The sequence below is a fragment of the Mycetomoellerius zeteki genome, unplaced genomic scaffold (genome assembly GCF_001594055.1).
Source record: "Mycetomoellerius zeteki isolate Tzet28-1 unplaced genomic scaffold, Tzet1.0 scaffold31, whole genome shotgun sequence".
NCBI classification, from domain to species: domain Eukaryota; kingdom Metazoa; phylum Arthropoda; class Insecta; order Hymenoptera; family Formicidae; genus Mycetomoellerius; species Mycetomoellerius zeteki.
In genome coordinates this window covers 959,462-1,086,702 of record NW_017257294.1, presented here as the reverse complement: position 1 = coordinate 1,086,702, position 127,241 = coordinate 959,462, and the positions used below count along the sequence as shown (strand labels likewise).

The 127,241-nt window shown below is 34.9% G+C and overlaps 11 protein-coding genes across 22 annotated transcripts; 4 read left to right on the top strand and 7 right to left on the bottom strand.

Moving 5' to 3' along the window:
• Positions 1 to 9,720: 9,720 nt before the first annotated feature.
• Positions 9,721 to 22,355, bottom strand: LOC108724737 (synaptic vesicle glycoprotein 2B). 3 transcript variants are annotated; one of them, XM_018451329.1, is made up of 12 exons: positions 22,284 to 22,355; positions 17,552 to 17,837; positions 15,452 to 15,599; positions 15,206 to 15,386; positions 14,769 to 15,090; positions 14,534 to 14,692; positions 14,366 to 14,454; positions 14,127 to 14,291; positions 13,918 to 14,037; positions 13,525 to 13,745; positions 13,280 to 13,442; positions 9,721 to 13,192 (listed from the first exon to the last, which is right to left on the bottom strand). In XM_018451329.1, exons 2-12 carry the CDS (start codon positions 17,819 to 17,821, stop codon positions 13,012 to 13,014), a joined length of 2,019 nt encoding a protein of 672 aa, XP_018306831.1. In that variant the 5' UTR covers positions 17,822 to 17,837; positions 22,284 to 22,355; the 3' UTR covers positions 9,721 to 13,011. The 3 variants fall into 3 exon arrangements, with proteins under 3 accessions (XP_018306831.1, XP_018306830.1, XP_018306833.1); XM_018451328.1 differs by lacking the exon at positions 22,284 to 22,355 and adding an exon at positions 17,928 to 18,193; XM_018451331.1 differs by lacking the exons at positions 17,552 to 17,837; positions 22,284 to 22,355 and adding an exon at positions 16,011 to 16,291.
• Positions 22,356 to 24,069: 1,714 nt separating this feature from the next.
• mdlc (RING finger protein mdlc) lies at positions 24,070 to 25,957 on the bottom strand. Its single transcript, XM_018451061.1, has 6 exons — positions 25,774 to 25,957; positions 25,556 to 25,626; positions 24,954 to 25,157; positions 24,622 to 24,838; positions 24,334 to 24,526; positions 24,070 to 24,247 (listed from the first exon to the last, which is right to left on the bottom strand). The coding sequence occupies exons 1-6, from the start codon at positions 25,883 to 25,885 to the stop codon at positions 24,070 to 24,072; spliced, it is 975 nt and encodes a 324-aa protein (XP_018306563.1). The 5' UTR covers positions 25,886 to 25,957.
• Positions 25,958 to 25,981: 24 nt separating this feature from the next.
• Orc4 (origin recognition complex subunit 4) lies at positions 25,982 to 29,127 on the top strand. Its single transcript, XM_018451059.1, has 6 exons — positions 25,982 to 26,050; positions 26,471 to 26,727; positions 27,410 to 27,736; positions 27,819 to 28,316; positions 28,389 to 28,541; positions 28,617 to 29,127. Exons 2-6 carry the CDS (start codon positions 26,512 to 26,514, stop codon positions 28,776 to 28,778), a joined length of 1,356 nt encoding a protein of 451 aa, XP_018306561.1. The 5' UTR covers positions 25,982 to 26,050; positions 26,471 to 26,511; the 3' UTR covers positions 28,779 to 29,127.
• A 280-nt stretch (positions 29,128 to 29,407) lies between these two features.
• Positions 29,408 to 32,343, bottom strand: Amt (Ammonium transporter). The gene is made up of 11 exons (XM_018451094.1): positions 32,034 to 32,343; positions 31,613 to 31,898; positions 31,394 to 31,551; positions 31,197 to 31,308; positions 30,914 to 31,119; positions 30,715 to 30,846; positions 30,529 to 30,624; positions 30,365 to 30,453; positions 30,199 to 30,288; positions 30,041 to 30,128; positions 29,408 to 29,976 (listed from the first exon to the last, which is right to left on the bottom strand). The coding sequence occupies exons 1-11, from the start codon at positions 32,167 to 32,169 to the stop codon at positions 29,807 to 29,809; spliced, it is 1,563 nt and encodes a 520-aa protein (XP_018306596.1). The 5' UTR covers positions 32,170 to 32,343; the 3' UTR covers positions 29,408 to 29,806.
• Positions 32,344 to 32,778: 435 nt separating this feature from the next.
• On the bottom strand, positions 32,779 to 35,639 carry Atg8a (GABA type A receptor-associated protein autophagy-related 8a). 2 transcript variants are annotated; one of them, XM_018451052.1, is made up of 4 exons: positions 35,531 to 35,639; positions 35,218 to 35,350; positions 33,273 to 33,470; positions 32,779 to 33,170 (listed from the first exon to the last, which is right to left on the bottom strand). In XM_018451052.1, the coding sequence occupies exons 2-4, from the start codon at positions 35,305 to 35,307 to the stop codon at positions 33,105 to 33,107; spliced, it is 354 nt and encodes a 117-aa protein (XP_018306554.1). In that variant the 5' UTR covers positions 35,308 to 35,350; positions 35,531 to 35,639; the 3' UTR covers positions 32,779 to 33,104. The 2 variants fall into 2 exon arrangements, with proteins under 2 accessions (XP_018306554.1, XP_018306553.1); XM_018451051.1 differs by having other exon boundaries at positions 35,218 to 35,639.
• A 2,731-nt stretch (positions 35,640 to 38,370) lies between these two features.
• On the bottom strand, positions 38,371 to 40,617 carry LOC108724711 (60S ribosomal protein L22). Its single transcript, XM_018451281.1, has 4 exons — positions 40,549 to 40,617; positions 40,145 to 40,279; positions 39,762 to 39,883; positions 38,371 to 38,585 (listed from the first exon to the last, which is right to left on the bottom strand). The coding sequence occupies exons 1-4, from the start codon at positions 40,555 to 40,557 to the stop codon at positions 38,438 to 38,440; spliced, it is 414 nt and encodes a 137-aa protein (XP_018306783.1). The 5' UTR covers positions 40,558 to 40,617; the 3' UTR covers positions 38,371 to 38,437.
• Positions 40,618 to 49,356: 8,739 nt separating this feature from the next.
• On the bottom strand, positions 49,357 to 62,109 carry nSyb (neuronal Synaptobrevin). 2 transcript variants are annotated; one of them, XM_018451283.1, is made up of 6 exons: positions 62,038 to 62,109; positions 55,523 to 55,740; positions 54,339 to 54,418; positions 54,200 to 54,251; positions 53,246 to 53,304; positions 49,357 to 50,364 (listed from the first exon to the last, which is right to left on the bottom strand). In XM_018451283.1, coding segments are annotated over exons 1-5 (366 nt in total). In that variant the 5' UTR covers positions 62,040 to 62,109; the 3' UTR covers positions 49,357 to 50,364; positions 53,246 to 53,290. The 2 variants fall into 2 exon arrangements, with proteins under 2 accessions (XP_018306785.1, XP_018306784.1); XM_018451282.1 differs by lacking the exon at positions 53,246 to 53,304.
• A 914-nt stretch (positions 62,110 to 63,023) lies between these two features.
• On the top strand, positions 63,024 to 67,047 carry Syb (Vesicle-associated membrane protein synaptobrevin). Of its 3 annotated transcripts, none has more exons than XM_018451078.1 (3): positions 63,024 to 63,134; positions 66,272 to 66,588; positions 66,681 to 67,047. In XM_018451078.1, the coding sequence occupies exons 2-3, from the start codon at positions 66,276 to 66,278 to the stop codon at positions 66,731 to 66,733; spliced, it is 366 nt and encodes a 121-aa protein (XP_018306580.1). In that variant the 5' UTR covers positions 63,024 to 63,134; positions 66,272 to 66,275; the 3' UTR covers positions 66,734 to 67,047. The 3 variants fall into 3 exon arrangements, with proteins under 3 accessions (XP_018306580.1, XP_018306578.1, XP_018306577.1); XM_018451076.1 differs by lacking the exon at positions 63,024 to 63,134 and adding an exon at positions 65,652 to 65,822; XM_018451075.1 differs by lacking the exon at positions 63,024 to 63,134 and adding an exon at positions 65,920 to 66,010.
• Positions 67,048 to 69,683: 2,636 nt separating this feature from the next.
• On the top strand, positions 69,684 to 103,969 carry ClC-a (chloride channel protein 2). Of its 5 annotated transcripts, none has more exons than XM_018451196.1 (14): positions 69,684 to 69,919; positions 71,234 to 71,646; positions 98,112 to 98,397; positions 98,965 to 99,176; positions 99,356 to 99,876; positions 99,983 to 100,217; positions 100,321 to 100,483; positions 100,756 to 100,986; positions 101,189 to 101,412; positions 101,493 to 101,684; positions 101,799 to 101,941; positions 102,189 to 102,351; positions 102,418 to 102,645; positions 102,776 to 103,969. In XM_018451196.1, the coding sequence occupies exons 2-14, from the start codon at positions 71,587 to 71,589 to the stop codon at positions 102,950 to 102,952; spliced, it is 2,835 nt and encodes a 944-aa protein (XP_018306698.1). In that variant the 5' UTR covers positions 69,684 to 69,919; positions 71,234 to 71,586; the 3' UTR covers positions 102,953 to 103,969. The 5 variants fall into 5 exon arrangements, with proteins under 5 accessions (XP_018306698.1, XP_018306697.1, XP_018306695.1 ...); XM_018451195.1 differs by having other exon boundaries at positions 69,684 to 70,032; XM_018451193.1 differs by having other exon boundaries at positions 69,684 to 70,268.
• Positions 79,825 to 84,230, top strand: LOC108724684 (uncharacterized oxidoreductase YjmC). Its single transcript, XM_018451202.1, has 2 exons — positions 79,825 to 80,734; positions 82,716 to 84,230. Exons 1-2 carry the CDS (start codon positions 80,387 to 80,389, stop codon positions 83,562 to 83,564), a joined length of 1,197 nt encoding a protein of 398 aa, XP_018306704.1. The 5' UTR covers positions 79,825 to 80,386; the 3' UTR covers positions 83,565 to 84,230.
• An 854-nt stretch (positions 103,970 to 104,823) lies between the features above and the next one.
• On the bottom strand, positions 104,824 to 111,990 carry ninaB (neither inactivation nor afterpotential B). 2 transcript variants are annotated; one of them, XM_018451198.1, is made up of 10 exons: positions 111,643 to 111,990; positions 107,956 to 108,200; positions 107,750 to 107,896; positions 107,236 to 107,380; positions 106,948 to 107,098; positions 106,270 to 106,499; positions 106,001 to 106,183; positions 105,484 to 105,924; positions 105,230 to 105,328; positions 104,824 to 105,154 (listed from the first exon to the last, which is right to left on the bottom strand). In XM_018451198.1, the coding sequence occupies exons 1-10, from the start codon at positions 111,712 to 111,714 to the stop codon at positions 104,984 to 104,986; spliced, it is 1,884 nt and encodes a 627-aa protein (XP_018306700.1). In that variant the 5' UTR covers positions 111,715 to 111,990; the 3' UTR covers positions 104,824 to 104,983. The 2 variants fall into 2 exon arrangements, with proteins under 2 accessions (XP_018306700.1, XP_018306699.1); XM_018451197.1 differs by lacking the exon at positions 111,643 to 111,990 and adding an exon at positions 108,321 to 108,469.
• Between the last annotated feature and the right edge of the window lie 15,251 nt (positions 111,991 to 127,241).

Below are 127,241 nucleotides of genomic sequence, written 5' to 3'. Positions count from 1 at the left end.
CAGCCAATTAAAAATGCTATGCCATATTTTACCATTTAATTTGCTGCAGCAACCAATCTTTTTTTTCAGTGTAGATGATAAATTGGGCCCAATACTGGCAGATGATATTAACCCAGGTCATTTTAGCCAGAGATAGTCCAGTACTGATTGACAGAACCTTTGCCGTCAGTTGACAGTCGTAGTATTGGCTAAGCATTGGTTTCATTGTACCTGCTCTGGAAGAAATGATTTTGTTATAGGAACTAATCAAAGGAAAACAAATGTGATATTTGTTAAGAAAACGATCGATTAGTTACTATTGCAAATTAATTATTTCTCATTCGTCAATGTAAAACAAATAATCAATAGTATCGCTAGCAAATAGAAGGTTCATATATGTATACATAGAAGCCGTAGACAGTTGTAGGGTCTCAAATTGTAAGAAATTGACCAATTCTAGTCAAGTAGTCTCCCTATATTTGACTGCGATTGGTCAGTTTCCTACGACTTAAGACCTCACGATCATTTATGATTTGTATGATAAACGATCCTAAAGTCTATCTTAAAAATAGGTTAGGTATTTTTATATAGTTTGCTTCTATCACTAATAATTGGTTGTATAGCAGACTAGTTGCAATCACAACAAATCAATTTTGTATAGCAATACAACCAATTATTAGTGATAGAAGCAAACTATATAAAAGTACCTAACCTATTTTTAAGATAGACAGACATATTTACAGATCACTTGTTAAAGGTACTGGTGGCTTGTTAAATTAACAAAATTCTTTCTCTCAGTGTGCTGGCGATCTTATTTAGGTTAAATTTCTTATTCAATTAAAAGTAATCCGATTCAGTACTTTTTATTCGTGAATGATATTTGGAGCGAACATCATAAATTCCAGCCATTCTCCTTAATTCACTCAAGTAATTAATAAAATTTCACTTTAAATACACGGTTGAAGCGTTTCCATATAAATTATCAACTACATGCTACATTTCTAAATCGTAGTTTTCGTAATTTGCGACATATCTCAAATACATGGTTCCATCCGAGTATCTCACGAATTACTTACTCCGAAAGCTACCGCTATGAAGGACGCGTGCATTAGCCGTATCGTGGTTCCCGGGTAATTCGCGTGGTGCGTGCGACCTTCGTCGAAACTCGTCGATGAAAGATATGCCAGGTATACTTTAGATACAATGTAGCGAATAAAAAAATGTCTGGTGCGTGACGGACGTTACCCCTACGCAAAGTGGAAACCGAAACCGGCGCCATGTAGACGAGAAACTGTAATGCTGAACGAAAAAAAAGAAGAAAAATCCGTGACGAAAGTCCTTTTTTCAATCTTACGACTCTTTATGAAATCGAGGTTAAAAACGTAAGTAGAAACGAGCAAAAAAGAAATAAAGGCAAACCGCAGATATTGCGTTCATCTTGTCAATATACATATAGATTACTTACGCGGAAAGATAATTCGCATATATAGCTGAAACTTTAATTATCGTTCAGATTATAAATTGCTTTTACAGAAAACCAATTTAATATATTGAAAGATAGTGATTATAATTATTTATTTCAAGTATTAAAAACATTGAACAACAGTGATTTTAATACTTCAAATAAATAATTTATAAAAATATAATACTGGAAGGTAGTGATTATAATTAGTCATTTTGAATATTAAAAGCACTGCTGTTCAATGTTTTTGTAATTTGTGTTAGAGTGCTTTTAAAATATATATAATTAATCACCACTTTCCAGTATTAATTTATGTAAAGGTGCAAACCACTTTGGATTTGATGGAAGGCAGTGATTAATTATTATTTTCAATTTTGAATATTAAAAGCACTGCTGTTTAGTATTCTTACAATTTGTGTTATTAAAATAAAAAATTAATCACACCACCTTCCATTATTGAACCTCTGTAAAGCGATGTCTACAATAAGATTTTAAGGCGTAAAATTTAAGCTTTAAGTTTTAAATTGTAAGAAATTGATCAATCATAGTCGATTGTTCTCCTCACATTCGACTGTGATTGGTCAATTTCTTACGGTTTAAGGTTTAAAACTTTACGCCTTAAAACTCATTTTAGACGTCGTTTAAGGATGAATAGATACACTGATCGAAGACATTATATTCGAAGAGATTAAAATTTTTGTGATATCTCTAATGGTGATTTTCAATATCTACGTTTGAAGATTACAAACACCGAAATTCTACTGATATTGAACGTCCATATATATCCACGTTGATTTCCATTGGAAAGGAGGAAAAGATCAAGAGAACGATTGGCCGGTGTATTTTAAAAGCTGATTGATTCTCGCGTACTCCTCGTCTTCTCGTTTTTCCTTGCGACGTCGCCCGTGTAATTTGTAAGGTGCAATTTGTAAAGAGCTGCGGTTACACACCGAGTTGTACCGCTTCGTGCGATCTTCCTCGCTACAATGTGCACGCGTGTGCGTGCATGCGTGTGTTTCGATTAATTTCGTGAGAGAAGTCGGCCAAAAGCGGCCGAAAGCCACCGGAGAGCCCGATCTCTCCACGAATCCATGACGAGACATGGAGGGACGACGTGGACGAGGTGTGTAAAACGAAAGAGAGAGAGAAGGAGACCGGCTCTCTTATAGGAGAAGTATACGAACTCCCTTCTCCTTCTTGAGTTCTCTCCACCTCCAGAGACGGTTCGCCATCGAAAGATGCTGCTGTTGCTCGCCGCTCTCTCACGTATAGTTTACCGCACATATATATATATATATATATATATATAAACGTCGCGAGCGAGCGAGTGAGCGAACGCGCATTTTAGCTTCCCGCGGTTAGTCCGTCGGTTATAGTGGTTAGTGGGTGTGCACGCGGCTTACCGGTGAGTTGTGCATACCGTGTGTGTCATCGTCGTCGTCGTCGTCGTCGTCATCATCGGGGTATTCCGTTTACGCGGCCGATACGCACGCTGGCCACGTACGCGCGAAGACAGACAGAATACACGCAATCCCACGTTACACTTCGTTTTTCGCGCGCATAAGTCAGTCCACCACGTGACAATTCGGGGATGATCGCGTTAATTGAGTATCGCGAGTGGTTAAGATATGCAGGACGTGTTCAGCAGACAAAACGGATTTGTGAGCTTAATGATTATTTAATATGGTTGAGACTTGCTTTGAGTTCTCCGATAGATTAAGGAATCAATGGCTGCGTTCAGCAGACAAAGCAGCTTTGTAACTGTTGTAATTTTTTTAATATGGTTGCTCTTGCAACCTTTAGTTCCTCACTGGATATAAATGTATATTAACCAGTTTTATTAAAGAATTTTACAACAGTCGCAAAACTGCTTTCTCTATTAAACGCAACCAATCATAATAAAGAATCACCGAGTGCTCGATCACTGATCTGTTTTGTCTGCTGAACGTATGCATGGATGAACCATTCCAAGGTACACACAAGAATCAATAAAAAAATCAAAATAACTTTATTTTATATAAATAAATATAAAGAACGCGCCAATAATCAGTCAAAGTTAGATGTTATGAATATAATACATGTTCCTAATTTTTTAAATTTAATTATCTCAGATGTGACTGTGCGCCGAAACGTTCGGACATTAACCACATCAATCTGAGATGTTAATAATATAAATATGAAAATTTGTTTTAATTCTTAACGTCGAAACAGTCAAATTCTGTAACCAAAGATCGTTTTGACTTTCATGACGTCAAAATAAAGAAGTCATTTTGACTTTCTCTTGATTCGATGTTTCTTGGGATAAAGAACGATCGACGAGGATCTATGGAATCGAGAGGACGGCTCGAGCGGAATCATCCCGTCTGGTCCCGCTCGCTTCGAAGAGGCGGATCGTCACGAGAGGTTCCGCAAGGACGTCGCGAGATCACCGTCGCCGCCACCGTCGTCGCGGTGGGGATCGATCGCGACCTCGCGAACGATCGGCTGGTAATCACGCTGACGACGTCGTGGTCGGTTTTTCCGCAGTCACCGCGAGTGTGGTACCACAGCAGGAAGGACGTGTGTTCCGCTTATTTCTTCTAATCTCGTTGTTGCGGAGTAGTGGCGAAACGGAGCTAACGCAAGGCAGTTTCCCTCGTGATCGCAATCGTCCTCTTCTAGTTCACGTCCGCGGGTTTTACAAGCAGGACGGCACCGGAGAGAAAGTGAGGCTCCCGGAAATTACACGCGTGCCGCGCCGGAGTGCTTCCGTTTATGTAATCGTCCCTGTCGATGAGGCTGCCACCGAGATACGCGAGACATCGCACGTGCGGGCATCAAAGTCTCTCTGACGATTCGACTCTCCGGCGCGCCGAATCGAACGTCTCCTTTTGATCCTTTAGAATCTATTCAAATCAACCTACATAGCTGCATAATAAATATATGCGTAAAGAAAATTATACAATCATATTTTACGTGCGACTTTAATAGCAATATGATTGGATAATTTCCTTTAATTATACGTTTATGCAAGTTTATCTGGATAGATCCTTAAAGCGGGAACGCAGAGTCGATCTTGCATAACGCATATAAATGTATAAGAAAATGAATAAATCCAAAGTCCTTCATCTTTTTTCTTTTTATGAAATATAAAAGACTGCAATTAGTTGATTTTCTTATGCGTCATGTAAAAATCTGTGCTTCTGGCCTTACGTCGCGTAGTGTGTCTTTTTTATTTGAGAAGAGTGCGTACATGTGCATATCAGAGGATTGTCAGATAAGTGCAGCGGAATGGACTTTCGTCATCGGCGACGATGACTATGACGGAGGATCGTAAACCACAACGTCTCGATAACAAAACGTAAAAATCACGAGTATGGGAAACTACGGCTTGTCTGTGGTTTGTCATCATCTAGGAATGACATCGTTGCCGCCTTCTGAGTGTATCAGTGCGACGTTCGCGTGGACGTTGAATTCTTCCGATTTCGTTGTACTGTTCGCGATTCTTGTATTCGACATTTGAGATTGTAGAGAGAGAGAGAGAGAGAGAGAGAGAGAGCAGCGTAAGTTACGTACGATTATTAATTCCCTCCACTTTCAAGTTATAAACTGGCGTTTCAACATGCTGATACAATCACGGAGCCATCGTAGCGGAGAAGAGACCTTGGATGCGCTTACCTGAGGATAAGTCGAACGTTTACATAACGGCGGCAACTTTAGAAAGTGCAAGGGGACCCAAAAATATTTATTTACGCGATAACGTGAAGATAAGAACGGGGAGATACTAGGAACGAAAAATGCAAGAAACGAATAGCGAGGGATAAAATAAGAACGCTCTCTATATCTGGTAGACGTGGAAGAAACGTTTAGCTTGATTTCGCGATAACTGTCTTATATAGAACTAAAAATTTGGATATTATAATGTTATTAATTAACATCGATTTCTCTCATATTCGTTCACCATTCGGTTTCTCCACGTTCTTGAACATCTTCTCAGAAGACACGTCTTATCGATTTTGCTGAAGTATCTAAAAATTTAACTAGATCTGAAAGTAATTTTATTGGAATCTCAAGCATAATGAGCAATGCTAAAAAATTTTGATATTCTAGCAACCAGTTTGAGCGTCCTATATCATTATTTTGATGACCCAACGAAATTATTTTCAGATCTATATTTAGCTAAATTCTTAGAATTCAAACTTCAGCAAATTTATTCTCTTTTCGTGTGTTATATTACATTCCGCACATTTTAATTTTATATTTTATTGCACGTTTAGGATAAACGAAAAAGTGTCCTGTACAAAAGAAAGAGAAAGAGAACAGAAGCAGGCGCGCCCCCCTCCCATCCCTCGTCCGACGATTTGAATACCAAATCGCCATCTCTTGTGCAATTCCTCTTGTCTGTTTTCTCTCCTTTTTCTTCTTTCCATATTCCGTCCCGGCTCCCTACGACCTTTCCACGTCTACCTGCCTGCGTGCCCCGCGTATTTTTAGGCGTGACACGCTTTCTTTGTGCCGGTCGGTCGGACCACCGTCGCAAAAATGACTCTTCGTAAAAGGATACGCGCGGTACTGTTAAATCGACGTGTTTTTTTTTTTTTAACTTTTTTCCTCCCCCTTCTTCTCTCAACGTTTCGCGCGTCTATCAAGCTCTCCAATTTTTTTATTTAACGTTGCTGTCAAGTTAAACATTTTGTAAACCTCTCTAATGATATAATAAATTCTATTCTACTAAACTTAAATTCTATTCCTTTAATTAAAAAGTTAAAATATAATCAAGAAAATTGAAAAGGATTTTAAATAGTTTCTTTTATCGTTGCGATTATTATATTTGTGATATAAAAAAGAAATTTATTTTAGTAGTTATTTCTTTTTGATTTCGCAGCTATTATATATTATATGACAACAATAATTAAAAACATAGTAAAGGATTATATCCAGTTTAATCGCTCGTCTATGCCTCATCCAAGTTCTTCAGGTTGTTTTCTTGTCACTTCGTTACCAAGGTTAGCTTTATAATGTATGTACATATAATACTGTAATTTAAATGTTAAAGACACTGAGAGAATACTTAATGGATTCTGTACGGCGATTTCTTTTTAGACTTTCTTTGAAATCCCGGTTCATTCTCGAATCTCGTATACTTCGAGCGATGATGCTTCGTGACTCGAAATTCTCAATAGCAATAATAATTCGTGCAACGTTGGACAATCACTAACACAACAAGATAGAAATTTAAGTATAAAAAGATTTATTGTTCAAAAACCTCTGCGTAGTTGGCTTTATTAAAATTATATCATTCTAAATATATATTCGGGCGCTATTTTAATTATTATTATATGACAGCCAGGATAATTGCTGCAGGCAAGCGGAAACTACCGTGGGAAGGAGGCTGAAAAAGGAGCGGACCAGACAAAGAGAAAAAAAAAAGAAAGCGAGAAGGTTCAGCGCGGAAGGAGAACCGAGTAACTTGGTTTAGCCTCTCCTAGGCTTTGTCTGTATGGGAGGACAGAGACATAGCCTAGAATAGGTTAGGTCAGGACTCGTTCAACATGGATCATCCTCCGACACATAATCCAAGGCGATGACGAGAGGAGGTGCGCGGGAAGATATGTCCAGGGTCAAGCTCAAGGTTAGCATACGGCGGAATAGAAAGGATGTCATGCGTGCGCGTGCGCATCAGAATTTGCCAGGAATTTTAATGTATATTATTAAACTAATTGACGTTATGTCGCTTGAGAGATTTATTACGCGATAAGCTATAATGAAGCGAGAGCGAGCGGAAAATATAGATCACGCGGTTGTCGGAAATAATCTCGTGTGTCTGAAGATATATATATGAAGAGACACTGATAATTATAAATACACATATAATGTATGCATGTATATACATAGCTAAATTATGTATAATTATCGTGTTGAAATATTCCGTTATCCTATCTGGAACACGGATAAATATATTTTAGGATACATGTATAGGATATTGTAGATAAAGTAGTCATTTACGGTCAATGAATTACTGCCGAACAAGTAGATCGCTTTTCAGTCGATAAATCAGTTCTCTGTATTATTTATTGTGGTCAAAATTTTATTACAGGTTTATGGGAAATATAATTAAGCTACATTTACGTGATACACGATGTAAATGATGTAAACCTATGTTTTAAATGATGTTTATGTAGATAATCTATGACTCATCAAAATCAATAATGTTTTTTATCATTGCATAAGATTGTACTAAGTTTATACTTCACTTCAACACTAAAGTCAGATATATTAACAATCATAAAATTTAATTACTTCTTTTGTATTATCTAATTTATAATAATTGACATATTTTACATTGCTTGTATTGCCTACATGAAAAAGATTTGTGTAAACTAAACGTAAACAATACGTAAATCAATCCTGTTTTATTATTGACTAATTGTAATTATTATTAATTACAAGAAATAATCGATGTCTTTCTTAATGTGTCTCAAATAATTTTACAGTCTGACACTTCTATTATATAATACAACTTTTTAACTTTCTACTGGTTACAAAAACTTTAATCTTAATTACAGTTTCTTTTTTCTTATTAAAATATTGGGAGGAATTGAATAAAGGATTCGGAACATCGAAGGGCGTATAAAATAGACGGTTTTCGATTTAATAAAATTCTCATTAATGCCATTCGTACATTTCGCAGTTGAATCTTATTAAATACCGTTACAACTCGCGACTTTTATCGTACGAAAATTATACGTCGAGATCAAAGTGTAAACGGACTCTCGAAACTTGTTCGCCACGCCCAACGCCGCCGTCGTTTCAGTCTCGAGAAAATCGAAATTTACTTGCAAGTACACAGTACACGCCATTCGTAAAAATTACGAACTTTACGAAAACGTTTCTCCGCATTCCCACGATCTCGCTTCGCTACCTCGCCATTAAACGATCTTGAAAGAACAGGATTTATAAAATGATCGCTATTTATATATCTGTGGACTTGTGATTTTAAGAGCGTAAAAACGTATGTAGCTCGAAAGTACATTCTGAGCAAAGCGCACCTCTCTCTTTCTCTTAAAGAATATACATTATATATTATATATAATATATATTCATGCACTGAAAAAAAGATTGGCTGCAGCAGCAAATTAGATAGTAAAATATGGCATAATATTTTTAATTGGCTGCAGCAGCCAATTTTTGGTTGCGTTCTACAATGTCATTATAGGATAGACTAACACAATCAAAAATTGACTGCTGCAACCAATTAAAAATGCTATGCCATATTTTACCATCTAATTTGCTGTCAGCCAATCTTTTTTTTCAGTGTGTATACAAGATATTAATATTATACCTATATGTATATAATTTTTATATAACATATTAATGTAATATTAGATATATAATATACATTAAAGTGCTTACAATTGTTCTCGTTCGAAGCGTTGCACAAAGTATCTACTTTCTCGCAGAAGAATGATAATTTATACAATTTATAAAAATCATGAGCGCTGGACTCACTGGTGAAATTATTACTTGAAGGATTATCGTAATGTCGTTCTCGCTCAGTCTTCTGCAAACGACGAGCAAAACGATAACGCTAAAACGATTTCGATGCGCCACTTCGTTAGTGGCTAAGATAACTATTTGATCGGCATTGAAATTATACTAGAGCTACCTTTATAAGAACTATATACAAATGAGTTAACCGATGAATAATCGTAAATAGAAGAACTCGCATTAAAGTCGCGGACTTCCACTAGCAGTATAAATAAATTAATTGCCTCCCTACATGGTGTAAAACGCGCAATTCTTCTCGAAATCTTAAAGATAATGTACATCTTCTCTTGGATTATTTTCCGAAATATAAAATAACTTGCCGCTAAAAAACCTAATGTTTTAATTATTGCGATAAAAGATTTCCTAGCACTTTCGAAAGCTCAGTGCAGAAAGCAATATTCATATTCCGTAAATATACAGCTCAGCAGGCCAGAAAAGATGCAACGTTAATTTCAATTCTATAAATAAAATTTGATTTATATCATTAATTGGCGTTGTAATTTTAAAAAATGTATTTATCCGTATAAATCTCTTTCGAATAGTAGTTTCTTTTTTGTGAAGTAGAATTTTAATAAATTGTACAGAATTTTAAATAAGAAAACTCGAGAAGAGGAAAAAAAAGAGTGCAAAATTGATTGCTTATTCTATCGTATGCAAAATAATATATAGAACATATACTAAAATGTCTTTTCTTACATTTGTCCAACATAAATCATCGATACGACCGATAATGTACAATAAATATTGCGTAATGTATAATTTCATGCATTTGTCAAAAATAAATAATTCTATAAATTTGGTAATTAATCTCGATATAGATATAAGAATTTTATAATAACAGTTTTTAAAAAACATTTATCTCTTATCACTTATTCACATATTCCTTACACTCTCACGTAAAAATCTCGCCTCGAAGTATCGTTTCTAGATTTTCTACAATAAGGTATTACTTAAGTTTTAAATTTTTAATTATAAGAAATTAACTAATCGCAGTCGAATGTAAGAAGAATAATCGATTATGATTGATCAATTTCTTATAGCCTAAGACTTAAAGTTAAGAAATGACTTATCGTAGAAAGTCCATTCCGTTCCTGTATCATAAGGATTAAAAGTTGTGCGATCAGTCGAAAGTATGACCAAACGAAAACTCTAAAATAGAAATGATATATTGTACAATGTCTCGTGTCATCATCGGCTATGTAAAAGATCTTAACTAATTAAATTTTTCAATTTTAACAGTAAGAAGCAGTCTCTCTGTAAAACAGTGATTACCAACTGATCGTTAATTCCAGTCTGAATAGCGTGATATGTATACAATATTCTCGGTGATGACAATAAATAATTACATTTAATATTAGTAAAATTGAGTCGAGTAATTGTATTTAACAGTAAAACGTACGTTTGACCAGATTACACGAGTATTGCATCTCCTCTCTTATCACTTAATCAGTTGATAATCTCGTTGTGTAAAACAAAAAATTTATATACGCTATATATATTAGCTAAACATAATCGCTAAAGAAACATAAGATAGGAAAATAGTGCCTCGGCAGACCCTCTAACTCGATCAGTCTACTTTACTCGAGAGTCATCTCGCACGATCGTCTTTACGTATTTTGCCTACGTGTGTTTCTAGTCAATAATTCGACTAAGGCCTACAAATCTAGAATGCTTGTTCATAAATATGATATGTCGAGTAAAATGTAATATATATATATATCTCTACGGGTGTGATGATAAGACTCGAATGTTGTAGCAGAATTAATTATGTGGGGTTGCGTGTGTGTCGGCATCGATATGTTACCTCAATATTATTGTATTTTGATTAATGTCCAATATAAAAAGGAGCTAATAAGAACGTCGTATGGTCCCGACGATAAGTTTCGTAAGTATACTTAAATTTCGCACTCGAATTAGAATCTTTTGTTCAGATGTATCATAATCCTCGTGATTCATTGTCACATAAATCGATGTAATCGCAATTGCGGCACCGACACAACTCGCTTCACGTTACGACGAATTGCGATTTCCTTAAGCAGAAACAAATGATTTCCGTTAGGATTTTCATCGAAAGAAGATGAAATCATTCCCAGGACAATCGCTGGAATGTATAATTACGTTCGTGTCGGACATATTCGTAATAGTCTCTTTCTACTTCCCTCGACGAGACGTTCATAAACCTCGGCCCGGATTGGCCTGAATATTAATCTCTTGTGTACATATATATGTATAAGTATATATATTAATTTCAACAGTCTGATATGAAAAAAAACTCACTAACCGTGATGGGACGTAAACATTTATCTTATTAAATCTGCCGACATTCTCTCCGTCTTGACGAACTCTTCCAAGATTTCATGAAGTATATTTTTTTAATTCTGGTAGGCGAGACTCAATCCGTATCGGACTTTCTTACATTCTTATTGCCTAGATATTAAGTTGTTTCCCTTTCTCAACAAACTTTCTTTATGTTCTTTTCAACTTGCACAGTGTTATGCGTTATTTGTTGTCTGTTGTCGGTAGAGGTAAAACTTTAACAAAGTTTTATCAAGTCAACATATATTACACAGATTACATTTTATATATATTCATGTCAAGACGTGCGATCCTGGTTCTTGTAGAAAATAACGTTCTACGTTTTAATATACACGTTACTAGAAAGTCAGACGCACACGTTCATATATATATGTAATTGTAAGTTAGAAGACGATTAACGTTGAAGATGATAGATCTTGGGCTTTTACGCTACGAAGCTGAATCTTCTCTATCTTTTCTTCTCGTTCGAAAATTTGCATCTAGATATTGAGATTTCATACGGCAGCGTTTTTTTTACATTACATGAATCATGCGTGTGCCTCTCCTCTCCACTCTCTCTTTCTCTCTTTCTTCCTCATTTATCGAATTAGCATTCTAGCATCTAGTTGGTAAATCTAGTGCATGCTAATAAATTGATAAAAAAAGCGGAAGTATTGAACATATAATCGTCCGATTATTTTCCTTTCATAGGAATGTTTCCTGCGCATGAAATAAAAATATCATTTCTCTTCTTGCATAAAAACATATAAAATGATTTGTTGCATTATTATAATTGATCTGTATGCGGATATTCATGTAGTGTCTTGTGTGATTGAATCTGAGCGAATAGATACCTTCAGCGAAATATATTGGAATATATCCAAGTTTCACACATCATGTATTGATATTATTTAATCTATAGATTGAAAGTAAGAACAGCTATGAATTTTATAAGCGTTGTATTTGGAATAATAATTGAGATATCAAACTGCATTGCCAATATATCTCTAATTAATGTTTCTTAATGTATACGATATATCATTATGTGGATGACAGTACATCCTCTATTAAAATTGACACGTTTCATGGCATGAGCCTTATTAAAATAGTTGCACGTACGTGTATATCCTTTGCTCAATATACTTGCATAACGATTTATATATCGTCAAATGTAAAGTAGCAAAGTAATTATGTTAGTTTCAGAGTGATTATTATACGCACGGAAACGTCCGCGTCAGCCAATCTTGGCATCACTTTTTTTTAAATTTTAATCGCACATTAGCATATCATTCGCATATAGCGAATGTTCACATTTCATAAGCAATAGGATACAAGAGTTGATCCAAGTATCTGCGAAGTCCAAGTTATTCTGCGTTAGCAAATTAAAGTCGCTGTGAACGTTCTGTGCGCTTCAAATATGTAAGTGTCTCGAAAGACAATAGTGCTTCATTATTACTTAGGATATGTTACTTTATACAAAGTCTCATATTCTAAAAAAATTTCTCTTTTTGATCAATGAATTATTGACATGTTTTGAACATCGTTTTTTCGAATAAGTCCTAAGGATGAAGAATAAAGAATAGCACGTCTTCTTCTTCTCTACGTCTTTGACGCATTTGAGATTATTCTTTCTGAAAATTCATTCGTCAGTGATAGAGTACCGTACAAGCTTGTTTCGTATGTGACAACGAAGTTTTCAGTTTCAGCTATACCAGTATTGCTGATAGTCTTTTCTATTGATGGAAAGTTTACAAGAAGACAGTATGAGTATGAGGCAATTTAAAAGTTATAACACTGGCAATCAATAATGCCAGCGCAGTCATTAATGCAGGCGCGATTAGTGGCGTACCCACCAATGTCTGATATGTTGTAACTCCTATCAGACCTGATATTCTTATAGCTGCTGCTATGAGTCCAAAACCAGTACATCTATAGAAACATATTAATACATACTTTCTTTCAAAATAATTTCCAATTTTTTTTCTTGTAATATCCTACAGATTTTTATTTCTTTACCTTAAGTGTGTGGGGAAGCTCTCGACTGTCACCAAAGTTAATGATGTCCATCCAACGGCAAAAAGAGCTGTGAAACCACCTTCGAAACCAAGAACTGCCGAACCGTTTTGGCGAATTAATATCAGACATAATGCAACAACGGAAGAGAAAAAAAGCGAGAGACCTATAAAAGAGAATAAATGTTATAAATGAGTTAAAAGTTGAAATTTTTCGCTTGCTATTTTCAAAGAAATTTAATAACTAACCAATTAGTTTTGGCCGCTGAAGAACGGTAAGTGCCAAACCTGCTAGCGCAGCAGCAGGTACAAAAGCCAATTGAGCAACAAGATGAGCATGTAATGCCTCTTCGATATAAATATTATAATCGAGATCGAGAGTTGGACAGGACCCGCTTAAACTCAGCTCCGTGTTATTTTCCAATTTACATCTGGTGAAAACTTGTGCAGACAAATCTGTGTCGACAAATCTGTAACAAAGTAGTATATATATATATATATATATATATCTCCGTACTTTATCCGTATAACAAATCAAACTAATAATTCCGTACTTTATGTTTATATTGATGAATATAAACATTTATTTAAAAATTTAGAATGTATATAGATTTAGAATATAGTATAAGTGATGTTACTTACTTTGAATATATAATAACACTGTCTCTAAAGTGGGTTTTGCTAGACTTAATGCTACTGAATTCTACCGATTGGAAGGTACAATTGTCAAAATCGACATGGCTGAATATCATTTTAGTAAATCTGTAAACATTTAGAAATTAATTTATATAAAAAAAAAAAATATTTGTTCGTTTTTCACATTGGTACATATTTCGAAATAATATCCGTACTTGCAGTTCGAAAATGTAGAATCTTTGTACTGAAGATTTTCCCAAGAACCAGTAAATGTTGTACCATTGTACTCCTCTCTATACCAGCGTTTAGTATGAGTCTTGTATTCCATCGCTCGCAAAAGTTTCAGATATTCGGGACACCATATCATAAGACCGTAAAGACTTGAACAATACAAATAGAGTGAGTTTATAAAATTCTTGATTAATAGTAATTAAAAACGAATTGTAAAACTTACCTGAATGAAGCAGCGGTCCAAATAATTAACAGTACCAAAGTCACACGTAAATGAGGCGTCGCAAATAATTCCAGGAAAGAATTCCAAAACTACGGGCACAAAGAATGAATTAAATTTTATAGTCAAGACGTATCTTTATATAATAAGATATCTTTCAGAAATATTTACCATTTCGATTGAATATATTATGTCTGCCAAAACACTAGTGTGATTGCTAGGGGATGGTGGTGCCAAGCCCCGTGGTCTTTTCGTCGGGAGTTCAAGTTCAGAAAGTTGATATTGAGCACCTGTTGCACCTTTTCGGGCGTTATTTTTCTTATATATCCTCTGAGACATAAATTAAATAAATTTGAATATTAAATACTAAATAATTAATTTTATCATCGTTGTTACACATCCTTACCTGATAAACCATCATTGCCTCTACATCTCGACCAGCTTCTATAAGATACCTTGGACTTTCTGGTAGAAAGATAAGACCGAACGTGGAACACAATGCCGGCAGACAACATAATAACAAGAAACGATGCCAAGCGCTGAAGTGTTCTTTATTCTCCAGGACAACCATTTCTCCCGTCGTGGGTACTACTGCCCAAGCCAAGAGTGCTGCGTAGACACCACCGAGTGCACATGCTGCCATGAGTATACCTGTCACACGACCTCTACTTAACCGTGGACAGCATTCTGCTAGATATACGAACGCTAGAGGTACAGCTCCTCCTACTCTGTAATATGATAAATTAAATCACTATATAATAACCATATTTAAATAATTACTTTAGTTCTTGCTTGAAAAAATATTGAATGTATTTAAATCGATGAATAAAAAAATTTACTTACCCAAGAGCCGAGCAAAATCTAGCTGTCATAAAAGTGCCATAAGTGGGCATAAATGTTGCGACACCACTGAACAGAGAGTGCACAGACATGGCCGAGAAGAGGGATCTGCGTCTTCCTAGTCTGTCACCTAGACCACCCCAAAATAATCCACCCAGGGCAAGGCCAACGAGAGTAATATTTCCTAAAAAATTATGTCATATTATGTTCAGCATCACAAAATAAGTTTGCACAAAAGCAACAACTCACCAAGCCATCCCTTCTCGTTGTCCTCGATACAAAGTTCAACCTCTGCGCTTGGCAGTATGTATGGTACAACAAAAATTTCAACAGTATCGGCAGCCAGACTCAAACCCGTGCAGAAAGCAGCGAATAGTTGGAAATAACCAACCCCAGCCTGTAACATTACATCCCATTTTTTGATACAATTTTATACAGTAGAAGTTTTATTATGTGTGTTGTAGTTATATGATATTATAAAGTTAACATTTTCATATCAAACATTTATGAATAAAAATATAGAATGCACATATCATGTTTTTTACTGTTGCACTGGTTTGCACTAAAACTTTCCTTCTTATTTATGTCACTGTTTAAGAACAAAGAGTGTACAATATTTCAGCTATAAAAAGACAGATCTATAATTCTTCAAGTGCTAGTTGAAAAAGATGCTCCTTTTGAACTACAAATAAACAATAAATGTATCATAATATGACCGTTTTTAATAAATATTGTTTAAGGTATGTAGTTTTTCGTTGTTCCGTGGAATGTAACCTCCGATGCGTAACGTCAAGTAAAAAATATTTACTGGAAAATCCTTCAAATAGCCCGGTACTTCGCGCGGTACGTATTTTGCCTTGACGACCGAATCGTCCAAGATTTCGCCCATTTTTGCAGAGAGAAGGAGAGAGAGAAAGAGAGAGATCCGCGACCCCGCGAGAACAAAATCATTCACTTTGGATAAACGAACGACGACGCCATTTCGTCTAGGTTATGTTTTTGTTCCGCCTAGTATATTTTTATATCGTACTCGACGTTGGCAAAGCCAATCGAGTGGCAACTCTCGATCACGATGATCGAGCAACGTGATCGATACTTGTGAATACAGAGATAATGACGCGTTAATTATGTCGGGAAAATACGCTGTAATTGCGACGAGAGGCAGTCGGTAATTTGATTTTTATGAGTTTAAAAGATTTGCTGTCATCCTTATAGAAATTTAATACTGATTGGAAGGTAGTAATTAACTATACTTTATTTTGATTAAAGGTACCTGACTGCAACTAGCTGTTTTCCAGCAAGATCAGACACACTATATTTTCTCCAGCAAGGACACAGTGTATTAAATCCTTGTTTGCCAACGTTAAACAAGAATGTAATGAATCACTGCGTTACACTGTGTCCTTGCTGAAAAATGTCTATTCTTGTTGTTTATCAATGTTAAACAAAGATAAAATGATCATTGTGTTTCTCGTTGCAAAACACCAATTATTGTCCAGTGTTTTTAATACTAAAGTAATTAATCATCTTTCAGTATTAAATTGGCCAGTACAGCACAGAAGCTTGCAGTAACATTGCTGCAATATGTTAGCAATGTTATTGCAAATCCTACTCTCTTCTAACATTTTTGTTACTATCCCTTTCTCTTTTCCTTCCTCTTTATCTACTAATTTCTCTATCCTCCTCTTTTTTTCCATTCTTCCTCTTTATTTTTCATCTCTTTAATTTCTCTATATTTTCTCTAACTGCTGAAACGTTGCAATATTTATACTGGAATGATCTGTGCTGTATGGGTATCAAATTGGCCAGAATTGGATTTTTGTAAATATTCCTGTTTTTATCAGATAGGACTATAATTTTCCGGACAGCACAGAATATTTATGATAAATATTTATTAATATTCATTTTTTTGAAACGTTATATAGATATTTCATACATATTTTATATAAAGCTTTATTCGAAATATTATTAAAAGACTAAATATTTAATATAATATTTATGATAAATATAAATAAATATCTCTGTTAAGTATTTTTTATTTGAATTATAATATCTTATTAAGTATTTCCATTGCATTTACTACAAGATTTATTTACAATAAATATTTCATAATGTTTATAATAAATATTTATGATCTATGCAATCTAAGACCACAAAAATATTTACAAAATATTTAAAATAAGCCTTATAAATATTTATAAACATTTTGTAAATATTTTATAAATATTGTGTGCTGTCTGGGTTAGAAAAGAAACGATGACGAGTCTTTTCAGAAGACAAGGAGGTTTCCCGAATTCGAAGATTTCATTCCGAAGCAATGAAACGTAAGCTGCATCCACAAGGCATCACCTGCTTGATGGCGTCTTCGTGAAACTGCGCCAAGAGGGTCGCATCTGCGGTGGAGTCGATGAGATCATGCTCCGCGGAGTCGGCCGAGGCCGAGTTTACGCCGGCCGTGGCGACGCTCGACGGCTGCGTCGTCATCTCCTCGGTGTAGAGACCGGATCTAGTATTCACGCCGCGCTCGCCGGCGCCCGTTTTCGTCGCACTGCCGCCGGAGGGTGCGAGGCCGCCCCCGCTGCCAACAAGCCACTGGCTTTCCTCCTCCGATGAGGGCATCACTGCCAGAAACCATCTGGAAGCGAGATTAACGGATAATGAGACAATGACTGAGCGCTGAACGGCGAATGCTTCGTTAATATCCCCATCCTCTCACATATCCTACCGGTACTGCTCGCAATAATTACACTTCCCATGTCTCTTAGGACAAATGGCTATCGCAGTTTTGCTATAATGCGTCTCTACCTCCATTCTAGATATTCTCGGCGAACTGAACTTGAAATCGTAATACCTACAATTATGGCGGAAAGATAGGGTTACCTCTCGGTACGTTGTGTTCTTGCATTAGTGCAGATAAGATAAAATGAACGAGCCGAGATAAAGGTAGGAGCATTGAATCAATATTGACAAATTTGAAAGACAAAGCCGGAAGTTTTGAAGCGGCAAGCAATTTGCTAGATTTAAGCTGCTAGAATAAGCTAATTTTCTTCGATAGAGGCACAGAGACAGGCTGTTTTATTTTATATACATATATATACAGCGCGCGTCATCGTGACTTTCGCGGCTGCTTTTTATTTCTATTCACGACGCTTCGTTTGACTGACTCTATCGATATAACATTAAACGGTACTTTGCGTCGTACTCGGCGGAGCGTAAAAAAACGATCCTTGAAAAATATATTTAATAATTATATTATAATTGTATCTTACTAGATCGAGCATTGTTAAACATTTTTATGGTACCGATTGAATGTAGATATGTCTTAATAGTAATATTCGAATTATACATTGCTGTTGTATGATTTGTTATGCGCTGCACGTGCTTATAGAAAGGCATGCGTCACGTCTCTGTCTATAAACGCGGTTCACTGACCAAGGTTCATTGTGCACGATATTCGTCACAGTGACAAGTGAAATATTCAACATTCGTCACTTTATTTTGTGTCCGTGGTTGCGAGCCAACGATAAATGAACATTTACATATTTAAGTCTGCGGAAGAGAAATGCACGTTATATTTACATATCGCGACAGTAATCAGGAGAATGAATTACAATGTTTGAGAAAGACTAGTCCGAATATCGCTTTATAAATAGATTTACATATTTTCGTAAATAATTTCACGTACTTTTTACAGGTAGTTTATGCGAAATTGTGTTCTTGAAAACTCTGCGGATTCTACGGTGGATCTACAGTCTTAATGTTGACCTTACTCGGTCGTCACAAAGCAACCGGAGCAGCGTTTGCGTGCACTTATTGTACTTTCGTGGCTATAATTCAACGTTTGTGAGCCCGCATTGAAACACGCGGAGGTCGGGTATCCTACCAAGGCTGACTAATTCCCGGAATTGGTGCAAGACTTGCCGACAACGCGCGTAAAGTTCTCTCTCTTTCGCGTGTCCTTACATACTAATTCATCGATCTGCATCGAACTTTACACGGCTTTCAGTACGTATAATACACAAAGTTTGATGAAAACTGTAAAATATGTAGAAGTAGATAGAATTTATGCAAAAAAAAAAAACAGAAAGCTATTCTAAATAGTCTTGAAAAAAAATAATATAAGAAAATTGTAATAAAAAATAATACATATTATAGGAAGTTTCTCGTTAACGCTTTGCTGACCATGGAACGACAAATGCTCGCCCGTATCAATTTTATCTCGTGAAAAGGTGCAATATTACGTCAACGGTTCCCAGCTACGAGGAACAAAAAGCTCTATTACGTCAACGATCGCAAAAAAAGGTGTTAAAATTGTACTCTTCCATCTCCGTGGCGCAATTAGCTCTTTCGGAGCTCGCACGCGTTAACGTCGCAGGATTCCAATTTCCGGGAATTTTTGCGTATGTAGTTTATAATTAGTAACGTTTCGCAAAACGCGTCGGCGCTTTGTTACGGGCGCGACCGCATACGTACACGATTTATCGATCCGAAACCGATTACACGGTTCCGTAGCGCGCGTAAACCCGTGTACACATTTTCCAAACACAGTAGAAATACGAGCGCGAACGCGAACACAAGCATACGCTAGTTGAGTGTGTGTGTGTGCATCCGCGTGTATACACGTGCACGTGTCAACCTCGCGACCGCCAATGTCGTCGACAGTCACGGCCGTGCGGCGACTCGCTTTTTCGCGGTCCTCTATTTTCTCGCCCTTAGTTATTTTTGAAATGCGACCGTACAGTAGCGTCCGTCATCGGTAGACATTAGCGTTTTGTCTTTACTCGGCTTTACACACGAGAGCGATTCTTATAGGAGAGATACTTTACTCATAAGGAACTGTCACAACTGTCCGGAACCGATTAGATTCTTTTTAAAATATGTTATTAAACAAATAATCTGAGAGACATATTTTTTTATTGGTTCAATTTGAGACTTAAAGGATAAAACAACCCCTGAAAATTTAATGAGGAATAGGGATATTAGATTTTTGAAAAATTTAAATACACAGTTACAAAGTATATAAAAGTTTTGTCTGAAACACTTCTATATATCTTATTGTTTTTTTTTTATAATTAAGTAGAATCAAATGTAAGTGTTAGCTTTGAGAGTACTGGCGAATCCACAGAAAAGGGGTCATGCACCCCCTTTAGAATATTTGAAAAATATTTATAACAAAATATTATATATATTTCTAATATTTATGAAATGCTGAATCACATTTTTGATGTACCAATAAAGATAGATTCAACATTATATTATTCTTTTCTGGATTTGATATAATTTTAGATAAAACGTTTTATGATTTACAGCTAAATAATGTTTTTTCAATATAATGCCAATAATAATTTAAATATTCTATCTTTTCATATTTGACCTTAAAAAAAATTTCACTTGGGCGCGTCAATGTTTATAAATTTCAAATTGGGCCAATATAATAAAATATGTGTATCTTAGATTTTTATTTAACAACATTAATAATTGCAACAGATCTCTTATTGGTCTCTCAGAAGCCGATTTTTCTTTGGTATTTAAATTCTCAACGCATTTTACATGCAAATAACAAAACCAGACATCTGATTTATATTGGGACGCGTTTATTTAGAAATTTCATTCGAGATATCTACTTGCTAAAATATTCGACGTTGCAAATTGCAAGTCTCGACGAATGATGAATGACATCCTGCGACGTTTTCTAAGGAGATTGGCTCCGAATTGCATGCCAGAAATTTGTCTGTGACGTATATAATTACACATGCCAGCGCAACATTTTATTATTTCATGTTGCAGGAATACAACTTTCGAAGACGTTCGCCTTGCAGGAATCTAGATAGCAATTTTAAGAATTTTATGAGATATGACGTATCAATTTATATTTGCAACAAGTTAATTTATCACGATGTCAATGAGGCAAGAAAAATATTCCATAGTTAATTAATACGAGATGGTCTTGCGTATATTTGCCGACGCGCAGTTGTCTGGACTTGTACGATTGCATGTTCATTATCACCGTATTCGGCCGTATTATGCTGTCGACACATATGCACTGCACGTGGGATCAACGCGATATGCATAGATAAGTACGACCGATGAACACGAGCCAAATGGCGATGCGTTGCGTAGAGAGAAGCGAGACACACGATTTATAAGGCTTATTCTTGGACACAAGTGCGAGTTTATTCCAATTATCGCGCAAAACCGGTTGTCAAGAAAATAACATGTATCTATTAATTACTAACTCGTTTCTTTTGATTGGAATTAACGCTGCTTATAAAGGAAATGCTTATAATCGGATCGGAATAAGAGGAAATCTGTTAACTGAGGCCTTCGCGTTCAAATGATTTTACAAAGTAGCGCAGTTGTGGTATTGATGTCAGCGCAATTTTTCAGCGCTATTACAACATTAATGAAATACCAAGATAACTTTCTAAATGTAATACAACATTTATTCAACGCAAAGAAGGTCATATCCGGTCAAAGCAGATCTTGGTAATCTTACAAATATTTTTCTATAATTGCGTAATTATAAATGGTTGTATTTGTAAAAATTGATCAATGACGATCGAATCTCTTTATATTCGACTGTGACTCAATTCTTACAATTGTAATCGCTTACAATTACACTTACACAGTTGTAGAATGAGCTTTACGATTTTTAGTTCAAGTATAAATTGCGCTCCGATCGTCGGTTTTGAAACAGTTTTAAACGGAAGCTGGAGTATGTTATATCACAAATTAAATTGACAAGTAATTTAATGTTATTGATGCTAATAGACATCTTTAAAACACTGTAAAGAATTTATTGCGCAAAAAATCATGGGATTCAAACTTGGCTCCCTCATAATATTTATTACTTTCTTATTCCATTTATTCGAACTCTTATCGAGGCCGGTCTATCTTTTCGCGCGTCACGTCATTTGGTCTTTTTCCTCTTTGCAGATAAAAGAGAAAAAAATTGAGGAGAGATATAGAAAGTACAATCGAGAAAAATAGTATATACGTCGTCATCGCAGTCGGGCGCGAATTAATATTATTAGAGCCGGTTATCGTGACTCTCTTATCGCGCAATGCATAAATCACCTACCTGGTTGATAGGAAGTCGCCGTGAAATACTGCACCTTCTCAATGATAATGCCGTTTTTCTACTTGCAGATTTCACCGGGATGGAGAAAATCGGGCGCGCCAGCTCTCGCCGAGATTAACTGTCGTAGAACGTCGGGTTATCGATCAAGAGTATTGCCATTGATGTAACGGTGAGGACTTCGGCACTTGGAGTCCAACTCAAGAATGAGATAGAGGAGACTACTGTTTAATTCAGTAGCGTGCGACGCGGCGCACCTCCACCCCAACACTTTGCTGTCGATCGTCCGTCACAGAGTCGTCCGCACTCCCGTCCTTACAATACGTCAGCATACGTCGTGTCGGCAGCACAAGTGCGAACGCAATCGAACGCGTGATATAATTTTACGTAACGATTCCGCAACGATTCCGTATGTAGACAGCTGGGTAATCCGTCCAACTACTTCGACGTCTTGACGAGATTTAATCTAAATATTTACATAACGGATGATATAGACGTTAAAGAGACGAGGGAACGTATAATTTAAGTATCTCGAGGAGCGATTGCGTTTCTGTCTTTCAACACAAGTGGTATCTCTTTTCGTCGTTTCAACGCCGACCTACCCCAACGAGCCACGGAGCTTCAATACCGCGTTAAATCTTCCACAAGGCGAATATCACACTCGGACACACTCGGACGCGTATCTCCCCGTTGTAAATGTATGTTTAGATATAACGGAATTTTTCTCGTAAATTAATGCTCCTCCTCGTCGGAGGATGCGGCGCACCAGGACCACCAAATGTCGAGCTCGCGTCCTGTCGCGTTTCGCGCGCCGTGTCCTTTCGTCAGGGATCGATTCTCGGTGGAGCGAGAGGCGGCGCCGCGCGTAACGCGGTGAATCGGTCGCGACGCGCCTTTCCGAATGAAAGAGATTGCAAAACGCTGACGTCGGAAGCACCGGCTTATCTCGCGTGATCTCTATATCGCGATAGTGTGCCGCGGGCATAACGGACGTACCGGTTGTTCCCCGTGGCAGCCCGTGAAAAACGAACGACCCGGTAACATTTTCGCAGTACGAAGGAAATAACACTGCCACCGCAAACACTGCCGTCGACACGCCGCCTGCGCCGCGTATCGATTTGCGTCGCGACGCCCGACGCGAGTCGTCGGTAGCGCCTTTGCCCCGACCAAAGTTCCCCCTGTGAATCATTAGTCCGATAATTACTATAACGATATGGTTCCTATCTCTCGAAGAGGCTTTCCGTGTGATTTTGGCGAAATATTCTGTAAATATGTATAATATTTCATGTACTTGAAAATATTAAAGAGGATGTACAATAATTTTTGAAAATTTTATTTAGTGAAAAAGAAAATGATTTATGCATCTGATAAGTAACGGTGTGCTTTATATTTCTTGGATGTTGTGTATGTATTATTTTAATATATTTAAATTGTTTATATTTGAACGTTGCTTAATTCTGAATATATCTAATATAGAATTATTATGGTATATATAGGATATATATAGATATGAAACCATATGCGTACATATATTTTTATTGAATCTAGTCTAGTGAATTCATATAAAATGCATTTTTAACAAATGCTGCCGTTCAGAAAAAAATTCAGAAAATTGCAGGATTGCTTACTTACCACTAATTGTTCTAGAAAGTCTATGAATGTTTTCTAGACAATATTTTAAAATGTTTTACGTTAACATTTACAATTCCTTAAAATTATATTATATATGTATAGTATTATGTTACAAAATTTTGTAGAAACAATTGAGATAATCTTGTAAAAAATTTTATCAATCTTCATCGGAATCCTCGATTGCTGCGCTTTTTTCCTTTTCTTCCAGTTTAGTTCGTGCAATAAGTTCTTTTGCAGGGTTAAATGTGCCGTTAGTCTGGGTATTGCAGATGTAACATCGTGTACTTTTCCTATATTGCTCCAAAGCACATTTTTCACAAAAGTAATGCTTGCATCTAAAAAAAAAAGTGGATCAGTCGTAAAAAATATATTAAGAGCACCGAAAAAGTTAGCGATTAAGGATATACTCTAACAATCATACTTTGTAACAACAGGATCTGTGAAACTATTTCTACAAATAAAGCATTTAAACGGCAAATTCTCATCATCGCTGTCAATCTCGTATTTCTTATCGTCTTCATCTCCACTGTCATTATATTCACCAGTAGCAGCTTCTCTCTCCAATTGCCATCCCAATTTATAATCCGACCGATCGTGTAAAAACTTACAGCTATCTGTACAACACAATAGAAGAATTTATATTAATACTAATTAGAAGTTAGTATAATTAGTACGATTATTCAAAGAATAACTGAAAAATATGATGTACCTCCAAAACCGCAGAAACCAGTCTCTTTGTAATCTTTGCATATGTCGGGTTGATAGTCCCACCTGACTGTTGCTCTAAGATTGGACGGTGCTCGAATTGGTCCCTTGCGTACCATTCCGCTGGATGCATTTCCAGCCGCAGTATCCTTCTTTTTATAATATTGTGCATAATTGTTCAAGCCTCTATAAATTTTATCATCTTCTTTGCCTTCTAATTCCTAATGATCAAGATAGAGACGTATTGTCAATTTTGTTTTTCTAAGCAAGTGCATTTTAAACTCATCTAATGTACTTGACGAGTCAAATATTTAAGATTATTCGCTTAGAACATACCTCGTTTATTTTTTGGGCCTTCTCGAACAGTGCCTGCGCATCCCTATCTTTCTCTGTTTCAGTCTGAAGAATAGCCGTCGCTCCTTGGTCACTTGGGCCAGCTAGTAGAGCCGTTCTGTTACTCTTATATGATACAGTTATGCTGTCATCTTCGCTACTATTATCATCGCGATTGATCTTCTCCTGATGTTTCTTCACATTTATCTACAAAAACAGGAATCACAAACTATATATTTCTCAAATGCCACACGTGTCTCTATGTTCATTTCTACCAATATAGATTAACTTTAATTTCGGTTTAACTTATTTTTATCTTTTTCATGTTCTAAAAATTAGAAAAAAATGAAGAGTAACTTCTAAAAATCTACATTACTAGAAACAAGGTTTGGGACCTCCATAGATCTGTTTTTTATAGTTGAATTAGTGTATACTTTTGAAACTTAAAATGCAACATGCTTGATATTCGACGAGAATGAGAAAGAAAGTTTTCTAGTGCAGTTTAATCAGGAATTAAAAACAGACCTAATTAATTGCGGAGTTGATGCAACTGCGCCGTTTAAATGTTCCATATATAGATGTTATGCTCGGTGTGGAATACTTACAGTTTGTATCATGGGATTGTGATCCTGCTTCTTTTCCTTCTTAACCACCATGGTCTCATCCTCGCTGCTATCTACGTAGGAATCAATACAAACGTTTATCCACACGATGTCTTTTACACATAACCTAAAACTTAGATTCGGCCAAACTTATCCGAGAGGTATAAACGCGATATCCGGATAGCGTGTACTTAAATTGACGTTTATTAACGACCACTCACCATCGCTGCCGTCCGCTCCTCTCCGCTTTCTCGTGGCATTATTGCGGATTTTACGCCTTTTAAAAAGAAAGGTGCAGTTCTTCTTCTCCGGCTCTTGCACCGCGTCGTCCATGTTTGTTTCGTAAACACTAGTAAACGCACGTAAACACCATCCCTCTGACACTCATTCAGGATTCAGCCGGGTTTGTTTCCGTTTCACTGCTCGCCACGTATTGTTCCTCGCGTCAAAATAAAAGTAGCCGAAAAATCAACTGATAGTTCAGGCTCAACGACTTGAGTAAGTTCACGTGAAAGATGCTTTCGGTGTCATCGAACTCGGCTTAAGACGGCTGGGTTGCCCGGGTTATGTTTCCTGACTATCGTACAGGCGCTATATTTTTAAATATTGTGTCTTACAATTAGTTTAGCTAAAGAACGAGCACAATTGTCTTATTTATGATATACTAACGTAATTATGGCACGTCTGTGAGGCTAAAGTATGTGATGTCAGTTATTGATTATTCTGAAGAGTGGATAATTTATTGGGGATCATGAGAGCATCTATATATAAATATATATATATATATATTAATATATTACACACGCATACACACACATACATATATATATTTATAGTTGCTTATAGTATTGCATTGTGATTTGTAGTGTTTTAAAAATAATATTTAAGAAAAAAATTGATAAACTTTATCATTCGCAGCTCTTCCAATTTCCTAAAGTAGTCTAAGACCAGTAAGAACAATGAGCAAGAAGAAAAATATGGCAATCGATTTTCAAGACAATATGATACTGCTTACGCGAAAATATTTGAAGCGTAGAATAATGTGTCCTGAAACAAAGTTCAGGCATCACGTTAATGAACGGCTACATGTGATGAATTTAGTGAAACGTACTGTTGAAATAGGTGAAAGCAATTCTGTCTTGTTAGTTGGACCTCGAGGCAGCGGAAAGACAACGGTATAATTATCCTTTATTGTAAAATACTGAACTAATATACACAGGTGTAAAAAAAGTTGGCCACTAACGTGTAAAAATAATTTACTGCCTCAAAAGTGTACATACATATGTAATTATTTGCATGTAAAACTCAATCGGAAAGGAGATAACAAAGGAATCTAAATATAAAATCATACTTTATCTTCTTTTAGTTCTAATTCTTAGAACCAGAAAAAAATAAAAATAAGTTAAACTTAGAATATATAATTCTATTAATTCATTTTTCTTTCGGTATAGATAGCTTGAATCTTAGTTAAACTTACTTTTTATCTTTTTTTTTTCATTCTAAAAATTAGAAAAAGATAAACAGTAAGTTAAGCCGAGATTAAAATTTATGAAATCGAGTCTGAGAATTAAAAAGAGATAAAGAGTAAATTAAATAAAGATTAAATCTTTATCAGCAGAAATGGATACAAGAGATTAAAGTTAATCGATATTGATAAAAGTTAATGATAGAGGAAGATAATTTCAATGAAGACATTGGCAGTTTAGGAAGCGATTTCATTGCATTGTAGTATATTCAAATATAATTTAATGAATTTCGATTTTGGCCGCTTACATGCTGCATGTATTGCACACTCGCTAGACACACCCCTGGTGATACACTCTGTATTCTAATTAATGATAATTATTTACATTCTAGCTTGTTAATAGTGTCTTGAAGGAATTGTCTGCTTTAAAAAGTTTTAAAGATAATGCGATGATAGTGAATCTCCATGGACTAGTACATACTGACGACCGTTTAGCGCTCAAAGATCTAACTCGTCAGATGCAATTAGAAAATGTCGTTGGTGATAAGGTTTTTGGTACATTTGCAGAAAATCTAAGCTTTCTCTTAGATTGTCTGAAGTCTGGTGATAAACATCGCTCCAAACCAGTAATTTTCATACTCGATGAGTTCGATCTGTTTTGTGGACATCATAATCAGACATTGTTGTATAATCTATTTGATGTTGCTCAATCTGCACAGGTAAATTTTTAAAGGTGTCAGGATAAAGAAGAGTAAGAAAATCTGTAAATTTTGATACGGATAAATACTTTTATTTTTGTAGGTACCAATATGCGTAGTGGGGATAAGTTGTAGATTAGACGTCATGGAGTTGCTGGAGAAGAGAGTGAAGTCGAGATTCTCGCATCGCCAAATATTTTTATTTCCCGGCGATACGTCATCTTCGGAACAGCCTATGTCCGCGTTTGACGATCGCCTGGAACTGTTTCGAGACCTTCTCAGCTTACCTGACGATGAGAATGTAAATAAAGTGGAGCAACAGTACGATGATTGTACGATAGATCCGCAATTTGGTTCTATGTGGAACGACTATATTAAGAGTTTAACTACCAATGTTACGATGGTGAATTTACTCAAGAGAATGTATCAAATTGATGTGAGCGAGAGGAGCTTTAGAAATTTTCTGGCGGTAGCCGTCTCGACGTTATCTGAGAAACATCAGAAATTGGAAGTGAATGATTTTGTAGAAGCAAGTAAAATCTTTTCGCAGGATGACAAATTGTTGATACTCGAAGGACTGTCCATTTTAGAAATGTGTTTGGTATGTTTTTTGCGATTATTTCCTAAAATTAACTTTATTTGATAGCAAAAAATATTTATATTCCGATCACAGATAATAGCGATGAAACACGAGACGGAGATTTATGACGGCGAGCCATTGAATTTCGAGACGATATACAATCGCTATATGAAGTTTGCGAATCAGAATTCCTCCGTACAGACTGTCCAGAAACCAGTTATCATGAAAGCTTTTGAACATATCAAGGTAAGAGACGCTTTCATATTAAAATTATTTGGTTATTGAAAAGAAAAGATGAATAAACATGTATATATTCTGTAGAATTTAGAGATCTTGCTGCCAGTTGGAAATACGAATACGAAATTCGAAAAAGAATATCAATATTATAAATTTACGTTAACATCGCAGCAAGTTATTGAGGCTGTGAAAAATTATTCTGGTCTTCCCACGGAAGTTTCTCAGTGGGCATCAAGCAGTATATAATAACGATATAGTTTCAAGTATTCAACCTATTGTGTTCCATAAAACACTACACATGACACATAATTAATACGTTTTTTTAGCGATATATTTATAGAATAAATTTAGATATAGATATTTATATCACTCTCTAATAGAAGGAATATACTTAGGAATAGGAATCGATAATAATCTTTTAGATACATTTTTATATGTTAAATATTATTTAGTTCATCTCTCTCTATACTCCTGATTAATAATCGCCATAAAACGAATTATTGTACGAAGACAATTACGAAGATACACGACGTTTCGCGTCTACATATTATGCCCTCCAAAAAACGTGTGATACTCTAGTCTTACATCTTTTGAATATTGCCGTTCATACGTATGTATATCCAGTTAAATTTTCTAAATTTAGTTTAGAAAATTTTTCGAAATATCAATAGAATAGAAAATCGGAATATCACAAAAATACAATAAAATTGTAAATATTCCTAATATGCATTAGTACAATATTTAAAAAGAAAAAAAGGAGGAATAATATTTTGTGAATATATATACTAAATATGGTTTCCAGGAACAGTTCCTGTCAATATACAAACGAAGTAAAGGTATACGTATCTTCGATATATGAAATATAATAAGGAAGATGCATAAATATTCATCGAAATATTTTATTTCTTATAATAACAAGTATTATCTTATCAAGTGTCACGAACGATTAGCTAATTTAGTCGATTGAAACCATATTTGTGCCACTGACTAAGCAGTGTTAAAATTCAGTTTATCTGTGATCCACTTATCATGTCCATTTATCTCAGTGTCGTGTGTGCGAGCGCGCATGTATGTCCGCGATCAATATTTATATGTGTGAATGAATAAAAATTTAGGTACTTATTAAGAAACGTGTGTCTGTCGCACAGACACATACATATTATTCGGACATATTAGAATGCAACGAAATTACATTGTGCACGTGTCTATGTTTATACATTTGTAATAAATTTACATCTCTGGTAAAGTATAAGTCTCATTGTGGATTCGTTTTTTTAATCTATCCAAGCAAATTGCGGTTTCGCTTCCGCGGTTATCGTAGAGTCCGCGATCGTCCTGATTTGGGAATTCCTCGCTACCAGCTTCTTTGGCAATTGAGGTTTCCCAGATTTTGAGAAATTCGCTAATTTCTTCTTTTGATGCTGAGTAATATATGAATCGTGACCTGCACGATCAAAAGCGCGCATTACTACACGTTTCGGCATAAATTTTAGATGTAATTCTCTTACCAGGATTCATGCCTACAGGGGGTACGTTCCTTAGTACTTCTTCCATAGTAAACGGTCGAAGCGCTGACATAGCACGACTCACACCTATCTGTAAATAAACACGTTTCGTCACATGTTGTAAGTAAAACAAACTGCATAAAAAATCAGAAAATTCGCACCTTTGAATGACGTATTCTATGCTCTACAAGATCTGCTCCGAGTACTTCTTCGTAAACTGCCATTCTAATCGGTATTATTTTATCTATTATCTACAGATAAGGATATTTACAGATACCATTTATATTTTACATACGATACATTTTTTAAAGAAACAAAATCACAAACCCATAGCAGTGTGATAGAGCTGAAGAAACTCCAAATTGATAAGCAAAGTGCAGATAAACATTGTACTCCTAAAAGGTACCAACCGCCTCCTATAAAAAAGAAGAAATTCATGCACTGTACATGACTTGGAATAAGAAAGATGCGTAAAAATCATTGTAGCATACCTTTGAACAAGCCCTTTCTTCCACTTGTGGTATCAAGGGGACGAGGATTATCAGCAAATAAACCGATGGCAATAACTCCCCAGATACCACTTGCGCCTATACTTGAAACGAATACGACTGTGTATTGTCGCGATGGAGAAAAACTTATAAAAATTTAATATATTAATGGAATTAACGTAAACGAACCGTGAGTGGCGGCTGCACCAACAGGATCATCTATGTGAATTCTGTCTAATGCTGGCATTGTGATACACGTGATAAAACCACCTACCATTCCGACTATCATCGCCTCCCAATTTCTATAGAGGAAACATCCACCTAACGTAACAAAAACACATGAAATCGGTTGTCTTTCTCACGTTTTTTACATTAATTAAACATATACCGGTAACTGCTACCAGTGCGCCAAGAACGCCGTTTATCTGACTAAGAATATCAATTCCATTCGGATTAGTCAAGCTGAATCCCAAACCGATGAGACCACCTCCCATACTGGCTATCATTGTGGAGACAGCCGCTCGAGCGGCGTACTGCCACCGATCACCGGTTACTCCGTAAGTACTACCACTGTTGAACGCTAACCAGCCCCACCTATTTACGGTTCACAGTCCTTTTTATATTCTACAATTTATTGCATTCGACATCGTGGTAATCTGCGATTGTTTTACCATAGCACGAACAGCCCCATAATAGCATTGACTGGGCATCCGAGCGGTAGAGGGTCGATGCCATTGTCGTATCTGCCTATTCTAGGACCAAGCATGATAGCGCAAGCGAGAGCTGTATTAACAGATAAATGCATCTATCGTAATCTATCCGTTTATCGTTGATTATCTGGCAATGATATCCTTGTAAATCTGATTACCTGAAACACCACCAACAAGATGCACCGGGCCTGAACCAGCAATATCAACGACCCCCATGCGGTTCAGAAAACCATGATCGCCCCACACCCACCCGGCTGGCATGCAGTACACGATAGTGTTTAAAAACGAGAAGAGGCAGTATGCCTTAAAGTTACATCTAGAAATGCAAAATGTATAATTGATTACGTCTTCGGTACCGTATTTGTAAAAATAAATACCGTTCTGCCATAGCACCACTAACGATGGTTGTAGAGGTGGTGGCGAAGCTCAATTGAAATAGAAATGCAGCGCAAATGGAACCCATGTATTCGTCATCGATGGGAGGATCCACGAGTATACCTCCGATACCGATTAGAGGGTTGTTGGGTTTATTTAAGCCAAAGCTAAATCCGAATCCAAAGATCCAATAAGTCAAGCCACCGAGAACTATATCGACTACATTCTTCATCATGATATTGACTTCATTTTTCAAAGATACACAGCCGGACTCTAACATACCGAAACCTACAGAGTTTGTAAGAGAATCAATATTCGCGCGCGTATTAATAAAAGTACAAAAATAAGGGTAGTAAATGGTTCATCTCTTAATCAGACAGATAGAATAAATTGATATTTCGGTAAGATTATTTTTAGTATTACCTGTTTGCATTGTAAAAATCATGAAGGAACTCGTGACGATCCAGTTGCTATCTTCTTGCGTAAGATTATACAATGAGCTAACATATCTATCAACAGTAACGTTTGTATAATTTTTCTCGGAATTCGCCAGTTCCATGATGTTCAAACTGTTACTTCGTCGCTAGAAAGAGTTAGACTGCTAATGTCTTCGCATGTATTGAGCGCGGAGTGTGCTCGGGACAAACAAATAAAAAATTTAGGATGTACGGCAAAACAAGTCTGGTATTGGTATTGATAGTAACGTCAGGACTTCTGTCAACAACCGATCAAGCAAAACTATTAAAAGAAGCTTAGAAGATTAGAAGAATCATTAAATGAGAAGAAAATATTTTAGAAGAATAGAGACAAAGCACTTAGATACATTTTCACGTTTTTAATTTTTTTTTATTGGTCTTACATTTTCGAGATTACAGAAAATTTTTCTCGCTCGCATATCCAACAATTTCTCTTCGTTCTTTTCATTAATTAAATAACGTCAAAATTATGTATAATACAACATTAATCTAATATATATTATTGAAAATGATATCACGTATATAATGCATTCCCGTCATCTATACCATACTCTGAATTTATGATACAGTACGATATAGCCGCTATTCTAAAAAAAAGAAAAAACCATTATGACTGTAATGTGCAGTGAAAAATATGTGTGAGAATGTTAACGGTGATGGCAATGCAGACTTTTTTTGGTTTTTTCTTATTCTTTTATGGGTGGCCAGGCTAGATATTACACGATCATATAATTTTGGACAAATTATTCTTATACAATACGGTGAACTAAGCCCTCTTAGGTAGCAGAATAAAAAGAATGAAATCGACAAGCATCTTTTCTTTATCATCCAAGGATATGATTGTGCAGATTTATGGAAGCGAATGTGCAGTATCAAGACAAAATTTCACACAAAGTATATCGATAGATGTAATTTTGTATGCTCGGTTTTCGAAAGCATCTATGAGGACTACATTGGTAGATGGTAGATTTTTGTTGTTGAATCTTGCTGTTTTGGCGATTTGTTCATCCTGCGGGGTTTAGTGACCGTATACATTTTCATCGCTATACGCTATGTATAGGAAGAAATCCTCTTCATGATGTTCCTGTTGAAGAGTTTTATACGATTAGACGAGCGATTATGAAACATAAAAATCAAAGCACCTCATTTGATATGTGCATTTCATAATAATATTCATTTCAATTACCGCATAAAGAGAACCCATGGTAGCGCTTGTTGGAGGAATGATGTTGTTTACAAAGAAGAACAGGGCATCTTCAGGACGTAAATGAATCCTCTTACGAATTAAAAAGTAAAATTGACCGACAGTCAAATCAGAAGGTACCAAATACTTTTGCTTGTCCAGATCACTAATCTTTGCTTTAGGTGCCTTCTCAACTATCACCTACAACAACATTTACATTATGTTTCTCAAATATCTTTTAAATATATAAAAATGTAATATTAGTTGATAACATTAGGAGGATATCTTAATTAGTCGCTGCAAACGCACGAAACAAATCCATCATCGTGTATCTCCATTGAAGTTGCTATTCATCTGGCAAATTAACATTTCAACTTTCGTTAACGAAACCATAAAAAAATAATTTTTTTGGGCTTGCTACAGTCAAGTTTCAATTATGTACTTAATGTCGTGAGACGGTTTAAATTGGTTGAAACGCATCCAACTGTTGAATAACGGATTCAGATTCAAGTCTCCTGTTGGACTGGCGAATGTAATTCGATACGATAATTTCGAGTAAAACGTGATGTGATCGATGATTCATGTACAGATAAACACTTTATTCTTTCTTTTGTGACGATCACGGTATTACGAATATGACCGTGAAAGTACTAAAAGGACAAATTCTGGAATGAATCAAATGTTTTAAACAATGGTTGATTAAAAAGAGATTAATCTGTCAGGAATTAATTATAATAACAACCATTAAGTTCAATCTATCTTTTTCTTTTTTTTTTCATTTGTGGAATATTTGATCTGTAACTCGTTTTTTTCACGATCGAAATATGCACATGTAATCTGTATCTATTCGCAGAAAGATCCTCCTAAAACCGTCCAATCCGAAATATATTTCGAAAGGGGCAAAAATATATTTTGAAATAATTAATTAAATACTTTAATAATTACTATTTAAAATTAATTAAATAAATAGCAAAATATATTCGATTTGTGAATGCTTGTCAATTTATTTATTTGTTAAAAATCAAGGGAAATTATACAATTTCCCTTAATAAATAAAACAATTAGACTATGAAAGTGGAGAAATCGCGGCAATTTATAATACTGGAAAAATCGACATTATTATTATTATACTGTCACAATTTCCAGGCTCAAGAATAAAAACAATGCTTTAACACAATGCTTAAGAAGAATGCTTAACAAGAATAACACGTATTTTACATATGTTTAACGTAACTCTAGGAACTTGGGTTTAACCTAGCAGTAAAATGTTGCAAATCATTTCCTGAATTATTAACGAGACAAATAATTTCGAGAATATTACGTGTCCAAAGTCTATTCGATGACCAAAACATTCGAGACCGAGAAAGCGATCTCGCGTCGCGAGCCTGACGTAAATAAATTCAAAAGATAAGTAACTCCAGGTGAAATTCGACGCGCTGAAAAACTTGGTCGATTGCACGTCGTGAAGCAGATCAATACACGTGCGGGGGAGGACGTACGCGAGGCGCAGCTCGATTTCGCTGCGTAATTGCGCAAAAAAGAAGGACGGAGGCCCTGTCGGAGAAGGAAGCGCCTCGTACGAAACGATATGCGACGCAAAATGCGAGGACGACCTTGGGCTTTACCGGGGGGGCCGTCGAGGGACGGCGCGACATTACGAAAGCAGCCGACGTGAACGGGGGGCTTCCCGCCTCTCCCCCGTTCACGTTTGCGAGAGAACGCTGCTTCCAGAAAGCGGAAGCACAACCATGCGGGATGCGTAAACCCGTAATCCCGGATCTACAATAAATATTTTAAGCCTTAAATCGTACGAAATTGTCACACAAGTTCGACGATCACAGTCGAATTCGAGGAGACAATGAGGAATCAACTATGATTCGTCTATTTCTTACGGCTTAAAATTCTATTGTAGATCCGGGATAAACCTCGAAGGACGCTTTGTACTTACGGGCACCCGATCGGGATATTTCCGTCGGATTTTCTCGCCCTCGGCCTTCCTCTTCTCGAACGGATGTTCCTCCTTGTACTGGAATTTCATTGTCTCTCGTCTGAGAGTCGCGCGACACGACGACGACGGCGACCTCGGCTCTCCTTCGTACCTTCACTTGGTTCCGTACTTTCTGTAGCTTGCCCTTTCGTTTACACGCGCGCGCACACTCTCCTCTCTCTCTCTCTCTTTAATTTGCTCTCCGTGACGGACCTCCCGGACGATAAATTGACACGAACGCGATTCTCGAGATTCTCGGTGACACTCTCGCAACAACAATCGCCGTGCGTCACGGCGATTGCGATTGCGCGTTTGGTAAGTTTGGTTACGAGTGCGCCACCTCCGCCGTGAGAAAATAGTTCCTCTTTTTCGTCGACGAGATGACGTCGCAAAAATCGATAATTCTTTTTGTAAAAATTGTTGAATCCACTCGAGAAACTTCGCGGATATAAAAGACGGGCAAGAGACAACAAATCCGGCGAAAGATAAAAAGAATGCAAATGACAGGATAAGTCTGTTCTTTTCGGCTGAATTTTTTTGCACCTTTCCCGCGCGCGTCTTTTCCTTTTCTCTCTAACGCGAAGAGAAAAAGGGGAAAGATGAGGTTTATTCGTGTTGCTTGGAATTCTCAGTTCGTGAATAGGTTGCTTGAAATCTCCAAACATTTTTTAACTTAAAATGAGATAGATATATATTTGGGTGTTGAAAAGAAAAAAAGCGAAGATGCTGAGTGCAAAAAATGCAAGCAACGCGAACAGACCTAATATGACTTGGGGCTTTCCAGCAAGGACACAGTCAGACACAAATGTCGTTCTATCTTTGTTACTTTCTGAATGTCAAGAAGGATAGAACGACGTTTGTGTTCTTTGAAAAAAATGTGGACAAATCGTTCTAACGTTAAAATTAACACGGTAAAAATGCCCAAAAATGTAAAAAACGAAAAAATTATTCACGATATCGTGTAGTTTCTCAGTGCAAATTAAAGAATAAAAGTGCTTTAATTATCTTATTATTTCATAAAGTATCAAATGCTTTAAATATTTAAGCGGAAAGCACAGACTCTTGCATGACGCATAAGGCACAAGAAATTCAACTAATCAGAGCTCTTTATTTCACGGAAACGAAGGAAACGAAGGACTTTGATTGGTACATTTTCTTACGTAGGAAGGTACCAATCATATCAAACACTCACCGAGCGCAGCCAATGCTTCTCTCGTCCGCCGCGGCGCGGCGCTTCGAGAGGCGATTTCGCGCCTCTTTCGATATTTCAAATTCGCGTCGCGTCGATCGGTTAGTGCGTCATCGCGGAAGATCGCGGAGTAGAAATCGTTCGAATCGCGTCCGCGCGTTTAATTGTCCACGATCGCGATCGATTTCCAGAAGCGGATTCCGCGTGCGGTCGAGACGTTGCCTCGCGAGTGTTTTTACCGAAACGCGCAAGATGTATAGCGTGATGTGCCATACCGCGCGTATCGAACGCCATAACGAAAGTGCCGTGCGCCATCATCGGTTTCGGAGTCGACGGGATTCAAGGGACATCCGCCATTCCGGATTTGAATTCTTCTTTCCGCAACGAACAACGTAGCTACCGTAGCTATCACGACCGTTGCCAGGTATGCGCATTACGTTCTGGAATTAACATTGTTAATATTTTCGCTGGAGTTTTCACTGGAGTCGAACTTGTCTTAAATTATAGCGAATTCGGGTCACTTGCACTACGCTAGATTAGTGCATACTAAATGTTGCTATATATATGAATAATATATTAAAGGCTTAATTCCGGTCGAAGCTAGATCTTTAATTGCTTTTTTAAATAATTCAAATTATGAATTATATGTATACTATATATTTGCATATACACCATATTTGTAGTCATATTCACTATACGCGCCGAAATTTTTCCGGACTTTACAAATTGCGGTTTACAAACTCGGTAGTCTAACTGGTAAGGACGCTCACACGGAACGTAAGAGATCCGGGTTCGACTTCCGGCCGAGGTAATATTTTTCGCAATAATTAAAAATTTATTTACAGATTCTATTAGATTAAGATCTCTACAATAGATGTTTATTGAACATCAAAATTTAATTTGTGATATTATTTCAGTAGTTTAGCTGCGTTTGTAAAGTCCGAAAAAATTTCGGCGAGTAATGAATATGACTACAAATATGGTATATATGTAAGTACATAGTATATATATATAGTATATATATATATATAATTCATAATTTGAATTATTTAAAGAAGCAATTAAAGATCTAGCTTCGACCGGCATTAAGCCTTTAATATATTATTAGTGGGTTCTGCACGTCGGTCCTATGAGATTTAAATTTGTATATACATGAAATTAGCAAAGTTAAATGTGAAAGTATATAAATATTTTTAACTAATGATATTATTATCACATTATTTAACGAATATATGTATATACAGTCAGAGCAACCTAAAAGGTTGCACTTTTTTTAAAATTTTGGAATTCAACCTACTCACCGAGCGATTGGTTCTTACTTGTCGATCCATGAATAAGAACCAATCGTTTTTTGAGCAAGCAGCATTCCAAAATCCATCGAAAAAAAATGTTGTAACCTATTTTAGGCCCCGACTATACATGTATCATTTTATTGTCAAAGTGGATTATATTGTATCACTGCATTGAGATACTTTATATAAAGCACTGATTTTTTTAATATGTACTAATCTGCTCAAATTCATCATTAGAGATCGCTTTTCGCGCGAAATTGCACGATTTGAAAAGTTCACTTGTACATTAACGCCCTCGACAGATAATGCGTCCAAATCGTGAAGCTGTTAATCAACCAGAGCTGATGATAACTTGATGCAAATCCTAAATACTTCGTACTATTTAGGACTTCAGGAGCACATTTTAACTGCATTAAAAGCGATATTGCAAATTCATATTTAAATATGTCTACCATTACATTACTTAAAGTCATACATTTTATTAAAATTTGTGAAAAGTAGTATAAACTTTTACTTTTGTACGAAATTCGTATATCTTGTTTTTGCAGTTTTATTTTGAAATATAAAATTAAAAATAGTTGTTATACAATCAAAACTAGTTATTTTGTATTCACATAAATAATCAAGAATATAGAATTTTAATGTTCTTTATTAAAAGAAATATATACAGATGCATCTGTAATTAAAAGAATAAAGAGAATCATTCCACATCTTCTTCATCATCGTCTTCTTGACTGTTAATCTGGAAGTATCGTAACTCGTACGTTTCCTTGTCTTTCGATACTACTCGCAACCAATCACGCAATTTGTTCTTCTTCAAGTATTTTTTTGTCAAGTACTTGAGATATCTATGGCAACAATGTTTTCCAAATTAGTGCAAATATCGTTCTTCCTGTAGCTTACAATAGTAAACTTAGTAATAGTACAAAATAGACCAGTATTCATAGTCAATTCTTATTTTAAAACTGTCTTAAGGGGATCCTAAAACCGTCTGTATTACCGACTAAATTGTAATGTTTGTGTAACAATTATTTTTTTCCTCTTTTATAGTTTCGAAAATCCTTTTCCAGTTAAAGTATACCTATTAAAAAATTTTTCTTAAGATATCAATTTCGAAATTTTTTGTCGTTTTCGGCATAAACTCTATCTCACAGACACACATTAATACATATACTTTAATTCTGGAAAAGAATTTTCAAATCTGAAAAGAGGAAAAAAGTAATTATACAAAAATTACGATTTAGTTGGTAATACGACTTTAGAATCCCCTTAAGATGTCATGAACCAACTAGAGGGACATATTAAGACATTATTTAAGACAGTATTAAGATAATAATGGACTATGAATACTGGCCTTAATATCTACATAAGGTTTTTTCCATTTGGTGAGACAAGATGACACAAATATTGTTTTGTCTTTGTTCCTTATTAAATGTCAAAATAAAATGATATTTGTGTCAACTTGTATCATTAGAATTACAGATATTCAGTCGTTCTTACGAGCTTTTTACAATAAGCCATTACCTAAGCTTGAAATCTTAGAGCCATAAGAAATTAACTAATTCTTCTCATATTCGACTGTAATTGATCAGTTTCTTATAGCTTAGAATTTAAAGCTTAAAATTTATCCATAGTGGATGCTATTTAAGTTGATTACAGAGATGTATTAGCATCTTAAGACATTATTTAAAATGGTTTTAAATTAAGGATAGATCAATACTGGTCTAAATAGAAAGCACCTATAGGCCAGTATTCATAGTCTTAAGATGCTAATTCAACTTTGTGATTGACTCATGACATTTTAAAACTGTCTTTAAGATGGCTTGTATGAACTGATTATAAATATCAGTTTTAACCATAGCCTATTCTTTTTAGCTGAACTTCTTGCACGGTTTATCTTTTTTCTTTTTCTCTCCAACGTAGAGAAAAAGAAAAAAGATGAACCGTGCAAGAACTTTAGCTAAAAAGAACAGACCTCATACGTTTTTTGATTGTTGTAACCACAGAAATACGATATTACTCACCGCTTCGAGAAGTCGACATCACTGTTAACAGTGAGTTTCATTTTGTTACGTTCCAAGGCAACATTGTTGCTGAAGTTATTAGTTTTACCACCAACCTTAATTTTTTCTTGTAAATATTTTTCCTAAAAAGAAAAAAATCACCATCTTATAATAATCAGTCTCAACGATATAGTATTAAAATTTCAGTAGATATCACACGATTCAAAAATAGATCAACATTAGATTTTTTCATTACATAGAGGTTAGGAATCTGCGAGGAATAGGTTAGGTCTGTATTTCACTTAAGATATCAAACGAGCAATTTCGAGCAAAATTCTCACAGATGGGAAAAGAAAGTATTAGGAATATAATCTAAAATAATTAAGAACAATAATGTAACTTACAAAATTGGTAACATCCATAATATTATCCTCTACAGGATGCGTGCAATCGATCGTGAACCTCAGGGACACTTTTTTCTTCTGTCCCTTGCCCCGAAGCACCTGCTTCTTAATTGGGCCTTTAGTTTTCTTTGCCGGCTAAAAATTTGTGAAAAAAATCTGTTTACTGACAATGTTGCCATTATTTTATGGGACACGTGGAAAATCGTCCAAGGCGGCGGGATAGGAGAGCGTACGATAGGATACGTATGAATCGGACTAGATTAAAACGATCTCAACATAAAACAATAAGCCAACGTGTCGCGATCGACAAGTCGGACGCGTTCTTTCTATATGTGATGTTATTTTCACGAAATTTTGCCGTAATTACGAATAATCGTCGTATTTTTGCGAGAATAACAACTTACCGGAGCCATGTTCACGTGTGTCCAACGAATGAAAGAACGCGAGAAAATTGTTCACTATATGGCGCTACAATCGTTTACGCGGGAGTATTTAATTATTCACTGAGGATTGAATATCTATAACATGACACGTATATTATAGATTTTCACGAAATGCAGCTTACTCAGCCTACGTTAGCAAACAATAGGTCTGTTCTTTTTAGCTGAACTTCTTGCACGGTTCAGGTTTTTTCTTTTTTTCTCCAATGTGGAGAGAAAAGGAAGAAAGATGAACCGTGCAAGAACTTTAACTAAAAAGAACGGACCTAATAAAATTCGATAAGTCTGTTTTTTTAAGCTGCACATTTTTTATACTTAAAATAAGATAAACGTATAATAATTAAATTAATAATAAATAATAATTAATAATAATAATTAATAATTAAGTAGATCTTTCTTAAATTTAATGGATATCGTTTTCTTTCTGTTGCAGATCATGGTGTGAAAATGATTGGTGATGGTATTGGTGAGTACAATTTAGGGTATGGGTGATGGTTTTTCCCATCGAAATCAATATCTCTGAAATCGGTGCGATTCATTTTTTATGTAGATTTTTGTTTATTAATGTAGATCTTTGTACGAATTAAGTCGAGTGAGGGTTGAAGTATTATGGTATTCTTTTTAAAAAAAAAGTTTTTATTTATTTTCCAGTTTTATTTGATTATACATACATGTACTAATATTCGTATATATTTAGCTAAAAAGAATAGATTATATTGTTTACGTAATAAATGCTTGCAAGAATCGTACTGATTTCAAAGCTATATTGATTTACAACGGCATGAGTAAAGATTTATATATGTCATATTAACAAATATATATTTTGCACGTTGCGGATTAATATTGATCGTTATAAAATAATTTTCCATATACTTGCATTTGCAACTGCGACTTTGCAATTTGTTTTGCAAATGTGCAAAAATATATCACAATTTTTATTGTTGCGACAAGGAAAAACACATACAACTGCTTCTCACAATGTTATTTATTTAAGCCTAGTATACAGTAATATCTATATTTCTATTATATAATATATTTCTATTATATAATATATAGATCTGTTCCTCTTTTTCGGTGAGATATACAGCTGAAGGAATATTGCAATTTAATATAATTTCGGTATTCGTACACAATAATGTATCAATAGCCTAAGTGTCAAAGCGTCCTGTAATGGCTATACTTACAAATCTATCGTTTAGTTTAATTATTATCGGTGTATAGACAATTTATTGAATTGGAAACGATTTGATTATCAAGTAAAAGTAGCAACATGGTGTCTCATTTCATAAGAAATACATCAACTCTTCTTTTTTAAATGGCAATAGTTAGAGCTACACACAAAATGACATAAGAATAGCATAAGGCCCCTGGATTAATAGCATATATCCGACATAAAGACGCCACGTTGATTTACATAAGACGTTCATTAGTCCAGCGGCCTTATGCTATGGTTATGCAACTTATATTATTTTGTGTGTGATGACCTTTAGTGTATCTCCATTAGTGTATATCCACACAACATGCAGTTGCATAACGTATGCATAAAGAAAATTATCCAATCGCATTTCTCTTATAAAGATGCACATAAAATGTAGTTGGATTTTCTTTATGCAGCTATGCAATTTGTGTGGATATACCCTTAGGTTTGATATCTCTCAGCGAATTCGATGCACCCAGCTAGTGTGCACATTAAAGCCGTTATACATAAATTAACGTAAACAAAATGTGTTTAATAGAAATATAAAAACGGAAATCCTCAATACATTTTATTGTGTTGTTGAGTAAAATCCGTATTTTATAATTTGAAATATTTGCATTTTACTTTTACACAGATTAAATCAGTGTACAACGGCTTTAATACGCATTAGTGCATTCAACCGAATTTGCTATTAATTACGTTGTGAATTCATTAGTCGAAAATTTTGTGTAGAAAAAAATAATAGAGTGATAGAGAATATTTAATAACGATAAAATAGTAAAACATATCGCAGCATTTATCGTAGCGGTACATTCTCTTTTTCTTCTCTTTCCGTTTAAATAATATAACATTAAGTAACGTTTTAATATTGTTAATATTGCTAAATTACATGCTAATATCTTCAAATTCCAACTTTGGAGATTCGAATTTATCGCACAAAATTTATTATCAATCACTATGTCAATGCTTGAAAATGTAGGAATCAATAATTATCCTTCTTATAATTCGATTATCTTCTATGGTACATTTACGATCTAACTTCCTCATCTGTTTTTAAAGAAGCAAATTTTTCTCATAAATCCATATGAAATATTCTTAAATAATATTTAAAAGTATACATGGAACGTTTCAATCGGAACAGTAACGCGAGAATTCTATGTAATAAAATATCAACATTAGGATATCAAAACATTCACATAAGATCTTAGTTTCGAATTTCACTTGGTCTTTTAAAAAATTCAATATAGGGGATAGAAAAAAATATTTAAAAAGTTAAAACGTTAAAAAGATAATGCAGGCTCTTGGAACATAAAATAGAGATAGTCTCAGTCCTGTAAAATATGTCCTTTAAATAATTCACAAAAAATTATAATCTGCTTGAAGAGATAATTTTAGTTAATTTTATTGATTTGAGCTGTCACATTGGAACCGCTATCTTAGATTTTTAGTTTGTTTTTTTTTCACAAAATTCGTACATTCCATAGATTAACTTGACATGTACAAAACGTTTGTGCATCATTTCCCTTGCTGTTTTTCAATTTTCTTCATTTTCCAGCCACGTTTCTTTTCACTTTTGGCTACCATATTGGATCCTCTATATTGAATTTTTCAAAAGATGAAGTGATACTCGAAATTAGAGTCCTATGTGAATTTTTTGATGTACCAATTTTGATTTTTTATCGCTGAGAATTCTGATTGCGTTACTGTTCCGATTATCATAAAATGCCTTATATATAAACAGTGTTTCAAGAAATAATAAATTCAAATATACGATGTATATAAAGTAAAACTATTATCTATATTAATAACATCGTGCAAAAAGGATGTGTTTAAGGAATCGTTTGTTTGCTACACAAAATCACGTCAAATCTACATTTTACATTAAACAATTTTTGCGATCACGGCGATTTGTATAATTGCACTGTAATTACATTAATCTCAAAGAGACTAGTATAGTTAAAGGATTTGGCGTCGAAATCCACTTCACATTTGTCCAGAAGGCCTATCGTCGGAGACAATCTTTTATAAATGTACAGGTAAAGCATAAAAATCATCACTTACATGAAATATCTTACGTGACGCGCACACCCGACATTTTTACATTTTTCTCGGTCAAAAGTGGACTTGAAATATACTTACGTCAATCTTTCCAAATCATTTATCAACTGATTTTCTCTATTATCGTTTCTCCTGTATTTTGATTCGGTTAACGTATGATTTAACATATAAATAATTTATGTATTTATATATATGTACATAGATTGAATCTTACATTAATAAATCGTAATAATGTATGTACATATACATGTATGTATGTACATACATCGATACACATTTCCGTGTATTTTGTCGTGAACGACAAAAACTTTCGCTCGTTGTATGTTTTTCGATTAGCGATTATTCAGCTGAGCGTGAAATTTTTAATCGTAGCTAGGGTTTTTCATATATTATGTACTCTCATTGAAAATAAAACCTCCGCTGATTTCCTAATGGAGTGGTAGAATATAGATCGTTTTTTTCTTCTTGAACGATGAAAAGACCGGTCGATATGTCGCTTCCACTTAAACAACTTAAGATTTGACTATGAGATCAACAAGATGCAAATACAATTGAATAAAAATTAGTGAATAATCACGTAAAAGCAATTTGTGTCTAAAATACTATATAGCTTAAAGAAAGTTGCATAGTAATTGCTAACCGTAGGGACAATGGAATTAATTATTACAATATCACATTGACGAAAACGCTAAATAACTCAACATAAGAGACAATTAGACGCACGATAGACGAAGGGTTTCGAGCAAACGATGTAAATCCATAACTTCTGAAATTCGTTTAGTAGATTCTATGGTTTATGGAGTTACCGGATTATTCCATCGTGCCCTTCGATGCGCTGACGATGATTCGAACAGATGGATGATCGCCGAAGTGAATATGTCGACCAGTTATTTCCGCGGATGATGTCGTTGTCAGAATCCTCTTCGTTTCCCTTTTTACCTCAAATACCATCACGTCGTGTCGTTTATACAACGCTGTGCATACCGGCGTTCAGGTTGCCGACGAGCGCGGCTCCAGCGGTTTGCGGCGAACCACCCCCTGTTGCAGCGCCCGTCCCCCCTGCACCACCCGCAGCTGCACCAGGTCCCGCGGCCCCTTGCAGCGGCCCCTGCGGTATCATACCCGGTGGATAGTTGTACGCGGGTGGAGCCGGCGCCGATTCCGGCATGAATTTCACTGAAACGTTCAAATGAAAATTATATTAGTATCTGATATCAGGACGTTTTAGATTTGTAACGTAAAACGATAACGAAGATCGATACGAAAAATTTCTTGCACATTGTTATATTAAATATAACAACTTTTCTCTACAGAAGTAGTTTTTAAAATTTTTGAGGAGAGATTTATTCCATGTATGTCAGTTTGTCAGAAAGTATCAAACCGAGTCGAGATGTAGAGATCGAATGCACGGAGAGAATTTTCTTTTAAAATTTACCCTGAAAATATGGTAGTTGTGGTACAATATTTTAAAGATTTTTACCATGCACTTTAGTAAAATTGATCAAATTCATTTTATACTTCATTGTAGTTTTATTAATGAATGAGAGAGATTTACATTAAAATTCTCCGAAATACAACGTTGTCCCACGACTGTCATATTTTCAGGGTAAATTCTAAGAAAAAATTCTCTCTGTGTGTGAATAAACACGAATGAACAATTTGCTTTAGTGAACCATCAGTATGATGGCATTGTTTGCATTCATTGAAGCAAGTTGTTCATTCGTGCTTGTTCATGCTCGCTCGCTTGATCCTACTAGAGCCCACTTTCCTGATTGTTTTTTAATTGTTTTTTGTTATACAAATATTGAAGAGTAACATTGATTAATATTAATTAATTAATTTATCATTGCACTTTATTTACTGCTGCACAGGTCAAAAGGATTAAACTTCAATAAAATATTATACTATTTATGTGTAGACTTTTTTTTAGAATTTGTTCTTAGTAAGAAAAGAATTTTTACCATTGCACATTTAAGAGTATATTCTAAACATTTTTGTTTTAAAGTTTTAATTGAATACCAAGTTGAATACAACAGCTTTTCGATGAAAAAAGGTATGAAGTGAAAAATCCCAACTGTTAATAAGAGTCGAGAATAATTTGACGAAAAAATAATATCTTTGTCAGTTATTTTCTGTATCTGAATCATAGGATCTATCTTTTATCTACGGCATAAAAATAATATGTCGTATTTGATATCTTTTATTCCCACATTTTTATAATTAACACACAGAAACATATAATTTGGATAAATAAAAAATATACAGGTTGTACAACGCTAAAACACAGAAATTGTATTGATATTTTCACTTTTTTTTAAACAAGTGTGTTATATTACAGTGTTATCTCTCTTTCTCCCTCTCTCATTCTCTCTCTCTCTCTCTCTCTCTTAAAATGACTTTATTCCGTTAGATAATAGTGTGTAGATATTGTCGTGTTTTACTTTAAATTTCAACATGTGTGCGCGCGCCCGGCACCATTTGTTACATTAACGATAAGTTGAAACAGTTGTACAAATGGACAGTGAATGAAATAATTACGAAGCGACAGTAATTGGACACACACATATCACTGACGTGTCTTCTACTTTCGATCACATGGAATGTGAATTTATTATATTGTATTATAATATATAATTCATGTTATTAACACAGCATTTAAACGAATATGCGATGACTCCCTGACCGTGTGAAATATTAATAACTGAATAATGGAATACACAATGAGATGGAAGCACATATTTTACGTAACTGTCATGGACAGAAAAAACTCGTAAGAGAAAATGCAAATGCACAGAAATAAAATTCAAAGATAAAATAACATGTTTACTATGATTTTTTTTTTAGTATCGCGAGGCTACTGATAATAAGTGTTATAATTGGATTATTGCAATTATTAATCGACAAAGGATATAAAAAATTTAGATTCCAATAGAGTTTAATTATAAGGAAATATCGACCGTACATCAATAAATTAATAATTGAGGAAATGATTATGACCTAATTATAAAAATACGTCTTTAAATTATATATATTCTTTAAAAATACTTAATTTAACAATTTTGAAATGTACTACACAATCACGCGATTGTTAGTTAAAAAAAGCACATATTGCGCGTCATTTCATAATAGTACTTAGTGTGCAACTTCACGACTCTGCTCCACTGAGGAAGTATAGATTGAAATCAAGTAAGAAAGAATATAAAAATAAAATTCTTAAAAAAAGTAGAAAAATATATAAAAAAAAGTATACACCGGCATACAATAGCAAGTTTATTGTTCTTACCTCCTTTTTGGATTTAACGGATATTAGGGTTTATAATGATCCTCTTCCTGGAAGGCGAATTGCAATATATATTCAATCGTCAATAGGTGTTAAAAAAATTTCAAACTTTTTTCCAGTCGTAACCGAATAAAATTTTTCTTCTTAGAAACGCACGCGTGTATTGTTTTCTTTTACATGCAGCATTAATGGCACAAAATAAAAGAAAATGCGCTAAAACGCGTGGCTTTTATCCATTTTTATAATATAAAATGCAGTAATAAAATTCTTAGAAACGTCGGTGTGCTTATAAAAAATAATATACGTGTATATGTATATGTAAGGATTTTACGATCGAAGTACGATTTGATCAAAAGTAAAAAAAAAGAAAATTATAATCGATCCCCTTCTCGTTGCCTCTTCATAACTTCAATTCAACTACGCAGTGTATTTTTTATTCGATACTGTACAATTGTTCAAAGCGCAGCATCAAGGTCATATTCGTCGTTAATAATTAGGGATACGTCGACACGGTTAAGATATGACGTACAGCTATGTGTTCGTAAGTTCATAAACATAGAATGATCGTTTTTAAATATTATAACTCGGGTGCAGCCATTTCGCGCGACAATTTCGAAGAATTTCTCATTCGTCGATCGGCCCTTCGCTTTTTTATCTTCGCGATTTTCGCAGATTCAACAAAAAAGCGTATCGCATTAACAACTTGTGGTCCCCAATGATTCCTCAATGAGATTATCAACATTATTTTTAACAATGTTATGAAATTAATTACAATAAATTGTTAGGTGACAAATATTTGTGCAAGAAAAACTAATTTGAAAAAAGGTAGAAGAAGACTAGAATGATTTCTTTATTTTATTTTAGCCAATTAACGCTACGATTAAATACATGATCAGATCGATTCAATAATTGCAAAAAATTAATATTTGAAATATTGTCATAAATCTCGCTTCCTAAAATTTTCCCTAAAGTGAATTCCAGCACGAACGAAAGCAAAGTCGATCGTATTCTGCCGATCGACTCGATGAAAAGCTCTTCTCTCGCTCTTCTCTCTCTCTCTCTCTCTCTCTCTCTCTCTCTCTCTCTCTCTCTCTCTCTCTCGGTGAACTTTGTCGCGTCCGAAAGTCGCGACGGAATGGCGCCTGCAGGCATATCCACAAATATCGCGCGTCGGGACGGGATCGAAGGGAGGAATAATTGCGGAGGATCGCGGACGATGGTTTCGTCTCTCGAGATTATTGCTGAATCAGCAGCACAGCAGCAGTACCGAAATCAGTAAGGATCGAACGGAAGAAGGAAGGGACCCGGATAGGATCGTCGGAGATCGACGACGATCTTCGTCGACGAATCGGCGTGTCGGGCGCAATATACCCTTGTCGCTAACGTCTTATCTCGCGGATGAACAATAAGAGGGTGATCGGGGATGGAGCCTTACCCTCGGGTATCCTCGAATCGAAATGACAAGAGTTCCTCTCTTTCTCGGCGCGATCGCATCCGCAAAGCGGGCAAAGCAACCTCCTCCGTCGTTTTTATTATAATTATTATTAATATTACCATTATTATCGTCATCGTAATCATTATTATTAACATGTATACATAACATCTTGTAGATAATTCATCTTTAAAGCCATAAAACGTTACTTTAGCTGCTGCGCCTCCCTACAACAAGACGTATCTTTTTTCCACCCCCTTCGTCTCCTCTCCCTTTTTCCACTTCTTCTCTTTTCTTTCCCATTCTTTATTATTTCTTAGATTTACTGTACACAGGTTGCTCGAAAACGTTGATCGCCGTCTTCGACGAAGGCAGGCGATTGTCACTATTATTTCTTTTTCGTTTTCTTCTCTCCCTCCTATTCCGTCCCTCCCTATCCATCGATTAACTTTTCCATTACAATTCGCGGAAAGCGAAAAGCAAGATGCAAGACAAATTAAAGGACACAAGTGACTCTTCTCAATATATAATTGGAGCGGATTGAATCCGATAAATGGCGCGTGAGAGACAAATGATATATTATTTACAGTTTGCGTGATTTACATTTATGTCTATAAAGTAAATGTCTCGATATACATCGTGAACGCATCACGTATGTACTACAGCAACCGCCTTCGTCGGAGAGGTTTTACATGATGGAGGTTTTTACAGACACCCTGTCTGTCTTTATCTTTTTCTTTCTATACATATATATATATTTATATATATATATTTCCTATATATTTAAGTATTATGTATCGCTGCTATAACGAATTTTCTCTCTCTTTTCATGAACTTGCCGCTTCTTTGTATACAATAATCATTTATTTCTGTATTTCTCTTCTTTTCTAACTTTTTTCGGACAATCTTAATTAACGAAGATGGACGAAGGAAAGCGCGATGTACATATCTCGTCTTATCAATCAGCTGCGTTTAGTCATGAGATTTTAATAGGATCAGTTTCAATTCCGCTTGTCTAACAAAATCTCCGACTTAGACTAATTGTAAGACATAAGATAGATCTAAGACTTAATCCATTAAGATCTGTGTATTTTCAATTTCGCATTCGCCGAAACTTAAGATATGAATTAACGTTCCTCAAACAACGCACTGTTGCGAAAAGAGCGTGGTAACAATGAAATTATACGTCAATTACATTAAACAATAATCTAAAGTAATAACGCAACGAAATAAAGATTGAGAAATCAGCGGAATTTCGCACGTGTTAATTGTCGTGCGCGACCTTCGTCCATGCGAGATATGGAGACCGTGCCGGTTCGGCGTGGTCCCCTCGACTTCCTCTACTCGATCCGGAAAAGGAAAAAAAAAACGCTACGAAGGGTAACAGGAAAGTTCCGTGGTCGTCGCGACGGCTCTCTTCGTTGTTCCCGCTCGGATCAACGTTTCCTGCTTCCGATCATCCGCTTCCGGTCATCCTTCCTCCTCTCCCACGATGAATCCCAAGGCCGACGATCGATCGATTGATTTCCTTGATTCCCGCGCGCGATCGATCCGACGATTACGTTCGCGGAGAACTCCGGCAGAGCTCGTCAACGGCTCATCACAATTTCCATCTTGCGAGATCTATCCCTCCAGAAACCATCTCCTCTTCGGAAATTTCTCAGCCGCCGTTTCTTCCTTCTCTTCTCTTTCTTGTTCCTCCTCTTCTCCTTTTATCTCTCTTTTTATTGTTGCTGTAGTTGTTACGTTATTTTACTTTTAGCTCTTACTCTCGCGTTCAATTTTGCGTATTGCTGCCGCCGGTGACGCTCGCTGAAAACAATAATAACATTTGTTCTCCTCCAATGAATAAGGGACGGCAATGATTCGCCCCATGTTGCTTTTAGTCTTTGTCTCTTCGATTTTTTTAATTTGTTTCTTTCCGTTCTCCACCTTTTTTTACTTCCTTCCTCTTTATTTCGCCATCTTTCGCATGCGGAGACTCATGGCGGATCGCACTCGTCGTGGACAAGCGTTTAAATTTAGTGTATATCAAGATCAAGATTATAAAGAATATAAGTTTATACGTTTTAGTAGTTTTGAAATGTTCTCAATGAAAAATATTGTTTTATTCACGCCATTATATCCACGACGATGCGTTTGATAAATTAAACTCACTGACGTTTGGAACTTAAAGCATATAACAATCCATTAGCCGTAAGGATAAGGAAGAATTGCATGCAAGTATTGTAGTTACAGAAGCGTAAATGCGTATATACAGAGGCCACTCGATACACACGATACATAAACTTTCCCCTGCGAAAATAATTAATGGCAAGATATATATAAAGTTTCGCTTTTTGCCAGAAGTTCCGTCTGTCTTTTTTCCTTTTATTATATTGTACGCGACAAAATTCGCCGCAGTTCACTGGAAATTCTGGCCGAATTTCTGGCTGAAATTGTTCGCGTTAGAAGCTTTTGGCACATTCCACATAATGTACAAGCCATGCAACGCTATGCCGACATCGGCTTTCAATCGAGGGATAAATAATTAAATCGATGGCACATGCTCCGCAATAAGAGGTCAAGCACGATACGCGAAGATCGTCCCAGAAACTTTTGCTATGATTCGTCTTTATAATATTGGAATGTATAAGATTATTAAAATATGCATATCCTGACAATATATACAGTGTATGAGTTTCGCGCTGTACTAAGAATGTTATTTAAGAGAAAAGTAGAGGATGAATGATGGGAGAGAAAGAGAGAGAGAGAGAAAAAGAGAAACATGCAGAATGTAATACGAATTTACTGTATGCAAAAAATAAAATAAATTGATATAATATTATAATTAATCTCGTATATATAATATATATATGAATGCAAAATTAAAAATTAAATTATTAAATGTATAGAGATTTGAATTAAAATATATTTATATATAAATGGAATATATCACCTTTATGTTTAATTATGAGACATAAAAATATATTTTACAAAATATCAACGCAAATTATTATACACTCGTACAGGATTTTTTTTCAATATACATAAAGATGAGTAAATAAATGAAATAAAGAAATGTAAGAGAAAGTGCTAATTGAAGAAGATTTAAATTGCATTTTGGCGTAAGAAGAGAGAAAAAGATAGAATATCGGGTGCAACAATAAAATCATAGCTTACCGTACCGAAGAGTAGAATAGGATTAAACAGAAACTTTGTTGTAGTTGTAGTTGTTTGATAATTCTTACTGTTGTCGATATTGTGCTTGTTGTTGATGTTGTCGTTTATCGTTGTGGTGTTTTTCATTTCTTGTGTTTTCATTTCTGGGTGGTATTTTGTATCGTTTCTTTATTGCCACCGCAGAATTCGCGAATCGCAGTGTTTAAAGCTGTATGTTCAGCCTGTTTCACGTGCATATAACACTTTTTCGGTATCTTTTTCTTTATTAATTGACCACCAGAAATTTGAAAATCATTGCCTGGGACCAACTTCAGAAAGAGGATACCAGCGAAAAGTACAGACAGACACATAACAACGATTACAGTCGTAATACACACAAAGGGTGAGGTATGATTGTGTCTTGGCAAACATTCCTTTTTAAAAATTTATCGGTATTCATTAAAGAAACCGATAGTTTGTTTCAAAATTAATTTACGCAATACATTTAAGGTTCACGATCTATAATTCGTATTAAAATTCAAGATAATAGTCTTATAATTTTATAAGCCATCTAATTTAAAAAAAAAAACAATTTAATATAGATATCAGAACAGTTCTATTTGGAAATCTGACGCGAATTATAGATCGTCTAAAGTGGGCTTTAGTCAACACCGTTGTGACAAATATCTGACATTAAAACTGTTAAAATTATTATATATAAAGTGATTTTTTCTCGTGCGTCGCTTTTTCCGTCTTGTGGATTTTAAAGAGACACTCAAAACGTCGGACCAAATGCTGAGAAAGTTCCTAGCGAGAAGATACACGACGGCAACTTTTACATACTGTTTACACTTAATGTTGTCTTGTACGCTGTGTTGTGATAAGAGAAGGAAGTCAGGAAGGATGTCGTCGGAGATTTATGAAGGCTCGCGGTGTACCGCCACGGCGATTCTTAATTGGAACGCTTCCCAATTAAATCAGTAGTTCATAAATATGCAACGACACTGGGCAGTGATGGAGAGTTCTTACATAGGGAATACACGTAACAACAGATAGAGCAAGTTCCTATCACAGGCAGACATAATATACATAAACATCGACTAAAAATGCCAGTTTTATAAAAGCGCGGATGCACTTGCACGTTTTTTTACAAAACCAATGGAAAAAAAACTATCATAATAATGAAATGTTATAGTAGTAATACGATAATTGTATATCACAATTATCGTAATTAATATAATCACAGTTTATTACAAAATACGTCTATGAGAATAAGAATAATGTTAACAATTGAAGTCGTTATTATTTTTTTAAGAAAAAAATATCCGGTGAATTCTTTATAAAACTGGCAGCACTTGTGATTTGTCAAAATTAAAGACAATTTTGAAATATCAGGACGAGGGGAGTTTTTACGTGTCGGACGATAAACAACGAAAATGGAATTGGAGAAACGTACGGGTTCAGATATACATTTTCTACGACACAAGTAAAAAAGAGAAACGGGGTGAGAAACAACAACGATACGCAATATCGCAATTGTTTTGCTTTCTACCTTCAGACTCACTCACACACAAATCTCTTCCACCAATCAGCGCGCCTACATGAAGTTCGCTAGACGGGAAAAGAGAAATACATACATTTCACACGTGTTAGATGATGAATGAAAAAAAGGAAGACACTTTTTCCGACAGATCACGCTACATAGTGGCGTCTCTCGCGCATTTCATATTCCTTGCGATAAAGACGTGTTCTTGCAAAAAAAGTAATGTACTCTCATTTATCGCGGTTATAAAATGCAGCAGAATGATATTGCTAGGAAATATGTAGAACTTTTTGTAAAATTTGAAGTAAGAATTCTGTAATATAGAGAAAAAAGATGCTCGCGAGTATGATATTTTTCGTAAAGTTTTGTGAAGATGAATTATGAGGCCAAGTAGTCAACGTAATTTTCAGGCAAAGCACGATAAACAGTTCGTTTCGGCACATTTCTTCGAGAAGCTTCAAGAGATCTCTCCGAAAGGATTTCTCAAAAGCTATGCAAATCCGTGGACATTTCACTTCACATCGCGTCGTATTTCGCATCGTGCAAACATAATCGTCTGTACGTAGTAGATGTTTCCTTAGCACAAAGGGTATAGATCGACAAAGAGACATTAGATGAGAACGACTGATTCAATGTAATGTAATGATCACCGTCAAAGCTATAAACTCTAAACGGCAGTTTATCCAATAAAAATCTATATTTATCAGCATCGAATACGAATTTGAAAATAAATATTAATTTCTAAATATAAATATTAATTTCGAAATATTGATTTTTATTTATAAATAAACGGTCGACATTTTCACCGTGTCCAAATGGATGATGAAAACAAGGAAGTAACGCTGAATTAGTCGCTCGAAATTGGGACGAGATATACACCGACGAGATGGCACAGAACATTTAAACAGTTACAGTGGCAGTGTCGACAACTGTTAAACGTTAGTGAATCAGTGAAACACTTACCGACAATGATGGCCAGTACGATGAGTCCGATTACACCCATAATGATCATCATCTGTTAAAAAAAAAACAAACCGAAAAATTATTATTAATATTCTGAGTATTGCCATAAATATTTTTTTTTATGAAATTTGACACTCACCTTTAGATTCTGTAGCCAGAACTTTCTCTTCAATTTTCCTGCTTGTTGTTCAAATTGTGACGCTCCTTGTTGAAGTGCATCTGCAAAAGCCAATTATGTAGGTGTCATCTGATTTATCTCAGATATGTCTACGTATAACTTCGAGAAAAAAGAATTCTCGAAATAAGAACTGTTTTCTAATATTAATAATCGATAAGGGCAACGTATAGTGAAAAAAAAAATTTTAATAAATATTTATTTGGGCAATATTAACTAAATATTTATTAAATATAAACTATAAAATGTATATTTATTTGGTACAGGAACCATTTGATTTAACTATCATTTTTTTTATTGAGTATAAATATTTATTTACAGTTAATATTGTTAAAAAAAAATACGATTAAATTTAGTACATTTTTTTCAGTGCAACTTCATTTGAGAAGAAAAAGAATGCACAAACATTTAGTGAGAGTATAAAATAATGTAATTTATTAGTGCGAAAATAGGTATATATTTACACCAATAATAAAAGTACGTGCGAATTGCATAAAAGATCGACATTCATTAGCCACATAACGTAGCATCGATTCGAGCGTGTCACAGTAATCGATATCAACGTGTAGTCAGACGCGCAGGGTCGGACTACTTTATTGCCACGATACCATGAATGGAAGGTGTATAGTTTTCCCACGACCGTATTTTCTGTTTAGCCCTTCTATTCAGCATAGCGACACATTGGTCGTGAATAATAATATAATATTGCGTCGTGATATGCATACAATACAATTCGTGACATCATTTTAAAAGTTTGGATGATATTCTTTTATGTGAAGATACAGCGACATATATTTTCGCTCTTCTAAGCTCTTCCAAGGCATTAATTAATTTCTCGACGTGCAACAAATGATATTCACCATGAATAAGTAAGTACCTGACGTAAAAGCAGAACAATCAAGTGACATATATAATAATTAATGACTACATCAGTGTTAATGAGCGCGCGCGTGCGAGCAAGTACAGTGTGCACAATGAAGCAATATGCATAATTATAAAATAAAGTACACACAATTTAGCAAAATAGAATCTAATTTAGGGGATTAAGTGTTGACTAAGATTAAATAAAAATTTTCAACTTTGATCAAAACGAGCTCCGTCGATTTTTTTAACGCAGAATTTTTGGCTGCGTGAAAAGTGGATCTCACCTGCTCGATCGTCGAGCTCGGAGAGCTTTTGATCGCGCTCGAGGACTTTTTCCACATTTGTCTTCATGATGTCGACGACTTCGTCAACTTGCGCTTGCGTCGCCTGCAGCCGCTTCTGCGAGGCAATTTGCTGGGGCGTTCTGGGGCCACCGACGATGCCGTCGGTGCCGGCGCCTGCACCTGCAGCTGCATCCGGTGCTAAACCACCCTCCGTAGCCCTGCGAACAAAGACAAGATTTCGAGAAGATGACAATTAGCGTTATCACGTTCAATGTATTATTACGATACAATCGGACGTTAAACATACGCGATCCTTTACGAATATACCATTTCCCGCGGGAATGTTGGTATAACATCGACAAAATTTAATGCCCCCAATAATAATAAAACAAAAAATAAAATAGAATAATCATACGCTGAGAAAAATGACGAAGTTAAAGATTCTGATTATATCAATCAGAATTTTGATTATCTCAACTAGAATTCTAGTAGATTTATGTTCATTTCTATACCAATGTAGATTAATCTTAATCTTGGTTCAATTTATTCTTTATCTTATTCTAATTCTTAGAATTAGGAAAAGATGAAAAGTTAGTTGAATCCAGATTTAAACTATTGTACGTTGATAGAAACGAGTATTAACCAGAAAATTCTGATTCATCAATTTTCAACTAGAATTTCGATTAATTTAATAATTTTTTTCTTGGTGCGGTATCTCGTGTCAATATGTTTTCGAAAATTGAATATTGTGATAAATAAAGGCCGATAGAGGTGAATATCTTTAGGCCACCCGTATAACACGCCGTCGAAACTGTATATTTATCAAATACGCGTATTTATCATCGATACGCTTGTATTTTGCGGTTTGCGCACGGCGTGGGATTTATTTGTATATCCCCTCTGTACGCGCGTGTGTCTCTCCTCGATAGCTTTTAAAAGTGAAATAAACACGCGGGTGGGTGTCGCTCATCCCGGAATGCGCAAGCTGGGAATTATATGCCATCGTTGCCCTATGGTGCTGGATGCTGCGTGAGGTTTTCCCCATATCGAGCCGCGGGTGGAAAGCATCGCGAAAGGGTAAAGTTCATGACACGATTTCGCCATTTGTACCGTTTAGTAGCAAAAATTTGATGCGTATTACTTCGACAATGCGTTTTCCCTCCAACTTGTTTCTTAAAAAGATTCAACGACACGACAATGATGCAAGTACATTCCCTGGGCACATCGCATTCACGATTAAAACGTGTTTGTTGGATAAGCGGATACGGAAAGAGAAAAGGTCATTGATAATGTCGGCTACTCGTGTGACCCCAGGAGATTGTAATTCAGAACGCACGTGCACCTACACGCAAATATTTGAAGTCAAACGATCGCGATCGTTCGTTGTAAACGACTTTATTAGCATTTAAGATCTTGGATGAAGACATGCGTTTGCTAAATCTTTATGATACTTTTGATTAATCGAAAATATTTAAGATGTTTCTTTTTCTTACATATCGTGTTTATTTTAAACATTACTTATAAGAAAAAAAAACACTTTGTAACAATACTCTTTATTGTGTAAGGCCGGAATCAAACTACAGATGCATTGAAGATTGAGGTTGAAGATTGAAGATTGAAATTTGACCAATAAGGACAAAGAAATTTTAGCTCCTTTCGTTTCGATTGGTCAAATTTGAATTTTTCAATCTTCATTCTCAATCTTCAATGCGTAGTCTGATTCCGGCCTAAGACCATTTTAAACAGGATTAGATGCACGGATCTCTTTATCTACTTTATATAGAAATATTTAGGGTGGGAAATTAATGTATATATTATGGATTTGCATGTGTCGTTACTTGGAATATTTAGGATACTTTTGATTAATCGTTGAAAATATTTAACTGTTCAAGGAGATGTTTTTCTCGTACATCTCGCATTAATTTGAAACATCCTTTATTGTGTAAAGCTATTTTAAATAGGATTAGACGCACAGACCTTTTCATCTACTATATATGGAAATGCTTGGGTGGAAAATCATGTATACGTTATGGATATGCAGATCGTTCTGTAAATCTCTTTTCTATGGGATTTCCGACAAGCTATTTGACCTTTCGTAAAGAGACAGAGCGAGACCTTTTGCGGTACTGCTTCGAGCAATGCCAATTTAATTACTCAACAACTTATGTACCGGGATAATTAAATCTTCCATTCCTGTTCCGACATGCCATTATCCCATATTCTTCATCATATAAAATCTTCATTAAATGTATTCTTTATATCAATTAAATGATCGTCGACAAGAACAAAAGCTGTAATTTATATCAACAATACGGTCGATAAGGATAAGAATTGTTGTAAGCTATTTATTAATTGGCTAAATAAAATTAGGAAAAAATTACGTAATCACATCGTAATAAAATCGATGGATCTATATTAATTCTTGCAGAGGAAGCTCCGTGCTTATCTATATGTATAAATGTCTTGTTGCGGCGGATTTACACGTGACGTAAATCACGAAGATTACGAGTGGTACGTGTTCGTAGTTACGATGCTACGATTTGGAAAAATGCCGGTTACGCGCGATGGCGGATTGAAAAGCGGTCGGCAACGGGTTGCGGGTTTTATTTTTGGCCTAGCGATCGAACGACCGAGTGGCAACAGACGATCGATCGCCTATTCGAATACCGTCGGTGGGAATAGTTTAACATACAGGAGAGTCGTACGTGCTTCTCCTCCATATCGTTCCCATTGAGATGTCGAACGCAACGTCGGAATATTCGGTCGCCGTCGTCCGGCATCTGTCGCGAAATTTCGACGCAATTCCAGTAATACGTTTTAGTCGAATTATAAACAGAATAATTGATACAATCAGCAATTCATACTGTTATATTCTCTTATCTATCTGTCTATTTTTAACTCAATTAAAACTGAGTAATTATACCAATTGTATTTAGTAATTATTCTAAATTGCGTAATTATATCATTATTGCGTTTGAATGTTTGCGATATTTCCATTGCAATTTGGTTGCTCATTGTCGAATACTTTTTCGTCACGGTTCGAAAATTTCTCCTGTTATTGTTGATTGTTTCAATATATTTACTTATCGCAAGATTGATAAAAGGATTTGTTTCTAAAAATACGAATAAATTTTTTTATTTATTGAAATGTTTTCTGATGTAATATAAAAATTTCTGTTGTTACTGTTTATTTTACAATATAGCTGTTTGACATGTATCGAAATATTATCCGATCGCCGTAGCTATGAATTGTGTGCGCAAATGCCGAGAAATATTCACCCCATGACGTAAAATAGGATACATAATGGGATTAATACATCGATCGCGGATATTGCTTCATTCTTGTTATTAGATTAGTATAACTCGCGCTGAACGGTGGATATTTATGGGATTTGCATTATACTGCGTAGAACAGTAAGCTTAACATTTTTTTATACTTTGCTTTTTATTTGTACTCTTTTGATGAGAAATTCATTCAGTACCGTTAGAGACAAAAAATTTATACTTGTAAGAAATTTAAAATAAATAATGAAAGTAACATATATAAAGTGCAAAATGCATGAAATTAACATAGCAAATTTTTATCATAAATTACTTATTTTAAAAATCGTCGAGTTTATGTGAGATATTAATTCGGTACAAAAATTTTATTACCAGTAGTTTTTCAATAATTCAGGAAGTGTTAAAAGGAAGTAGTAGTTCTCTATATAGTCCATTAAATCGGAACTTTCCAAGGACAAAATTGTAGTCGGTACATTGTAGTTCGCCACCGCTCCGAGGATTCATACCGTCGTCTCTGATCGAACAATCCGGCGAACGGTTCATTGTTCGCCACCCGGATTGCAACGCGTGTGTAAGTTACGAACGCGCACCTTTCCGTCTAGCAAAGCCGTAGAACATTGCCGTAAATGTGCTCATCACTAAATATAGAAACTGCGAGCCGACATGTACTAGCAGTGCACCGCGTTTCGCGCGATTGATCTCGACTATACATATATATATGCGTACGTATATGATCACAATTAGGTACTCGACGATCACGTCGCAAAATGCGCAAAGAAACGCGCGATAATTAATCATGATCGCGTCGATCGCGATTACTTTAATCGCAATTGTTCAACAAACAAAGAAATTCGCCGGATAAAATAGGTTCGATAACGCGCTCGATATCGCGTTTCAATCTCCCCCGCAATTCGCATTGCGACTGTAAAGCGACTCGAAATTATCACGTGTCCTTCGAAAGATCCATAGTTACTTGCCAACGACGTGTAGGCGTCGTAACGATAGACGACAGTTAAATCATTCTACTTGAGTCACCCCTCTATTGAGATCGTCCAAGATCGCGAAATATTCGAGCAGATGATAACGATAAATACGCCTACGATTGGCTGAATGAGTATTGCGTATAATCGAGCTGGGTGGCTGGAAACCGGATGCGAAAGGTCATAATGAGAAAAGTTAGAAAGAGAAATAGAGAGCTATAACAGTCTGCGTTCAGAAGCGAGATTAATTAAAGTAGTTCTATCGTGCTATATACTATTCGATTACCGTGTCTAGTTTTCTTTATTACCGTCATTAACAAATAAATAAATAAACGTATAAATGATCCATCAGAATGTAAAATAATTAACACAAGTCAATGACGAGTTTGAAACACGAACACTAAGAAAAAAGTATTTGGTATTCGTGACTATAATTGTATAGTAAAATAATTATGGTTAGCAGCTCCATTTTTATGGTTATTATTGTTGTAATGTTAGTAATAATAATCACGTATGTAATTTTTTCAAATATGAAAAAGTTATACTATAAATTATGATAATTTAAAATATTAATATAATAAAAAATCAAGATATATTAAAATAATAAATAAAATAAAAATTTTTATCTAGTAAATGCAATCGTAATTATAGCGAATATAATCATTTTCTTAAATTCACTTACTATTTATATGATAACAATAAAAAAAAAATATATTTAAAAAATAATAATTTAAGGAGCATAAAAGCTAATGCAAGATATTAGTGCAATAGTCTATTTTGCATATATAAGATTTTCATATGTAAGACTAAAAATAGATAGTTTATAATTTTGTTCTGATACTGAAGATGACGTAATCTAAGGTCGAAACGTACATCATTATGTTATAGTTATATATGAAAAATAGACTATTGCATTAATATCTCGCGTTGGTTTATACGCTCCTTGAATTATTATTTTGATTTGGAAAGCCGATTATATAGAATGTACTTAAACAAATTAAAAATTTACCAGCAGTGCGTATAATTATTATTAACAGCACAATTGAGTATATTTGCATGGTTAAAACAACTATAAATATATAGTTGTCCCAAAAAATGACTATAAATTATAATTAAATTATGATAATTGCAACCATTTTTTTGCTCTCAGTGAAGTAACATAAACGATAGAAATACGGAAAAATTCTCACGCGACGTGTCCGTTTCGTCAATACTTTTTCCACCACTTATTCTACTCTTTAGATAAAAGATTCGCGTCGGATGAGGTCAGTACATTATGGTGCATCCCTCGAGAAGTTCGAAGAATCGCGGCAGTTGTAGGCTGCGTTTCGATTAATTTCTCTTGAAAGTAGATATACGGTGTCGGGCATCGCGAGCTCCGTTGCACTCTATCGGAAATTCTGCCGCGGACGGACGCGGGTCGTGCGAGGAGAATCGATTGGCGGCGACAAGCCGCGGCAATTGCGTCTTAAAACCCATCTTACTAACGCCGCCGCAGCAACAGCGATTCTCGCCCTCTTCATCGAGTCGTCGCGGGCTCCTTACGCGATTCTTATGCGGTTTTGCGCATTCATACCCGCAAAATTCCATCGATCGCCGCACCTTCTCGTTGAACTGCTTTTCGCGGCTGAATCGCGGCCGAGCGCGATAGAGCACGGAATATAGTCACCGTTCTACTCTAATCACTCATTGATCTAGTTATGCGTCACAGCCTTGTGTGTAGAGGCTCCCCCTTAAAGAGACACAATTACGTTAATGCTTTCGACTCGTTTACGGAATGGCTACGGAATTCACTCTCGATGCAGCTCCACGACACAATCGCCATTTGTATCATCGTACAAGCGCGAAGCTAGAAATATATCATCATCCCGATTTTGATCTTTATAACGCTCGGTTATCCCTGATAATCGCGAGACTTCGTCAATGAGTATGTTTCAGTAGGTAGCGCATCCGGAAATTGCACTCGGTGTACCGCAACGCGAAGTCTAACACAAAGTGCATCACCTTAATTACTCCGTTTAGCACGATTTCACAATTATGTCGTCTTTAGAGACTATTCGTTCGTCGAAACTGGCTGAAAGAAAGACTCGCTGTTTTCCGTCTACGATTTATCGACATCGCGGGTCGAATGGTAGAAACTTCATCCTCGCAATGTCTTCGCGGAGGACCTTCGGATTTCTACCAGGGGTCTCGTTCGCAGTCTCCTTCGGAATGCGAACGTTCGTAGCTCGTATTATTATCACGTGTACTCACATGCTGCTAGTAGTCGATCGCCTCGGGCTCTTTCTGTTCCGGTCGATTTGTCGATCGGCTTGCTCGGCGACACCCCCGGTCGGTCGTTCGGCGTTCGGCGCGTAACTTTTCGCGAGCGACTGCCAGCAAGACTAGATGGCCGCTGCGGTATTGATAAAATTTCCAGGAGGCACGCCGCCGTGCGATATCGTCGCGCACGCGTGCGACCGAGCGATATATCTCGATGGTTCACCTTCGAACTTTGATTTTCATCTCCGCATTCGTCGCGAAGCGTTTTATTCACGTTTTTCTACGCCTCGACCGCTCGTGAAAGCACCCTCGATCGCGCAATAGATCGATTTCCCGGGTGAGACACCTGGGGATCGGCCAACGCGGGGAAAGTGCTTTCGAAAGCACGGTGATCACACGGAGAGTCGATCTCTCGAGACTGCAGGGTCGACGGACGACACGCCAACCTCGCCGATTGCGCACGTGCGCCTGACTTTGGTCGATAAATGGTCGCGATGTCGCCTCGCAACCCCCATGCGCGAACACACCCTACACGACCGTCAGGAACGTTTCCGAGAGCATCGGGTGCCACCCGCGTTTCCTCGGCTCCGTTTTACTTCGATAAATAGTCCGAAATTGTTCTACTCGAAACGCACGTAAAAAGCAAGAAAAACTGATCTGTTTAATTGTGCGGTCTTGTTCGTTTTCACTTTTTGTGAGAGGACAATGGAAGCAATCGCGTTCCAACGAGAGTGGAATAATTGTGGAATTCTTGCTTCTACACGGCAAAGTAGATTTAAATGTCGAGACTGTTTTGTGCATTTGATAGATTCATCGTGGATAGCAATAGTATTTAATTTCGCGTTGGTCGTTGCATTGAGGGTTGAATACGATTGGATCGCACCCCGCAAGTTGGAACCTTGTCTCCTTGCATACGTTCCTGTAACGACGCGGTACGAATACGCGCACAGGCATCCGCAAGATGTTTTATTTATGCCATCGTCGCGATGTTCGTTGTGAGTCATGTCGGTGTCACGGTGAACGACAGCATGGCGTCGGAGATGCTTTTGCGTTACTACTCGTACGACCGATTATGGCAGCTCGTAGTGGTAAGTAGGGTTTTGCGAGACGAAGCTTTCACTTTCTTCAGCGAGAAACGGCTACTTGCGTCGTTATTGCGATGTTTAGACGTAGCAATTTTCGAGACTGAGTTCGACTGACAAAAAGCCCGTCAAAACTGTTCGAAACCGACTCGATTCTCCTTGCAATGTTGTTAAATGTTGTTAAACACAAAGACACGTATTTTTTTTATATCAACCCACTCTTAGATTTAAGGTGGAACAATCTCTTAAAATTAATGAATATAGAATTTTTCAAAATATTTGATTTTCGAAAAATCTAAAGACACAATTATAAAGTATATTAAAAAAACCATAAAAATTTTGTCTAAAACATTTTTTTGTACATCTCATCGTTTCACTGATAATTGATAGGAATTAAATATGCATAAGCGTTAACTTTGAGGGATTGTTTCATCCCTTAAATCTAAGATTGGATCGATATAAAAAAACATGTATTTTTTAGATTTTGTGTTTAACAACATATTTTAAGGAGAATCGAATCGATTTCACTGTTGCGACATAACATTCTTGATTTTCATTTCGCATACTTCAAACATTCCCAACAAACAACTCAACATAAGAAACACACCAAGTCACGAGAAAGTTAAAATGATTTTATTTTGATTTATAAAAGTTATAAAAGTCAAAATTATAATTTTTAGTCATAAAATTTGACTGTTTATTGATAGTAGTAATAAAAAAATTAAGTCATTTTGATTTTTTATCGACTTTTATTGTGTGTTGCGAAGTAAAACACAGAAGTCGTAATAAAATTATAAGGATATCATCGCGACCTCATTTGTTCTTGTAAGTTTATTTTAATATCAAATGACGTCATGATGACGTTTTATGATACTATTATGACTTAATTATAACTTTGTATTCTATCTGGAAAGCTAAAATTATTTTTTGTCATTTTGACGTCAAAATTACAATAAATAACGTTTCAACTTATTTGTTGAGTCGCTATTAGATCCATAAAATTCCGAATCAACCTTTTTTTTTTAATATTGCCATCAAATATTTTAACATTCGATGAATGTTATCAACAAATATTAAAAGTCTCCTTTTTGTTGTCTTCATTCCAAGCTGCTTGATTTATCATATCGTACCTTTCATAGTTCATTATATATACTCTTCACAAAATCTCGTTTTTCTTACTGTCTTTTGTGCTATTTTATTTTTTTTACATTATTCTACTATCATCAGATTTTATAGCAACAGTATTGTTGCTAAAATATTTTGTCTGTTGCACATATCTTTTGCATGTGTACATGTTGGTCTTATAAGATATTAAATTTGTACATACGATAAAGTTATTATGTATATATTAGCATTATTAACTTTACTTTTTGATCGACGAAAGCATGGATGCTTAGAATATCATGCAAGTAAATTTTTTAAAATGTACAGTTCAGCCTCAATTCAATTTAACGTTATTAATAGAAATAAATACTGTTTAAAATGCTTTTTTGTTCAGTATCCTTTTGTTTAGTATCGATCTATATACGTAAATATGTGATGGATCTAGACTGAGCAGAATAAATGACTTGTTTTAATAAAAACTTGTTTCATCGCAGAATATTGATTCATGTTCATTCGTGCTTTATCATTCGCTCGATCTGAATGTATCTTTACGAGGGAGAATATTTTAAATATACTATAAAGTTTAAACAGTACATTTGAAATATACATTATAATTGTATATTTAAAATGTTTAATTACGCTTGCAATTCTCATATATTTTAAATATATTTTACAATATATTATAACATATATTTTAAATATACAACAAGCAAGCAATATTGTTAAATTTATACGAAAATTTAATACGTATGCTTGTTATTTTCATATTTCGAAAATTTAAAATATATATTTTAATTGTATATTTTAAATGTACATTATAAAATTTTTGAAATATGAGAATAACAAGAGTGTGTTAAATATTCGTATATAAATTTTTTTAGCAATAATAAATCGCACGTTGAATCGTCATAAATAGCTTAACTCCATTAATCATTATAAATACGATTAATAATAAATGTGATTTAATTACTCCATTCAGATTCATTTTTTTTTATAATAACTATACACCATTATACATTAATTATTGCTACGTAATGTTGACACTGTGTAGATCTGTTCACGTTCCTTGCACTTTTTGGACTCAGCATCTTCGCTTTTTCTCGCTTTAATGCCCGAATTATAAACAACTATCTCATTTGAAGTGCAAAAATTTTTGAGGATTTCAAGCAACGCGAACAAGACTCGATGTATCGTCGAGTTCGGCAGACTACCGTTTTTACCGACAAGATAAATCGCATTGCCGCTTTTAGATGGCGTAGGTAGACACTATTTTGACAAACCATCAATGACGACAGTCCACGAGATATTATAATTGATTAATAAATATTAAATTGTATTAACGGTATATAAAATCGAGAAAAGCGATTCTCGATCGAGTAGACACAATAATGTGCCTTTTTGCTATTCCTTTTTTGGTAAATGCCTGAACACGTTATAATAACCGTGACGTCATAATTATCGCCATCTTTGATCCGTGTCATCCGCTGTTGTTGTAAACTGGTAGCCGTCATCGCAAATAATTTGCGAGATATCATCGTGCCTTGCAGATTTAATTAGCCTCGATTGTCCGTGCATTTGACATATTTATAGGTGAGTAAGAAACAAAACAAGTGTACCATATTACGCGATATCGAGATCATTGTAGCGAGATCATCGATGTAATGCTGACGATTAAACTTGTCATTTGTTATTTTTCGTAATCGTATTTCCATCGTATTTTCATGTTTGCGTATGCAGGTCCTCTTTGTTTATTAACAAGACTGAGCGATGACTATTACGTAGGTTGATAAACGTATAAATAGAGTTTGTTCAGAAACATATGCATGATTTTTGAGGTTATGGGCGTGTACCTGTTGGATTATTTATTTTGTTGATTTCTCTGGAATTTGTTGCAAAGGGATTCGTATTCTTCATATTATTTTATTTTATTCTATCTGAGATCTTATGGATGTGATGGTCGTAAATTGACAAAACGTTCGCGCAGAGATAGTGTTGGTGTGGAACAGGTTAGTCAGAAGGAGTCCTTGTCATTTTTTCAGGACTATGGAGGGTGGCGGTGCAGGAGGAGAAATGGGCGGACCACACAACGTCCAGCAAGCGGGTGCAAGCAAGAAACTACAGCAGACTCAGGCCACTGTAGATGAAGTCGTAGGTATAATGAAGGTTAACGTGGAGAAAGTGCTGGAGCGAGATCAGAAGCTCTCGGAACTCGAAAACCGCGCAGATGCCTTACAACAGGGTGCAACGCAATTCGAACAACATGCTGGCAAATTGAAACGAAAGTACTGGTGGAAGAATCTGAAAATGATGCTTATCCTTGGCATCATATGTGTTATAATTTTAATCATCATTATTGGTGAGTACACGACACAGACTTACGAATCTGGCGTTAACGCCTTTGATCACTGCATAGTAACATTTGTTTTTTTTTCTTCATTTCTGTGATAGCTTCGGTTGTGCCAAGTTCGTCTTCAGACAACTCTGATAATGCTCCAAAATGATAGCGTTGTACCAAAGGAAAGACACGGTGTCGTACCGAACAACCATCTTCTCTCTTAGGATAAGTTATATATTTGATAAAGTACGTACAAGGGGAACTGCTAGGATCTAGATGAAGCGCGAATGTGAATTATACGTTTGTAATGTCATCCGCACAAAAATTGGGAACAAAGAGAACATATTTTTGAGACTTATTATTATATTGGAGTCCACATGATTATTAGACTAACAACCAGTATTAATACGAGTGGCCTTCCTTTTTTTAAAGAAAATAAAATAAATACTGGGATATTCTTATAATGTTAATCTTGTTACAGCAATGCTTATTATATTATATGAATTATATATAATATATATAATGTTTGTACTCTTTCCAAGCGAGTTCTCTTAATATCTCGATTCTCTTCCAGCCTCCTGCCATCCGTTCCATCACACGTAATTGAAAATAGACCGAGCGAAATTGCAGTTCTTTTTATAAAGTAATTATATCCTACGCAATTGTCATAATTTCCTTCTCCGACAGCACCATGTCAAATTGTCTTGGAGTAGTTAAGAATATTGTATGAGTCACTTCACGTTTCTCAGCATAAAAACGGGTACCGCGCTGAACAACAACGATGATCCGCAAACCGCATATTTTTACTGTGGATTCCCCTTCGGATTTTACATCGATTACATGTCTAGAAAATATCGGTCACTCATAAATATTTATGCCTCGACGCCTTCCGCTCCGCGGTTCGAAACAATGTCGATTTCATTAGAGCGAAATGTTATACATATTCGTCTATAAGCAATTTCTGCGTTGCTAAAGTTCAAAAATTCAGGGTCGTTCTTATGGAGGAAGGAGAAGGTTTGTTTAATCAAATGCGAGACGGCGTCAATTGCATTATAAGATACAGAAAAAAATTACACTCGATGCAGGTGCACGATAAGCGTGCGTATGTATAGAAGGGGGGTAAACCTTTAATGAACGGATACCAAAGTAGCACAGTTCGTACGAATACAAAGAAGTATTCGGTTCTTTTCACTATCATATAAATTATGCAAAACTTATATATTCTACATAATACATATGTATGATCGTAACATATTCGCTGTCACATTAAGTAAAATCAGATCATTATTTATTTTCAAACATCGTATACTGTTGATAAGAAGCTTATATATCTTATATATAAATTAATTTGAAATGTTATTAATTTAGTTTATAGATACTTGTTTCTACCAACTTAAATTAATTTTAATAACATTTCAAATTAATTTATATATAAGATATAAGTTCTTCTTATTAACAGTACGACGTCGTTGAAAATAAAAGTAATCTGATTCTCAAGATTAGAAAAAGACGAATAATAAGTTGAGGCAAGATTAAAGTTGATCTATTTTGGGGGTTCTTGGTGGAAACTATGGCGAGCAAACTTGGTGTAATCTATCTTGGTGAAAACGCGCATTAATATTTCATGTAGATTTATATGTATCGCGTTAAAATAACTCGATATACACAGAAATAATCTGAGAATTGAGATATCTTCATAACAAAGGAAGCAGAGCGTGATCGATCGCTATCGGCTTACATTCTTACTATTTATCTTTTCAATCATCTGATCGCGATCGGAAGTGTCGTCGACGACCTCGAAAACGTTATGTGAAAGGCAAAATTATCGTGTCCCTTTGATGGTCAATTAATATCGTTCTCTCGTCTCAATCAACATATATTCGCGAATCGTTCGGCGAATTCGCGACGGTCAAGGCCGATCACTCATATTTTGTATGTATAACGTTCACTACAGTGAATGCAAAACGTACTCAAACGAAATTTTTATTTAAAAAAACCCGATCTACAGAAAATAAATATTAATTAGCAATTTTATACAATGAGTACATCCTGTCTTAACGTAAAAAAACAGATTGCATGTTCATAATTTTAAAAACTAAATTTTTCGACTATACGAATACTTTTTGTCTACATAAAAAAATTTTATTTTCGCTCATTTTTAAGATAATGTTTTAATTATTACACATATTTTTAGGTAAAATTGTTTAGAGAAACATACAATCTATTTTATGCTTTCTTAATAAATTGCAAATTAATGTTTACTTTTTAAAAGTAAAATTTCTTTTAAAGATATCTCTCCTGTTCAAATACTTTTTGCACTATTGGAGTTTTAAATCGCGTGCGAGCGAAACGACGAAGGCATGTGGAAAAAGAAAAGGTCATCGCCCACAGCCTGACTCATTAGATACGTTAAAGTTGGGATTCTCGCATCGTCTTTGATAAAGTCAAATTACGCTCTTTCCATCGAATTAAACATTCACGGGGAAATGTCAATCCTCTCGTTTTCCCGCTTTCAAGTTGATACGAATGATGTTTATTCTTATCGTCGCTCGAGTCTTTCGTTAATATTATCAGTCGTGTTTATAGAAGAAACGTTTGACAGTATAATACTGTAGTTATGATTTGCAGTACTATCTGGTACTATCTTGTGAACCATCGCTTATGATTTTATCGGCAATGGCGGTGCAAAAGATCGAAGCGAGGTGCTTATTGCAGAATTAATTTTTTTTTTAAATTCTCTCTAAAGCTTTTAGAATGAATGACACTCTAAATAATGAAATCTCACACTTTTAAAGATTGAAATTTCACTCCGAAGAATTCAAAGAGATGATTTCTAAGAAAATAAGAACATAAGATTATTAACTAATAAAATTAGCGATTTAAATCGTACAATAAAGTTTCTTCCCTCGCACGATGCCTCGTCGACACCCGAAAGTCGCGAAATCCACGTGATCTCTGTGTTTCCCGCAAACAGCAAAACCGCGTCGAAATTTTGCTGCGATAGTGTGCGAGAGCGCGGCAACTCGTTACGCGATTTTACGTCAGCGAGCGTGGCGCGAATCCGAGGAATCGATCGTATAAAAGAAGCGGACGGCGGCGACACCCACTATCGTCTTCGCCACCGTCGCCGTTTGCCGCCGATGTAGGATTTTGAATTTCCTGCAAACATAGAGAGTGACTGAAATCTCGGCCGCTTCATTCATACACCTATCAGTCGGCTCACGACCGTCCAGCCGGGCAGTCAGAGGCGCTCGCGAAGCGCGCGCTCGCTGCGTCTCGCCGTCACAAGCGATTTCGCGCCGCAGTCGCGACGATCGACGATCCTTGACTGAAAAGCCCCGCACTCCGCGAGGTAAACCACGTTCACGGATCCGGGTGATATTATCGTTTCCTCATACGAGCGACTCGAAGTTCCAGGCGACGTCTTGGAAGATAATTTTGCCTAATCTTCTCTGCTCCGAATCGGTAATTTCGGAGAGAGACACGGATTTTTTTAAATAAAACATCTCCCAGAGAAAGAGTTTTTTAAGAGTGTTAATTATTTCGATAGTTTAACGATTTTCACGTATACGTCTGTCTGAAAGTGTCCACATTTTGAGATCTTCGTCCAAACAGAATTTCGCGAAATACTTCACGGAAGAACAGTCTCTCATTTTCTAGTTGAATTCTTGAGTTGACATAATCAGAACTGTAATCTTCTGGTTCGTTCGTTTTCAACCAGAAATTTTTCTCAGTGTTCAGAAATGAAGTAGAAGATTTTTAACTTCGGAAGTGAAGTAGAAAATTTTTAACTTCGTTGCGCAGAGCGATAACGCTGTCGGGTTACGTTATTCGCGTGCCACTATCGTAACGAGCTTATTTGGCTCGCAAAACGTCCTCGGCGTCAATATTTACTAGTTTGAAAGTCCATCTCGTATGTTCGAAGACGATAACGTTTTGAGTCGATCGAAAAACGCAGGTTCGACCATTGGATTCGATATTTTATAGTCCGTGTCGTCGGGACACGAGTCGAGTTCGTCGCGTTTGCTGGCCGATCGTGCTGCACAGACCGGTGTTTGCACAGTGACTGGACGATATTTTCAGCTTTTCTTTATCTTTTGCTCGCGGCTGTTCTCGCGCTGCGAAAATTAGCGACGATGTCCACGTGATCGTTGTAGCACTTTTCGCGCGTTTTCTTCAAAACCGCGTCGTCTTCGTGATTTAAATCTTGCATGCGTGAGAGATTCAATTGGATTTGACATTTTTCGTCGCGTGGTTAATAATTCGAAAATGTGTATGAATTAATAATTTAACGAAATACTCGCAAGTGACAAGATCATTATCTGAAATGTGATTTTATCGGTGCAGTAAATTCGGAGTAACTTACGAAGTTAACGGTGTCGATTGGAAGCTATTGAGGTGAAGAACGTATAAGCGAATTGCTGCTCCAACAACTGATTTCTACCATTCGTGTTCTGTACCATAACACGAATTCCGTAATCCGACTAATAATTGACAATTCTTATGTTAAACAATAACATTTGATGTTTTCGTATGCCAGAGTTTTACTTTGACAGGGAAGATTTTTTTTGCATTAACCTTTCGTTCGATTCTCATGCGATTTTGTTGTCGGCTATCGCAAATCTAGACACTCGGTCAAAAATGAGAGCTCCGAAATTTTTGACAGGAAAATAGAAACACCGAGAAACATCATTCTATGACGCTGATTGTTGTGCATCCAAAGTGAAGAGTGTCATCGATGAATTGCCGCCGCTACAAAGAGAAGGAACGACGAAGAAGAAGGAGATCCGGTATCTTTGACGAACTAATCGTGGACCAAACTTTCTTCATCTTTTTTGAGTTTCCACCCTCCCAGAGAGGCGCAGTTTTTCGGAAAAAACGCTAGATTCATCTGTGATTCTTCCCACACTCATCTTTCCTTTTTTTTCTGACGTTTTCGCCACCTTTTTTTAGAAACGATTTTTTATGGGGATTAAAAAATTTGTCAAGATAGTCATTCTCGTGAGATAACAAATTAAAATGGCATCTTTCAGTCGAAGAGAGAACGAGGAGTATGGATTGGGATATCAGAACACTTTGGTGAGTATCCGTTTGAATTTCATGATTGTTGTGAATTAATTAGTGGCAGATTATCATAAGTTAATATTAACGACTAATCAAAATGTGCAATTTTACCTGACAATTGATTGCGAAAATTCATGAGGTTTTTTTATTTGTTATTTGGATAAAATTTTTGAAAAAATAGTAGAAAACTTGTAGAATGATAATGAAGAAATTTATAGAAGCGAGTTCTTTGAAAGATGGGGTATAATTGTTAATTGAATGATAGCGTATAATTGTTAATTTTTGAATTATTAATACAATATAACTTTTTATATGTATAATTAGTTTTTAGAAATAACTTGATTATCCGAAGAAGAAGCAACACGAGATTCTAAGTATTACATAATTTTATTACATAAAGTTCAAATTATATTGTCGGTTGCGATTTAGTAAATTAAAGACAAATTTCTTTTTGGGAACGACGGATGCGATTATCAAGCTTATTTGCATTGTAACAGGTCTAAATTATGAGATATTGATAATGTAAGTTCATGCGCAGACGAGTTGAACGAGAGACAACACTTACAAAGACACTTAGAAAGAATTACAAAATTACTTATCAGGAAGTAATTATTAATTACTTATAAAAGAGATATTTTGTTTTTTAAAACCTGAATATCTTTGTTTTTCTCATTTTCTTATTTATAAACAAGCAAGGTTTGTTTCATAATATTTAGATAAAATCATAATTTACATAATTTTTCAACCAGTCTATAATTATCGTCGCAAATAATTATGTTACAAAAATGCTAATACTTTGGTAATACTAATAATCTTCAAGAAACTCACGAGAATTAACTTTTTATATAAAACCGCTTAATATCACTAATTATACGTTGACCTTATGAGAAGTCTTATATATGATCCGCAGATTCTATTAAAATATCGAGATAAACATTTATTCTGAATGTTTCACATACGACTTGAAAATAATAGAATTAAATCTTCATCCGCAATCATATTTTTATTCCCTTCGTTCAACCCGGTTTTTAACTGTTTTAGGCTTTCAAAAAAATGAAGAAAAAATTCAACTTTACTTTTCAACATCTCTATTATACTACCATAATTTTTTTTAACAAGATATTTTAGAAAGGGGCATTTCTTTATTTTGGAGAAATTTTAGAGAAATTTCGCTTCTGCCAAAAAAGACTCAGATTGCAGATGGAGAATTAAACAGTTATCGAGATAGTTACGAAAATATTATTTCTAATCTTCTTTTTTTAAAATGCATTTCTCGTTCCTTTTTTCTTATTTTGAATTTTCTATTTTCGAACATGTCAATGCATTAGAAAAACAATATAAATCTTAGACACAGTTTCTTCCAACTATCGCTAAAATCGTAAACTCGAGCACTGAGAGAAAACGAAATAGTTCCAGCAACTATAAATTTGGCAACTTTTGCAATTGAAGTACCTGTAACTAGTTTTACAAAGTAATAGAAACTAAAGTAGTGCTGAATATTATATAAAAATATAGTCACTGTAACAAATTGTATGCACTATTAATTAATACTGAAATAGTGACTCAACTACATTGAGTAGTTACTTGGACTTCATGCAAATAGATATAACAATTACATTTTTCTAGTTTAGACAAAAATTTTTAAAGTGTCGCTCAGTACGAGTAGTACTTTGTCACCAGAGGGACGTAGCGGAGTTCAGTTTCTCCTAAGAAGGAAACCACTCAGCTTACGATAAAAGGCGCAGCGTTGGTTTCAAACTTGGAAGACAAAAATAAATAAGAAATGCATACACAAATTTGTAACTATGTATTATAAAGCTTTAATAAGAACAATAAGTAAATTAAGTGAACTAAGGAAATATAGTAATATTAACCATTTATAAATTGTTTATATGGTTAATGTACTATATTTTCTTAGTTCACTTAATCTAGTATTCTTATTAGAATTTAATAATATGTATATAGTTGATGTACTATTTCACTACAAATTTATAGTGACTGATACGACTTTTTTCTCTGAGTGAGGTTCGCGCTTTTCAGCGCGGCTGTTAACATTCGTTTCGCTAATCTTTGGACGCTCATAAATTATTATCAGCCACAACAAAATTCGTGTTTTTACGACTTATGATTCATTGTCGAAAGAAATAAATATTGATAAGAAATATCAATAATCGAGGCAGGGAAACTGTGACTAGACTTTTCACCAGAATGCGTTTCTGACAGATAAATTTCCGGCCGTGAATGGAATCGAATATATTCCTGGCTCTCTCTTGGCAAAATCCAGAATATCTTTATTATTTCTGAATAGGACTTGAAATATATTGTTGCAATATTTTTATTGTTGGGAGAAGAGACGGAAAAGAGAGAATGATAAATCTTGCCAATGATGACACGTTGCAAGGGTTGAAAACTTATATGTATTTGTCTATTTTTGGCCGAAGTGCCGCTAGTAGTCATAAATAGTCCTCTTCTATTGCGAATCTCCTACCGAGTGACTCAAAAATGCTCTCGAAACTTTTGTGATATTTTTCTAAAAGTACAAGCAACAATTAAGGAAATATTTGTAGCTATTCATAATCGAGTTTATAATCGAGTAGCCAAATTATAGAATTTAACGTAAAAATTTTTAACGTTTGTTTTTTAATATTTATGTTTATTTATCATTATTGAGCCATTATAATATTATTATTATTTATAATAATATATTAAGCTCGTAATTCTATTAGTATGCATTTGTGTATTTTCATAATGTTTGAAAAATTTAATATAAGAGAGCTATCGGTGTTTCACTTTAAATCCTTATTTAAATCAGAATATTTTTTACGGTTTATACCGATATTTTTTCCATATATTGGTGAACGCTGTGTTCGTGCATCAATATGTCTTCTTTCTCGAAGTTCTTATTTCGTATTCAAGTAACCGTATAAGTTTTCGCGTAGCAAACTTTAAATTTACGTGCAGGATGATTCGATTTGTAGTCATATTTTATTCATAGACATGATATTCGCAAAATCGATAAAATATGTTTTGGACGAGCCTGTATGTCAGTAGCACGTGTTTGACTTTCTCGCGTGCATCCTCGCGCTTTCTTACGATGCGATGATCGTCGACTCGTACGTCAGCAGCGGAAGTACACGACCCAATAGAAATGCATATTCGATTATTGCAATGAAAAATCCCACTGACGTGTCTAATAAACCTACAATCACAATGAACACAAAAAAAGAGATGTATTGCTTTTCTGCGATCGGATCATAAATAACTATAATAAAATATACATAATTTTTTATATTTGTGTGTCGTTAACAAGTTTTTAATATTTTAATATTTTCAGGGTGAGTTAATATATACAAATGAATTAATTTTTATTCGCGGTTGCATTTTTTTATATTTTAATATATGCATGAAATTTTACATTAATATTTATAGTGTTATTTTGCGATATTATGCATGATATAAATATATTAATAAAGTAATAACTGCGAGAAGTCGGTAATGTCTAGAAAGTTGAAGTGACAGCATTTTCGATCAGCTTGATACTACTACGGATGTAGTTTCACAGCGAATGCATATTATATATCCTTTTTATCAGGGAAATCTTATTATTTAATTTACTTATGCGACAGAAGTAGATATATATATATTTCTGTATCATTCGCAAAATTTTGCATATCGATATTCTTTAATTCGCCGATTACTCCAAAGCTGATTTTTAATTATATTTTTGCATAGATTTATATCGCTAAATCGGAATTTTTTTTTAGTAATATATATTACAAATTAGTCAATATATTATAACGAAATGTAATTATTTATAACACGCTTCTATTTACGTAGACATATTTAAAATTTCAATCCGCAACGCTGAAATGGAACGTGATAACAAAAATATTTTCGCGGTGTAACCTAAATCAATTAAATATAATTAAATTCAGTCTGAGATTGCGAAGTTTGTCCAGCTGTTGCGAAAAGGGTCACAGATTCTGATGCCGCTCTCTATTTCCATCTGCTCTCTTTTCTATTTTGCAACGAGTCGATAGAGAAGATCCACGAGATCGCTTGTCACAACGTCTGCCAAGTCTGCTCGGGATTTTCAGGCTTTCCGCGTGCTTTCGAACGAAATGACAATGCATCGCGACCTCGAACGTATCGCTATGCGGAGCACCCCGTGCAATCGTGTAATTCTAACCGCCATTCGTCATCTGATGTATATGCTGGTGTACGTCACTTGCAAAATTTTTCGCATATGCACGCTCTTCGCGAACTCGCCGCCTTGTTAGTCACAGATGCAACACCTGCGGATTCCCGTCCGTTTCCTCATAATATGATAAAACTGATATTTTGAATCACGACCTGATAGAAACTGTTACAAAAAATGAAAGATCAGCAATGATAAAGAAAATTGCGAGATTGTAATTTTTCGTGAAGACGTTTTAAAATCGCAAATAATATCATTTTTGTCAAGTGTAAGAATCTTCTAAGTGTAAAGATTGTGTTCTTTAAGAAAAATTGAACAATTATGTAAATTACATAATTTAAAGACGCCTATTATTAATATAGTATGCGGTATGACTGTTAAATTGCGAGCACGCTTATCGCATCTCGCCTCTTAAATGTAAAGAGCAATTTACTTTATTACGCTCGTTCAAGAAACAAAGTACTCGCATAAGACTTATAGGCGTGTCTTTCGTAACGCGCGAACGCGCGGTGTGTTTAAGGAAATTTTATAACCCTCGAGATAATCTTCGTATTTTCTTGTTTATGTCTATTACGTCATTCCGATTTTATTTAGAATAAAATTGGCAAAGGTAGATTAAAAGAAAAGAAAATATGTCTTTTGAAATTAGCAGAGACATGAAACAAATTGTCGTAAGAAAAGGCATTCTCTCGTAAAGCTTGTTTTTCTGCGATTCTTCTCTATTTTCTGAATGTTTTTCCTTTTAATCGTTCTGTCCATGACTGATTACGATACGACTGATTACGAATTTCATCTATTCTGTCAATCGCGTTACTCTCGTCATGCTACTTTGCACGTGATCGACACTTGAGCAATTAAAAGTTATTTGATTAAAATTTTACACCTACAATTTATAACTCACGTGAGTGATCTCGATAATCGTAATGCGTGTTTATAATATGGCAATTGTTGAGAGAAGACAAGGCATCGGTGATTAAAGCCGATATTACGCCATAAATCCTTACGCGCATCCTTAAATATGCTTCAAATCAAAACATTTATTCTTGCTCGTATGATTTGTCTACCAATTAACGTTATATCGATTTGCGAAATATTTTCGATTATATTAATAATGAAAAATAGCGATTTGTGTGCCGTCATATGCACTTCAATATCTTCATATTTTATTAAATTATCCACTTCTTAATTTGATACAACTAAATTTGATAAAAAGCAATATGATAAAGAACATAATCATTTTTTATCACGCTTATAAGATTATCGTACTTTTTTTTGTAAATTAATATTCCGAATCGCTGTCGCATAATATTTTCTTCCAGTCAATTTACTGCTTAACTCGTAATCATGTTTATGAAATTAAATATTTATGATGTAATCTCGCAAATGTATGCCGCGGTATATGAATCACTGGCAAACCTTCTCGATTTGATTTTGACGAGATATGCACGTGTTGTACAATCGACCTGCTTCAGATGTTCTTTCACAGAAATATATGAGCTGTAAAATGATATTCTTTGTGACAGCAATTATAATGAATAAATATTCATGATTAATAATTAGATTAATGATATTATATTTTCATGCGCGATGTGCAGTTACATAATACTCTATACGAAGTCATCAGAACTCACACTATCAATACGCTAACTAATCTAATCACCTCGTCGATTAGATATCTAATTAAAATCCCTGTATTGCAAACTTACTCCCTCTTACTCCAATTTGTTAATATTACATAACAACGGGCTCACTTATTATCTACGGTCGCGTATTAATATTCTTGCAGAACGTCTCGTTTTCGCGAGCGAGATAAGCACCCAATGAGAACGAAAAATAATAAGTCAATTATATCGCTATGATTAGAATTCCATGATAACACGTCCTTGCACATGTCACGTGCAATGTCGGTCGTTTACAAAAACCACGAAAGCTAGAATCGCCTCTTGTGGCGATAACGGTTTTGTAAAAAGAGATTACCGTTTGGGATCGCGAAAGTTCTGGGATGAAGATGACGAGAATCGCCTGGGGCGATTACGGCCATTCATATTGTCGTGTCGGAATTAACCGAAGAATTGCTTTCTTTATCTCGCTCAAATATTTCGGTGGAAACATAATTACCGATTAATCTCACGATAACGTTGTAAACTGCATTCTAAAATACATGCAATTAGTTCGCGTTCTTTTAAAATAATTTTGTTTTAAGATTATAGTAAAAAAATAGAATTATATTCGAATTAAAGAATTTAAAAAAATATGGTTTCTTTATCGAAAATATTTTTTATTATTATAAAATCTGTGAATCTCTCTTTCAAATAAATACGATATATTAATTGTGAAACAATAGCCTTGTACATTTTGCATCAAAGCAAACAATTTCCATCATTTACATAAAAAAAAAACTGTAAAATTTTTTAAGAAGATTGCAACTTGCAATCTTGTATCTTCTTTCTTTTTATTCTTGTATAATTAGCGAATTTAAAATCTGAAACAGCTGAACAGTATTATAATAAGCAATTTTGCGCAAAATAGCGAAAGGCCATAATTTCAAGGTGGCCAACTGACAAGTTCTTGCATGATCCAGTCCGTCATGCGATTGATTTAGAAGAATCACAGTCAATCGTTCGATGTATTTGCGAAGTAACGGTTCGACCTGACACAGCGATAGGTTTTGTGGACACATTGTACGCACAGGGACGTATTAACGCCTAGGCTAACCTGAGCTATGCAGAGGCGGCAAATTTAGGGAGGCGGCATTTTTTAAAAGAATTGCTAAAAAATTACCAGTTTTTGCCAGATGCTAATGGTTGAAAAAATTGTCCGTCGGAAGTAATAATCACTCAAGAAACACACCAAGTCAACTGAAAGTCAAAATGACTTTACTTTGACGTTATGAAAGTCAAAATAATGATTTTTGATTACAAAGTTTAAATGTTTATATATTTATGTTAAGAATAAAAATAAAGTCATTTCGATATTTTATTGATTTTTATGTATTTCTTGGACAATATAGCGATACAGAATTTGATTAATTTAGATTACATTTGAGGTTTGAGTAATGGATAGTAACGGTTTGATTGCGTAGGAGCGGCATGAGTTCTAATCCGGTCCTATGTATGCACCGTCTCAAGGTTTCTTCAAGCTGGATTCTACAAATCTAGCTTGAAGTTTGCAAGAGTAATTGAGAAGAGTATTATAGATACGAACGCGACGAATCGATTGCGACTTCGCGTGACTCGTCCTGTTGAACTTATTCTATTCCTTATGTCTCCGGTGCGTCCGGTGTCGTGGCGATTGTATAAAACGCCAATCCGTGCGTAATCGACATGGGTGGACCGTGTCGATCTCGTATGCATTTTGAGAAGAATACGTGTCTTCATTTACGTAACTCAATCTCGCGCTACTTCTTTTTGTATTTTGTTCGCGACGCGATTCATATGCGCGGTCTAATTTTCCAGAATCAGAAATGTATAATCGTACGAAGCGAATATCGCAGATGTTTTAATAATCGATTTGCAACGTTTAAACGTCAAAATGTGCACGTTTCATTATATTGCTATAATTATCGTTAATTACGATTGACTATTATTATTCGTATTTTTTAATCTTCGAAGGAAATCTGTAACAAAAAATGTCATCTTTTTTTCTAATCTATTGACATTGGTATCGTATTGCGAAATAACCACATATCTGCACAAATCTGACGTATGTATAAAAAGTAATACGACGTAATAATCTATTTTACTAAAAAACGTAAAGAAATGGATTTGCACGAATTTTTACTGAAGATATTTTTGTCATGTCCTCATTTAATTTTATTATCGATGATTTTGTTTCAACAATGATAACGGCGTTTGAAACTACCGCCAACAGAGGCGTTATAGTTTGACCAATGTTTGATTAGTCAACGCCAATGTCGACGACGTGATGGTGTAAGCGAACGAAGCACGTGGAACACGTCAAACATTATATTTAAGAGTATAAATAGAAGTCTTCTTCCTCGTGGTTTCTTCCTAGAAAAGAATATTAGTGTCGCCGGTAGTCTCTTCTGCGAAGTTAAATTTGTGCATGAAGGGATATCATTGTAAGTGGAGAATATCGATTCGCCTGAGTCTGTAACCACTATCACGTAATCATGACCAACCTAACGTCAAACACGTGACTCCTCTGATACAATCTGGCGCTTAATTTAAATGAAGTAAGGAAGCTTGACAATACACAGAACAAAGACTGGAAAAATGAAAGAGCATTATTTCACTGCATAAACGTCATAAAAACACAAAAGTCGTATCGTTTTCTTGTCTACAATTAGTGCTTTGTGCTCACCAAATTATCATTATTAAAATTGAACGTCGAGGAGAAATTTGAAGATAATTGCTATGATTCTCATCACGATAAGTGATAACGCAAAGTAAATAGATCGTTACTAGGGCGACTATATGCGTAAGATTTAATTCTCGATTGATAGAACAAATCAGCTATCCGTCCTCGATAAGGTGAACCGTGTGATAAAGCGAGGTCGTGCGATCGTCGAGAGACAGTAAGAATCAGAGGCGAAAGATGTTGACTGTAATACGTAAAGCGAAGCTCAGTCGGTTCTTGGAACTTTTAACGAGTAGTTCGTCTTTACGCGCGCGCATTGTTGTCGCCGGAATGACGTCCTCCGGATGTCAGGATTACGACCAGAAGGTCGTCCCTAAGGATGAGGTCATCAGGTTTATCGAGGAGTGCATGTGTAAGGCTGGTACCACGATTGAAGACGGGCGCACCGTCGGTCATCATCTAATGACAGCGGATTACAGAGGTCATTTCAGCCATGGGATGAACCGGATGCAGATGTATGTAACAGACATCGAAAACAGAATCACCGATCCCGCCGCCCGACCGCAGATTGTCACTGATTTTCAGGTTCGCACGGATCTCTCTCGGTACTGCTGGTGGAATTTGAATATCGCGACAAGAGAGTCCTTAATCCCTTCAGATTCTGTGTTTAGTGTAATGTACGTCAAATTTGAAGACATTATCCATTGAAATTATTTAGTTCCATCGATATCATCTGAGATGTTAAAATAGTCCAAATTTTGAAAAAAATAAATTTTTTACCCAGTAAACGAGAATGGATTGAAATGAATTCAGGAATACGGATTCACGAATGTTAAAATGAATGCTTTTCAATTTTGAATGCATTTTTATTTATTTATAGGAATTGCATGAAGTATATATGTTTATGCCTTTCAATCTAAAAATAATATCAGCTTTTTTTCTGTGCATCGTGAATACTGTTCAATTCAAAATTTTGAATAGAAAATGTAGTTTTTCAATCCAATTGCATCCGATTGAATCTAATTGAATCCAATTGAATTCAATTGCATAAAAAAAAGTTTTCGCTATTTAAAATACGCATTCGGATAGACAAAATTTCAATTCATTTTGATCCATTCTCGTTTACTGGATAGTATGAATTACTTATTGAAGTGTCCTTGAATTGAAATAAAAAAATTTTTTAATATGTTTTCACTAAAATCAGGTCTGAAGGGATCAAATTCTATAATTCACTCGTCATACACGCTCGTTTCAAAATTTTATAATCATTCATGTTTCCAGTGTATGAAGTCATTCGTATGTACTCGTATAAATATATTCGTTATCAATTGATTGTGGCGAATGTCATCAGTGACGTAAATGTTTTTCGAGTGCCGAGCCAATAAGAAAGTTGTACATATGTGATACCATAAAAAATTGTGTTTACTTGTTCTACAGTAATGATGACGGGATAATTCTTCCTCTTCTTTCCGAAAGCCGCTCTTGTAAGATCGACCTTCATATCTTAACAACTGATGACCTAATAAGATACTCGTTCCCCTGATTAATAGGATTTGCTTTCTTTGCTGGCAAAGGCATTTTTTACCGACTCGTGTACCTTATATATTTCTTTTATCGCGTTTTCAATCAGCCGTAAATATTAAGTAGTTGTAATTGCGCTGTAAAGCGGTTGTTTTGTGTCAATATCTGTTGCATTTTTGTGCTCAACTCGATAAAATCATTCGTGTTATCTTCCTTAAAACTTTTCGCATAGAGTTCTATTGGCAATTTGACAGTCGGCAACAAAACACGAACGTTAATTACCGCCGTCGTAATTACCTTTTAGAACAGCATTGCGAAAATCGTCGGCACGGCATGATCGAAGCACGTGCGCGATAATTTATCGGATAAACGCGCCGGCAATTTGGCGATCGGTAATAATGTGTGAACGCTAATTAGCGCAGCTCTAATTACTTTTTGAAGCGTATCTTTACTCGCGAGAATTGCAGGTATCATCGGAAATATGTGCGCTTGCGTGTATGATACGATTACTTTACTCGAGTGCGTCAAGAGTGATATGTGTTTAGCGAATCAAACGCAATAAACACAATCTTAATATCAGAAACTCACGTATAAAATATTTTTATTTTCAATTCGCGTATAAAATATTGTTATTTTCAATAAGGAAGCAATTTTGCAGAAAAGTATACGAAAGCGAAACTAGATTACGACTCCAAATTCCACCAGACTCGCCAGACTTTATAGGAACTATACAGCCCCAGGAAAAGGTTTCTTCAATTCAAAGAAATGTTTCTTTGCTATACGGTTAAAGAAAACATTTCTTTGATTTGAATGTCATTTCTTTGATTTGAACATAATGTCTTTAAATCAAATAAATTTTTTTATTTGATTTTAAAAAATAATTTTTAAATCAAAGAGAGAGAAATGACGTTCAAATCAAAGGAATTTTTTTTTAACCGTATAGCAAAGAAACATTTTTTTAAATCGAAGAAACCTTTCTCTGGGTGTATGTTAGACTTATGTATAGTTATAATATTTAAGAGATGTTTTGCGTCATATCTTTCAGGCGATAGCTCTCGTTGACGGAAAAAACGCGTTAGGTCAAGTGATCGGCAAATATTGCATGGAGCTTGCCATAGAGAAGGCCAAAAAATTCGGTATCGGCATGGTGGCGGCACGTGGCTCTAATCACTATGGCATTTGTGGTTACTATACCATGATGGCGATGGAACAAGGCCTGATCGGTTTCACCTGCACCAACACGAGTCCACTGATGGCACCGACGCGCAGCATAAAAGCCGCTTTAGGAACGAATCCCTTGTCCTTAGGCATGGCCGCCTGCGACGGCGACGAGTTCGTTCTCGATATGGCAACCACCGCGGTCGCCTTGGGCAAGATCGAGTTGGCCATTCGGAAGAACGAGGACATCCCCGAGGGCTGGGCACTCGGATCTGACGGAAAAGTGACCCGTGATGCCGAAGAGGCTTACAAAGCTTCTTTATTGTCGCCTCTCGGTGGCGACGAACACAACTCTGGGTACAAGGGCTACGGTCTGGGTCTGATGGTTGAGATACTTTGCGGTATCCTGAGCGGAAGTCTTTTCGGACCGAACATTCGCACTTGGAAGTCCGGCGACAGAGTCGCCGATCTCGGACAGTGCTTTATGGTTATTAATCCAGAGGCCTTTGCGAGCGGATCGAAAGAGAGATTGACGACCTTGCTCAAACAACTGAGAGACTTACCCACTTCCGGTGAGAAGTCGGTTCTGATCGCCGGTGATCCTGAAAGACAACACATGAAAAAGGTCGACATGGAAGGCGGAATCACATATCATCCAAATCAATTAAAGGCCTCGGAAGAATTTGCTAAACACATGGGCATACGATCGATGAAACTCATACCTAAATCCGTTTGATTTTTTAATTATCAACAAAAATTAATCTGCTCTATCTGATCTCATTCTTTTTATATATCAATCATTCGTCTATTTTTAATAAATCTCAGTATAGAGTATGAAAGATAATCGAAAATTATAATTAAACGCTAACTTAATTGTTGTGATAAAGAAAATACAAAGAATATCTATTTTGATATTTATTTATGAACACTATGTAATACTTTGTAATTTTCTACTGGAATGGCACCCAAAAATGATTATATGCGCTTTATGAAATGGTCGCTTCCAAATGTAACGTAACAAGACTGATGTAAGATCTACTTATGAAACCAATGAGACATTTATATCAATCTCAGAATTACGCCTAATATTTATTCCGAGGCAAATCAGATCGCGTGTGCAATTCGATGATTTGAGCAGACACGATGTTCCGCTACGATGATATAACCAGCGCTGCGGTTTGATCGCCAGTCGATGATTATGACGGCCTTGGACTTGTCTGCTCGTTCTCGATTACAGTCGTTACGTCTTTGCGAGTGGGTGTCGTCGATAATATGAAACTTGGCAGATTATCGGAAACAAGTAAGTCGCAAAACACGCGAACATTCAAGATCATTGTTTTATGTATTACAAATTAATTACATCTTTTGCCTGTGCGTTGGTGTTTTCTTTCAAAGAAATTTTATGCGCATATAAATTAACATAAACAAAATACGAATGTAAACATTATTTTTATAAAAATTATATTGATTGTGACTTTACAGTGTAGATTTTAATATATGATATATATTACATATATGTATACATATAAAAATATACATATCTTATGATAATATTATGTCTGTTTTTTATTTCTGTATTAGACTGCGCTAGAACTCTCTTCCTCATTTTTGTCAAACATAAAACATATACCTATTTCACTTTAAACGATGATCAAAGTGTACACTAGATTAGCTATAAAAAATAGATGCATTGTATACAATAATGTTAAACTACGGTATACCTTTTCTTTACTAATACTCATGTAAAACCAATATTTTTCATAAATTAATTGTAGAGCTTAAAAGATTTTTATTTAACAAGAAATTCTTCTATTAATTTGCTCGCTTTTTAGCTCGAAAACAGTGAATAGGGTTATCAAGCGACATAGACGCAGCGTCTGATTCGAGTTCGCATTATCAGTTCCTATCAAAAGAGGACAAGATATAAATGCTAACGTTTGTTTTTAATTTCTCAGAATCGAAAGTTAGTTAATGGAATGAATAGATAAAAAATTTAATTGGGGATTTATACGATCCAGGGTGATCTATTTTACAATAATTTTTCATCAAAGATTTGATTGTTACAGGTCTTTCTTATGCAGCACTGAAACACAGATTCGTTAAAAAACAGATTTCTCTTTGAGAGAGTTCATTGACAAAATTGGTATTCCGTCCCGTCGAATGATCGAAAGATTGCTTCACGCAAATATATGTAATTGCAACGTTGCGTTCTCTCGGTCATGTGTCGATAGAAATCTGACGTGATATTTGTCTTTTATAGTCTCTTATATGTTTTAAATAAAATTATCTCTTATATATTAAATAGAAATCTGACGTGACATTTGTTTTTTATCGTTTCTTATATGTTAAACAAATCGAATTATGATTATCTCTCTCGTGTGTGGCTATTTTTAAAATAAAATTTCGTAAATAATTGTAAATATTTCTGTAATAGCGCTATAAACTACAATGCTCGTCAAGTACAATAAAATTAGAGCTTCTCGCTGCGAAGGTTGCTCGCAATTATCACCATTGACTTTATTTCGAAAAGGCAATCTATACGTAAACGATTATGCGTGAAGAAAAGAATTAGTCTTAAGAAAGGCGATTTTACGGGAAACTCTTAAGAATACGCACGCGTTAATCAACCATTGATAAGCGTGAATCTTAGAATCTATTCTTTACAATCGTTTGTTTAAACCTATTGTTATATTACATGACGGAATTTTTCCTTCTAGAAAAATTCACGCCTTAATTTTAAAAATGATTGTACTGCTTATACTCACATTCTGCTTTTTGCGAGATAAACGACCGTGACGAGCGATTCGACTCCGCATATTTTTCAGTCCAACGGAATCGGTAAATGCACAGGAGGTTCAAAAGTTATCTTCGGCACGCTTTGTTTGTCCCCGTATTATCGAGCAGACAGGAATGAAACGCTGTTTCATCTTGCTTTTTCATGTGATAACGCGGCTCGTCAATCCTAGAAGTAATTAAATACTTAAATGAAAAATATGTTGTTGCACGAAATCGTTATACGTTATCACTGTTAACGATAAAGTCGAAGATAAAAATTCAAACTTCTGTTTCTAAAAATTTGCATAATTTATCCTGTGACTCAGACAGATGATCGACGAATTAGTAGCAAAGGACGATATACTAAGAAAAAACTATATGACTCATTAAAAACGCCGTCGGTTAATACGCCGTGGCATCATAACTGACATTAATTAGACTTATCTCTTTGTTGAATCTCCGACTAAACGCTCAATAATCATGATATATATTTCTTTATCAATAAGTAGTTCTTCGAAAAAATAAATCCACGAACGTTTTGCAAAAACATTTACAAGAAGTATTAATGCTTTGCTAGAATTTACACGTGTAATTAAAATATTTAATTTTTTAGATATAGTTAAAATAAGTAATCTGTATTTACTTTATTAATCATTAAAATTCAAATCCATTATTACAACGCGCTTAATAATTTTTTTAATATTGCGTCTTATGGTAAAATTTTCATATACGCATGTGATTTGTAAATCACGCGGTCGTGCAATCTGTCGGAGGAAAAAGGAACACGATAAGGATTGTTGAGCTCACGATGTGACTCATCCTTCCGTCGCGGCTAAACAGGAAGGAAGGTCCAATAACTGGACAAACGATCCTGTCCAAAATGCAGTCGTCTGCAGTGTTGATACACCGCGGACACGATAATTCATCGCCGCTCCATGTGACTCGCATTAACTAATTCACTGCGATCTAATACACTGTCAGGAGGTCATGGAACCCATGGGACATCCGTGGCGTTCTGAAACTTCCATTCCCATGATGGTTTCAACCGCCTTTAATGTTTGTCGAATGAAGCGCACGCTGATATATCTCTATGTGTGCATTATAAATACGCTATATCTTTTATTTGTACGTTTTTATACGTAAGAAATGCTTTTCAGTTATCTGAAGATAAAGATTTTATTACTTAAGCGAGATCACGTGAAACGGGAAGACATTGTGATTTAACGAATAACATTCGATTCGTATTCACATCCGCGTTTTTTGCAACTGCAATCGCAAATTTAATATAGCAGGTTTAATAAATCAAAGTATTTAATGACGATGCACAATATTGCGATGATTGATGAACTTTCGTCACGTGCAAAAGCAAGCACGTGAGAACACGTGCTTAGACGAGAAATATCGAATATGATCGGATATGAAATCACAAGGAAAAGTACAAGAATAAAAGAAACATATTAATTCTCATACAATGATGTTTGTGCGCGAGAATGCAAAACGCTTTGTTGATCACTCGTATAAGACTATTGAAAGGTCAGTTCGTTCTCGGAAGAAATTTATCTCGGGTTTATACTGACAATGAATCAACGCACTTTTCAAGATTCTTCATCTTCATTAATTATCACGATTATCATTGATATTTGTTATCAGCGATCGCGATCGGCGAAAATGTGCTCAATCTGCTGATTTCTTCGCGAATCGCCTCACGATGTTTTGTTCGACGTAGTTTCACGAATTTCTCGCGCTGCACAAATGAATTAATTAACACAGTCATGGATATGCAAAACTCGGCGAAATAATATTTTCGTAATCGGAGAAGGTTGAACCGACATCTTCTGACGTCTTTCTTAATGACGTACAAAAATGCCTAATTGTTAGATCAACTATCAGACGTCGTCAAAGAGATATCTTGTATATATGGCCCATTTTGTACTTTTATGAGTTTAGTCTTTGTGCTTCGTGCTTTCGGGTGTTTAGAAAATATAAGCGACACTTGCCGTCCGTCAATATTATTTAAATGGATTGGATATTTCTGGAAATGGAGGTAACGTGTACGTTTAACAATATCGATCAATTGCCGCTTATTTTTTCCGTTATTATTTCTCTCGCATGGCAATTTTCAAATTCCTTGACATCACTAACAATAAGCGTGATAAAACATTTTGTGATTCTTAGCCGTGACGAAAGAGGCGTATCGGAAGTTACTATCGTGCAGCGTTAATTTGCTGGTGCAAATTTGCGCACTCGGCGGAGCTTTTGAGCGTACTACGCGTACAGTATTATCTTTTTGCACATCGCGGTGTCCAATGTAGAAATAAGACGACAAACAAACGACTTTTACAGCCAATCGGTCAACAATCAGCTCCTTCCTTGCGCGCAAGCGGCCGGATCTTGTTTAATTATTGTGCATCTCGCTTTCGAGAATCACTCTACATTCGGCTACCGTGCGAGGAGGTACGTAACGATATATCGTCTTTAATATCGTGTGACTATACGTTACTTTGGACGGTACAAGATCAATTTAATATCCGCTGCAAAATAACAAATTTTATTCGTTTCTTACGGATCGATCACGAGCTGTGTTTATTTCGTCATATACTACTGTGAAGTTGCGGATGGACATTGTAAGTGATGTCCAAATATATGTAACGCTTATCATAGAATTAAATCTATTATTTAAAAATAACACCGGAGTATATCGGAGATGTCATCGATCGGAACTGACGGCCGGCGCTGGTTAAGACGACCATCCATCAAATTACGTGGTAATTTTGGTCAATGATAACTCATGACTTTGAAGGCAGCTTCCTACGAGCCCTCGTCGAGGGAAGTAGCCAATTGCCGTGTACGGCTTTCGTACAGTCGCTACTAGAAATGCCGTCAATATAAGATTCCTCTCGTGGTAATACTTTGATAAAATCAGTTACATTTATATCAATGCGTAACACATAATTTTTTTATAAATTTCTATCGCCTACAAAGAATTGAGAGAACAAAAAATTTTCTCATTTTTCTCACACGTATTATTCCACGCAAATTAATTTTTCTCTCCTCTCTACAACATGAATCAAATTGATTGTAGGACGTTGATTGATAATTATTGGCATCTTTTAAATAATAAATTATAAAATGATTGATCTGATTAACGCAAAAAATAAGTGTAGAACATGTAAATGTAAACACGGTTTGCTCTCATAGACAGAATAGTGTACCACTGTACACTTCTAAATTGAATCAATATACTCGAATTAAATTAAAAGGTTGAGTTTGACAAGAGGGTAGCGATTTTTTCCAACACTGCGACGTACGCGAGGTGTCCGTTGACAATGGGCAATTTAACCGGCTGTGGGGGGAAAATCGCGCGTGTATGTACGTGTGCAACGTCGACGGCTGTCAGTGCGATCTAATGAGTCCGTAAATTGGACCAGGCTATAGGGCCTTCTATCTGAGAATTGCACGGTTGGCTCTCTCGTCTCGCTGTCAGTGTGACTCACTGGCTTCGTGTGCGACGAGTTCTCGCTTGCGATTCTCGAACTTTCTACGTTCCTCCCTGCCGATTTGTCGCGTTTCTCCCAGCGTGTATCCGGTGTCAGTGTCACGGTGCCAGTCCCTTTCCCCGTTCCCCCCCCATCCACGGAAAGGCTCCAGATCGGTTTTAGTTTTACTGCGACTATTCCACGAAAAAGAAAGAAACGGCGAAACTCTACGAGTTCAATGTATCACGAGAAAATTGATTCGTCGCAAAAACGCTTTTGGGCACGGCGAAGCGAGACAATCGGCTGTCAATCGATTCTTCCATTCTCTCTGAGGAATATGGAACTATATATTTAGCATGCAGAGGAGGGGGATTTCGTAAAATATTAATGCATCGCGAGGAAATATCGAACGACTGCACGCACGCGGGTGCATAATCTGTGAAATCGACGCGATCGAGCAGACAGCGCAAAAATGGCGAGTCAAGGAACGAAGAAGGAACTTCTAGAGGAGACTCTACATCACCATCCGGAAGGTAGCGAGGAGGAAGTGGATAAAGAATGGGAGGAGTTCACGAGACTAATGGCGAAGTTAAAGGAAAATCGGCGGAATCGACCACACAGGTACATTCACGCGGAATGTTCCTCCCTGATCTTAATAGCAAGAAGTAGAGAAACATCAAAATTTCGACAAAAAGAAATCCAATATTTGTATGTAAAATTTAAAAAAATTTCAAAGGAAAAGGATAAAAATAAATAATTGAATGCGGATTTAGAAACAAATGACCAATTCAGATTTTTCTAACATCATATTAAAATTGTTTAAAAATGGAAGAATGGGAATAATGATGTTAAGTAGCAAAATTTGAACCTGGAATCTTTTTTTAGACCGTCGCAAGCTTTCTACCCGTGTCCTCCGGCATATGCTGACGAAGAGCAGCAAGAGTTCGATCCTTTCGACTATATTAATACGATTGTAAGCAATTCTTTTTTGCGGCAATGGGTTGACCTCTCAGTCTTTTGTTCTTTAAAGCCATCGCAAATATTAGCGTATGCTGCTTGTATGAGCATGCAGTTTGGAAATTATTAATAGCCGCACTAAAACGCTTTATCGCTAGTTTTCTCAATGTTTCAAAGCACATTTTATCTCTTGATGATTTTTAAATTTATAGCCAAAGGCTATAATTGAAGGCGTTTACAATTGTATATTACATGACTATGGATTACTGCAGTTGCTAATAACGTTAATGACTACAATTTATAATTAAACAAATATTGTTGTAACAAATCCAAGATTATTTGTCAACATCCGTTACGGATGTAACTTTTTTTGTCAAGTTTTTTTAATCTTTGATGTTATATTCAAATTATATATATACGATAATCGTTAAAGATTTTAGCAGATCATTCGCTCTGATATGCTTTTATGATATATACTTTAAGTTCCACGTTTCTCGTCTGGAACTAATATTTCCTAATTAAATTACTGAACTCAACTAGCCTTGACGCAACGACGCGACGATTTGTCTGAGATTTTCTATGGTTCGTAAACTATTCTGCAACACTGAACCCAATAGTGCGACCTTTGGACAATTGCCAAGTAGGCGAGACTTACATTTCAAATAAGGCTGGTATTCATAGTCAGTTCTTATATTTAAGACCGTCTTAAGTTCTGTCTTGAGGTCAATCACGAATCAATCAGAGGACCGCATTAGCATCTTAAGATATTACTTAAGACTTTCTTAAGATAACAATCGACTATGAATACCAGCTTAAATGATTTCGCGAGATCGTTGTTGGACACGGCTGCATTGAAGGAATATGCATATTTTCTTTTTATGCAAAGCATTTCTAATAGTTCATGACTGCTTGATTCTCATTATGTGAGTGTATTACAAAAAAGTGGTTGGTTCTTAATACTTGACCGGAATGTACACGATGAATTTTAACTCGTTGCATATCATCCGAGAAATATCGGCCTTGTCTTGTAATGTCTAGTGTCGCATGTCGAAATCTTTAAGCAAATTTAAAATCGCCGGCTGGCGTGGATCTTAATATTTGCGCAAAACTATATAGAGGAAAAATTTCAATTTGCATTTCTCTTTTGTGCACTGAGAAGAAAGTCTGCTCAGAATTCTGATTAAAAAGGGATAAATCAGAATTTTCTTGAATCTATTATAATTCTAATTGAGATAACCAATTGAGAATTCTAATTATTATGATTAGAATCTTCTGGTTCATTCATTTTCAATCAGAAATTTTTCTTGGTGTGTGTTCCTTATCAGAATACCGCGCATATGAAAAGGATTTTCAATTTAATCGATTACAAATATCTGCATAATTTAATACAAATGTTTTTGCTGCGATATGTCGCAAGAATGTAATTCTTTCTTATAATTGTATTTACGCTTTTTTGTAATGTATATTTTATAAAATATGCTTACAAAAATGCATTAGACAATATACGGCGGTAGAAGCCTGTAACAAATGTTGCTCACGTAATCTTGCTTAGGTACTACGGTGTCTCTTCGCGTTGCGAAATTTACGATTTACTTCGGGCAGGTTTGAAATAAACGGGACGTTCACGATTTATTGGCAGTTCCGCATAATACGGTGTGATATTAAGTAACCACCGTAATCTGTCAAGTATTATACGAGCGACAGGTGTCTCTTTTTCATATCTCGTTGCAAATTGAAAATTGCGACGCTCGGACTGACTATTATTTTGCGAAAACAATACGTTTCTCGACTGGCACGGTTTAACAACACGCGGTAACGATTCACATTAGTCATCGCAATTAACCAGTTGATCAGCTGCCAACGAATCGCGAACGATTCTGGAGACTGTTTCACAATTCGCGGCGGTGTAAATGCGGAATCTTAGTGACGTTTGTAAGTACTTACAATGCAAGAACGTCTGCGCGCGATTGAATTGTGGCAAAGAATAGCGAATTGACGTTGCAAAATTTCACACGCTATTAAATATATGTAGCAAATTTAATATCGATCTAAATAATTATAATGACTGTTATATTATAAATTAGTTATTTCATTCTGCTGATATCTCGTACCGCTTTAATTTACATCAGGTATCTAAATTGCCTGGTAGCGGGAGACTCTGATTTATATCATTTATACAAAGCGTCCAAGGTGGATTTGAGGAAATTCTAATAGCGCGTATAATCGCGTGCACCCGCGTATCAATTCCTGCAGGGCTTTATAATTCAAAGGAGTACGCGCGATCTTTGCAGAGACGCCTTTCTAAGCAACGCTTTTATGCACGAATGAGCTCTTAAGGACTCGTTATGCTTATCGAGCATGCGTGACCAGCATGAAGAGATCCTCGTGTTACCATGATACATACACACGTACATATTCTATGTTTATATGCATATATATATATATACGTAATATGTATATGCATATTACAGCAGTGGTTGAAGCTGCACTCTCGTAATCGTGCAATTTCCGGGTGCATCTCTGTATTGCCTGGCTTAACTCTCTTTTATGGCTGATATTAATACCTTCGAGTACTGCCAATAATTTACAAAAGTTGTATTAGTAATGAATATTAATGCCAATTACATGGTAAAATAATTATAACAACTATAATATTTATGAATAAACAATTTGGCTGATTTGAGTAATTTCTGTTTACGCAATAAGATAAGCTTGCTTAAATCGCAGCTGTGCCTAAATCATTTCGATTTAAACATGTTTATTACGATCTCGGTGGTATACAATGTAACAGTAGTTGACATATAATGTTAATTACTATTACATTTATTAGTTTACATTTTATAGCGTAAATAGCGTTGTATAATCTTTAAATCGAAATTACATCTATAAGGTATGAGCATAATTACAGCTATAAGGTATTAAATAAATTTCTCTATTTATTTTCGAACGTACTTGTTATCCGTATTGCCAATTGGTTAGGCCTAATTACTAAAATTGGATTAGAGGCCGATTGCCCAGTGGAACGTGGTCACCATTGACGTCACGATCATGCGTAGCGGTGTTAGATATCGCCTGTATTTTAATTCAAGGAATCAAACTTGTCAGATCTTATCTAATCTCTGTTTCACGCGATATCTTCATATTTAAATCGATTGTCCCGCGCGATTAAAATACGCGCCTTATTTCTACCTATAAATATTTCAATGGTATTATCTCCTCCATTTATACATTCGGCATGATTCTCGCCGCTCAAGAACTACAATGCGTACGACTGACAGACCAATCGATTTCTAGGTCTGTAATTAAATCAAATCGATATCCCGAGGTATTTTGCATTGAATTTTGCGAGTCATTGCACGATCGTACAGAATAGTTGCAATATAACCGTTCGACGGAATTATGCGATGCACGCTGTATCTGTCACACGCATATTTATATCGTCAACAAATTTTAGAAATGTTGCTAAAATTGTAATATCATACATCATAGTTATGATTGAGATCATTGACACTCCGATCAATGTTGAGATTCGATTATCTCTGTCGCTCGATCTCATTTTATAAGATAATTGTTAAGATAATATCATGTACATATTTCTACGAGTAAAAAGAGATGAAATTATCATAAAATTATCGTGATAAAAAATGTCACTCATGGATATTTATCGATGTTTTTACACATTATTATATTCTCTTTTACCTGCTTAAAACAAGTCGCACGATAACGTGCGTGACTGATTACTGAGGGTTGATGAGAGGATAATATATATAAATTTGAAGCAGACGGATAAATAAACCAAGATGTTACGTGTCGAGTTTACGAATACATGAGTGAATATATAAGATTTAAAAAATATTAGATTTACAATCAAAAGAATGAAAACGATATATTAATGGTGGCGAATAAATAACAGGCGTGATAGCGTCTCGTGCCAAGTATATTTTTGAGATCATAGGACACATTGTATAATAAATAAATTCTATATACTCTGTGCGTAATCCAGAGATTTGAGATTTTTTTAAAGAAGTGACATTATATACTATACAGACAATGAAAACAATGTTAAAGTTCCAATGAGCCTTAATTAAATAAAAAAATTAAAATAAAAAATTAATAGTGCTCATATAGAAAGAATCGATACAAGTTGTAAGTAAGTTTATTAAAATCTTTTAGTATATGCTTAATAGTGATAAATAGTCGATCTTACTTTTTAAGTCATTCTCGGTACAATCTAGATGAAATTTCTAATTTCATATCATAATTAAAATTAATATACCGTAATTACTATAATTGAACGCATTTTATAATCTATAAGTGAATTAACATTATAAAGTCAAATAACGAAAATGAGTAATCCTTGATGCCGATAGTCTCAATTATTAATACACTGATAAAATATTAAACATACTAATTTGTTTACATATTCGTATGTTTAATATTTTCATTTTAATGTTCACTATTTAGACAAACATCTAGAGATAAGGCTTTTAATTGTTCATCACAAGTAAAACTGATGACTTTTATTTTAGAAAACGTATCTACTCAATCACATTAACTCTGAACTTTTGTCTTCATTATACAATTTAAAAAGTCCCTATTTCTGACTATATTTCCGACTCTAATAACTTAATAATTATCGATAGGAGTGTATCAATTGAAATTACCGTATCTCAATATTGAGGATTATTCATGTAAATTGCGCAATTTGGCTTTAGGATATTAATTCACTTAAAGGTGATAAAAAAACGCGTTCAATTATAGTAGTTACGATATTAACTTTAATTATAATGTAAAATTAAAAATTTCACCTAGATTGTATTGAGAATGACTATACTAAAAGGTAAAGTCGAAATGTTTATCATTACTAAAAAATTTTAATCAACTTACTTACAAACTTACAACCTATGTCGGCTCTCTATGAGCATTATTGATTTTAATTTCTGATTATACAAACAGTTTGTGATAAAAGATATGGTGCATCTTGAAAATCAGGACGCCTATCAGATGAATTTACAACATTAAGTGATACGTTGCAGCTTATTCGACAATAAACAATAGGATTTCGCCCTGTTGACGTTGGTTGGGCGATGCTAAAAATAAGGATTTTGACTGTTGCCAAATTTCAACAAATATTCTGCTGAGCTTTGAAGCAGACATCTACGAGACGTCGCTGTTTAGTTTGCATTTGTGTGCACGCATGCATAGATGCATGGGATTATTTTGTTAAAAATAAAAAAGGAATTCTTCGAAACGGTTATAAAAGTTCGCGCAGACGTTGCCGCAATTTTATTGCTAGTCGTTAAATTCGGACAGGAACTTGTGCAAAAAATGTGACAGACGCAAACTTTATTACGCTGGATATATAATCGAAATTAAAATATAAAGATTAAAAAATTTGTTATTAGTGGATTAATATTAATCAGCGAAACATTTTCTTGAGTGACATTTCGAAGAAAATAAATCAGATGATGATGCAGAATTTATGAATTTATAGAAGAAACAAAGCAGATTTCTGTGCATATTAAACAATTTATACAAATTTACGTGACGATTTAAAAATACATTTAGTGATACTGGGAATTTATGAAATTAACAACAAAGAAAGTGAGTGATGATAGAGAATCTTTAGTGTTTTTCTGTTATTTTGTTTTATGAAAACCTTATTTTATTTATTTATTTATTATCCCCAAAATAATTATTGCGTAAGAATGCGCAAGAAACGAAGAATAAAAATCATAAACATTAAAAAAACTATTGGATTTTGGGATTTATCGAGTTTCAAAAATTTTAATGGCTCAATGATTCTGACTAGGAGCTCAATTACAATGAGGCAAGGTTGATAAGAGATAGTGGTTTTTTTTTTAAGAATAAAACATTGTATATTTTTAATGCTGCATACATGCTTTGAACAGTATTATAAAAACACATGTTTAAAACATGTTAAAAACATTGATTAAGCACGTTTTAAACAATTTATTTTTACCAACCCTACAATGAAGTGATAATTTTTGAATCAAATAAAACACATCTTTTATTATAAATGACGGACAGACGTGAGTTTTCCAACGAAAAAATCAGGATCGTTCATGCGTGGCTGTATTGTGTAGCGGAACTTCAGATTGTAAATTAAAAAGATTGTGCAGTAAAAAAAACGAAATGGAGGAGAAGTCGAAGAGCGACACACCCTCGGGCTTAAATTCGAATTACCGCGAGTCGAGTTATCCGAGCGATGAATCTTCGATGCAATCCGTGAAAATCCTCGCCCAGCTCTCTTTGCCGACTTTGGTTTTGAACAGGGCATACTTTGTCTGTAATGACAACTACCTTGTAAGTACATCCTCACGTTTTAACTCCTCCACGTTTTAACTCCTCCACGTTTTCCTAAGACAGGATAGGTTTTCTGTTGAGACACTCTCGTCGCGAAAGCGCACAGTTTTCCCGGCATTACGACCATTACGAACAATTTCGTACAATTGTTTCTTGCGGTCCGCCGATGATAGTTCATTATTTATCGCCACTCGTGTGAAGACAATAATAATATCGTGTGGACAATCATGACATATGCTTGACGTTTATGCAATAACATAATTTTAGCATGCATAAACATTAATTTTCTTTTTTTACAATTATATTAAATTAACAAATAAACGGATTCAACGACATTTGAAAAAAATAGTGTGAACTAATCGGTCGTTAACCGTTTCGTAGACCATTGATCGTATCGCTGTGATCTGCTATCTGTCGAGAAATTTTTTTTTTTATCATTTTATTAATCTGTTAAGAATTACATTACATGGCCCGTTTTATGAATTATAAAACGCTCGTTGTGATAGATAGTATTTACACCGCATGATATCAGAAATGATTTTTGTATCAGTTTTAAGACGGTCGTTTTTAGTGCTAAATCATCAGTAAAAAAGAGGAAAGTTCTTTCGCTCTGTCGCTTTTCTTTAATATTTCTCCGTCGATTAGTATCGTAAGAAAGTACTTAAACCAATCGAGAACTTCTAATTGCGAATCTAATTGGCAACAACTTCGATTATTATCAGAGGCAAGCTTATCGAAATCGAGTATTTTCTTCAGATCATTGATAATAGGTATGTTATACATTGAAAAAACGATGTTATATCAATAGCATTATTTTGATTGAAAATAATTTTGTTAGTGCCATAACACTCTCTTGTTTTAAAAATTTTGTTTATTCTGTTACACCGTTATTGAATCAACAAGATTATTTTTAATTAAAATAATGCTGTTAATATAACATTACCTTTTTTCAGTGTATATAAAACGCAAGTTACATTCGAAAGGTAGACAAGAAGATCTCACAATATTCGAAGCATTTGAAAAGAAAGAATGAACAATATTGAATTATGCAAACGATACTGATTGTGTTTTTTTTTAATTTTTCGAAAAGATTGTAACCATCTAGTCTAGAAAAGCGTCCAGTTTGATCGATAGATAGGAGTACTCAGTACATTTGAGATCCAATGGAACTCTTTATCGGATCTTATGATGAATTATACAAAGAGATACGATGTGATTAACAGAATGCGATACGCTAAATTATAGTGAAGTTATTTTAATATTTAGTTGATAATTACTATATGCAACTATTATTAATATGCATTACTATATGCAACTCTTATTAATAATACATAATTTTTCTGCATCATGCTTGCATGAAATTTTTGAATGAACATAACACGTGCGCGAGTATAGCTGCTGTGTCTAAAAAATATTTATATGTGTTATTTAAAAATAATTATAATAATTTTCTTTAAGTATCTAATATTTTACAAATGCTATAAAAAAACTAAGAATGAAGGGAAAATTTGAATTACATTTCCGAATTCGATGTAAATATATAGGAAATGTGATACAAAATTCATAATAAGATAAATAAATAAATTATATTTTGTCATATTATATTGAATCTCGCATTTAATTCGAATTATGGACCGTCCAAAGTGGACTCAGAATTCAGATGAGCAAGTCTGACGTCTCTCGTCTGCGCATGAATCGATTAATTAACAACCGAACATTTAAAATGATGCGAAACCGGCTACCTCCAGATGTATGGTCGCTACACGAAGGATCTGGGTGAGTACGCGAAGGAAGAGGCACGCAAGCTCAAGTATCAAGAAAAAGCCAGACGAAAATATGATAAAACGAGGGCCGAAGATCTACGGAAGTCGAGGCGGGGTCCTCTATGCCGGAAATTGCTGGCCCTGCTGGCCTTCGCCTGGAAACACACCGGCGCCCGGCTAGGCGAGGACTGGATCTTCCTTGCCCTCCTCGGTATTATTATGGCTCTCATCAGTTATGCCATGGATCGTGGCATTTCCATGTGTAATAACGGTCAGTCTACTTTGCTTTTGGAAATAAATTCATCTCCAAATAAAATATTTTGAATAATTATTACATTTGTTATATGAGAATATTTACAGAATTTGTTGATATCTAACCAAATTATACATGTTTATATATTTTTTAAATAATAATACATGATTTTATTATCTATTTATATATGTATAGTCGGAGCCTAAAAGGTTGCAACATTTTTTTTCGATGGGTTTCGGAATGCAGCTTGCTCAACGAGCGATTGGTTTTTATTCATGGATCGACAAATAAGCATCAATCACTCGGTGAATAGGCTGCATTCCAAAACTCATTTAAAAAAAAGTGTTGCAACCTTTTAGACCCTGCCTGTACATTTATTTTAAATAAAAAATAAAAACGTTACAAATCTCTGCATAGAAAATTACAATTATAAAATGATTGTAAAATTTTCTATTCTAATAATTGTAAACGTTAATACAGATAGTTCAAAGGGCTCGAGTTTTGCAAAAGTATAAAAATTAACGCAAAGTCTTTAATACTGATATTGTTATAGCACGATAATTAACGATAATCTCGTTTCACCAGCCAGGATATGGCTCTATCAGGATCTCACAACGCATCCGGCCTTCAAGTACCTGGCCTGGGTGTCCATGCCAGTGTGCCTTATTCTCTTTAGCGCTGGCTTCGTGCATATCGTTGCACCTCAAAGTATAGGCTCGGGTATCCCAGAAATGAAGACCATCCTACGCGGCGTGGCATTGAAAGAATATCTGACTTTTCGTACTTTGATTGCCAAGGTTAGTTATTTACGAAACAATTTTATCGAGCCGTTAAAAGCTTAAGAAAATTAATATTAAGATCGAGCGCGCGTATACGAGTCAAAGTTGTATTACAACTTCCTTAAAGTCCTTGAAAGAGCGCGTTAAGAATCCTGCAAAAGGGAGACAGGAATAATAAAGATCGTGATATGTTAAAGGTGATCGGCTTAACGGCGACTTTGGGCTCGGGGTTGCCACTCGGCAAGGAGGGTCCATTTGTACACATCGCCAGCATCGTCGCGACGCTCCTCTCCAAATTAGTCACGAGCTTCCAAGGCATCTACGAGAACGAGAGCAGGAACTGTGAGATGCTGGCCGCAGCCTGCGCGGTGGGCGTCGCTTCCTGTTTTGCAGCCCCAATCGGCGGAGTCCTCTTCAGTATCGAGGTCACCACGGTGTATTTTGCAGTCAGAAACTATTGGCGTGGTTTCTTTGCTGCAGTCTGTGGAGCCACGATGTTTCGTCTACTGGCAATCTGGTTCCAGCGTGAAGAGACCATCACAGCGATGTTCGCCACCAGTTTCACCATGGAGTTCCCTTTCGATCCGCAGGAGCTTCTCGTCTTCGCCCTGATCGGCGTCGGCAGCGGGCTGCTGGGTGCTTTCTACGTCTGGCTGCACAGGCAATACGTGATCTTCATGAGGAAGAACAAGAGCATGAACAGCTTCTTACAGAAGAAGTAAGTCACTCGAAATCGCGTATCGGAATTCTAATAATCGCCACAGCGCGAATTTCTTTTACGATCATTTTAAGTTTGTGATCAAGAAACGATTCGTTAATTTCAGTCGTTTTCTATATCCTGGCATTGTGTCTCTGATGGTCTCATCTGTATCATTTCCCGTCGGGCTCGGTCAATTCATGGCTGGTGATCTGAACACCCACGATCAGGTTTTCGGATTGTTCACTAACTTTACTTGGACGAAGGAGAATCTCAGCGTTGAGGAGATGAATATCGTGAAGCATTGGTCAACATCATATACCGATGTCTTCAGCGGACTTCTTAGTTTTGTTTTAGTCACTGTAAGAAGATGACTTTTTTTCGCATAATTACTCGATCGCGATATTCTTAAATAGATTATATGATAAGAACACAGAAAATGCAAAAAACGGACTTCGGTTTCAGTTCATCTTTTCAATTATAAGTTCGACGGTGCCGGTACCATCTGGAATTTTTATCCCCGTATTCAAGATTGGTGCTGCGCTAGGCAGAGCAGTCGGTGAAGCTATGGCTCTTTGGTTTCCCACTGGTGTACGTTATGGCGGAGTAATTACACCCATTGTACCAGGTATCTTTAATTAAATACTTATACAATATAATTATCTATTGATGTTTCTTATTATTTTGTACTGAAATATAAAAAAATTATTTTCTATTGAAATATTTTAAAAATAACTTATTACGAATAAATCGATGAAGACTCATGTTTCTTAAACATGTCAGTATCTAAAAAAATTCACGGTGAGTCCATACTTATGTGAGGTAATTTTAATCGAGTTTAAAGAGGAAAGAAAAATCGAGGGAAGAATTAGATTTATGTCGTGAAATTGTTTCATTTAGGTGGGTATGCCACGGTGGGCGCGGCCGCGTTCTCCGGCGCGGTGACGCATACAATATCCGTCAGTGTCATCATTTTTGAGATGACCGGTCAGATCACACACATCGTGCCCATAATGATAGCAGTACTGATTAGCAATGCCATCGCTGCGCTTTTACAGCCTAGTATATACGACAGCATCATTCTTATCAAGAAATTGCCTTACTTGCCTGATCTACTTCCATCCAGTTCAGGTACTTCTTCCCCTTTTACGATAACTTATCTTCTTTTCAATTAACTGAACTAACATTGTACGCTTATATTGTTATTCCGTAAAGCGTTTCGTTCGGAATAAATAAGAAGGTAATTTTGTTCGTAATTTTACGACTTGTCGCAGATTTTACATCTGATTTTACAACCGAGAAAATGGTAGTAAAAAAAAATTAATTATTGTAGGAATGTACAATGTTTATGTGGAGGATTTCATGGTCCGTGATGTCAAGTACATATGGCATGGCATTAGTTATCAGAAACTGAAAGACATATTAAAAGAAAATCGCAAACTTCGCGGATTTCCGTTGGTGGATAATCCAGACTCCATGATTCTGCTTGGATCGATCCAACGATTAGCACTAGTCAAGCTCATCGAGAAGCACATCGGTCGCGAGAGAAGGTTGCAGGTAATAGGATTTCCAATACCTTGGAAGTTCATTCGCGATTTTATTTTTCGTTTCTATATATCATCGTTGACATTCCGCAGGTTGCGCAAAAATGGCACAAGGAGGCGGAGGAGAGAGCGCGCGAGGAAATAGAACGGCAGTTGAGGGAGCAGGAGAGGACGAGAAGACCTTCGAGATTTGAGGTCATCCCGGCACCGGACATTCTCAAGATGCAGAGGCAGAGTGTTAATGATCTAACGATGTCAGCAAACAACGGCAGCGGTCCCGATCATGTGAGTTCGCGTAAGCGTTCGTGTGGTTGATTTTGACGTCAATCGCGGTTGTTCCTCTCCTTGTGTATCATTCTCCTCGATGTGGATTAATGTAGTACTTTTCTTGCATCTTAGCATACGTTCCATTCACCAGTGTTTGGATCGCAACCGAAAAAGTCAATTTTGAAGAAGACCAATTCTTTCACTCTTAAAGGATTCAGCCCGTTAGTAAGCCCGGCGGTGACACCCTATACGACAGTTACAGGCGCGGAAAGCAGGTGAGTCGTTTCATTATTTCTAGCATCAACAATTTTTCATCTAGTAAAAAATATATTTTATACTAGATAATTAATTTATTAATTTTTATAATTTATCTATTGTACGTTTTATGAGAAGGCGCATACATTACCTGCCTTTTTTGTTTTTATTTTTTTTCAAGCGTCTCGAATATTTTAATAAATACTTTTGTAGAATAGTAAATAATATGGAATAGAACATGAAAGAATAATTATCAATATATCGCAGGATTCGTTTGGCGTTTGAGGCGATCTTCCGCAAATCCGCCACGTTGCAGGACGTGGATCCTGATCCGGAGCTGGGTACCAGAGGGAGTCAAGAAGTCATGAACGTGCAGTCTCATACACCCATGCTGGCTCCAAGTCCAGCGACATCGAAGAAAGTACAATTGGTGAGCAAACATAATTGTTTCCTCTAAATACAGTGTCTAAATGATACATTTGCGTATGTTGATCAGCCTCGAGAGAGAGTGATAGACATGTCGGCCGAAGATCAGAAAGGGTGGGAGGAGAGCGAGATGGCACTCGAGGTGGATTTCTCGAGGTGTCATATTGACCCAGCTCCTTTCCAGCTGGTCGAAAGAACGTCCTTGCTCAAGGTGCACAGCCTCTTCAGTATGGTCGGCGTGAATCACGCTTATGTAACGGCCATTGGCAGGCTGGTCGGAGTAGTTGCGTTGAAGGAGGTATGGTTCACGACGGTACAATTCTCCAGCCAAGTCCCTTAAAAATCAACGAACGATCGTCTTGATTGGGGAATAAAAATTATAAACCCTAATTCAATTAATAAAATTACACATGGATTTTATTTTGCAGCTGAGGAAAGCCATCGAGGACGCGAATGCTGGTATTCTGCCGATGCATCCCGAATCGCACATTGCCGAATCACTCTCGAGCCTGGCGAGAAGCGAGACGGATACAGAGATCAACAAGAACATCAACGCGATAAACTCTATAAACTCCGTGGACTGCGAGAAAGTGGATAAAGTCTAAGGGTTTTGCCGTGTCAAAATAAGCAAAAGCTTATATTGTGATAGCCGCGTCGACGTATAATCGCGTGACGCGACCTAAATAATGCGAGAGCCGTGTTTTATCTAATTTTCCTTTACTCTTTCCTTGTTTTCCCTTTCACGCGTTTCGAGAGCGACGAAGTCGTTATGTGCGTAATGATATTCTCTCAAACACTTCTCTCGTACTTAAGCCTTAAGGTGAGCGAAATAACGAAAGTCCCAAGACAAGACGCGAATGCGCGAAATAGTATTAAGCGTTGCAGTTCCGTTTCGGAATTTCTTATTTCGTTCTAACATAATGTTATGTGAGATGCGATCACCGATCGTATCCACGTTCGTATACGCGGACTATTTTTATCGGATAGATAGATGGATTCGCACATCGAGATTCGTTTCTTAATGATGATTTAAATCGTTTTATCTGGAAACATCGTGAAACACGTATGTTTTTTCGTTATATATTTTATTAGAATAACATTTATTAGAATAACAAGCATGATACAAGAACACGCGCGAGGTCTGGATCGAAATCAGACGGACTTTCGTGTCTTGGTATCGAGCTGAGAGTATCACCTTTATGAAATACTGTAAATCGCGAATTTATCGCTACTATCGACAAGCGACAAGGTAAGTTTTTTAAACGGCTGAACGGATCTCTCGATGGAGCGAAAGTGATTTGTAGTGCCAAAAGCAGCGACGCTGCACTTTCCTGCGTGATGAAACGTGCATAATTGGACCTAATATAATATGATATCGACGTATGAGATCATTTAGGGTTTCTACGCTGACGCTCCTTTAGCTAGTAAGTATCTGACCATGGTTGTGCCAGACTATTATTTATTAATCGTTAACTATTGTCAATTTTAAGTATACGAGAAGATCATCATGTTGTAGATTGAATTTAGCAAAAAAAAAATGCAGACAATTCTCTTTCATTCTTCACGATACTTAATTTGGAACAGCCGAGAAAGATGCCCATTGGATTTCTTCTAAAAACTAGAACGCGTTTAGAAATTATTCAACTTGAAAATCGAGTGCGATTTTCGATTATCATTAAAAATTTTCATTGGTGAATTTATCTGAGATATGTATCCTAACAATTGAAAGTTGCATTTCAGATGTATCAGAATGAAGAGTATTTTCTTGTAAAAAAAACTCACTATTAGATCAATTAGGATATTAGAAGTAAAGGATCATATATATCGTAGTTACTGTTTCGATAGTTTTTAATAGTGCAATTGAGACGATATTGTCTACACCGAATTTTGTTCGACAACAAAATTGTCTACATCAACTTTGTATTATAATTATTGTTATTACTGCAGTCTAAAGAATATGACTCTAATATTATTTTAATATTCCGCCATTCAATGAGCGAAATGCGAAAATTTCTGACGATGTTTAAGATTTTACATTCCACTCGACTAGATTCTCATCTTGTTAAGATTGTACATTTATTGTTACATTTATTATAATCGACGAACAGCGTCACGTATTGTTGCATCCTTATACAACGGCATTGTCTGCCGATTGTAAACACATTGCGCGTCGTTCAAAGATATTAAATGACTTATTATATTCGTGTATCTGAAAATATTTATCAGCGCAGTTACAAAAAAAGCACGAAGGCGAAAATGATTAGACGCGAACAGACTATTTTCAAGATTGTTTGCTTTATCTATATGATTCATGATTCGTTAGAAAAATTCGATAACCGATAGGTTGATATAATCATGCAATAAATTAATACTTAATTTATTTTAAAAGAAATGGGAGAAATATAAAGAAAAACATTTCTCCACAAAAAAAAATAATTTACACAAACAATTAAAACAATAGAAACAATTTGCCACGTTGCGAACTTTGACCCCAGGATAAATTTAATACTCAAAACTTAATACTAAAAAATTAATACTAAAGTCTTAAAACAATTAAAATGATTCTTCTTTTCGCTTAATAAGCTAACACTACTACATTAATGCTACATTCAAGCCACAGTTTCTTTCGCATTTGGTTACTTGTTCAGACTGAACCAACCGTGCAGACATTTAGGTACCGGTCCCGGTGTGTCGAAGGTAGCTCTCGCGATTTCTGTAAATGTCACAGCATCCAAGATCAACAAACCGACTCGCGTCTCTTTATCCGCCCACACGATCGAGCTTACAATCACCCCATCGTCCTCGTTCTAAAAGAGCAAGAGAAAAGTAATTTAAATTTTCTCTTATTTATCTTTCCCAAGAAAATGGTGCTTAGTTGTTACCTTTCCATCGGGATCTGGTACGAAAATTGGTTCACTTGGGTAAACACCATCTTCCTGCCACAGTTTCTTGGTTTTTTGGAAGGTGTCGACTTTGATGAGCTGCGAATAAAATTTAATTTTATTAACATAGTAAAATGCTATCGACATCTCGTCGTACTAAATTATACATATAATAATAAGGGCATAGACTTGTAACCCCTTATCGAACGCGCGATATACTTTGCTCTGGAAGTTCTGGAATGAAATGTACTGACCGTTCCAGGATTGTTCAGGTCCATGTCGCAGGAGATCGCGTAAAAGTATCGATACTCCTTGCCGAGATGAAAATCCGTGTTTATCCGCGGAGTCTCGCAACCGACGTCACAGAGAAGTTCTGGCTTCACGAAGATCTTGCCGTCGAGAAGGCGATGAGCGGCCGGCTTTTTCTGCAGAACGCTTCTGTGTTCATCTCGCCAAAACTTAGCTTCACTGTAGTATTCAACGTTGTCTTCGTTGCCATTGACATTGTAGTTCGACCTATAATCGACAGACTCGCCGTTGACACCTCGGAACTCCTTCATGCTCTGATGCATCGTTTCAGTCGTAATAAGATTGTGCTCCGATGGCGTGTCCGAACTCGGTTTTCTCATCGGAAGTACGAAACGTAGCGGCCTGGCGCGGAACAGTCTTGAGAAATTGGCATTCCTATGCATGTCCTGCACATTAACGTAAATATCCATTAGGAATTATCAGCGTTACGTGAAAGTCATTTTTGCTGCGCGAATATCATACTTTCATCGCGTCAAAGTACATGTACTGCAACATCTTTGGATTCCGATAACAGCATATATCCAGCACGATGTATTCCTTATCACGAGTTTCGAACTGATTGATGATGTGGAGGTAAAAAAACGTCTCCGCAACGAACGTATTTACAACTTGACTCGTCTTCCTCGAGATCACGTGGATGAGAGTCTGATAATAGAAACATCAAAAACCTTAACGTATTAATAATGATTTAATGTGCTTATAACAATCTGATTTTATTAACAGATACATACGCTTTTGTTTTCGTGCCACTTAAAGGAATTCATCATAGGTTCTTGTTTGAAGTGGTTCTTTGTCATCTGAACGATTGAAATCGATAGTGGCTGTTCCACTATGATAAAGAAATTCTCTGTGATGCCAAAGGTGTGCATGTATGATGGATTTAGCAACCACCTGCACGGCACACTGGCCACAATCGTCGCTTGATCGAACATGGAGAGTTCTTTTTCTTTTCCGGAATTATCTAAGACAATCGCATTTAAAAATTGACTAAAGTAATTTAAATATTTTGGATAAATATTAAATATTTTAGAATTTTTATGTTTTAAGTGTTTTAATATAGCCTAAAATACATATATTAGTCTAATATTTTAAAACTTGTAAGAGCTCTTAAGAAAATTAATTATGCGGCCGATAATATTGTAAATTTTGAAAGAAGTTTCTTCTTTCAAAAATTTCTTTTTATAATGAAAAAATGTACTAAATTTTAATAAATATTTGCTTAAATAATATCAATTAAATGTTTACTAATGTAAACATATATTTATTTGATACAAGAACATTAATTTGATTTAAATATCTTTTTTAATAAATAATTATTTATTTATTGTAAATGTTTAATTAATTATTATTCAAACAAACATTTATTAAAACTTAGTAAATTTTTTTTCAATGATAAGAAAATATCTTACCAACAGTTACGCGATTGGGATAAAAGCATACGACGCTGTATCGAGGTCCCATCGGCGTTACACTCAATCCTACATTATAAATCGTACCATCGGCCATAACGTGAGGATGTGAGGTGTGATTTACGATGTTAACGTACTTCGATATGTTTACCTGCGAAACACGAATGGAAAAAATAATTTTTGCAACTAGAATTTATTATTGAACTTTCGCTGCAAATTAATATTAGAAACTGAGATATTACAAACTTAAATTGACTATTTAAATTTAAAACAAACGAGAGCGTTTACCCTGCCCATCGTCTCTAAATTCTTTGGCTCGATTCTGTGCATCACTGGCGCTTCTGTGAACGTGTAATATTCATCACCGAATGGATATATCGAAATCATGGAATTGTCCGACAGTGTTTTGTTCGGGTTGAACACCGCAGCCACTCTGAAAAATCATTAAAATTAATTTAAAATAGAGAGACGACTTGCAAAACTTCAAAGCTCCGTTCAAAGCACTGCAAAGTCAACGTATAATTAGTCTACACATCAAATATATTATATATAATCTTCTTCCTATTATCCAAGAAATACACAAAAGTCAACAAAAAATAAAAATTACTTTATTTTGATTCCTAACATCAATAACCTGTCAAATTTTGTAACAAAAAATCATCTTTTGACTTTTATGACGTCAAAATAAAGTCATTTTGACTTTCTCTTGATTTGGTGTGTTCCTTAAATAATTGTGGAAAATATATTTCAATTAAGATTATCTCCATTTCAAGATTATCTCTATTATTTTGCTCCTGTTTACCTGTGGAATATAGTCTGACAGGGATCTGGCGTCGCGTTAGTTCCGAACTCGTTGTAAACTATTCTCTGGGCTGCCATGTTCCTTTTGTACACTTCGGTCTGGATGAATCGTCTCTGGTAGATAACCTCACCGTCCGCGATACCGAATCTGTGCAATATATTTATGTCAATGAAAATTTCTAGCCTTTATTTTAGTATAAAATATACTTGTGTAACAAAGCCGAGCTGTCGAAGAGATGCTGATAACGGTATTTGCCCACTTTCAGATTGCCCGGACCGTTTCGTAGCAGGGTGCCCTTCAGCCATTTCGGGATAGTGCCAGTAACTTCGCTCGATCGTAGGGGCTCAATCACTTCTTTCTCGCAGCTCCTCATCCACACCGAAGCATCGCAGTTAGCGTAATAGGAATTTTCTTTCGCATCAACAGGTACTTTATTTTCATTTTCATCATGCTGTAGATGAAATAATATCGCAAATTAACTTTGAGTAAATTACTTTTTATATCGCGAGAGATGTTATATTTACTGTTATCTGTGACACTGTCGAGCAAAGGATTGTATGACGAAACTTACATAAAATTTTGATTTCAACTTTCCGCATTTTGTGTGCTCGAAATTATCTAGCACGTTTGATGTGTGGAATAATGAGTCATTGAACGATGTTATGAGATAATTAACGTACTCCATTTATAAATCTTTTTCTTCTTTTTCGTGGAGATCGATTTTGATTATATAATTAAAGTGGGCAAATCACGCAATAGTTTTTCTCTGAACTTTATTTTACATGTACATGAAACTCGATCACTTTTTTAGAACGATATATTTATTATTTGTTCAAACACTTTCGGTTTGGCTCAATAATATCGTATATTTCACGCAGAGAGATACTCCAATATCTAATACTAAACGCTTGGAAATTAACCAGTAAAAATTTATAATCGCGTCACCAAATTATAACTTCGATACAATTTTTCTTGTGTAAACGAAAATATTCAATTATACGCATTTTCTTCCTCCTCCTCTTCCTGCTCGATAACGTTATCTTCAACCATCGATTCTGACACGAGCGGTTTCAAAATCGACGAAAGTATCTGGTGCACCCTTATGTGAGTGAAATCCATCATTCGCGGTGTACGTTCTAACGACAAATGACATCGCGAGGCGCAGTTCTGTTGACCTTAAAAGCGACGTTATGCTCTTTGGACATTGCTTTAATCCGATTTAACGAGCAACACCAGTTGATCGAAGCCTCTGATCGGCTCTTTCATATGTAGCATACGCTCAGCTTATGCATTCACGTGCAAAACCGCGACACGTGAATGCAGATCGGACACGTGATCCACTTTCCATATTGGATTAAAGGGAAAGTCAAAGACAAACACATTTTTGAAAGAAAAAGTGTGATAGAGATTATATGATGCTTTAATGTATTACTATTATTATATAGTATTAGTATATTAATATATAATATATATTATAATATATAATACAATAGCTTTCTAGACTTTCACATTATCTTCAAAGATACCGCAAACCTTTCGGCATTTCAGAATACAATACAATATATATAACAATAATAAGAAAAATAGGTAGAGTAAGGTGATACAATTCTGAACAAAATAAGATTTCAATTTTTGAGGTTCAAGCTTGATTTTTTTTGCGATACTAAATGAGCCTTCTACAATAAACCATTAGCAGATCTACAATAGATTTTTAAGTCTTAAGAAATTAATCAATCATAGTTGATTATTCTTCTCACATTCGACTGTGATTGGCCAATTTCTTATGGCTTAAGACTTAAAGCTTAGATAATGTCTTATTATATATAGAAAGCAAAAAGATTATTATTAAATTGAATAAATCAGTGTGATATAGTGTCACTTTAATGTGACACGTTTTATTATAAATTGTACTTTTTACTGAATTTTTCTTTGATTTTTGTTCAATATGTCGCGATATCAAACCACACGATTATTAAATGAAATAAATCAATGCTATAACTAGTGCTACTGTATAATGTAGTCGCTTTAATGTACAATATAAATCACCCACATGCATATTTCAATAACGCGCTTAGTCGGATAATTAATCATGCGAAGCTCATTAGTTATCAATTCAGTGAAGGCAATTAACTAATAGCTACTTGTTTTCTATACGCACATTTTGAGTGCAGAAAATATATTCGAATAAATTCAAGCCTAATCTTTTTAGACGGACATAATCAATCTCTTGAGATGTATATATTAAAAAAAAGTTTTTGAATTCTATTATATATCATGAACGCTTAAAATCGTTGTCGTTTGATCCTATTAGTACCATATATATTGTCTCGAAGACTTAGATAGTTTAATAAAAAGTAATAATAAGGTATATTAGATTGCTATATGAATAAATCAAATAAGTAAAGAATCGCTAAATACGATCCAAGTTAAATTTTACCTAATAATATTTTTATGTAATTTTTATCCAGAAGAACTGGAATGTGTATCTACAAAGGAGAGTACCTTAAATACTGTATAGGAGGGTTTCTATGCCCTCAGTACTTAATAATACACTGATTCACTTTTAGAGAGTAGGATAGAAACAGTCCTCCTCCGTCCTATACCGTGGGCATCCTCCTTTGTAGATACACGTTTCAGTTCTTCTGAATAAAAATTACTTCATTCACTTTTACAGAGTAGAGATGGAACTTCTGAAATCGATAAATTTATTTATGCCCGTTTTCACCTACTCTCTAAAAGCGAATCAGTGTATTTTATCACTGACTTCAGTGCTACACTTATAACTGTAATATCAGCGAATATTTACTGTTTTTCAGTAATAAAATACACTGATTTATTTTGAGAAGTTATGGTTTCTATGGATTCAATCTGCAGAAAATCATTTAACCTCTAAAATGAATCAGTGTATTATTACTGAAAAACAATAAATATTCGCTGATGACTTCAGTGCTACACTTATAACTGATGTAATCAGTAATAATTAGACATCGGATTTTTATGCAGATATTTTTCGCAGACATGCACAAAATATGCAAATTTGCACAATATGTACAAAAAATGTGCATTTTTAGAACGCTTTTTAATGAGACAAATTTCTATTTTTACGTTACTTTCTAATCTGCTTTTTAAAAAAATATGAAATTGCATAAAAATCCGATGTCTAGAAATAATACACTAATTCACTTTTAAAGAGTACTCTTCATCTTTTTCTAGTTCTAAAGATTAGAAAAAGATGAAGAATAAGTTGAACCAAGATTAAAGATTAATCTACATTGAGATGAAAACGGGCATTATGATGAAATCTATTAAATTCTACTTTCTTATCGGCAAGGAAAATTGAAAAAAATATGTTTGAAGTTTTACATAGTTATGATACGGCGGCGAACGAGGCAGAGAGCGAACGAGATAGTGAGAGTAGAGGCATGCTCGGACTCAAGTAGTAATATTCAAGATTGGTCGGAAGTAAAACTGATTTCTTTCTCTTCAAACCTGATTTTTTCAATTTTTCTTGCTGATAAGAAAGTAGAATTTGTCGATAGATTTCATCATATTCTAAATAAATTCATCGGTTTCAGAGATTCCATCTTTAGGGCAGAAATCTTCTATACCTTAGGCATCCTTTATAAATAATAAAAACATGATTTATAGACACTAAGATCTAGCTTCGACCGTATTAGGTTCCTTACGTACTCAATAAAGAAGAAAAACATAATCCAAGAGGGATCTAATAGACGCTTATATAATCTTCCACAAGTTTTTACACATGACAAATATATAGAATATTATTTATTTAATTACAATACAAATGTATTTTTATGCAAACAAATATGAGCTTAACAGGCTTCCTAAAGTTACATAACATCACGTCTCTATTTTTTTTGTTCTTTACTTACCGGGAACAGATCTTTGATGTTATACCATGAAGGTGGTGGCTTGGCTCTCTTTTTGTGAACATACGCGAACATCTTGGCAAGAAATATGCAACGTGCAGGGAAGACAAATACTGATGACGCCTCTCTTAGACACGATTGAATTTGTATCAAAAAGTTGGCCGAATTGGCAAAATCGCAAAATACCTACGATGACGATCCAATCCGTTTGCAGCTTCCTGGACACCGGCCAAAATTATTCATGCTTTATTGTGCGAATTGCGATATTGCAGCATCGTCGTTGTGCATCAGAATCAGTGGCCCGAAGTTATAGCTTCTTTCAACTACTGATCTATTGGAAATCGACGGCTTTTTTGCTGGAGATCAATTACCATTACCGAAATTTTGAAATTGTTAGTATCTCGTAGTGGTCTTTCTAAAAAAAATCATCAGATTTGGTCCTTAATCTGAAATTTCTTTTTAAAACTGGAGGAAAATGAGAACGCGCGTGTATATAAAAATGAGAAAGCATTACGTGTGTTTCTATAATATTTCTTAAAAAAAAGGTCAAAATTTAGAATGGCTATATAAGCGGAGATTTTGTCTGTCTGCCGAAAAGTCGGAAATTATTCAAAAAGCTGGAGTTTCTCTTTACGAGGTGCGCTATTATATGAGGTTCTACAGTGGACTTATATATTCAGATATATGTATATATATTTTATGCTTTGTATTTTCGTTATTCTCAGCGTTTCTTTATCTTTTAGGTTTTCTATTGCGTCAGCCTATACGTTCTAAATGTTATCCTTCACTTTAGATATATTTCTCTTATGCATTTGCATTTCTCTTTACTACCGTCCCTCTTAAGCTTGGGTACTTATATAAACTGAAGATGTAGCAAGAGGTGATACTTTGATCTTATACTATTGAATAATATTTTTTATTTATCAATATGCGTAACTACACTGCGCAAGAAAATGATATTATGTATGATTTTCTTAATGTGTTCTTGTATATTAATGTTTTCTTGTACACATGAAATCATTGATATAGGGTAAACCCGCCGGTATATACGCCGCACCAAGGGAGATTTAATTTATCAAATACTATTTACCATGTTTAAGGCAAATAAACTATACCAGTAAAAATTTCATACTTTCTACTACTATGAAAAAAATATTAGGAAATATATTAATTTTTCATACTAAAAAATAAACTTTTTTAAACTCTTGCATTTCTAAGACTTTACGTTATAAATAGTACGCAAATCTGCTTAACCGTATTCATTTAAATTAAAAAGGTCCTATTTAGAACACGGTCCGATTTAGACCACTCTCCCCTATAAATAAGACGTAAAATAACACAATAACTTATAAAATGCGTTTATAAAGTTTTGTTAAGGAATAAAAATGAGTATGTATATGAAGTAATAAATAATAATTACAATCTTCCTACATATATTAGAAGTGTTATGACAAGAAGTATGTATTTCATGTAATGCGTTTATTGCATTTAGTGCACTGATTTCAATCTGCGCATTTTGTATGCTTTGGGCATAAATCTCGCCCGCTAAAAATACCGTATATCCCAAACAGGTGGAATATATAAGACAACAAACTAAACAAAGAATACGAAAGCAAAGCACTTGTATTTTGCTATACAACATGCTTTACTTATTCCTCCACACGTATGTATCACGAAATAACCACTGAGTCTTTTACACGCCCTACAGTAATCATTTTATGTAGATTATAATTTATGATGGCGCTACTTATTACAGTGACAAATTGATTCAACTCACAATAAATTCATTAATATTAACAGTAAGAAGCTGAAATCATAACACTATATATACTAATTATATATACTATATATACAGGGTGTTTCCAAATTAAATGGCAAAACTTCGGGAGCGTGTAGAGGAGTAAAAAACTAAGAAAAAAAGTCCTATAGACATATGCTCCTTTTTGCTTTGTTTCGCAGGAAATCACGAAAAAAGAAAAAAATATATTTAATTTATTATTTTAATTATTTTATTTATAAACTTTTTAATGAAGATTTTGTTCGAAATGTGCACCTCTTGCAGCAATACAAGCATTGCATCTGTCAAACACGGCTCTTGTAGCAGCCAGGCACTGTTCTTGCGATATTCTGTTCGCTGCAGCTACGATACGATTTCTCAAATGTTGCTCTGATTGAATAGGCGAAGAATAAACTTCTTGCTTCAGAGTACCCCATGCATAGAAATCTAATGGCGTTAAGTCGGGCGAACGAGTTGCCCAATGTACTGCTCCTCCACGTCCAATCCATCGTTGTGGGAATTTTCTATCTAACCAGGTTCTAGCGACTCTGCTGTAATGAGCAGGGCATCCATCTAATTGAAACCACATTTCAGTACGTTGTTGTAATGGGATGTTTTCTAAATAGTCAGAAAATTCATTCTCCAAGAAATTTAGAAAACGGTCCCCATTTAATCTTGCAGGTAAAAGAACATTTTTTTTCGATTTCTCTGAAACGGAGCAAAAACGAGCATATGTCTATAGGACTTTTTTTCTTAGTTTTTTACTCCTCTACACGCTCCCGAAGTTTTGCGATTTAATTTGGAAACACCCTGTACATAACACTATATATACACTATAAATACTAATATAACATAAAGGCATGTAACAGAGTAGTTGTATGTAACAGAGTAGGGTAGGAAAATTACCCCCACTTCTTCTATTTTTTCTGACTTCTGCGGCGTAAATCCCAGTGCGGCGTATTTGCCGGGTTTACTCTAAGTCTAAGTATACGAAATTTTAAAACGTCTGAAATAACGTTGTTTGTTGCAATCTAAGCAAATTTTGATTGCGCTCTGATATGGTCTTGGTAAGCATGTCCTAATCAGGCGCTCATTAGATGCCCTATAGTTAGTCCTGACCGTAAATGTATAACGTCGAGACCCTAGTTATACAGACCTTTTTACCCTTGATATGCACACTCGGATCCCTGGGATCCTATCCATATTTGTTACCATAACTTCCGTAAAAATGGATATTTCAATTAATTTTTTTGTTCAATCGATGGAGAATTAATTAAGGAATAAGTCCGTGACATGTAAAAGTCAATAGAATTAAGGAGCTTCGAGATATATAGGATCAAAGAAAAAGGAAAATTCAAAAACACGAAAAAATCTCGATTTAGCAAATTGTACTGGGGTTTCTGGGATCTCAATGTGTATAGTTAGGGCTAAGATTGCCTGATCAGAATTTTCTTTATCAAGATCTTATCAGAATCTGATTGCCCTTTATTGCATCTAAAAACATTATAATCCCGAAAAAAATTAATAAATCCAGTTTTATTATTAAAATAAGTATTATTGATTAGCATCATCATATTCCGGAATACACACGACAAAATTATAATTAAAAAAATATTTTTCCCTGAACGTGGAAATTAATTTTACGGTGCTTTGAAACAGTCACCTATTCGAAAGCCTTACCACAATGCCAATGCCTAGAGGACGATGCCTTGACTCGCGATTGCAACACTACTTTGTAAACTCTAGTAAGTTCTGTGATCGACTGACTTTAGCTCTCGACTATGATGGAAAAACTATGCTCTCTGTTTTATATCGATTCGTATCTGCATTTGCGGATCTGAAGGTCTAAAGGCCATGACACATAAAAAACTTAAGATGTAAAACTTAAGCGATGAATCCAAATATAGACTGTAAGACCATAACGTAAGCAGTAGCGAATCCAACATGTTGATTTTCTTATTGCTTAAATCTTTGTAGCAATAAGGAAGATAATCTCTAGTATGATTGATCGATTCTCTTATTGCTTAAGTCTTATATCTTAAGTTTTTTTATGTGCCATGACCTTTAGGGTAACTTCGGCAAATACGCCGCGCTGAGATTTACGCCACAGAAGTCAGAAAAAATAGAAGGAGTGGGGGTAATTTTCCCGTAACTACTCTGTTACATGCCTTTATGTTATATCAGTATTGTGTTATGATTTCAGCTTCTTACTGTTAATATTAATGAATTTATTGTGAGTTAAATCGATTCGTCACTGTAATAAGTAACGCCATCATGAGTTATAATCTACATAAAATGATTAATGTAGGACGTGTAAAAGACTTAGTGGTTATTTCGTGATACATACGTGTAGTGGAATAGTAAAGCATGTTTGTATTATTAAGCATGTTTGCATTATTTGTAAATTTTTCATGAGCCGTACATACCCCCTTTTCCTCTATGAGTAGCTATATATCCCACCCCTATGAGATATGCGGTAAAAATACAAGGTTTCAAAAAGTTTATTTTTTAATATGAAAAATAAATATTTCGTTTACTAAAAACATAGTAAATAATACTTAATAAATTAAGTTTTTGATAGGTGCGGCGTATATACCGGAGTTACCCTAATGTTCATTGGACTTATGAGGAATTACGATGTCAAAAGCACTATCAGCCTACTAAAAATGGATACGTTTTTTTTATACGAATCTATTAAGAATTTCCGGCAGAAGTAAAATTGCCCGAAAACTACCATTCTAGATGATAAGCTGGAAAAGTATGCTGTCCCGGAACCTCCAACTCTGTGAATGTCCTGGAAACTGCAAAATTAGACTTGTTTAGAAATAATAAAATTATATTTTATCGAAATGCAAAGATACTTTTCAGATATAAAGGACAATGAAGTTAGTAAAAAGAATCATTTTTTAATTTTAATTCCATGAACGGTTATATAAAATAATCAATTCATTTAAAGACCAACATTATGTTGCGTGAGTATATCTGATATTGTACACGTGTAATTGAAAATACCAAAACTAGAAAGCATTTCTCAAAACCTATGGACATAAAAAAATATAAGCAATATACCATGCTGCGTTTGAGTATTGACTGTTGAAAGTTTATAGCAGTTCAATTAAACAGCATAAAGGAGGATGCCCACCGTATAGGAGGGTTTCTGCCCTAAAGATGAAACCTCTGAAACCGTATAATAAATTTATTTAGAGTATGATGAAATCTATCGCCCAATATTGAATTCCACTTTCTTATCGACAAGGAAAGTTGAAAAAATCACGTTTGAAGTTTTATCGATTTCCGACCAATCAATCTTGACTATTACTACTCGAGCCCGAGCACACCAGCCCTTTTCCCCCAACACTCTCACTGTTTAACTCGCTCTCTGCCTCGCTCGCCGCCGCGTCATATAATTACGTAAAACTTCAAATATGATTTTTTTCAACTTTCCTTGCTGATAAGAAAATGAAATTTTATATTGGGCAATAGATTTCATACTCTAAAGTCTAAATGAATTTATCAGTTTCAGAAGTTCCATCTTTAGGGCAGATACTCCTATACCTTGGGCATCCTTCTTTCTACCGGGACTAAAGATTGAATTTGTTAAAAATCGGGCGCCAAGTTCACAAAAACATTTATATTGTAAAATTATTCTGCAGCAGTTTCTAGAACATCCTGAAATCTGTCATATAATCGCAAATTCCGAGTCTGTATACATCTAGATGCCTTGTTTATACATTTGACTGTATGTATATACATTTGGATTCACAGACCCGAAATCTGCCATAATTTATATGTATGGTAGATTCCAGGACGTCCTGTAATTTGCCATACACGGAGAGAATTTTCTTTCATAATTTACCCTGAAAATATGGTAGTTGTGGTACAATATTTTAAAGATTTTTAGTATGCACTTCAGTAAAATTGATCAAATTTATTTTATACTTTATTGCAGTTTTATTAATGAGAGAGATTTACATTAAAATTCTTCGAAATACAATGTTGTCCCACGACTGTCATATTTTCAGGGTAAATTCTAAGAAAAAATTATCTCCGTGTACATATATAAATCCACATACATCTGATGTACAAACTCGGGGAATCTGCCCTTATATTCGTACAGCAGATTTCAGGACGTCCTGAAACCCGTAGGATATATTTATCCAGGACAGTCGCACTATTTGTTTTAGAAAAAATTAAGTTTGAACAAATGTAAAAAAATTATTTGTGTATAATTATATATAAAAAAATTATACATAATTGTGTATATGAGCAAGTTTTTTTATATTTTTCCAAACTTTTATTTTTTTCTAAAACGAACGATGGAAATTATCCCTTTAATCATTTTTAATGTTTTCACGTTACTATTATTATTTTTATTATGCTAAAAAGTAATTTTACTAAAGAAAGAAGGATGAAGGAGCACGACCTATAGCCTGCACCGCGCAAAAAAAAAGGAGTCAACTTTGAGCAGTGTAGCGCCGCCATTTTGAATTTTTATGACAAAAAAAATTTTTTCTTATAGCATTTATTGTCAATATTACGATATTCTTTACCAAAATTTAATAAACCTTTTCATTTTTTTATAAATAAATTCGTAAAAAACGCCTGTTTACATGAATGCCTCCCCCTTTAATGACTTCGCACTCTATTTTTTGATAGTTAATATCAATTTGAATAACATTAAAACACAATTATGTGAATGCAATTATATTTTATTACTTCAAATTATATTAAATTAAATAACGTTAAATACAAAAAAAAATATATATTTATCCCTCAAAATACGTACGTACAAAAAAGGTTTGCTATACCTAATATAGGACAAATTATATCTATCCGAATAGAATTGTATTTATTTAAAATCATTTCATAAGCGATCATACGCACATATACGATTTTCTTGATTTTTTTACTTCTTGTTTTTTTATTGCTTAATTAAAACTTCTTGTTTTTTTATTGTTGTTTTAAAACTTTTTTACATTGACAATTTTATTTGAAAAAGAACTCAGAATTAAAAGCAAAATAGAAATGAAATCTTGTAGAAAGTTTTTGGATCAGAAATAGGATGGAAAATGAATGCATCTCATAATTCAAGGATTTAAAAGGAATTAATTTTTGGATTCTTTATACTACCTACCTACCTGAGTACGTAAGATAACAATAAGTATACCCATCGAGAAAAATTTTGCGATTGCACTATAATATTTATTTTCGATAAAATGATTTGAATCATAAAACCTAAAGAGCTGCGTTTGATTTTACATATGTTTGTTTTTTTTGCGTTACATTTTGTTATTTATAATAGATATTAAACATTACCAACTTCTCATTGAACCACGATAATGAAATAAATGGAAAATAAGAGCATGAATCAATTATCTAGCAGCTAGCTTATCGACTCTCTACTTGTTTATATAATCACGTAAAAAGATCTACAGAGGACACCACAATTCGCAATTATTGCTTATCTCGATTTTATTCTTAATTTTTTTTCTTTTTATTTATGTTATGGCAGTAAATTTAATTTTCCTCAATCGGCAATTACGATTACAGGCAAAATTATGTCAAGATTGAATAATTTCGAAAGAATATAATTAAAATTCTTTCAACACAATTATAATTATTCTTGAATGAAATGGAACGACAATTGTGAAAAGAACTTTTTAAATTTTTATTTGTTTTCGAATGTGTTTTTGATCAAATTTTTCTTTTGTTTTTATTCGACATTTCGCAGAACTGAATAAATCAGTGTAATGTAGTCACTTTAACGTGACATGTTTGTTTACGCATTGTGTTTTTTATCGAATTCATCTTTCACTTTTGTTCAACGTTTCGTAACATTAAACCAGATTATTATTGAATGGAATAAATCAATTCCATACAGTCATTCTAATATGACTTGTATAAAACATGCATATGCATTTCAACATAGTACACTTTCAATCGGATAATTAATCACGTGCAGCTCGTTAGTAATCGATCCAATGAATGCGATTAAATTACTCGTTTTCCATATCACTGTTTTTTGCGTATTTTAAGCGCAGAAAAATATTCGAATAAATTTAAACCCTATCTTTTTAGACGAAAATTTCTAACCACAATATGCAATAAACATTTCTGATAATTTAGATAAATTTAATGTGTGAAAATATACTAAATTAATGAATACATTATATGTACATTATGTATTCAATTTTGTATAGGGTAAAGTTGCCTATTATGAGATACCTTTTTTTAAAGGCTTGTAATTTATTTAATTTGTAACCTGAATTTCTATCTTTATGTCAAATTTATGAAATATATATTTAAGTTTTATCGTCAAAAGCAGTCAATAATAGCTATACTTTGTTGTATGTGAAATTTTTTATCAAAGGTGCCGATTTTGATCATTTAAAAAAAAGGTTCCTAATATGGGATACAAGGGTTTTCTTGTATATGGTATCTCATAACAGGAAACTAAGGAAAAAATAAAGATAAGCTTTTTATACACGCTTTTGTTATATTACATACAAGTAGGAGCAAAAAATTTAAATGTTATTTATAATAATTATATAATTTTTCAATGTGTGTGTGTATGTGAGTATGTGCGTATCTATGTGTGAGTAATCTTAACAATAAAATCGTCGTTTTTAACATTTTGTTCGATAATATGTTTGAGATATTGAATTGTTTAGATGATTTCATATTAGCTAGGAATATCCTGAGTATCTCATTATATTATGACTTCCGTGCCTTGCGGTTTTACGATCACCAAAATCTAATCTTTACCGTTAAACAAATCATTATATCACGTGTTTTTCTATGAATACACAATCTTACTCTATCATTGCATACAGACTTTATTATCCAATATTTATTTTTATATAATAAAACAAGATTTAAAGACTAATCTCAATAAAATTTGATAACATTCAATTTCACAAATCTTTTTTTGCAACGACTACACGCATGATCTAATAATGAATTTTCTACTAAACAGGTTTCACACTAAGAGTAAAAAGTTCATAATAGAACCAAACACATGCGCTTATTAGTTTAGCAGAAACTCTGCTATCTCATATTAGGAACCTATCCCATAATAGGCGACTTTACCCTAATGTGTTAATGTGTGTGTAATATCAAATATAATATTAAATTTATATATATAATATAAAATAACAAAAATATTAAATTTAAAAATATATAATATTAAATTATATTATACAACAAATTGGACGAAAATAAGATAAATAAAAAGAAATCTAGAACTGCATGTCATTATAGAGTAATTGTAATAAGTCTTGATCGTCTATTTACGTTTTAATTAAAATCATTGTTATGTGACACTTTTGGCGTTTGTTTAAAAATGCATTATATCTATCGACGGCGAATTCGGGGGTTAAAATTGCTATCGTTCAGTGACCGAATCGAGTCTTTGTTCGAACATTATGTAATCATTCTAATTACTTATTTTCATAATAGGAAGTAAAACATAACAATGTCGTGCATGTGCCGACCCGCGGAATCGCGATAAAAAAGACGACAGCCTTGACATTTTGCTCATATAAAGAAAACTTTGAATGTATTATTCACGTTTGGCGATAAGTAAAAATAATTAATTACTATAATTGTTTGGAATTAATAATTATTAATAATTTAATGTAGATCAACAATTAGAGACATCAATGTTTACAATTTTTTAACAGTTTCTATAAATAATACTTAATGAAAATCTGGCGGTAACATTTTTGGACAGGAAAAATAAAATTGACAAAAGTTATTATTTACGAAAGATATTTATTATTTTTAATTAATCACTCTTTGACAGTAGAAGCTGATAAAAAATCTGATATAAAAAGATCGAATAAAAAAAGTCGACGTACTGAGTAACATAGCTTAGAATACTTAAAAGTCTCGAAGAGATAATCAATATTCAAAGGAAAAGGATTTATCAAGCGTTTTATCGGTTTATAGTTTATTCTTCACTTTCTCTGAGAAAAATATTGTTCATTTGACTAAATTAATTTAGTTTATCCTTATTTCTTTCGATGAAGAATATATGTATTTAAATCAAACATTATTATATTTGACTTCAATACATACATTCTCCAACGAAAGAAATAAAGCCAACTAAACTAATTTAGTTAAATGAACAATTTTTTTCTCAGTATTTTAGTATAGCGACGATCGCGAGAGAGACTTTTAAGCTCGTATCACATTACACATTAGAAACTAAAAGGTTATTATGATTAAGGAATTGCGAATTAGAGATTAGAATTCGACCAGTCAGATAACTTTAATCCGTTTCGTTCTGATTAGTTGAATTCTAATCTTCAATTCGTAGTCCTCAATATTTAATGCGTAGTATGACTCGTAGGGTTTAAACAATTTACGAGTCCAAATAATGCGCGCTTGATTTCGCGCGTGCGAGTGTCGCAAACGGTACGGATGGAGCTGGACATCTAGACATGTACTAATGTCTTCCCAAGAAACACATAAAAGTCAACAAAAAAATTAAAATGACTTTATTTTGATTACGTAACGTTGATGAACAGTCAAATTTTGCAACCAAAAATCATCATTTTGACTTTCATATACGATATCAAAATAAAGTCATTTTGACTTTGTCTCGACTTAATGTTTCTTGGATTGCTCACATACTTACGCTCGCTCGTTTAATCCTGATCCGGCTGAATGCATCCGTCTCGAGCTCCACCTCGTTCAATAGTCCGCGCCTCGCGGGCTTTTTGCGTGGAACGCGGCAGCGCCCGTCCCTCACATGCGAAACGCACATGCTCACACTACGTGTCACTCACGTGCTCGCAAGGCGAGAGGTATGTCGCATATCGCGTGAGCACGCACGCCAATAAAGTCGAATTAGTGCCGCTACGTACCCGGTGGTTGGAAAACAATGCGGTCCTTCTCTTACTCGAGACGCAGTTACAGAATACCTCGTTAAAGAATGTCCCCTTGGCTTAATCGGGATTCGTTTCCGCGGCGATTTGCGTTTACGTAACAAGCGAATTGCTGCTTCGGACAAGAGAGCGGTTAATCGTTCTCGGTTCGTTTAGGTTCGATCGACAGTGGATGAAAAAGAAGAGTGAAGAAAATTCGACTTGAAATCCGTATGATTTGTAATAAATTAGCGATGATTTTTTTCTTTTTTTTCTTGTATGAATCTGCTGGTCTGAGGGCTGGTTGTTTCATCTTCGGATAAACTATGTGATGATTGACCTACTAGATAAACGAAAGAGTAAAAAGTAAGAGCATAAGGGAGTACGAAGGTAAGACAGTGAGCTGAAGTTCATCGAAAGATGGAACAATCCAGCCTTGGTAGTATATAATTATTTATTTGTAATAAATAAGTAATATCTATTTTTATAATATACTTTTTTAAAATTAATGGTTAAGTACGTCTAAAGAAATTAGAACTTGGATCTTGAGGATTTTTTTCTGTGCTTGAAACAGAACACTTTATAGAAAAAGAAGCGAAAAAGTTTGAAAGGCGAGTAAACTAACCGCCTTTACTGAATCGATAACTATAATATATTCAAATGAATAATTCGAGTAAAATCATGCTACGTTGAAGGATTATGTTAAAGTCCTGTTACACCCGATATATCGAGATATCTTATTTCAAAGATACACGCTCGCTTTCCGCTCTTTCATTTGACGTATTTATCTCGCAGCGGGCGGCTTTGCCGTAACGAGGTCCCATCGAGTTTCTAAGTCACGTATACATGCGCGTCCATTTCTATACTTTTATCGAATTGTTTACTCACCGCGTTAACGAGATTGCCACGGAGCGATTAATTAATAGCAGTCATCCCTCCATGCGTACGCCTATTCGCCGATTAACGACGGAAAAGAAGCATAGACGGTGCCGAATCTATTTACTTCATTTCGAATTAATCTGCGTTATGTAAACGATAATTACAATTTAATATATCTGAAACTGATTGTGCGTGAGCACCTCTAATATAGAAAAATTGCATTTTCATTAAATAAAAATGAAAGCGAAGTTACATAATTTTTTAAAATCTTTTTCAGTTCTTTAAAATTATTCATTCTAAATATCATTTAATCGCTTAAAAATTTTTTTCTTCATGCTTACATTTACAGTTGACCTCTTTTTCTAATGCTTCTTCTTGCTTACGTATCAATTATTCCTAATTTAAATATCTGTCAACGGAACAATATTTATACTCTACCTCAACAGTCAATTATAAGTCCGATTACGATATAAAACTCGTACATACTTCCAACAATTAATTTTATGATTGAAAACACTTCCATTTAGAAGATATGATCTTATAAATGCGAGCATTTTATTTAAATAGACTAAAAATTTAAATAAACTAATAAATAAAACATATAAATTAATTGCGTTGTTTTAATACCAAATGAGGCATTCTTTACTTGATTTTCTTCATTGCAAATATCGTTTTTTAATATTCATGTTACTTCATAAAGGATGTTGACAATGTTAATGCTCTTTTTTCAGAATTCTTTTCTCTTCATTTTCTTCTTTTTTCTTTTACATTTCGGATATTAGTCGTTTTATTTTATATTTCTGATTAATATATCCAGATGTATCATCCACTATATGTATAAGCGAGTTGTTTTATTCATTTATCTCGACGACTCCTATCAATGAATGTCATAACAAAATACCGTTTCCTGTTTTTTATGATTGTTTTACAAGCCTTATCATGTCATATTCCGCGTGCACTTTAAACTTGGCAAAATGCGTCTTTAACTCGGCGTTTATATCTATATGTTAATCATTAGATTGTACAGAGAAAATTATCGCTAGCACGGGTTTAATAAATGATTATTTATTTATGTCAGCAAAACTCATGTCATGAAAACATAACACATTATTCGAATGTATATTTAATAAAATGCAAAACATTAGGTGTATTAATTCATAGTTTTCCTACAGATTTTTATTTTGTTACCGATAGTTTTTTGCAGAGTATAATAATAATATAATTTATAAGAATCTAAACACTTCGAAATAAACAGACAGGGTTGGCAAGTAACGCGTTATTTGTAACGTCGTTACTATTACAAGTTACTTTTTTCGATAACGAATGTGTAACGACGTTACATTTTCTTCTGAGTAACGTTCATTGTAACGCAGTTACATTTTTGGGGTAATGGTAACGATTTCACTAGTTACTTTTATCGTTACTTTATTTCTAGCAACTGCCACAAAGTTTTAGTTGTAATTAAACCGTATATATATATATATACACACGGTTTAATTACGGTATGTATATATATATATATCAGTTTTTGAGCTTTATTCCTTTACCAAAAGTAGAATTCTGACTTCTCTTCAGAAATCTCTTCATTTATCGCAAAAATCTGTATATAGTAGCGTTTTTCATTGAAGAACTAGTGCGCACTCAGTGCAATTTAAATCCGTACATACAAATCGACGCAAATGTATATGTTTAATAAAAATATAGAAACGTGATAAACCGCAAAAAAAATCTTCAATACATTTTATTATGATATTTGATAAAATACCATAATAAAATGTATTGAAAATTTTTAAATGAGGTAAAATGCCCTTTGGACATTATATCAATTGAGATATTTCATTTTTACATTCAGATTAGAGTGTAGTGTACAACGGCTTTAATGTGCACTGAGTTTTGCCAATGAAAAACGCTATAATATTTTTGATAGCATCAAGCAAAAAAAGTAACGAAAAAGTAACGACTCGTTACATTTTAAGTATCGATAATGGTAATGGAGTTACTTTTGCAAATCAATAACGAGTAACGATAACGAGTTATTAGGGAATTTTTGTAATAACGTGAATTCAGATACGGTGAACGCTAAAGTCACGCTATTCTTTTCTTAATTAGTTGTTAAGAAGAAGATAATCTGACCTTAGCGTTCACTGTATCTGGATAAACGCTATTGCAAAAACTCCCTATTTTTGGGGAAAAAGAACGGTAACGGTAACGAGTTATTTTTATGGGGTAACGTTGCCAACCCTGTAAACAGATTAATAATTCTTAGTTCCTCGTGCATTTTATCTATAATAAGTAATTTATCTTTTTTATGAAATATCTAGATCTCATTTTCATTCGTTAGCAAATTGATTCACTTGCAATTTAATGCAAATCTTCTCTCTAAAACTTTTAGAGTAAATCTCACTCTAAAGATTGAAATTCCACTCCAAAATATTTAGAAAGTTACATAATTGCCCCTTTGCCCTTGTTTTCGACTTCTAATCCTTTTTCGTGCAACTGCGTAGCAATTTCTAATTGTTTTGCTAACTTCTTGATATATAGCCATTAGCCAGTGTAACGGTCTCTTATCTGCGTTTGATAAATAATTTCATGGAATTCATCATATATAGATTCAGATGAAAAAAATAATTTCTCTCTTTGCTTAATTTTAGCGTCATCCTTATTAGCGATGTCTTGTTAAGTTAAAAGAATTACTATTTACTGCAGGAAAAATGACGTATCATCTACCGTATGACATTGTGTCAAAAATAAACGACTTATCACTTCTATTTTGGTCTGTCCAAATAGATGTGAAATGTCAGATTAAAATCCTGTTCAAATAAGTTCGATTAAAATTAACTGAAAAACATGACTTCGTTATCTAATCTCTTTTCCGAAATTGCGTGTCAGTTTGCAAAGCGAGAAGGCTTCGCCCAGTACTTTCATAGGCAAAAAGTATCGATCCCAAATTAATGAAAAAATCCTTTTCGAAGACACACACATCATATATTGAGAACGAAAACAAGTTCACGACTACGTGTCAATTTAATCCAGCACCAGTATAAATCTCTAAGGCAAGCGCATGTGGACCCGCCGTGTCAATGTGAATCCGCGTTCAATTACTTCGTGTCCGTAAATAACCGGTCGATATTGACGCACAGTAAATTGCACGCGCGCATCAGTGAATTTCCACTCAGCTGCTGCTGTTGTCGTCGGCAGGTACGGATCACGTGAAAAATATTTGCCAAAATGAACTGTGTTGGTGAAACCAACGTGACAAAAGAATAAACCTTGTTTCCCTTTTTCTTCTCTTTCTTCCTAATTAATCCCATAATAAGAATTTCTTAAAAGTCTCGAATATAATTTTCATATAAATAACGTGAACTCTATGTCGTTGCGGCTAACATGAATTAAACATGGAAGTCGCATAGATCGCGTGAAATGAAAAATGTAATAGCGATGAAAAGGAACGAGAGTAAGTTCAAAGAGAAGCTTATTCTTCATTGACCTTTAGAAAATGAAAAAGCCACTATAAGTAGTGACGCTCTGAAGCAGCGTTATATTTTGGGGCAAGAGAAATACAATGAAAAATAATGAATTATAATAAATCTATTATTCTACAATAATATTATTATTAATTTAATTTAATTTATTTGTTTGTGTGTGTTTGAAAAATTACATCTAAGATATGCAGAGATAAGTAATATGCAAATAGTTAAGTACCAGCAATACTGTTATTACAACACCTACCGGATAACAATTATTATAATAATGTTATTATGGATAATATTATGGTAATATTAATATCTATTAATGTTATCATAAAATTACAATTTGTCTAGTAGATAGAAAAAATAGATAATGAATTAAAATTAAATTTAAATTACAGATAGAGGAAAAAGATCAAGTATATAGATACGTATTATCTCACAGCAAAAATCTCTAAAACAACAGATAAATTCACTCATATCTGGTTGTCCTTCCATTAATTGTAAGTCGTCTTATCTGACCTGAAACTTCATTACAAATTCCGAGGAACTGGTTAGATATATATTTTAATGGCATACAAATAGGTTAAGCAGATACTCTAAGATAGA

Coding starts and splice junctions, on each gene's coding strand:
- mdlc (XM_018451061.1), bottom strand. CDS start 25,885: ATGGACGACGCGGTGCAAGAGCCGGAGAAGAAGAACTGCACCTTTCTT. Junction 24,527..24,621: donor TGGTTTCTGCGGTTTTGGAG/GTACATCATATT, acceptor TGTGTTGTACAG/ATAGCTGTAAGTTTTTACAC. Junction 24,248..24,333: donor ACAGATCCTGTTGTTACAAA/GTATGATTGTTA, acceptor TTTTTTTTTTAG/ATGCAAGCATTACTTTTGTG.
- Orc4 (XM_018451059.1), top strand. CDS start 26,512: ATGAGCAAGAAGAAAAATATGGCAATCGATTTTCAAGACAATATGATA. Junction 27,737..27,818: donor ATGTTGCTCAATCTGCACAG/GTAAATTTTTAA, acceptor TTATTTTTGTAG/GTACCAATATGCGTAGTGGG. Junction 28,542..28,616: donor AAGCTTTTGAACATATCAAG/GTAAGAGACGCT, acceptor TATATTCTGTAG/AATTTAGAGATCTTGCTGCC.
- LOC108724711 (XM_018451281.1), bottom strand. Junction 39,884..40,144: donor TTATGGATGTTACCAATTTT/GTAAGTTACATT, acceptor TTTTCTTTTTAG/GAAAAATATTTACAAGAAAA. Junction 38,586..39,761: donor GATGTCGACTTCTCGAAGCG/GTGAGTAATATC, acceptor TTGTTGCCATAG/ATATCTCAAGTACTTGACAA.
- Syb (XM_018451075.1), top strand. Junction 66,589..66,680: donor AATTTTAATCATCATTATTG/GTGAGTACACGA, acceptor TTTCTGTGATAG/CTTCGGTTGTGCCAAGTTCG.
- ClC-a (XM_018451191.1), top strand. CDS start 89,552: ATGGCGAGTCAAGGAACGAAGAAGGAACTTCTAGAGGAGACTCTACAT. Junction 89,701..89,964: donor CGGCGGAATCGACCACACAG/GTACATTCACGC, acceptor ATCTTTTTTTAG/ACCGTCGCAAGCTTTCTACC. Junction 102,352..102,417: donor CATCGAAGAAAGTACAATTG/GTGAGCAAACAT, acceptor TATGTTGATCAG/CCTCGAGAGAGAGTGATAGA.
- LOC108724737 (XM_018451328.1), bottom strand. CDS start 18,013: ATGGAGGTAGAGACGCATTATAGCAAAACTGCGATAGCCATTTGTCCT. Junction 15,600..17,551: donor ACGAAGACGCCATCAAGCAG/GTGATGCCTTGT, acceptor GTAATGTTACAG/GCTGGGGTTGGTTATTTCCA. Junction 14,693..14,768: donor AGGCAATGATGGTTTATCAG/GTAAGGATGTGT, acceptor TTTATGTCTCAG/AGGATATATAAGAAAAATAA.
- nSyb (XM_018451282.1), bottom strand. Junction 54,419..55,522: donor CGAGCTCGACGATCGAGCAG/GTGAGATCCACT, acceptor TGGCTTTTGCAG/ATGCACTTCAACAAGGAGCG. Junction 54,252..54,338: donor TCTGGCTACAGAATCTAAAG/GTGAGTGTCAAA, acceptor TTTTTTTAACAG/ATGATGATCATTATGGGTGT.
- Amt (XM_018451094.1), bottom strand. CDS start 32,169: ATGGAACTGGCGAATTCCGAGAAAAATTATACAAACGTTACTGTTGAT. Junction 31,552..31,612: donor AGTGGTGCTATGGCAGAACG/GTATTTATTTTT, acceptor TTGCATTTCTAG/ATGTAACTTTAAGGCATACT. Junction 30,289..30,364: donor GCTCTATCACACTGCTATGG/GTTTGTGATTTT, acceptor CCTTATCTGTAG/ATAATAGATAAAATAATACC.
- LOC108724684 (XM_018451202.1), top strand. CDS start 80,387: ATGTTGACTGTAATACGTAAAGCGAAGCTCAGTCGGTTCTTGGAACTT. Junction 80,735..82,715: donor AGATTGTCACTGATTTTCAG/GTTCGCACGGAT, acceptor CATATCTTTCAG/GCGATAGCTCTCGTTGACGG.
- Atg8a (XM_018451051.1), bottom strand. CDS start 35,307: ATGAAATTCCAGTACAAGGAGGAACATCCGTTCGAGAAGAGGAAGGCC. Junction 33,471..35,217: donor AATATCCCGATCGGGTGCCC/GTAAGTACAAAG, acceptor ATGTTGTTGTAG/GTGATAGTTGAGAAGGCACC. Junction 33,171..33,272: donor CCATGGGTTCTCTTTATGCG/GTAATTGAAATG, acceptor ACTCTTCAACAG/GAACATCATGAAGAGGATTT.
- ninaB (XM_018451197.1), bottom strand. CDS start 108,434: ATGGAGTACGTTAATTATCTCATAACATCGTTCAATGACTCATTATTC. Junction 106,500..106,947: donor TCCCAATCGCGTAACTGTTG/GTAAGATATTTT, acceptor CGATTGTCTTAG/ATAATTCCGGAAAAGAAAAA. Junction 105,925..106,000: donor TGTACTTTGACGCGATGAAA/GTATGATATTCG, acceptor GTTAATGTGCAG/GACATGCATAGGAATGCCAA.